The sequence below is a fragment of the Prosopis cineraria genome, unplaced genomic scaffold, assembly GCF_029017545.1.
Source record: "Prosopis cineraria cultivar Desert tree isolate PC_DT_omini unplaced genomic scaffold, ASM2901754v1 PC1, whole genome shotgun sequence".
Taxonomy (NCBI): domain Eukaryota; kingdom Viridiplantae; phylum Streptophyta; class Magnoliopsida; order Fabales; family Fabaceae; genus Prosopis; species Prosopis cineraria.
The window spans coordinates 59,477,867-59,622,045 of record NW_026555332.1 but is presented as its reverse complement, the minus strand read 5'-3'; the positions used below and the strand labels follow the sequence as shown (position 1 = coordinate 59,622,045).

General features: G+C 33.5%; 8 protein-coding genes, 1 long non-coding RNA gene and 1 pseudogene across 24 annotated transcripts; 4 read left to right on the top strand and 6 right to left on the bottom strand.

Moving 5' to 3' along the window:
- Window positions 1-4,945: 4,945 nt before the first annotated feature.
- Window positions 4,946-8,070, bottom strand: LOC129305792 (probable UDP-arabinopyranose mutase 5). Of its 4 annotated transcripts, none has more exons than XM_054945895.1 (4): window positions 7,745-7,841; window positions 7,089-7,188; window positions 6,356-6,485; window positions 4,946-6,244 (listed from the first exon to the last, which is right to left on the bottom strand). In XM_054945895.1, the coding sequence occupies exon 4, from the start codon at window positions 6,135-6,137 to the stop codon at window positions 5,088-5,090; it is 1,050 nt and encodes a 349-aa protein (XP_054801870.1). In that variant the 5' UTR covers window positions 6,138-6,244; window positions 6,356-6,485; window positions 7,089-7,188; window positions 7,745-7,841; the 3' UTR covers window positions 4,946-5,087. The 4 variants fall into 4 exon arrangements, with proteins under 4 accessions (XP_054801870.1, XP_054801866.1, XP_054801885.1 ...); XM_054945891.1 differs by having other exon boundaries at window positions 4,946-6,265; window positions 7,745-7,840; XM_054945910.1 differs by lacking the exon at window positions 7,089-7,188 and having other exon boundaries at window positions 4,946-6,127; window positions 7,745-8,070.
- Window positions 8,071-13,834: 5,764 nt separating this feature from the next.
- Window positions 13,835-14,726, bottom strand: LOC129302994 (uncharacterized). Its single transcript, XM_054941968.1, has 3 exons — window positions 14,312-14,726; window positions 14,139-14,242; window positions 13,835-14,059 (listed from the first exon to the last, which is right to left on the bottom strand). Exons 1-3 carry the CDS (start codon window positions 14,724-14,726, stop codon window positions 13,835-13,837), a joined length of 744 nt encoding a protein of 247 aa, XP_054797943.1.
- A 13,447-nt stretch (window positions 14,727-28,173) lies between these two features.
- Window positions 28,174-36,232, top strand: LOC129308191 (protein PELOTA 1). 3 transcript variants are annotated; one of them, XM_054949238.1, is made up of 16 exons: window positions 28,175-28,534; window positions 28,738-28,820; window positions 29,511-29,589; window positions 29,666-29,740; window positions 29,830-29,886; window positions 30,115-30,160; window positions 30,586-30,661; window positions 31,031-31,106; window positions 31,226-31,258; window positions 31,354-31,422; window positions 31,611-31,717; window positions 32,286-32,358; window positions 32,501-32,544; window positions 34,749-34,886; window positions 35,498-35,604; window positions 35,989-36,232. In XM_054949238.1, exons 1-16 carry the CDS (start codon window positions 28,484-28,486, stop codon window positions 36,060-36,062), a joined length of 1,188 nt encoding a protein of 395 aa, XP_054805213.1. In that variant the 5' UTR covers window positions 28,175-28,483; the 3' UTR covers window positions 36,063-36,232. The 3 variants fall into 3 exon arrangements, with proteins under 3 accessions (XP_054805228.1, XP_054805213.1, XP_054805221.1); XM_054949246.1 differs by having other exon boundaries at window positions 28,179-28,534; window positions 32,501-32,539; window positions 34,792-34,886; XM_054949253.1 differs by lacking the exon at window positions 31,354-31,422 and having other exon boundaries at window positions 28,174-28,534.
- A 130-nt stretch (window positions 36,233-36,362) lies between these two features.
- On the top strand, window positions 36,363-40,240 carry LOC129308184 (sugar transport protein 10-like; annotated as a pseudogene).
- A 1,604-nt stretch (window positions 40,241-41,844) lies between these two features.
- LOC129294516 (uncharacterized) lies at window positions 41,845-43,009 on the bottom strand. The gene is made up of 2 exons (XR_008589400.1): window positions 42,744-43,009; window positions 41,845-42,631 (listed from the first exon to the last, which is right to left on the bottom strand). It is a non-coding gene; the product is annotated as an uncharacterized LOC129294516 (long non-coding RNA).
- A 2,963-nt stretch (window positions 43,010-45,972) lies between these two features.
- Window positions 45,973-76,706, bottom strand: LOC129288891 (uncharacterized). Of its 2 annotated transcripts, none has more exons than XM_054925702.1 (21): window positions 76,363-76,706; window positions 75,443-75,541; window positions 74,150-74,301; window positions 73,881-73,953; window positions 73,678-73,800; window positions 73,265-73,373; window positions 63,636-63,715; window positions 63,403-63,484; window positions 51,434-51,573; window positions 51,226-51,336; window positions 50,984-51,100; window positions 50,779-50,868; window positions 49,910-49,963; window positions 49,584-49,658; window positions 49,400-49,475; window positions 49,142-49,241; window positions 48,819-48,888; window positions 48,108-48,181; window positions 47,694-47,800; window positions 47,032-47,286; window positions 45,973-46,527 (listed from the first exon to the last, which is right to left on the bottom strand). In XM_054925702.1, exons 1-21 carry the CDS (start codon window positions 76,486-76,488, stop codon window positions 46,256-46,258), a joined length of 2,385 nt encoding a protein of 794 aa, XP_054781677.1. In that variant the 5' UTR covers window positions 76,489-76,706; the 3' UTR covers window positions 45,973-46,255. The 2 variants fall into 2 exon arrangements, with proteins under 2 accessions (XP_054781677.1, XP_054781682.1); XM_054925707.1 differs by having other exon boundaries at window positions 73,265-73,370.
- An 8,874-nt stretch (window positions 76,707-85,580) lies between these two features.
- On the top strand, window positions 85,581-88,310 carry LOC129289216 (auxin efflux carrier component 5). Of its 3 annotated transcripts, XM_054926012.1 has the most exons (5): window positions 85,581-86,346; window positions 86,463-86,548; window positions 86,663-86,820; window positions 87,793-87,869; window positions 87,971-88,310. In XM_054926012.1, the coding sequence occupies exons 1-5, from the start codon at window positions 85,646-85,648 to the stop codon at window positions 88,041-88,043; spliced, it is 1,095 nt and encodes a 364-aa protein (XP_054781987.1). In that variant the 5' UTR covers window positions 85,581-85,645; the 3' UTR covers window positions 88,044-88,310. The 3 variants fall into 3 exon arrangements, with proteins under 3 accessions (XP_054781987.1, XP_054781990.1, XP_054781994.1); XM_054926015.1 differs by lacking the exons at window positions 87,793-87,869; window positions 87,971-88,310 and adding an exon at window positions 87,176-87,783; XM_054926019.1 differs by lacking the exons at window positions 87,793-87,869; window positions 87,971-88,310 and adding an exon at window positions 87,173-87,783.
- Window positions 88,311-89,083: 773 nt separating this feature from the next.
- LOC129290406 (ubiquitin carboxyl-terminal hydrolase 2-like) lies at window positions 89,084-91,841 on the bottom strand. Its single transcript, XM_054927170.1, is given in 7 exon segments — window positions 89,084-89,949; window positions 89,952-90,033; window positions 90,111-90,213; window positions 90,323-90,369; window positions 90,925-90,971; window positions 91,283-91,331; window positions 91,606-91,841. Coding segments are annotated over 6 exon segments (1,002 nt in total). The 5' UTR covers window positions 91,314-91,331; window positions 91,606-91,841; the 3' UTR covers window positions 89,084-89,257.
- Window positions 91,842-108,126: 16,285 nt separating this feature from the next.
- Window positions 108,127-112,535, top strand: LOC129295388 (uncharacterized). 8 transcript variants are annotated; one of them, XM_054933913.1, is made up of 13 exons: window positions 108,127-108,292; window positions 108,638-108,763; window positions 108,942-109,001; window positions 109,129-109,245; window positions 109,788-109,871; window positions 109,957-110,075; window positions 110,166-110,267; window positions 110,593-110,706; window positions 111,132-111,348; window positions 111,433-111,486; window positions 111,578-111,673; window positions 111,791-111,823; window positions 112,178-112,535. In XM_054933913.1, exons 1-13 carry the CDS (start codon window positions 108,275-108,277, stop codon window positions 112,271-112,273), a joined length of 1,236 nt encoding a protein of 411 aa, XP_054789888.1. In that variant the 5' UTR covers window positions 108,127-108,274; the 3' UTR covers window positions 112,274-112,535. The 8 variants fall into 8 exon arrangements, with proteins under 8 accessions (XP_054789888.1, XP_054789924.1, XP_054789881.1 ...); XM_054933949.1 differs by lacking the exon at window positions 108,127-108,292 and adding an exon at window positions 108,380-108,389; XM_054933919.1 differs by lacking the exon at window positions 108,127-108,292 and having other exon boundaries at window positions 108,560-108,763; window positions 111,132-111,200; window positions 111,282-111,348.
- Window positions 112,536-115,173: 2,638 nt separating this feature from the next.
- Window positions 115,174-120,771, bottom strand: LOC129294341 (zinc finger CCCH domain-containing protein ZFN-like). Its single transcript, XM_054932627.1, has 7 exons — window positions 120,548-120,771; window positions 119,001-119,158; window positions 118,363-118,425; window positions 117,550-117,669; window positions 116,924-117,217; window positions 116,379-116,708; window positions 115,174-115,779 (listed from the first exon to the last, which is right to left on the bottom strand). The coding sequence occupies exons 1-7, from the start codon at window positions 120,594-120,596 to the stop codon at window positions 115,501-115,503; spliced, it is 1,293 nt and encodes a 430-aa protein (XP_054788602.1). The 5' UTR covers window positions 120,597-120,771; the 3' UTR covers window positions 115,174-115,500.
- Between the last annotated feature and the right edge of the window lie 23,408 nt (window positions 120,772-144,179).

Sequence of the window (144,179 nt, the reverse complement as noted above, 5' to 3'; positions counted from 1 at the left end):
GAGAGACTCTCGACAACCACTATGGCTTCGTCTATGGTCTTGACACACCGCCACTGCAACTCATGCTTGGCCCAATTTTGAAGACCATTAATGAAGTAGAAGAGACCCTCTTCACTGCTTAGATTTGGAATCTGAAGAGTTAAAGAGGTGAATTCCTGCACATAGTCCGAAATAGTGGTCTTTCGTTTAAGCTCTCCCAACTTCTTGCGAGCTACATAGACCATGTTCTCCGGATAGAATTGTCTCTTCTACTCCTTCTTAAAATCTTCCCAAGTGTTGATGGCGTAAAGCCCCTTCTCTATGTCTGCATGCTTCCTTCGCCACCATAACATTGCATTATCAGTAAGGAAGTAAGCAGCAGTATGTACCTTGATTTGATCATCTGTTATCCCCAAGGTGTCGGCGTAGCGATCCATCTGCCATAAGAAGTTCTCAACTTCTTGGACATCCCGTACACCTTTAAATTCTTTTAGTTTGGGAAGATCCATCCTCACTTCCCTGATTCCACTATTTCCATCCAATAGTGGATTCCTTCCTTTTGCCTCTAAGGAAGTCTTGAGAGTGTTGAGTTGTTGTTGCATTGCGGTGATAGCCTCCATCACCTTCACCTCTAAGGATTTAACAGCATCCTCCCATTAATCCTCTGAGTTTTGTAAGGCATCCACACTACTCTTCACCCCTTCAAGCTCTTTGAGGGTGTGGTTCTCCAACATACCCATATCACCCTCAACCTTCTCTACTTTACCCACCATTTTTTCTATTGCTTTCTCTAGAGCATCAATTTTTATAGAGAGTACAGTAAGGTCTTCTGAACGTACCTTACTAGTGCCTCGTGCCTTCTTGCCACCTGATGTGGAGGTTGGGATTCCCTTCCCCTCTCCTCATCGTGAGCAAGAGTCTCCTCAGTCACACCCGACATTATTGCCTACTAGTAGCGCTATCGAAACCACAGCTCCCTCGAACCTTGGCTCTGATACCACGTTGTCACAGCCTTGGAACTCCCTTCTCTTGAACTGTGCCGGCCTTAGCTTGATCCCCCTCTTGATCTTTGCTAAGTTAGCTGAATCCCACAAGTAGGCAAAGAGACTAAGAGAGTTAGATACACAAGTAGAGAGTAAAGAGCTTGAGTGAATGAACTTTGAGAGCTTTTACACTATACTTGAGTTGCTTGTGTTTACAAATGAGGGGTGAGGGGTATTTATAGGCCTCCCCCTTTTCTCTAGAAAATTCTCACCTCCTTAATGGACGGTTGGGATTGATTTGATCCTACGATATACATTCTATCTCTAGAATATTCTAAAAATATCTACAACAAATATTTAGATATTTACAAAGAAGTTTCTAGAGACTATCCCTCAAGATATGTGTGGAACATTCTAGAACATCCTAAATATTCTAGATATCTCCACATTCCTCTATAAATTTCTAGAACCTTCTAGAAACTTCTAGATCTTCCTAGATTTCTCTAGATAATTTTAGATTATTCTAAATGCCTCTAGAACATTCTAGAACATATTGGACCCTTGCTGAAAGCTTTGGAATTCTCTCCGTTATTCTGGAGGTCTCCAAAAATTCCACAACCTTATAAGTTTTCTTATATTTGAATATAGGTTATGACAAGCGGCTCCAAAAACCCTGGGGTTCCCGATTCGAATCCTGGCAATTGCTGCTCCGACATGCCCAAACTATGGGAGAGATATCACTAAGCTGCTCAACCTTCCCATTCTCTAGCTTCGATCTCTTTCTTTTGCCCTTACCAAATTGATTATTATAGTGCATCTGATTGCCCCCCAGCCCCTAGGTGTCTATATATATTGAGATAAAACAACCCGCTCAGAGTAACTCGCTGATCACACTTGTGGTATGAACATCAAGGTCTATATTTGTGGTGTTCCACCTTCCAAGGGATCTAGTATTATAGGATAATATAAACGACAGCCACCCATGCAAAACTGGGTCACTTTTCTAATGAAATCCGTCGCAATATAAGTTATACATTTGAAATTACCTGGACATTAAATTCTCTTTAGTTTTTCACCCCAAATTATCCTTGTTAAAAAATGCGTAACCACTAAAAAAAAGTAAATCATTTTAAATTATCCTTGTAAAAAATGAACAATTGACATGTGAAAAATGAACAATTTATATAGATAAAATTTACAATTTTTATTAACAGTATCATGCTATTATGAATTTACAATCCTCATTTCACTTATGTTTGTTATTCATTTTTTATACATGAGTTGTTCATACATCTAGCTTTTTTAAGAGTACTAATGTTATTTGAATCAACTCTTTAATTTCATTTCAATTCCACGAAATGCAGGGATGGAGTTAGATTTTTTAATTAGGGGGTCGAAATCACAAAGCATATATTAAAAATATTTCAACACATATTTTCATATTCAATTTTACAAATAAAAAATCAAATAAATACATACCTTTATTTTTTTAAGTTTTGTTTGTAGGTCTTTATGACATAAAAATCATCGATTATCACTTTTTGTGGTAAATTTTTGGGTAATTCTCCTTCTCAATATAAAATATTAATCAATAACTCTTCTTAAGCATTGATCTTTCACTCCTAAAAAATATAGAATAAAAAACTAGAAAGAAAAAATCATGACACAAATTGCACAATAAAATAATAAAAAATGAAAGACCAAGGCATATGGAGATTGGCTAGGACAAACCCAAAAACAAATACATAGGGAGCGCAATTGAAAACTACTTAGAATATGCGGGCAAACGCTGATTTTTACATTTTTTTACAAGTAAAATAAAAAAAAATTTCCTCAACTTGTCTAAGAGCCAATGAAATTGGGGGGAGCACCCCTTTAACCCTGGAGATTGGATTGGCTCACCTTAACATCGTCATTTATATTTACTTAATTGATATACTGCCAAAATCATGAGATTGAGATTGCGGCCAAGGTTATCAATTTGGTGAGAAAGAGAAAAAAGCAAAAAGAAAGCAAAGTATAGAGGGATTGCTTTGTTAATTCATGAATTCAATCAAGGTCATCACTTAATTCTAATTCTCATAGTAGCATAATATATGACATGTATTCCTCAACTCTGATGAGAAAACTTACCTAATATAATATATTATATTATGTCTATATATAATTTGACATGAAAAGGTCCAATACCAACGCACCCTTTTTATGAAGAAATATATGAGATTCAGATTATGTTTCATAAATACTTGGATGCTACTCTATCACGTGCCCCTTAAGAAGTGAATCAGAGTGCTGATGCTTTGGCGAAGATGGCCCATGAAATCCCGAAATCTATATCCATTCTTCATGAACCCCTTGAAGTTTGTGTGAGATTTTTTAAATTAGATAGAGGCGGTCCTTCCACCCCATTAGATTTGGCTTTGTTTTTATTATGTGTGTACTCTTGTAGCTCTTGCTAGCCTTTAGTATCCAAAAAAAAAAAAAAAATTCTTGTTTCATAATCAACCATTCTTCAGAAACGTACACTAGATAGGATCTAAAATCTTAATGAAATAAGCAACCATTCTTCAGAAACGAGAATAAAATGCCACGTATAGCTTATTAAACTACTTTGTGTTTATTTCAATTGATCACGTTAATCAATGAAATGAATCAAAAGTTTTCCTAAGGAAAAATCAATCATTCAATTCCTGTAATTTTAATTAAATTATAACTCAATTTTTAAATTTTAACTTGTTATAACTCAACCTTTATAGTTTTAATTTAATTATAACTTGATTTCTAAAGCTTATCTCTTACAATTTAATCTTTATAGTTTCAACCACTTAACTATTAGTCTTTATATTTTAAAAATTAAAAATATTTTAAATTTTTAATATTTATAAAGATTAAAAAAGTTTAAAATTTAAAATATTAATAATAAATTTTAACATAATTTCAATTTTTATAATTTTATTACTAACATTATAAATATCATAAATATTAAAATTTTAAAATATTATAATCTTAACCTTTTAATCTTTAAATATTATAAATATTAAAAGTTTAAAATATTTTTAATCTTTATAGTTTTATTTTTTAAAATATAAAGACAAATATTTAAGTGGTTAAAACTATAAGGAGTGAATTATAAAAGGTAAATTATAGGAACTAAGTTATAATTAAGTTAAAACTATAAGAACTGGATTAGAATAAATTAAAGTTACAAACTTTTATAACTAAATCAAAACTATAGAATTAAATGATTAATTTTTTCTTCTCCAAATTAACATGCATATCCGTTAAAGAAGCAAATGATATCCCTTTACATTTTATACTAATATTTTATAAAAATACATGTAAAAATATATTAAATGTTTTCATAAAATAAAAAAATTAACATTACATATTTTACTGCTTTGTATTAACTAGATGTAAAAAAAATATTTTCACTTATTCAGAAATTGCTTCTTCAAACTCTATATATATATAGTGTTTTTAATTAAATCTTCCATATAAAAGTCTATTATTTAATTAAAATTACATAAAATCACAATGACTTTTCAGTTTTATCTCTAATAATATTACAATTAATATTATAGTGATGATGGATAAAACACAGAATTAATATCTTCTTTATTTTTTTTAAATAAAGACAAAATTATCTAAGTACTTAAAAATATCATTGACATATCTTATATTTAAGAACACTTATAAAAAATATTTATTTAGTTTATTAAAATAGTAATAAATATTTTATTATGATTTTTACTTTACGTAGATTATTATCCGACCAAGTAAAAATATCCTTATCCCATTCTATGTAATGCACCCTCAATCTTCTATTTTCATTTTCCATGAAAATACTCCACCAAACCATAATAGCTCTTGCATACAACCCTTCCTAAGCCATGGCTTTCAAAAGCTAAAAACTCAAGACTTCAGCCTTATCTCACTAGGTATATTAAAACTTCAATTAACAAATAGGAAAAAACATGTCCATGAAACAAATAAATACGATCAATATTATTCTGCTTTAATAAAACAGTAGTTTATCAGCTTAAAAGTTTAGGTGGACTAGAAACAAACCGCATACAAATCGGTTTTATATAAAGAGAGGCACACATACAAACAGCACACCCCACTTCAACCGGTTGAGGAACTAATTGACGTCCAAAGCTTGACCCAGTCTTCCATGGCCTGGGCAGCCCGCAAAAACATAGGATCTACCTGTCCCAGTTTCTCCTTCACTGTCTTCGCCATCTCCACCACACAAGCCTCTGGTGTACTCGCTGACTGTGGCAATCTCAATGATTGAAAGAAAGGAACGATGTCCTCCATCAGTTTCACCCCTTGCCACTCTTTCTTCAGGCTCTCTATGGCACTACCTCTTTGCGTTCTATAAACATAAGGCAGCCCTGTTTTCACACCTAGACCTAGGTGATCACAGATCACTTTCACACACATTCCGGACCATATATCTTCAATTGTTTCCCACCTCAACTTTCCTTCCTCGGCCAACCTCAAGGCAGGGACTAATGCAGGGCCAACTACGTCACGATTAAAAGCAATGTTGATTCCACTAACAGGCATCATAGTTCTCATAGGAACAGTCATAACTGCATCCACATATCGCAAATTCCTCACTCCGGGCTTGAGTGCTTGTGTTGGTGCATCAAAGTCTGCCTGATTGAGCCATAAGCCACATGACAGAGCACAATCAACCCCACTTCGCAAGCTAAATGGGTAACCACGAACAAAATCTGCACCCTTGCGGAAAGGATCATAGAGTGTATTAAAGAAGAAAGGGGTCGCAGGGGTCTTGAGGTTAAATAGATGCTGGGCTACAGCATCTACCATATTTCCCATGTTGTCCCTTGCTGGAATGCAATCATCATCAACGCACACAATATACTTCTTTCGTGAAACTAGATAGCCAAAATACCTGCAAGAGTAACCAGAGAATAGGCCAGCAGTGGAGGAACCCACAACTCGTTCAATATCAGACTTTGAATAGACATCCAACTCAAAGCCTTCAGGAATTCGAAGATCGTCCTTGAGATCAGGATCTTTGACAATTATCATGTGGAAACGAGAGAAAAATGGTCTCCATTCATTCATAAAAAATGTCAGGTCAGAATGCAGCGCACCAATGACTATGTCCACTTCACTCTCGTTGATATTTGCTTGAGACATATTTAGGTCGTACAAATTTACTGCAGAAACCAAATTCGTTTTCACCTTCTCAAAGCTGACAAGTTGAGTTCAAACAGCTACCTGGCGCTGCAACTACACAGACCTACCTTAAAATTTTTCAGAACATCCTGTTAAATGAGATTCTTCAAATGTCAGAAACACTTCTCCATTAGGGGGAAAAGTTTACAATTTTCGAGAAATTTTGAAAAACAACTCACTGGTAGGCAGCACAGGGGTCACAATATGCTGGATGTTAAGTGCCTGAATAAGTGAGATGACTTCCTCCTTACCAGTTGCCACGAACAGTCTCAGAACTTTCTCAGTCAGCTTTCCAGCCTTCAATATTCTCTGCCCATGATAATCATATAAAGAAATGATGAAGTCAACAATGACAGAATAAACCTTAGGCTAGAGTGAACAGACATGGTTGAATAAAATAAAACACATGAAACAGGCCAACTGAGCAAGTGACTTGAAGTATAAGCAGTGATTTGGGTTCAAACCCTCTAGATGTAACTTTTGGGGGGAGGGACAGATGGTAGTTCTGGGACACAATACACAATATGAAGCATTGCTGCCTCAAATAGTATAGAGTCCTTCATGCCTACCATGAAGTTAGCCACAGTTGCAATAGGAACAGGAAAAGACAATTGAATATGATAGCCTAATAAAACAGATGGTAAGCAAAAACTGATACATGGAATCTCCATCACTCTAACATGATTACTAAATTCCCATATCTCGACAATTTTCAAATAAAAAGACAAATCAATAATTAGAGTCGAAGAGCCAGCAGCTTAGCAATGTCATAAGATTGATGGTAGGGGAGAACTTGAAAGTGAAATTAGTTCCATTAACTTAGACAAGTCATAGGCCATAGGGTGAATTGCTGAAATTATCTGACAAAGCTAGATCTTCACAAGATGTTGGAAGAAGCAAGAAAACATCTACCTCTACAATTCCGGTAACCTATGAATAAATTAGCAAAAGAGTGCAGTTAAAAACATTCTTCTTCTTCTTCTTCTTCTTTTCTATTTCTTTTCTTTTTAACCTGAGAATAAACAATTTGGCCAAACATGAATCTAGTATTAAGATGCAAAAGACATAGTCATAGTTACAGCCATGTTATCATAGCAATGGTTTGTTTGTTATAAAAGATGATCAACTTCCTCCTGGTTGGGTGGATTAAGATCAAGACCCAACAAGCAGCTTAATAAAATAACACCAAAAACCTCAATTATTGTCATGGCAATTCGTTACATGATATGCTCAGCATGTTAATAAATTGCACAATTATCACAAGTTTGATCCCACAAAAGAAAAGATCTGAAGATTTTAAAAACAAGTTATACCTTTCCATCGATTGCACTCACATCCAAAATGATAGAAAGAAAAAAATAAAACTATGTCAGTTAAGCCTAGCCGGACAACTCGTATTTAAACTTCGGCGATTGGACGCTTTACAATCAATGGCAAACTAGCGGGGGAAAATCGGTGGAAAATTAAACGGCAGAAGAAAGCGACGCCAAAGTGATTAATTACCTCAAAAATAAAAAATGACAAAGACAGAGAAATAGAAAATATGAACGGAGGACAAAGGAGGATACCAGGAAGAGGTCGAGGAGGATGTGGTCAGGGATGGGAGTGAGATCGGATATGTCGGAGAGATTGAGGAGGGCTGAGTCAAGAGTAAGAGAAAGAAGGGAAGGGGGGCTTTTCATTCAATCGAGAATCATCATCACAAATATAAGACGCTGTCACCATAAGAGTTAAGACGTCAGGATTCCGAACTCAACTCCGAGATTGCTGCCTCCACGCCCTTTCTGCTTCGGTTCTCGGTCAGTCAATCCTCACAAGTCACAACTTCGTTGCTTCCGTCCATGTATTCAACCCCACCGGCCTGGGCCTGCCCCGGTACTCGGGCTTCCAATCTTTTGACATCACTCTTTTTTCATATTTTTATTACCACTAAATGTTCATACTAATCTAGGCCCCTGTATGAGATTGTCAGATTGTCCATTACCAACAGCAATTTCATGAATTTCTCGAAAATGTTTTTAATATTTTTCTTTAACACAACCTAAAAGTCTAGGATAAATTTATTTAACTCCTTCGACGGATTGAATCAAGAGTTTTCTGTCTATCTACTGTCGTATATTCGAATGAGCGTTTATCAAAAAAACACTTCGCTTTTATGATAGAATTTTGCATATTGCTTACATTTTTACGTTTACAAAAATATTATTTTTCATTGGATTTTTCCCCATTAATGTATTTTGCATCAATTTTAATTATAAGTTATTGTCCACTAATTTTCATGTTTTTTAAACAATTGGTTAAGATATTATTTTTTAAAAATGTTCAAATATTTCAATCATACTTTGAGTAAAATGAATATAATATTTAACTTATTTAAGTATTCACCTTCATTAATCATTTGAACGAAATATAGTAAAATAAGTGTATAATTAAATATATATATCTATATATATAACCTCCTCAATGTTTTATATTTTAAATTGAGTAGAGCTTCTAAAAAATGTCCAATGGTGTAGTTTGGAGGGAGCTAATTTAATTTAAACTAGAAATTCTCCTCATGCTATGCACAAAAGAGTTGTAATATAAGAAAATATTATTTGCAAATGAAATTGGCATAGTAATAAAAAAAGTACTACTTTAAAATATTTAGAAAAATTAATTTTTTGATCTTTGAAGAAAAATTTAATTCTTTAGTCTTTATAATTTTGACTTAATTGTAATTCAATTCTTAAATTTTGACTCGTTGTAACTCAATTCTTATAATTTTAACTTAATTGTAATTCAATCTCTAAATTTTTTTTTCTTATAATTTAGTCCCTATAGTTTCAATCACTTAAATATTGATCCTCATATTTTAAAAAATAAAATTATAAAGATTAAAAATATTTTAAATTTTAATATTTATAGTATTTAAAGATTAAAATATTAAAATAATATTTTTTAAAATCTTAATATTTACAATAACTTGAACTTTTAAGATATATAATATTTATAGTATTAGTAATAAAATTATAAAGACTAGAATTATGTTGAAATTTATTACTTATATTTTACATTATTAAACCCTTATAATCTTTATAAATATTATAAATATTAAAAGTTTAAAATATTTTTAATTTTTAAAATCTACTTATATATATAAAATTAGGAACCCCAAGGACACATGTCAGTGTATTTTGAAGCCACTTCAGCTCTATTTTTTTCTCGCGCGTGATGACAAGTGTTTGTAGGTTAAATAATTTCTCAATGATAAATTGTTATTCCTTGTTTGACAATATAATGCAAATAAAATATAATGAGATTCAAATAAAATTTATGTTTTAGGTAGTTTACAATAATTAAAAAAATTTTAGTTGATTCAAATAAATTAAATGATAAACGTGTATATTATGTACTTTATGTTTTTGGTAGTTTATGATATTGGCCAATTTATTTATAGCTATTTTCTTATATGTATATTATGTAGCTATTACAAGTTTTTTTTTCCTCTCACAAAAATTTTTGCGTAATTATTACCATGAGATTCAAATTATCATGTAATTGTGCACGTCTAATTTGAATAGCTACAGCAAATGTATATAAATAGTAGATATATCATTAGCCTTTATCTAATTTTTAAAGTATTGTCATGTTATATGTATTCCAAGCGTATTGTGATTTGTCATTATTTGCCACACAAAAATCCTATTGATTTAAAAATTAGATTGAAGGCATGATATCAATGTAAATTAATTAGATAATTAATATATTTATATAAGAAAATTTTGCACCTATATAAAATCCATATATATATAATTTGAAATAATTGTCCAACATTTAAATTTTAAACTGACTGCCGCATCTTTATAATTACTTGATATGAATAACAAGCTTAATGATTTTGTACAATGAATCATTGCTATAGGAGATGGAATAATTGTGAAGAATAATGATAGAGAGACAGAAATCACCATTTTAAATGACATTTTACAATATTCTAGGAAACCTATAAAATGCATAGTTAATTTTATGTATTCAAATGTTGTTAGTCATCTTAGTGATTTGTCATATTGCAGAGATAAGATCATGTTAACATTCACGTTGTCTATAGTCCATGAGGTTAATCAATATATACTGTCCATGATTCCTGGAGGTGAGGTATTATATTTAAGCTCAGACAATGTGTGCAAGCAAGATATTCAATGGATGATTTATATTCCAATGAGTTTTTAAACTCAATATTAATGTCTAGCCTTCCAACCCATGAACTAATGCTTAAAATTGGAGCTTCTATTATGCTCTTAAAAAAATCTCTTGAACTTTGTAATGGCACGCATCTAATTGTCACCCAGGTAGGAAAATATATTCTGGAAGTAGAAATAATTTCAAGATTGAATACTGGGACAAAGGTTTATATTCAAAGATTGATGTCACTTTTGATTATTGATTACCATTCACTCTTTGTAGGAGATAATTTTCAATTATATTATCCTTTGCTATGATCATAAACAAGAGCTAGAATTAGAGCTTATTCAGCATTAGGTTGTACTTATCAAGACTTGTCATTACACATGACCAGTAATATGTTGTTATATATCAAGTGTGAAGTAGAAAAGGGTTGAAGATATTAATTCTTGATGTAAATGGTAAGCCCACAAATGTTACGTTGAATGTAGTCCACAGGGAGATTTTCAACAATTTAACTGATGAATGACAATTGCTCATTCATTAAAATGTCATATTTTTTTTTTGTTGACTCTTTATTTGGTGTAATAAGTAGTTGTATTCATATGTAATGTGTTAACAAATTACCTGAGATCAGATAATCATTTAAAATTTACCTAACGTGTCATCAACATGATTTTTTCATCATCATTTTTAAATATTAATCATTTACATATTAGTTAAGTCTTATTATTATTTTAGATATATAATTACTAATATGTAAATATTTTTCACCATCTAACTGTTAGAAAAAAGTTGTAAAAATAATATCTCGTGCAATGCATAGGTGACTAACTAGTTTTTTTTTTAAATATAGGGACTAATATTTAAGTGGTTGAAATTATAGAGATTAAATTGCAAGATATAAAATTTAAGACTGAGTTACAACCGAGTTAAAACTATAAGGACTAAGTTATAATGAGTTAAAATTTAAAAATTGAGTTATAATTGAGTTAAAATTATGAGGACTAATGATTAATTTTTTTTAAATTATAACCAACTTAAAATTCATTTTCTCATATATAACTCGATATAATTTAATATCTCAATTTTTAACGCATTTATAACTTAGTTTTTAAACTTTTCAACTGTTATAATTTTATTCTTATCATCCTTAATTCATCATGAGTAAGTCTTGGATCATCCTACATGTCAAAAAATATTAATAACATCGTTAAAAAATTGATTTCCAGTGACGTAGATTGAGCGAGAGAAAGAATTGAAGATGAACAAGCTAATCTCTCCGCCATTACTCTTGATGTTGATGATGATTACACTGGTCCAGGCAAATCTGATTAAAGCAACTTCAAAGAAGCTAAACAGCAGCTTCACCATCGCTTGCGACGAAGCATCATTTGACTGCATAAATGGCGGCGACCTAGAGGTGAAGTTTCCAGTGGATTCGCGAGTAGCCAGAATGCCATACGATATCAGTAAGTCGATGGCCTCAAGAACAAGTAATGTGAATCAGGCTTCTATAAAATCAAGGTTATCGGAGAAGCCTTCCTTCGTCAAACGGAGGTGCTAAGTTGGAAACTATATTAGCAATTTCTGAACAGTATTATTAATATTTTTTACCATGTAGGATGACTTAGTGGTGACTCGTGATAAGTTAAGAGTGACAAAGATAAAATTATAACAAAGTAGAAAGTTTAAGAATTAGGTTATGGCAAATTTAAAATTGAAGAATTGAGTTATATCAAATTATAGTTAAAAAATTAGTTTTAAGTGAATCAAAATTTTAAGAATTAAAAAATTAATTTTTTTCAAATATTTATTTTGCACATATATTTTTATAAGAAGATGAAATGTTCTGCCACCAAAAATTGCTTTAGATAGAAAGATTGTATGAATAAGAGGATCCAAGAAAGACTATGAAGAAGGTCTAAAAGTTTTGTTGGCCAAAAAGAGGTCTAACGGTCTTCAAAACAATCTCGAAACAATTCTTAAAAAAAAAATAACATTCCATAAAACAATGTCATTTTTAAATTGTCACGTTTCATTCAAAAATAATAGAGAATGGGATAGTAAAGTCACAAATTATATATGTATATATAATAAAAATTAAAATATTTTTATTTTTTAACTTTACTCAAAAGATCAACAACTAATTAGGAATGTTAGAAATTTAATCATTCGTGGCCCTGTCCTCATTGTGCGCGTCCCACATCTAAATTTTTTAATATTTTGTTAAATATGTAAGCGGGTCTCATAATTCAATTTTTAATATTTTTTTCACTCTCCCCCGTCACTTCTTCTCTCTTCCCTCTTTCCTTCCCCGTTCTCTCTCTCTCTCTCTCTCACCCTTCCTCTCCTTGTTGCCTCTCTTCTCTTCATGGCCAGCTCCAACACCGAGAAATCAAAGAGCTTCTTACAATCTTCAATGGCTACTTGCTCGCGATGGCTGATGGGGAAAGTGTTGAACTTGAAGATCTTGTCAATGGCACTCATGAGATCATTCTGGATATTGGCGAGGCGCGTGTTGTGGTCTGCAACGTCCATGCATGTCGATCTACTGACGATTCTGATCGTTATTGTTGGCGATCCAATTCAAATGCTTCGTGTTGTGCTCTCCTCCTACTAAGCCCCTCAAGGCGTTCATAAAAGTAAGCTACTAGCCTCTCCATGTTGGTTCCGTGGGAGATCACAATTGCTGTTTACACCGGTGAGAGCCTCGGTTATCGCCATCAGGAGATGCACCAATCTCAAGCTAAGTAGCTTGCCTGGCAACGAGGGTTCTGTAACTATAAGTGTGTGCTATGTAAGTAGCCAATGAATGATGATGCTCGGGTCAAGGCGGCAAGACAATTGAGGATGATGGATTCGTCGTTACCAGTGCAAGATGGCAACGAGGACAAGGACTTCACTATCGACTCTGTGCGCCCAGCTCACAACTTCTTCAACCAATCAACCACCTATTTCCCATCTCTCTGTCTGTGTTAAGTTCAAAAGCTCTTCTCCCAGAAATTCACATCTCTTAAATCCTCTCTTATTCACTGGTTTCTTTCTTCTTGCATGGACCTTCAATGACTGGGATGGTGGTGGAGAATCTGCAACAATAGGATAGCACCCATAACGTCCAAGTTCATAGACACTCTGCTTATGCTATCATCTTGCTTGTCCTGCTGCTGCTTGTGGGCAGGAGGATGAGGCGAAAAAAATATAAAAAATGATACAACGTGATTATTTTTTAATAAAAAATATTGAAAAATTTAAATATGAGATCCATATAAACGAGAAAATAATGTTACGGGCACGAATGGCCTTTTCAGTAAGGTCGAGAGGGGGAAATGACTGTTAACCCTGTGACAAATAACAAATAAAAGCAAGATAATGAAAAAAAGTGCTACGTTTGGATAGCTTAAAATAAAAGGCTAGATAGAATTAAAAAAACTAATAGCCATCCATCATTATAATCATTTCCTAAGCATCTCCAAAGAAGGCAAAAAGCAGTCTCAAGGCCCATTGGACTTGACTCCAAGAATGGACATGAGAAAGTGAAGCTGGTCATGGATTTCACAGGAATTGCCGGAAGCGTTGAGCAGGGAGGGTGGCTCAACTCCAGCGAGGATATACAAGTTCTTTAATTCATTGATGCATGACGCTTTTGGTGTTCCTTCGTATCCTACTATCACGCGGATGGCATTAATCTCTTTCCATAGCTTCTCATTCACCGTAACCTGCAATTTCAATCCCCTCATTCTCTCGCTATGCAATTTCCAACATCAGCATCACCTAGTAATTAAATTGGGACTTCACCTCATGATTACTAGGATGATTCGTAATGTGTCCTGCCGAGGAGCATCCACATTGTCTAAGGTTCTGCACATCCGCAACGGCATTCACCACGGGGTTGGAAGATTCTGCAATAATTAATTTCAGATAGACGTAATTGTTTAGTGCACTTATTAAATATAGCACAGGAAAATTACCTGGATGTATTTCATCAGCAGTCACTAGACTTGGAATTGGCCTGTCATCAATTTGTTTAATATGCTCGCTTAATTGGGGATCTTCCTTTTTTCCATCTCCAATGCTTTGATCACCTGCTGCTGGGGATGCTTCATAGCTGGTGACAAACCCTTGTCCATCCTCGTTCTCTCCCATTTCAATCCCCCTCGTTGTATGATTAACAACGCATTCCTTCTTGCGCCCCTCAACATAAGACGGTGTAGCAGGCATCGGGAGCAATTGACTCATCAGCTTGTGCGTACAAGCATGGCTAGCCAAAAAGAGGCCAAAAGGGATGGAAACGGAGATCCCAACTACTGAAACCACCACGAGAGGTGGAACAACCACTGCAGCGGACGATGCCAAGAAGACCGCCACCAGTATCTGCTTTCCCATTCTCAGTCGTCTCTTCAACACCCCCCTCTCCGCTTCTTTCATCCTATTCACTTAACCCGCACATCCAATCCAATTCATAATTCTTCATATCTCTAGTCCACTCATAATCATCTCATGATACATCTCAATTGAATTTTTTCCTAGTTTCTAGGCTTTCTCACCCAAAAAAAAAAAGAGTAATTAATGACAAGATAATTGCGAGGAGCAAAGTGCACCTACCTGTTCCGTGCAGCAAATAAGATCATCCATGTATATGCACGTGCTCACTTCTCTGCTTCATCTCGAAACCAAATACTCCGCCGCGAAGCTTGAGAACCATTTTGGGTCAGATCTTCGGCATTCCTGATCGATGAAGGTATCCATGCATCTCTGTGTAACGTGACACGTGCTTGAAACAAAAGGCGCCACCTTTGTTTACGTCCAAATTGAATTCCGCGTGTCTTTCTCTGCATGCAGCAATATATTTTTTTGAGCATGAAAATTAATTAAATAATCAAATTAATGTCCGTGTACAATTTTAAGAATAATTTAATTGTAATTTGTATGTTAATATAATTAAAGTTAAAAATAAAAAAAAAATATGGCACCCGGGGGATCCTAGCTAATGAACTTGGAACAGCTGCTTCAAGGGACTTGGCTTCCTTCTCCTGGCCCTTCTCCTACTTCTTATCAAATTTAGATCTTTCAAATTTAAATATTTTAATTTTAATTTTAAGTTTATATTTATTAAAATAAAAATTTATAAATTTTTTATTAAATCTAATCAGTAACCTAGACAGTTTAGGTTTAACATGGGTGATTCAAATTTGGTATTAAAATCTTTATAATTTTAACATTAAATATGCACTGTTGAGAATATATTTAAATAATCAATTTGTAAAAATTAAAAAATTATTAAACCTAATCACCACGACAACCCGGATTTAATATAGGTGATTCAAATTTAATATTAATTTTTTATAATTTTAATATTAAATTTGGACCACTCATATTAAATCAAGATTGTCCAAATTAACAATAAAAATATTTATTAAATTTTTTATAGCTTTTTAATATATAAATAAAAAATAAATATATTTAATCTGAGCTATCTAAATTAAATATATTTAAATTTAATAAGAGGTGGGAGTAGGGTAGGGTGGAAGGAAGGAAGCCAATTCCCTACTCCCTACTTTCAATACCCTGTGCAAAAAGTTGAAATTATTAATTTAGATATATTTAATTTGGTTGAAACATGTAAACATGAATATAAAATCATTTGAAGAAGATAATAATAGATGTTATGACAGGTGGGAAAATTGTGATGCCTAACTGGATCACAGTATGTGTCAACTATAATAATGAATGGACTGCCTTAAGTTAATTTTATATTATAATTAAGCAATGGAAATTATTGAAAATATATTATAATTAATTCTACGGCCATTATTATATTATATCTACTGATTAAAACTTGTATTAAAAAGATTCGATAATTTTTCATAAAATATGACAATTTAAGAAATTGGTAGTCGATATTGGGCTTTTTTTAAGGGTTAAAGTGTAATTTTTTCTCTAAACTATTTTCAGAGAAACAATATTACCCTTAAACTATTTATCATAGCAATGTTTCCCTTAAACTAATTAAATTAGAACAATATCACCCCCATCATTTAAACATCCTTAACTATTGCTAGTAGGACTCACTTTTTATAGGTTAAGGTATAATTTTTTTCCTAAATTATTCTTAGAGGAGCAATATTGCCCTCGTAATTTAAAAATTATAAATATCTATTAACTGTAGCTAGTGAGAGTTACTTTTCATTATCTCTTTTAGTTAACATTGAATCAAGTCAAGATTTTAACTAGACTGTGGCATTCTAGTTGCTGAATTGGTTTTTAGGTAACCACTTTATGATGGTCTATGTGTAGGCTTTTTTGTTTAGAAAAATATAACTTTGGATCCTTGCACTTTTTTTAATTTTATTATAAGTCTTTATACTTTTTTCGGTGTTCTAAGTCCCTCCATGAATAGTGTTATATGGACCTAGAACACCAAAACAAAAATGTAGGAATTTATAACATTGAAAAGAAGTGGAGGGACCTATAAAAAACTCAAGCAAAGCATAGGGATTCAAAATTATGTTTTTTTTTTGTTTATAATGCAAACGAGAGAGTATGTTTATTTATGATAGTTAATCTGAAGACAAAAAGAAGTGACCTTTTTACCCCAAAAATGTTGTTTAGTTGCTATTTGTTAGATCAAGAGCTCTTCTTGTAATATTGTTAGTGTGAATTTATATTTCAACTATTTCATATTTTTCACTGAAGAAAATTAGTACAAAAATTAAGCTTCTTCCTAATGTATAATTCATGACTAAATGGTGGAGAATATTATGACACACATAAATGTTTTCGCATGAATATTGAATGTTAGAAAGGATATGAGTGGAATGGCACTAGTACAAAAAATACCTTTCATTATCTCTCTCTAGTTAACGAACGTTTATGATTTTTAAACGGCGGGGGCAACATTATTGATTTGATTTAATTAGTTTAGGGATAAAATTACTTCTTAACCCATGAAAAATAGGTCCCACTAATACAGTTAATGGACGTTTAGATGGCAAGGGTAATTGCTAACGATTGACTGAAAGTCCTCTAAGGTTCTCCTATAGACAGCAACAATTGAATGTGACATGTTTGATGCATTGGTTTTCCTCTTTGTATAGCTGTTCTCATTAGTATATTCTCAATTATTATACAAGCCATTGCAAGAACTATTGTCACAAGTTTCAAACTCTTTTGTAATTTTATTTATTTCTTTATTTTGGACAAGAAATTATAAAACACACCACAAATTAAATTCAAATTTGCATCTTATAAATCATGGGTCTATTTAGCATTTCCACCATTTTGTAATTTATCTATTGAGTTATAGCACATATATTTTATAATGGAATACTTTAAGGAGATATTAGCATGGTTTACTCAAAGAGAAAGTTGTAGTTAGGGCCCTCAAAGGGAAATTAATTACATAAAAGCCCAATAAACTTTGGAACTCTTTTACAGGACCTCGAACCTCAATTGCAATTACTTTTTTTGTCCAATTATTAAAATATCTTTAGTTCACACATGAAAAAAAAAACCCACCATCACTAACATCAAAGCTTTGTCACTAATGGATAGACTATTGCCAACTCTAACGCCTGCAAGTGGTCAACAATTGGTCAATTTAAGAAAGGAACTAAGAGAGAATTTGATCCCTTGGTGTTTGAAAGTAGTATTAACACTAAACTACCAAATATCTTTAGCTATATATTACAAAATAAAAAAAAACAAACACACACACACACACATTATAACTTGTTTTCGAGCATTTATGTGACTTGCTGTTAGTCATGGACACATTGTTATTTATATTTGAATAGTCACTTATAAATATGTAAATATAACTTGTTCATACATGAAAAAGTTGTTAATTTTTTCAACCCAAATTGTTCAATTTTTTAAACAACTTGTTCCTTTAACATTGACAAGTTATCAATACTATGCTAAATAAAAACTATAGATGACATAAATTTAATTTTCAAGCATTTTCATGGACTTTGGTTAATCACAAACATATTGTAACATTTCAAAATTTAATTGAGGAATGAACTAGTTAATTAGGCGGCGTAATTAATTAATCATACTAATTAGGAGTTGGCTTTTGGGGATAGGGTGGCTACTTAGGCCTAATATATTTAGTTTAAATGGAGTTTCTTGTTTTGAACAGTTCGTTATGGCAGAAAAATATATCTCACCATAAAAAGCAAGACAGAATGTTAAAACTTGAGTATGTCATTGTAAGTGACATATTTTTTTGTGTCTTTGAGAGAGATCCAAGAGGGAGGCATCAAGGCTTTGCTAGGATTTCACTGTGGTGAAGTTTTGGTAGTATTTTAATGTTCCTATGTCTTGGGTAAGTCTTCTACCTTAACACTCTTGCTCTTACTAGTTCTTAGCTAGTTTTCCTTAGTATGATAGGGCTGTTCGGAAATCACCATAATAATAGGACATTCAATGATTTTTATAGAGCCTTAGGTGCTCATAAATGTCATTAATGAACAGGTCTTGATTGTTGCTATCATCAACGGTCATTGTTAAGGGTTAAAGTGTTAACCCTAATACTAATTAATTAAAGATAAATATGTAATTGTGTCTCTAAACTATTTTAGAGGAGCAATATTGCTCTTAAACTACTCATTATATCAATGTTGCCCTTAAACTAATTAAATCAAAGTAATGTTTCCCCCATTGTTTAAACATCCATTAACTATACTAGTGATACCCACTTTTCATGGGTTAAGATACAATTTGCCTTTAAATTATTCTTAGAGAAGTAGAGAAGTAATGTCCCCATGAACTAATTATATCAGAGCAATGAAGGGAAGTACAATTAAATTAGGCAAATAAAAAGGATGTAATGTGGGGGATTACAATTAATATTCTATAAACCATTAACATTTATCTCAATGATAGCATACATAATCATAATGCACGTAAATCAATAACAGTGCTTATGCATGATCATGTAACCATCCTGAATTTCTCTTTACATCTTCTGATTGAATCATAGGCTATTAAATTTCATAAGACTAACATGTGTAATTGAATTAGCCTTGCTCTCTAAGTGTGAGTAGAGCTGGGAATAAGGGCCAGCCTGGAGGGTCGGGCTTGAAAGCCTTATTTAAATAAGGGTTCGGGTTTTGAAAATAATTTTTTTAAAGTAATCGGGCTTGAGGGCTTGGCTCTGATAAGCCTGTAAAAAAGAGCTCGAGCTCGGGTAGCCCTTCAAGCCCTGTTATATTATTATTATTATTATTATTTTTGGTGGAACATGTGTTTAAAACCAATGACCTGCTCACCTGATCCTACACATATTATATTATTATTAATTTTAATTTATTCTAAACTTGATTTAATATAATTTAATAAATATCAGTGTATAGTATAAAATTCCTGATATTTTTTATTTTTGTATAATTATTATGTTTGTGTATTTATAAAAAATGAATTATTTTTTAACCAAGATTTAAATTTTATTACTAGACTTTTAAATGTGTGTTGTTTAATTTTTAAAAAATTATGAGAATTTTATTTTTTTAATTTTAGAATATTTTAATTAATTTATAATGTTTAATTTTATTTTTATTATTTTTATTTTTTTGAAAAAGGGCTTACGGGCCCGGCTCTGAGCCCTTTACATAAGGGCCGGGCTTGAAAAATGGGGTTCAAAATAGAGATCCGGGCTTTAAGGCTCAGGCCTTTAAGGGCCCGGCCTGCCTGTATTCCCAGCTCTAATTGTAAAGGGTGTCCAAGCTAAGGCCTCACATTCACTCTTAGACTATGGATTCTCCATTCTAAACTTATGGTGTCACTATACCTAATCCAAGGTAATACTTAGTCTAAGGCAATAATCAAGAACCAAAATATCAAGGCCTAATGGTACTGGTGAGTATTGCATAGATCTCCATAACGTCCTACTCTCTTATATGAACTGCCACCCATATGTAATTATGCAAATTCATACAATGACATGTTTGCAGTCATAATCATGCTTGTCTATTTAAATGATCATACTCACATTCATAGATTATAAATCCATAGTCATGATTAATAGAGCACATTATTGTTATTTTATCGCACTTCACATATTCATGCTATCTATATTACCTCACTTCACTAAACACAATTAACTAATAAGACTCATGATAATTAAAGGACTAACATATAAAAAAATAATTACCAAGTTTAAATTTAAAATTTAAAGGATCCTAAATTTTTTAATCAAATTAAGGTTAAAACAATCATAAACTTTTATATTAGAGTAAAAATAAGTTACGAAAGCATGAGATATCTCAGAGGAGTGAAAGGAATAAAAAATGAGTGAAAAACAATTCTTTTACTGTGTGATAGAGCAATAGGTTGTGGCTCGTGCACACTGCGCCACGGTATATTGCTCTCTGTACCATGCGCCATGGCATGTTGCACGTAAAAATTAGTAATTTCTATTGTCATTTGACAGTAGAATCGGAAAACTTTTGGCGCATATGGATTCTCCGTTTGATATTTAAAGGACTTGATCTAGGTATCTATAAAAAGTTTTTCACATGAACTAGCTAATGGTATAGATTTTACTTTCAAAATAAGTTATACTAAAGTTGGATACCCAAACATATTTTGACAACTTTTCACAACTTTTACACAAAAAAATGGTGTCAAAAAACCTCAACAAGTGCCAAAAGCCTTTCTTAATACCTGGATCTTGTTATTGGATTTAGGACTATCAGTATAACACATTACTCACACCTAAACAATAGTATAACATAAATTCACTCCTCAATCCCTTTTTACTAAAAATAAAGAGGGAGGTAATTTTTCATTGCATTGTACCCAAATCAATCAAAACATGTTCACATCTTTATTTTTACACTTGTACTAGTATTTTGGTCTTATTAACATATATATCTCAACATACATAAATACTTAGAGCCCAAAATATAAATCAGACATTTGCAACAACAAAATAGTGCAAGTGTGATGACATGTAATATAGAATTAGCATTTATATACTATTACATAAAATAAATCTAAGTTAGAAGCATACAATAGAAATATACTAATTCCTAGCCTCTTGAGTCTTCTCTCTCTCAGTACTAGATAGAGCCTGAAAAGTGTTAAATAAAAGGGATAAATCTAACCACTCAGTAACTAAGGTAAAACTTACCCTATACAGTTATATATCAATTATAAGCTAAGCACATGGATATGAAACCAAGTATTTAAAACATACTCACACATATCATAACTTATCATTTCTCATTTAATAACTTCTTTATCTCACATATATTAGATGTATTGTCACTGTATTCTCATATATGTGATGTGACCTCTTATTCACACGATTTGCTATAACTCAACACGTGTGACACGTCATATTTTTACTTAGACAATGATCAACTAACTTTATATTCTCCTTATTTTCTTAAACTGAAATTGTGAGCTATAACACTGAATAGCGCTCTGTCCGTATGATTGGACTACCCAATCTTACCAATAGTGAAGTGTGACCCGATCAAAGATGACATGACTCATTTTTGGACCATGGCTTCCCCTATTCTTGAATCTTTAGGGTGTCTCATACCCTAGACTATTCTTCTCATTGAACTGGTAAAGAAAGCTAGGTTTTAGTCCCTCAACAAACTATGAGATAGTTCCTCAACAAACTGTGGGACAAGGCTATACCTTTGTGCATCAGAGGCAGCTTAAATATCATATAGATTTTTCTCTACTCTCAATCTCTAGACAAACTCCCACCCATTGATCATACCATAAATGATACTTACTTATTTTTACATTTTTATTTATTATTTATCACATTCACATGTTAGGTTCACAATCATGTACTACCTAAGTAAGCATCCAGTAACATTTCATCACATTCTCCTCATTTATCACATTAATCCATTTCTTCATTAACACACATTTACCTTAACACAAACACCACATTAGTCTCCCCAAAAAATTTATGTTCATAGTTTAAAACCAGCTTGTTTTCACATTTTTTATTTCAAGCCAAAAATAACATTATGCACATTCAAATTTTCATACATTTATTAAAGCTAATATATGCTTTCACATTGAAAATCAATCTATACATGTAAATTCATAATTAGAAATTTATTTACAATCAATTAACATAAAACTATCTAAATTAGGATTTCCCTGATTACCTCAAACCTTTGAGAGGTTAAAGATTTACCCCTCAATATTATAGCTTCCAAACTTGAATTTATAAGTCAAGATAGGTGTCTAAGAGTTCAATTTACAATTTACCAAGTCAACTTTCATTAACATTGCCAATCTCACACATTTCAACTCTAATCTTCCCTTTCTAGATTACCTAATAACCACATTACTTACATTTGGGCTTACTTATTACGTTTATTATCTATCTATAACATCATATAACTTCATTGAATACTCACATTGCATTAATACCTCAGTAGCCACAATAATGACTTATTTAATTTCCATTTTTGGACATTAATGAAGCTTATCATCCAACAACCACCAAAATCATTAATATTAGGTTTAAACACTTTAAACAAATTTTATTAACTCCATTTGATTTAATAGGTTGAGACCCATATCTCATATGGACCGAAATCATCATCCTTATTTAAACCCTAACTCAAATCCTTGAGAAAATGAAAGAGGAAAGGAGAAAAAAGGTTTAGGAATCTTACCTTGGATGATTTAAAGCTTTAAACATTCTCAAATCCTCCTTCAGATCGTGCCCTAGTAGAGCTTGGTGTGTCTCTTCCATTTCCTTCTCCTTTCCTTTTTGTTTATCTCATTTTGTGACTGATTTTTGTAACATTTACACCGTGCGCCGCGGCTCCTATCCCCACGTGCCACGACATGTGGTATAGAGAAGGTAGCTCTTGCTTGATGGCCTTGTGCGCCATAGAATATGGCATAGAAGCTTTTCGGCTTGTTTTTCTTCACTTTTTAGTCCCCAAGTGACCCAAGTTCACTTTGGACCAAAATTATGCCTAAAATTCTAACTAAAAATACTTATTAGTCTCCTCTGGCCATACAACATATCAACTTACTTAATTATCCTCATTAATATTAGTAAATTAAGGAAGTAAAAACTGGGATGTTACATTATCACATTAATGTTTATCATTTTATATGCCATTATCATAACTATAAATATACTCAACTCATCTATTAATCTTTCTTATACTTATTAGATCATATAACCATATACAATAACTTACATCTAGGCACATCATTATCAATAAGTCAAACTTAAACAACCAATTCTAAATCCATTGAGCCATGTGACATATATAATGTTTGTAATATTCCAAACTTTAACCCAAAATTAATTAAGCTAATTAAAGGAAAGTGTGTAATTTTGAAGAAATATTTAGATATAAATAATTTAGTTAGGGGATTATTATATAGATCTAATATAGATAAAATCCTAAGTTGTGATTTTTTTAGAAAATAGAATTATTATTATTATTAAACAAAAGAAAATGAATATAAAAAAATAAGAAGGGGATGGGAAATGGTTTATTGAATGTGTTACTGTGTAATATTATTTAGAAAAGAAGAAGAAAGAAAGAAGAAGAATTAAATTCCTCATATAATATTATCATAACATAAGGGTTTAAAAGTAGTTTAAAAGATTGGAATCCTAAGAAACCTTCTTAAAAGGTGTTTGAGTTCAAATCATAATTTAAAATCAATTAAATGAGGTAACGAAAGTATAAAAGCCAAATATCATTGCATATAAGAACTAAAAGGCCTTTTAGACCACTCTCAAAATGCTCCATCCACTGTGGCACACGTGTCATTTACCGCGATGGATGGCATAAAGTGATAAGGTCTCTTGCTGTATAATGCACTCTAGCGCACCCCGCACTTCAAGACCAACTTTTAGAAGGCACCGTTTTGCTATCCAACATCAAAATTGAGCGATTCAAGTGTCCACACATAACTCATTAAGCCTTTTACTTATTAGCACTGATTTCACACCTAAACACTTTACCATTTAAAATTTAGACACCGAACACAAATTAGGTCATTTATCTTTCAAAATACACACGAGGGTGTCAAAAACCCTTAATCTAGTGGTAATAACCTTGGAACTACTTGAACAAACACAAATGAACCACACACAACCTGAAAGACTAATCATACCACAACCAGAACAATCTATACACAAATTGACCATCAAAACTCTAAATTCATAATGAATTCAAGGGGTATCAATAAATTACATTTAAATATTTTCATGGCCATTCCAATATATAATCAACACAATAATATCACTTGTATTAGTATCTCAGGCCCTTACAATAATTTTATCATAGTTACAACATTTCAGGCTGAGATACCCCATGTTTACACAACAATTCTCATGCAAGTGACCTCAAAACAATAAATGATCTTAAGTTAGCATATTCAATACAAATTTGTTATATTACTAAAAAAGGGAAGAGCTATACAAACTTAAGTTCCTCTAGACTCAATAGCCCCTTCCTTCCCTGTGCCCCCATCAGAGCCTTTTCTTATAAATTATAACAACAGGGTGAGTTGAAAATTCAATAACCAAATAATCTAAATAAACTACTTGTGTGTGAGAACAGTTAGTGAGTATATGAAGTGGCATTTAAACATATACTGTATATGTTAAGTTTACCTACACACACATGGCTATATAATAATAATATGCATAATCAACATACCACCTTTTATCCTTCTTATTTCCTCTGACTAAATTTGTAAGCTGACAATTCGATAAAATCAAATCTATGTGATTGGATTAGCTTAAGCTCACTAATCATGGGAGGCAGCCTCGATCAAAGGCGTTTTCACCCACCATGGACCACAAATTCCCCCTCTACGAATACTCAGGGTACTATATGTCTAATTTATCTTAAATAGTACTAAAACTTTCAAACAATAATAGAATTGTGCACCAAGGATTCCACTATGTTAGTGTACCATATAGATTTTCAAATAATGTTCCTTGACAATACTAGGGTGAACTCTCACAATGATCATGCCTAAACATTATGTTCAACAATTCCACACATAGCCATAAACATGTAATTTATTTACAATGATCATCTCCTTAATAACTTGTATATGTTCGCAAGCATATATACATATACATAGAATTTAATATAAAAATCTTTCAAAGCTTTATATTTGCAAACATATAAGCTCATTCCATTTCACATAGGGTTTCTAAATCCCTAATTATTTTTTATTAATAGTATGCTAGTTCAAATTAATAATAAATTAATATTTTGAAATTCTACACAACCATCCATAAACATGTAATTTATTTACAATAATCATATCCATGATAACTTTATACATTCACAAGCATATATACACATATACATAGAATTTAACATAAAAATCTTTTAAAACTTCATATTTGCAAACATATAAGCTCATTTCACTTCACATAGGGTTTCTAAATTCCAAATCATTTTCTACTATTATTATGCTAGTTCAAATTAATAATAAAGTAATATTTTGAAATTCTATACAACCATCCAAATATGCAAATAATAAGTATAGAAAATTTGATTACTTTAATCCTTTCGTCACAAAAAGGATTATTGTGGTCAATTAATAACTCCACAAGTATCCATTAGCGTATCAATGCCTGATCAATATTAATATACAAGATTGAATACTTAATCATCAATTCTCACTCTAATTAATTCCTTTTTAGTCTAATTTTGGGTATCTACTATATCCAAAAATCCCTTTTAAAACCATCAACTCTTTCTAATACATTTCATTAATTCTATTTAATACTCAAACACACTAATAACACTAATCCTTTACCTATATTGCTCCTGATAACATAAATTCTCTTTTGGGTTCATCCAAACCCTAAACAAAAGTTTCAAATCATTATAAAATCTATAAATCAAGGTTTAGAAACTTAATTTAACTTCCTAAGACTTTAAGTAAGCTAATGGATTCGGTTACAACCCAAGAAAAATGAAATCAAGCCCCATATTACCTAAAACATAGAGATTTCCACATAATAGAGAAGGAAGAAGGAGAGGAAGCTTACCAATGAAGATTCCCAACTCAAAATGCCTCTAAAGTACTCTTAAGATGAAGCCATAGCACCCACAAGCTCTCCTTTCATTTCCTTTCTCTCATTTCTCTTCTTTTCCCCTTCTAAAATCAAATGTAGCTTGTGTTTTATTTATTTTAAAAACAAGCCATGTGCCTCAACACATGACACAACAAAGCCATATGCCTATTTTGGCCACCCTCTCGAGCCTGGTTGACCGGTACACTAGCCTAGCTAATTTCTAAAGCCATTCAAAGGTTTAAAAACCTTATTAGTTATTCAAAAACATTATATATAACTTATTTGACCAATTTAGTCTTATTAAATACTTAAAATTTCCAGGTTCAAAATTTAAGATGTTGCAATACATACTTATATCATCACTCAACTCATATCATATTCATCAAGCCATGTTTACACATATGAGTTTAATAGCATACCTTAAAGCCATTCATTTGCACACTATAATCAATCAAGCTCATAAATGCAGGCATAAACAAATACTAAAATTTAATTTTCGATTATCATAACTATTGTTTTACCACCTTATGGAATCCAAGGAGGCCCATAATAACTCCATGAACTCCAAGAGTAGTTAATCTACAATTTATGATTAACAAATGCTGTTGATGGCTAATTATCATTAACTAATCCTTAATTGTGATTAAGACCTGAGACCTTATTTAACAATATTAACTATAAACAATCTCATTTTTAACTTCCTTTAGCTTATTTAAACCTTATAAAGCTTAATTAACACTGTTAAACTTCCTCATTGGCTCAATCTGAGTTAATTAATATTAGGGTTAACTTTAAACCCACCATTAGCAATCATAACCATTATTATTAACATAAGTCGATGATTATAAGCTTAAAACAACACCCTTAGACTCCATTAGTATCATCAGAGTGTGTGAAAACTTGTTGGAAATTTGGACAACAGTACCCTAGTAAGGCACCCTTCGTTCTCTCACTTACTCTCTTAAATTTCTATTCCATTTTGACAAAAATTCACCTTTTTGTGAATTTAAAATTTTAGCGTATTTGTCATGGCAAATTGTGCCATCCACTATAGTGTATGAAAAAAAATGGAAGCCTTTACTTAAGCCAATTAAACTAAGTCTAAAGTGACCCAATAATATTTAGGGTCTGATTTTTGCTCTCATATAAGGTTCATTGAACCCAAGGGTTGTCCTATCACTCTAATTAATCTAATTAGGATCTAGACTAATTAACCCAACCCTTTAATTAATTTTGATTAATCCTATTTTTAGGATGTTATAGTGTTTGCATATTTATAAGTGATTGTTGGGGTAAAACAAAAGTACGTTCATAACAAACAACAAGTAACATAAATGCTTGAAAACCAATAATTGACCACTTGTCAGTATTGGAGCTTCAATGACTAACAACCAAAGTCCAACGGTGGCTTATCCATTGATGACAAAGCTCCGACAACAATGGAATTTTTGTTCTTTTATATAAATCAAAGGCATTTTAATAATTAAACCAATAAATTTAATTGCAATTGAAACTCTTGAACTTATAAAAAAGTTTCAGAATCCATTAGGTTTTATGTGTGATTAATTTCTTTTTGAGGCCTTAACTGCAATTGTCCCTTACTCAAATGTCCGTCTACAATTTTAAGATTAATTTAATAATTTAATTGTAATTTTATGTTAATATAATATAATTTAAATTAAATTAAAATAAACAAAAATATGTTAATAAAACAAAAATATGGTAACGTTGGGGATCCCAGCTAATGAATGTGGAACAATAGGGGCGGGCCCACCTTATTTTCAGTGCCTTTCCCTTGTTCTGCTTGCCGGCTTTTCCCCTCCCTCCGCTTTCGCAGATTGGAGAGAGACGATATACGTGTGCAAAGGGCTAAGCCTATGTGAGATGTCCATACTGGATATTTACGGGTGCCTTCATTCTTAAATTAAGCTCTGATCATCCTATAATTCACTTGTCAAAGAATAATGGCTGGTTTAGATCACTGCCATTCATTCTACGCATTCTCAATTACACGCATCATAGTTTGATTTGGTTTTCTTATGTCCGTGAGAGTTTCTAGTGGACAATTGTAATTGATATTCGCATGAGGATCGTTCGGAAAGACCTCGTAGCCGATGGACCCGGGAGCGTTAAGGTATAATTTCCAACCAAACCAAACTTCTTTCAGTTTTTCTTTTTGACTCAACGCGAGGTAGACTCTCTCTTTTTTTTTCCTGTGGTTTCTCACTCGTTCGCTATGATTCATACTGTTTCCTTTCCCGGGTATAGGCCTGTGCGAAGTATAACTCGCCGTATCATTAATTCTGAATTTTATCTGATTTTGCATTTTATTTGTAGATGGTACCGATTGATTCGGATGACTTATGGTTTGCGTATAACTTGATCGCTCCCGGAGACTCTGTCATGGCTGTTACTGTGAGGTACTTCTTTATGCTATTTGTATCCCTCGAAGAAAATTTGTTTCAACTTGGAAGGAACCCCTATTGTAATTGGTAGTGGAGTTTTTTTAGTCATTTAGCCCATTCTAGTCACATTTTCAACGACTTGAGCTTCCACTTGCCATGTTTGAACTGAGTTTTATGACTAATTACAACGATTCATGGGATAAGAACACTGATGAAACAGAAGAATAATATATTTTGAAGAAAACTAGGCTAGTAAATTATTGTTATTCTAGAAAGAAATAGGTTTTTTTGTATTATTTTAATATGTTGTTTCCTTTATGTTATTTTAATAATTTGTAAGAGGAAATCTTAACATTGTCTTCATATGGAGATGTTAATTAAGGTTTTCTTATTAGGCATTATAGCTTTTTTTAAATAGACTAGCTTGCATTTGTAATACTACACTTGATGAATGAATGAATATCATGATTAAAGTCTGGTAGCTCTCCCTCTCTCTCTCTCTTGCTCCCCCACTATTCTGTTATTCATCTTCTTCATTTCTCCCTCCTTAATTTTGGTTTCTCTCTGCTCTCTCCCTCTGTCCAAAACTGTGCTATTGTGTGTGAGTGTGTGTTGCATCAAACACTGAAGTTGAAATCTATAGTTACTGAAACTTGGTAGTCTAAGCTGTATCCTCAATTTCAATATCTTTCCTAACTGTAATAGGAAGGTTCTTAGAGAAATGGCTTCTGGTGGACGAGAAGCAGAACGTATGAAGCTGAAATTGGAAATTAAAGTTGAGGAGGTAGGAGACACATAAGTTAGTCCTGTTCAATATAATTTCAAGTTCCCTGCGTCCGATGTTTTTTCTTTGTTTTCAGGTGGCAGATTATGACAAAGAAGGGTCAGTCTTGCGTGTACGTGGAAAAAACATTATGGAGAACGAACATGTTAAGGTAATGCTCTCCCAAATTTATGTACTCCATGTAGAATTGCAAGTTCAGCCATCAGTGGTGAATATAACCTTTCATCTTTATATTTGCAGATTGGGGCATTCCATACTTTAGAACTTGAGATGCAACGGCCATTTGTGCTCAGGAAGGTGTGGTTCATTTTGCTTCTCTTATGTAGCTAAGGTTACAGCTGAAGTCTGAAGTTTATTTCATGCCATTTGTGTCTGGCATGTTGTTACTTAGGTGCTTGACATATATAAGAGCTAGATCTTTTGATTGACGCCTGGCTCATTTGGGTATACCATTAAGGTGGTCTACTTCCAAACTTGAGGGAGTGGGCAGTGGAAGTGCTTAAAGTTTCACTTTGCCTTTTGTAGGATGTTTGGGATTCTTTGGCTTTGGAGATGCTGCAACAGGCCTCAGGTATGTTATCAATTTTTTCTGTTTTTACTACCTTCTTTTATTGGGGAATGTACATTTATAATTGTACTTTAGAGGTTGTGTGATTTATGTATATGAGAATTCCCAGACTTGTAATTTTGAAAATATTTCTGTATTAATGCTAAGTTCAGACTGTGTATTGTTATTGAACCAAACATATGGTGTAAAAGTAAAATGCAGAATAACATTCTTGTGTGTTAGATTTGTGCTTGCACCCATTTAAGTGGGCAAATTAAGGAAAATGGTAGAAAAAATTCAATAGAGCTTCATATATGGTCACATTCAAATGCATTTAAAGTCATGAGGCAGGTCATGTCACACAGCTAATTTTTGTCAGTTTGGAACATAAGTTTTGATGTACATCAGTAATCAATATGGTGAATAAAAATTTCATTCCAATATTGCAGATCCTAGTGCAAGTGCTGATCTAGCTGTGATTTTGATGCAAGAAGGACTGGCGCATATCCTCCTTGTTGGTAGAAGGTACTAGTAAGTTTCAATTGAACAGGATTAATTTATCCAAATCCTATAGAATTTCCAATATACCCCTCTTTTGTGGTCCAATGTATCAAATGTATGTTTATGCAAAACATGAACAAGTTGATATTTTTTTTTAATAAACAGCAGTTTTTGAGGATTTTCTGGGTACTTTTTGTCTGTCTTTGAAAGATATTTAAGATTGCAGAAAAACATTGATATATGCTATATGAGGCTTGTAGGTGTCTGCTTGAGTTCTTTGGAACCAGGAGCATTGGGAATTAATTGTTCTCGCTGAAATTGTGTGCCATTTCTTACATCTAGTTGTGCCATTGCATTAAAACATTCATCATCTTAATATGACTGACTTGACAGTATGACTGTTACTCGGTCACGGATTGAAACTTCAATTCCTCGCAAGCATGGACCTGCTATTGCTGGTTATGAGGCAGTATGTTCTCTCACTCTCTTCCTTACTAGTATATTTTCATTACTGCTAGCCATATCAGTGAATAAATTTGATAATCTCAATATCATGTTATGACTAAAGCATCTTCCTTCCATTTGCAGGCTTTGAATAAGTTTTTTGATAATGTTTTGCATGTAAGTTCTATCTGAGGACTTAGACTAAAATATTTCCTGTTTATAAAAATTAATTGTGCCTTTTCAAGTTTATTGGTCATTATAATCGGTTTCAGGCTTTCTTGAAACATGTTGATTTCAATGTGGTTCGATGTGCTGTAATTGCAAGTCCTGGATTCACAAAGGTCTATAATCATTCGTGATCTTTGTTCCTACTGTTCTAGGCTTTTAGCTGTTTTGTTTAGCTGTAGCATTAGTTATTTATAATGATCTAAATCTCAATCTTGGATGACTTCGCAGTAAAACAGGTAAGATTGGATATTGGTGTATTAGACTATATTATGCCTATGTTTTATGTCTCTGCCCATTTCAGGATCAATTTCATCGTCACTTATTATTAGAAGCAGAAAGAAAACAGTTGCGACCTATTATCGAGAACAAGTCACGTATCCTTCTTGTGCATACAAGCTCAGGATACAAGTATGATTGGTTTTTTTGAATTCCGTCATCTTTTCATTATTCCCAGTATAAGACATTAGTGAGTAACAACTATGAAGTAAAAAAAATATGAAAATGATCATGGCCATATAGATGCAGCTTACAGAAGCGGTTCCTTAACAGTTCTTATTTTTTTATCTAAATCTTATATGCTTGAAGTTAGCATAAGTTACAATTCTTTTTATTTTCTCTCCACTTAATGGCTGATGATATGGCAGCTAGAGGAAGGCAGGTTCCTAGTTTATTAAATGAACGTCTAGGAAGAATGAATAAGTTAGGTATGGCAGACTGTTGGAGTTTAGGAGTTATGGCAACATTACTTTATGGTGAACCATGGCATAAATCAGCATATGCTGTGATGTCAAGGCACTGAGATAATCTAGTTCTGATTCTCAATTACATATCTATCATTTTGAATGTGAGGAAAAGAAAAATAGTATTATACATAATTTTGAGATTCTGTTTCAAGAATAGACCTTTTAGTTTAGCATGTAAGTTCTCTGTAATTCAGCTGATATCTTTGACTGACATTAGACGTTCTCCTTGTTAGGCATAGCTTGAGAGAGGTTTTGGATGCGCCAAATGTCATGAATATGATAAAAGATACGAAAGCAGCTCTAGAGGTATCATAGAAACTAAATTACTAGTTGTATTGCATTTTTTTGCTTTGTCTCCTCTGGCCTTCTTAGCTGTGTGCTAATCCTGTGAATTATCTTCCCGAGCCTGGGAGCAAGTTTAATTTTTTTTTTCTCTCCTTCTTTCCAGGTTCGAATTTTGAAGGATTTCTACAACATGCTTTCAAATGTCAGGTTCTATTTTTGAGATACTTTTATTTGTCTTGTCTATGTGGTTAAAATGTCAATTACCCAAGCCTGAAGTGAGTGTCAAGTGTTTCCCGCTTCTCAAAAAGGATAAATAGAAAAAATAGTTGTTAGTGACCCAAAATGTAAATTTCTTGAGTAACGGTCATTACTTGATTGCAATAGTGTGCTTATCCTTGTTATGATGTGGTAATTTTTTTTTTCCCGATGTCTCTAGCCCCAGAAAAACAAAATCTCAAGCCCTGTGTAATATAATAGAAGTGATTTTGATGGAAATGAAAATGGATGTAGAAATAGAAATGGATATGGAAATGAAAATTGATATAATGTTCAAAAATATATTTGGTATGAATATGGAAATCTAATTTAATTTTTAATTAATATCTGCATTTAAAATGATAAAATACAAAAATACCCTTCAGAATAATAATAAAAAAAGAAAACTCCACCAGAATCAACAATGGCACTGTCATTGACAATCTGGCATAATCGACAAACCAAAAACCATGTGGAAGCAAAAATCAAGTGCAGGGAAGGTAGAACATGATGAAGCAGAATGTACAAGAAATCATGAAGAGGAATATGAAATCTGCCATTGAGCTTCAACCAGATGCACTGAAGAAGAGGAGGAAGAAATCACAAACAAGACAAAGCAGAAGCCAGGAGAGATTATGAAATTGCTGTAGGTCGCTGGAAATCATATTGGTTTCCTTTCTTCAAAGGGTATTTAAGTTTCATGGCATCAGTGGGTATGCGGTCGCATGTGGGTGCTTCCTCGCTGTTTGCAGGCCCTGGTTCGTCCTTGCTGTTTTAAGACCCTGGTTCATCCTTGCCATTTGGTGAAGAGTGAATGAGATCGTCATTGTTGACAAAGAGGAAACAACCACATGCTGTCAACAAAAGAGGTTGTCGTCACTAAGAAAGTTGCCGGAAGTGGGTGATAAGTTGGTTGGCAGGAACCTTGAAGGTTGACAGGAGGTCACTGTCGTTCACAGACCTAGTTCAACAAACAGGAGCTGGACAAGAGAGGAAAAGATACAAAATGAAATTGGGAACATGGAATTTGAAAATTAAGGTCTTTTTATGGAAGCCAAAATTTGGAATTGGTAAATTTTTCAATTCTATCACACCACACAAGCATTTCTCCTAATTTCATTTCCATACCACACCTACCATCATGCCAAATGGCCCTGAATGTCATCACCTTTGGGTCCTTTCCTATAATCTCCTACATAGAAATAAATAGCAACATGGGGAAATACAACAACAATAACTACAAGCCTTATCCTATTAGGTGGGGTCAAACATATGAATTGCACAAAGTCATTGTGCTTTATCAATAACTAAAACTCTAAGTATATTGTTAATCGAAAGATTTCGTTCAACAACTTCCTTGAATGTTCTCTTTGGTCTTCTTTTGCCCTTCATTACAAGGTTCAAGACTATCTATTTTATTTTAGGTGGGTTGGGCTTATTTGGGTTAAGCTCAATTTAGATTGACCGAATAAGCTTGTACTTATAGAAAAGTCTAAATAGCCAAGCCCAGTCTAAACACCCTTGTGCTTATTTTAGCAAGCTCGAATACCCGAATTACAAAATATTTTATTTGAAAAATTATTTTTATTTAAAATTAATTATTTTATTTTTAAAAATAGAAAAATATACTCTTTATATATATATATATATATAAAAAGAAAAATGTTATTCGGATATTTGGGATAAGCCTAATCAGGCTCAAGTTTGGCCCGAACTCAAATAGGCCTGATCATTAAAAATGTATTATTTTAAGTTTAGCTTTAAATTTTTTAGAGTTTATTTGGATTGGCCTGTCAAGCTTGGCCAGAATTACCTGCTCTATCCTTGCCACATTGGAGCTTCTCACAAACTTCTTTGTACGTGTTTAAACCATCTCAAATGATTTTCTATCATCTTCTTCTCAATAGATACGAGATCATAATGGAGAAATATGATGCCCTAAAATTAATGAAAGGGAATACATTGTTGAACGTAGCAAGTGCCACATTCTGAAGAGTATTGAGGTTGCTTATAAACTTTTACGTGTAACTGATCTCTATTTCCTTTTCTTATAGGGAATGGCTCTCCAAGCAACAATGTATTCTTTGCTTTCTTTCTTTGTCTTTTTCTTTCTTTCTTTCTTTCTTTCTTTGTTTTTTTTGATTTCACGTTTTCAGACATCTAGGAAATGCAAATCGAAGATTTTTTGGGTTTGACCAGGATCCATCCCGTGCTTGTTATGGATTAAAGCATGTTGAGGTTGCCATTGAACGTCTAGCTGTGCAATCACTTCTCATTACAGATGATCTTTTCAGGTTTGTATTTAAGCCCTCTGAAATTTTGAATGAAAAACAGGGCGCTTTTTGGTGCTATCTTATTCATGCTCGTTTGATATATGCTCCATTTTTGATAAATTCAGTCATATATCTCATCTCTCCATACCTGCTTGAAAATGGTTTCAATTAAAGAGTCTACAGTTATGTCCCTTTAATTAGAAGGGGTTAAGGAGCCTAGGGGCTGCTTCATCTCATGAATTTGACATGCTTCACGAATCCTCATTTCACTTTTTGTTCTAACTGCGTCTCAAGCATGGGGAATACTAATGCTTTTCCTAGTGAAAGTGTTAGAGCGGCTGTTTTTTCAATTTTGGACGGTATAGTATATAAAGTGTGGTTCATTGCAATGCAGTCTTCTGAATTATCTTCATACAAATTTATCCTTAATTACTGATTTAGATAATTAACTGTCACAGTAATGGCTTCAGAAACTTGTCGCTCAACATTTTCAAACCTGCCTGCCCTCGTTTTTCTGATGAAGTAGATAGTCTTGATAACTGAGAAGTTTATATTAAGCATCATGTTTGATTGCTTGGGAAGTTACGACGTATAATTGTGAGTTCTATGGATCTCCATTTTTTTGGTAATAGGAATCCGGATATAACAAGGAGGCAGAAGTATGTCAGCCTAGTCAACTCAGCTAAGGATTCAGGAGGATCTGTCCATGTATTCTCGTCCATGCACGTATCTGGGGAACGTGAGTATTATTATTCTACCCTTATCTTTCCTTGTTTTCTATTTTGAATCATTCTTGTGTCCTTTTTTTTGGGTGTCGAGGATCATCATTGCTACTACCAAGGTAAAGAAACATAGGTTTAGATCCCTTGCAGTGCTCAAATGCAATATTAAGAAGATAAGTCTATTATAACTAAAAGGAAGAGTGTGTGTGTGTGTGTCTCGTAAAAATGTTATTTTTATAACTGTACTTGTGCACTCATTATAAAAAGGGATTGATATCCAAACAAACATAGTAGGACAGCGAGCTTTTCTTTTTATTGCCTCGTGAAGTAGAGAGAGCTTCGGTGGAAACATCTAAATTATTGTTCTATTTTAAATTTGTCAATTTTGTATTGATGGACAGAGCTAGCACAGATAAGTGGCATTGCAGCAATTCTTCGTTTTCCTCTCCCGGATCTTGAAGACATTGAGATGTGATGTGCTCGTATTTGCTTTTGCTGATTTATATGCTATTCTTAAACTTACATGCGGCTAATGCTGTAACGTTGTTTCTGCTTAGCTTGGTTGTTTCAGTGCCAGACTTGGACCAGCGACTTTTATTTCATTGCCAGGCAATACAAGTTACAGTCCGACTGTGCTATCACTAACTATGAAGTACTAATACTTAAAAAAAAAAAAAAAAGTAAACGTATTGGTTCCGTCACATATATGATACGCTATGCATATTATATTTCATGTATTCTACTATTTTAATGTAGTTAATGTATTTTTGTTAAAATATTTCTATGACTTCAAAACTTAAAAAAATATTTTAGTTGATTATTGTAAATATATTTATATTATTTAAAACTCAAAATATCCGGTCGCATCTCTTAAAATATTGAATTATATAATTTATATGCTTTCATATTTGTATCCTAAAATTTTGAAGATGTTTTCTAGGCTAATAATTATATATTGTTTTTATTCATATTTATCATATTTTGTTGCTTAGTTATGCGCCGGATCTACTTTTTTGTTTTTTTTTTTTTTAAAAACTAGAAAGTGAAGAGATTTATAACAGAAAACAAGTGCTTCAAAAGCACAAGATACTTATAATTTCTATATGGGCATTAGTGTCACTGTAAAATTAGTCTGATTGTTATTGTTTTTGTCCACTCTCTCTTAAATCTGGAAAGAGAGAACGTTTTTCTCCATTTCCTCTCGTTGCTCATTTTATTTCCCGTCCAAATAAAGCATTAATGTGTAATACTTTAAAGATGGCCGGGTTCATTTCATCTTTGCATTCTTTGAATTAAATATTTGGTGATAGGCTAATTGATAGCTGCTTTTAATCCGATTTGTGGGATAAAATAAAATAAAATAGTTTTCTTGACGTTTGAAACTAATGTAATTAATTAGGGATAAGTCGATATAGTTTATTTTAATTTTACTCTAAATTTTATTAAGTCAATATGTATAATTTATTCAGTAATCTTCATATTTGAAAGATTTTCTTAGCCAAGGTAGGTGGTTAAACTTTAAAAGATTACTTAACAAATGTGCTTAAATAAATATGGTTGAAAAATTTTAAATTATTAAATTAATCAATTTTTTTAATATGATCAATTCTTTAAAAAATATGAATAGAAATTTTTTGTTAATTTGATTTTAAAATAATATTTATATTGAAAAGGAATATTTTGGCAAAAAAGATGTGATTTAATTAATGATAATTTAATCATCGGGCGTACGAAAATGAAATTTTTAAAATAAAGAAGTCTACAACACATTTTTTTTTTTCACTTTGGGAATGGTTTATGCATGTTTTAATTAAAATCGAAGGGAAGTCTCTATATTTATTCTTTTTTGTTTTTGCCATCATATTAATAATACGTATTCACTTGCTAATAACCGTGTTTAAGTAAATGCGAAAGCCACTTCCCATTTTATTTCACTGGCATTCTAATTTACTTTTGATTTTTATAGTTAACAATGATTGTGTAACAAACAGCAAAAAGTTGCCGGTGTGTAACCCTGTACTGTAAGGAATGGAAGGCAGAAGGTTGGAACTAGTTTCCTTACTCACTCTAAGGATTAGCTCATGTTTAAAATAAAATTTAGACTATTTAAATTTTAATTTAAATTGTTCAGATTTTAAATATTATTATATAATATAATATTATATTTTATTAAAATAAAAATTTATTAAAATTATTTTATAATTTTTAAAATTTTTATTTTAATAAATAATAATATGAAATTATATTTGACATATGTGGTCTAAATTTCATCTCAAGGATGAGCAAACACGTGAGATGAGCATGAAAACTACACCCGCAGATATTTATACTTACCATATTACTGTTGGTCAAAATTTCCAAAATAATTAACCACAGCAGATTGAACTCGGAGACTCTTAGTTTCCTTGTTTAGAAGTATACTTATTAGAGTAAAAACGGATTTTGACCAGTAGAAAAAAAGGATAAAGTCAAAATAATTCAAAACCGAGAACTCCAAAAGCTTGTAAAATAATCCATAGAAATAGAGGTAAGCAATTTTGCTGCGTAGCCGTTCAAAGTATGCATATAAAAGTTGCAAGGTCGTGTTGCGGTCATACACAAGTGCAAGAGTTTGAGAGAAAAGAGGAGAGTGTATGGCAGGAAGGGCTTTGAGGATGGTCCGGCGAGACATTATGAGGGAAGGGTTACCGCCTTTGTAATTGTGACCTGTATAGTCGCTGCCATGGGAGGTCTCATATTTGGTTATGACCTTGGAATCTCGGGTACGTGTATGTATATTTTCATCATGCACGTCATGATCTGTATGTGAGAAACGAATTAAATTATGAATTTGTATGTTATATACATACACTGGCCTGGCTGCAGGTGGGGTTACTTCAATGGATGTTTTCTTGGAAAAGTTTTTTCCCGCAGTATACAGAAAAGAACACGGTGGCTAATGGAGCAGAAAATATGTACTGCAGATTCGACAGTCAGTTGCTGACCCTGTTCACTTCTTCGCTATACCTGGCAGCACTAGCATCATCGTTCTTTGCCTCAGCAGTGACAAGGTCATTCGGAAGAAAAATGTCCATGTTCATCGGAGGCGTTGTTTTCCTCCTAGGCGCTGTCATCAACGGTTTTGCAGTTAATATCACAATGCTTATTGTCGGTCGGATCTTGCTGGGAGTAGGGGTTGGATTTGCTAACCAGGTAGGTAATGCGTGGGCGAGCGTGCGTGAGTGATAGATACGTTGATCAATCATCAAGTAAAATGCTCGATATATATATATATATATATATGATGTATACAGTCAGTTCCAGTATATTTATCAGAAATGGCACCGGCAAAGATAAGAGGAGCTCTGAACATGGGATTCCAAATAGCGATCACGATCGGCATTTTGGTGGCGAATTTGGTGAACTACGGGACTAACAAGATGAAAGGAGGGATAGGGTGGAGGGTATCTCTGGGACTCGCAGCCGTGCCGGCACTGCTCCTGACCGTGGGGTCCATGCTGCTGCCGGACACTCCAAACTCCATCCTGGAGAGAGGCAGGCTGGAAGAGGCAAAGAAAATGCTGATCAAGGTGCGAGGAGTGGAAAACGTGGACGAAGAGTTACAGGACCTGATGGAGGCGTGCGAGGCGGCCAGGAAGGTGGGGAACCCGTGGAAGAAGATGACCAAGAGCCAGTACAGGCCGCAGCTGACGTTCTGCATCTTCGTCCCTTTCTTCCAGCAGATGACGGGCATCAACATCATCATGTTTTATGCTCCCGTGCTCTTCAAGACTCTGGGCTTCGGGGACGACGCGTCCCTCATGTCGTCGGTCATCACCGGCGTGGTCAACGTGGGCGCGACGTTCGTGTCGGTTTTCACAGTGGACAAGGTGGGAAGGAGGTGGTTGTTCCTGGAAGGAGGAGTGCAGATGATAGCGTGCATGTGCGGGGCAGCCATCCTGCTGGCGGCGAAGTACGGCGTGACGGGGCAGGGGTCGATGAACAAGGGGGAGAGCGACGCCTTTTGTTCCTGATCTGCGCGTTCGTGGCCGGCTACGCCTGGTCCTGGGGCCCCTTGGGCTGGTTGGTGCCCACGGAGGTGTGCTCGCTCGACGTCAGATCCGCCGGTCAGGCAATCAACGTGGCCGTGAACATGATCTTCACTTTCATCATTGCCCAGGCCTTCCTCACCATGCTCTGCCACATGAAGTTCGGTCTCCTCTTCTTCTTCGCCGGCTTTATCGCCATCATGACCGTCTTCATCTACGCGCTTCTCCCTGAGACCAAGGGCGTCCCTATCGAGGAGATGAACATGGTCTGGAAGTCGCACTGGTTCTGGTGCAATTACATCCCTGATCCTCCTCCCGCTCCCGCCACTTGCCCCCCCGCACGCCCCAATTATTCTTTTTCCGACCGCACTCTCTGAGTGAATCCAGTCCAGGGAATCCCCATCCTTAAACGTCCCCTCTTGCTGGGGTCGTGGAGTAGAATGTTGGATGCATTTTCCTTCTCCTAGTCGTATCTGGCTTAATTGTGTATTTGTTGGATTTTGGGATCGAGAAGTCACGGGAAAATGAAGGGGAACAATTTAGAATCAAACTACATGTATTATTTTTTGCCCAACTCTTTTTCCAGAATTCACAGCTATTAATTACTACCTCGCACTTATGTGAATGAAAGGGGCCGGAATTAAAAACAATAATTATTAATCATTTCATCCTTCTAATTTTCACTTAATTATAACTAGATTTCAAAATTTTAATACAATTTAACTTAGTGTATTTAGTTTTAATTCAGGTCGAATTTAATCTCTAAAATTTTAACTTAATACTCCTCTTTAGGAGTATTATTATGCATATAAGCGAAATACAATAATAGCACTTTACCAACTTTTTTTTTAAATAAAATTATAAATTTTTAAAAATGCCCTACCCAATTAATTGTCATGCATTTATGCTATAGTAATATCATTTTCTTTTTTCAAATGAAGAGTAATGTTAAAAAATATTATCAATGAAATCTTTATTTTTTTAAATGATCTTATATTTGGAGGCAAAAAAATTTTTTAATGTTATTTTATAATTTAAGATAGAGAAAGTATAACTCAATTTCTATAGTCTTAACAATTCAAAACATTAGTGTTGAGTTTCAAGAAATAACTTAAGTCCTTATAAATTATTTTCTAATATTCAAAACTAGTATTTAAATATTTTAAAGGGTTAGGAATTGAATAGCAGTAAGCCAATATTCAGAATTTTAATCGAGTTGAAACTATAGTAATTAAGTTGCATTAAATCCAAATTCAAATATTGTTTTAAGTTTTAACTAAGTCAAAATTATAAGATTCAATAGTTATTTTTTTTTTGTAAAAATGAAATAACAATAGCAATAGCATTAGACAGAATGACAAATAGATCATATCAAGATGGGCAAATGATAAAAGAGAACCATGAAATGAGATCTGTTTTGAAGTCTTTAGGGGCTTATGACATTGGTAAAATTACATTTATGATCATCAACAAATTAATAAAAATTGTGGCTTTAAAACCTAAATTAAAATTGTTTGTAACGATGATACAGTTATTAAAATAAAAAATGTAGATATTAATTTAATTATACAATAACAAGTATACTTCTTATCATAATTCTTGTCTTAACCTTTTATAACAACTTTAATTTAAGTATTAACAACATTGGCCCTAATTTAAGTTTAATTTAAGTATTAACAACATTGGCCCTAATTTAAGTTTAGTTATACAATAGCGATTATATTTTTTTATATTAACAACCTTATATTCGTTATTAATAATTTTCGTTTAGATTTTAACTATACTTTCTAGAGTCAAAAATGCAATTTTACCCAAAAAATACTTTCTGTTATTTTATAGAGAGGCAGATGAAATTTTGCGGAGTCCACCGTATTATGCGAGATTGGAATCAAGCTGCGGCGGATTGGATTGCAAAGCGAGCTTTTATCGGCTCTACCTGGTTTTCATGGCTTCTTTCATGCTCCCCCAGGGGTTTCCAGCGTGATTCAGCATGATAGGCTTCGGGAGAACTGTACTCTGGCTAGTCGAGTAGGATAGTTTGTGGCTTCCTTGTTAAAAACAAAAAAAACAAAAAAAAAATAATTGCATCTTTTCGTAATATTGTTATCATTTGCTGTTGTGAAATTTTTTTATTTTTTTGTCTCCCCCGTGATGTGACAATCGAGGCCCACCAACTAGGACTGTGTGATTTGGGTTCAGCGAGATGAGTTAGACAAATAATATTCAGACTTTTATGTGAAGTGGTGTACACACTTAATGTTACATTATGTTTTGAATAGAATTACGGATTGTCTTCCAAGAGTAACCAAAGAAAAAAAAAAAAAACCGAGTTATGGCACAGTTCAGCCGGCCCATCTATCTTGTCCGTACTCCTCTTTTCAGTCTTCCCGTTTTATGTTTCAACTAATCAACGTCGTGACCACATCCAACGCTGCCGGCTCCTCCCCGCTCTGAACAGCCTTTGTGCGTTTCTTGATGCCTTCTACATCGCGATCCCTCTCCTTTAGCCTTCATCATATTAAAGTCAGCCAACACTGTATGCCTGCGCGCGCGTTTTCATCTTATTTTCTCGATGATGGATCGAGGATTGGAAAAGTCGGCGATAACATAGGTAGGGAGCCACTAGTTTTGTCGGAGTCTCGGAGCTCTCCTCTCAAATGGAATTGAACAAAGTGGATGCTGATGTCACCACAGCATAGACTTCATTTTCCTTGGTCGTCTCGATGCTTGATGGATTTCACGACCTCACTGGACTTTCGTGGTGAGCCCTTTTCACATCCGCCATGAATTTTTAAAGATGAATTCATTTTATTATGAAAAGCGCCATAATTCACAAAACACGAATCTGACGAAGGATTGGCAAGTCATCGTCACAGGATAACAGTTATCATTTCAATTTTCCTGAACAGAGGCAGAGGAAAGAACTATAAATTAGAAATTGAGAAGACCCCAACCTTTGCAGAGCAAAGAGATTTGGGCAGTCTCATTGTCTTCGACCTTTTTTGTTGGCTGATCTCTGCATGATACAAGTCTTAGCCAGTCACATATAGATCAGATTATATACAAACCCACAGCATCCGATCGGATTCAGGGGAAAAACTAAATAAATTTGCATTTTGATTGCTCACCCCTTTTTATGCTTCAAAACCCCTCGGGCCAGAGCCAAGACGACATTTTTCGAGCTTATCACAGGGAGCTGGTTGAAAAATAAAAAATAAGAAAGCACAATCGCAGGCTGAAATACAGGTGGCTCTTTCCATTTCTGCTTGAACAGTTGGCTATCGAATAAAATTATTAAAATTTTCTTGAACAGTTTAGAAGTGTAATGAAAAATATTTTATAGCCTGTTAATATATTAAATATCAAATGAGAGAAGATAGGAGGAAAGCCAACTCCTCTACCTTCACCCACATTTCAATTAAAGGGGAACAAATAGGTAGAATTTCATCTATGGACTATGGTAGCTATTTATTTACAAAAACACCCAAAAAAAAATTTCCATTGCAAGATTACAGGACCTAATTAAAATAAACTTTTGGAGTGAAATGACTAAATTGCTCTAATTTTTAAAACCGATGGCATTATAGATTTAACAAGTAACATAAAGAGATTAACAAATAATGTTAAGTGAATTTACAAGTAAAGTTAATAATTTGAAAAGTTATGATTGGGGATTTTAACAAGTTAGATATAAATGCAGAAATAAAATTATGGACTTAACAAGTGATACAAAGGAATTAATAAGTAATGCTAACGATTTCACAAGTAAAATTAATAATTTAACAAATGATGGTCAATAGATTTAACACAAATTAGATAATATACAAATAAAACTATAGACTTAACAAGTAACACAAGAGAACAAATGACATTGGTGATTTTACACGTAAAATTAATAACTTAATAGGTCATGGTGAATGGATTTAATAAATTTTAGATAATATACAAGTAACGTCATGGATTTAACAAGTAACACAAGGAAATTGACATTCAATATTAGAGATTTTACATGTTAATAATTCCTTTATATCATTCAAGAACATTTTGGTCATTTTTCTTCATCATTTTACTTCACTATAGTTTCAAAATTCTACTCTTTCTGATCTTATTTATAAATCACTTTTAACATATTTTATCAGAATTAAGAAAAATTTCAAACCTCAATAACTTTGTCTTAAAAATGAATAAGTTTCCACCTTTACTCTTGATAAATGTTCTTAAATCTCATTACCAGTATTTTTTTTAAAGCATTTAATAAGGGTAAAAATGTAAAAAAAAATATTGAGAATTGGAAAGTATTTATAGGACCAATTTTTTCTTCTCTCTCTACCTCATAAATAAGATCAGAGGAGTATAATGTAATTTTAGAATTTTTGGGTTTGATTCATAAATAAATAGTTACTGTAGTGCTTAAAATGAAATTCTCCCAAAAAACTGTAGACCCGATAAAGAGAGAACAAAATCTTAACTTTTTTTTATTGTTCACATATATCTTTCTATTAGAGGTGTGAATACTATATTTTGTTCGAGTCTTAATAAATAAATAAGGTAACATTCATAATAAAATAATAAAAAAGAGAAAATAATGAGAATGAAAATAAGAAAATATTTATAACAAGAAAATAAATAAATAAAAAGTTAAAAGATCTTTGATTTGAAGATAATAAAAAATGATACAAATATAATGAAGCCTAATATAATAATGATCTATAAATATTTGAATATCTCAAAATAATATAATGATTGGAATATAATATAATCTAATATTATGATGTTAAGATTTTGAGATAATATAATCTAATATCTAATATTTAGATTCAGAGATTTTAAAATAAAATGATAATCAAGATATTTTAAAAATTGGGTCTTAAAGCTTAAGTCTTAAATTCTTTAATGGTTAGAAATATTAACCTACACATACACTGCTTGCCGTCTTGTCTTGAATAATCCTCCAATGTTCATCTCATACTTTTGTCTTCTTGTGTAGTCCTATGTGTGTTCGAGGAAATCGTCATTTACCCTTGAGAAAATCACTTAATTGGCCTTTTGTCTTGATGTGTATAATGATGGCTTAATATACCATCCAGCATCTCATTTTATAGTTAACATTTTGCTTATGCCTCTATGATATGCACATGCACTAATTAAATTGCTAGAAAAGTTTCAATATCATATATTACTTTAAGCTAATTGAATTTGAGAATAAATTGTTAACATGTGAATCTATAAAGTATTTTATATTCTTTTAATTGCGTGAGACTTTCAAAATTTACATAAGTTTATAAGTTAATCAATTTATTATATTACATAGTAATAAATTATTGCATATATATAGTTTTGAAATTATAGGTTATATGAGACTTTCAGAATCTTCACAAATTCATAAATCAAATAATTTATCTCGCACAGTGATAAATTATTGCCAGTACATATTTTAAAATATTTTATCCTTAAATAAAAATAAAAGTTTTCCTAAAATAAAATAAAATATTTTTTTAAAGGTGAATGTACGAAATTTTCATAAATTTTATTAAAAAAATATTTTTTTTACAAAATTATCCCTCAAGATCTTGCCACAAGTAAAGAAATAAGATATTTTCATAAATAAAAACTACAAACCAACATTAAAATTATTTTTTAAAAAATAAATAATTGATATTTTTCTTAAAAAAATCTCAACTAAGAGATACACATTTTTACCTCAAAATATGTGAGTTTTGATCCATCAAAAAAGTATGTAAACATTAGGATTTTATCCTAGATTAAATCTAACTTATAAATAAATAAAATTTTTTCTTTTTAATTTTCTTACTTTTTTATTAAAGATAATTAATATATTTTTAAGGCTATATAAATTTATATAATTAACTTAAAATAATCATTCACATGAATGGATGTTGTGAGATATCTAACATCTTCTCAACACACAATTAACTTCCTTATTCTTTTCTTTATACGTAAACTACATGTTAAAAAAATTTTACAATTATCTTTTAAATTTTCGCTAACGACTCCTAAATATTTATTCTCATTCAATTTTCCTCCTCAAGAAATTCCGAACCAGGAGCGACAAGAGGCAATACTATTCGATGCACAATTGAACACTAAATATGAATACCTCTCTACAAGGATTCAAACCTTATACAGAATCTTAATCTCAAATGAAACCAGAGCAAAAGTAAATCAATAATAACCAAGAAACAGAGAAAAAGCGCTATTAGCACCAAATTTAAGTTGTCAAAACGGATAGAAAAGAGAAAAATACCAGTAATGGTTTTTCCTGCCACTAAAAAGCTTTCTTACATGCATATCCAGTATAGCAATGGAAACAAGTACGTTGATGAAAATAGCCAGTAATTACCGTATAATGAAAGAAGAAACTAATTACATTACACAAAATTGACATACAGCAAGCATATAATCTCGTCGTGAAACAGGACCTGCCATAAAAATTCCCCCACGGAACAAAAACCAGGGCATATCAAAGAATAATATTACAAATCAATTATCAACTATGTCAATGTAATTGATATATCATAAGCACATGGATTCTTGTATTTTAATAAAAATAACGGCCCCCAGAAGAAATAGATCAACATCCGCATAATCTTTACTCGTTCCTTTTCTCTGGCTACTCGTTTTACATCCCAGATGATGTCCGGTTTATTCTGTGCGCACCTAATTTTGGAGCGCTAGGTTTCACTCCCCGACCTCTGCTAGCCAATAAGGGCTTCGCTTTAGTAGTGGGTGCTGGTGCAGCAATGGCGGCCCAGGGATCATCATCATCAATAGCAGTTGATTTCACGTCTGCAGGATTTGATGTTTTAGGAGCAGGCACTGCTATTGAACCCCACAAATCATCATCCTCATCCTTGCTCAACTTTGTCGCACTTTTTGGTCGCATAATTGAGGCTAAGTAAAAATGAAAAACTCCAAGTTAACACATCCGAAATAAAAAATAACCAGATAGGTACAAGTCCAGAGTGCATGAGAATGTGCTAAACTAACATACTAGATAAATCGAAACGTATTTTCTTCAGTATTACATTTATACATTTTTCTTATAGAATGTTATTTCATAAATTAACGTACAAGGCTGAAATAACGTGATATGTCATCATGGTAAAGCAATCTACAATAAAGAAAATAGAAAACAATCCAATTAATTACCATCCTAGCACACGCCAAAACTTAGGTGCATGCTTTGCAAAAGATAAAATCCGAACAATCATTCAACTCAAGCCTTAATTCACATGCTTCATATAACTCGGTTATCAGGATACACATAAACTTCTGTATTTCTTGTTCTGGTCAAGCATAATCTCAAGTATATAACTTGCATCTGACATTTGAAGCATAAAAGCATTAACTTGCAGCCATGGCAATCCCAACCCAAAAAAAAAAAAAAAAAAAAACCATGCTTTGCCTGCGAAACAGGTTGAGAGACTGGCCGCCTTTGAGCTGCTTGAATGTTTGAAAGAGCTGAAGATGGCTTCGGCTCATCAAGTGGTTCCAGATCGTCCCAACCATCCTTGTCATTTTCATGGTCTTCAATTCCATTCTCCAGTTCTCCCCAACCATCTGTTGATGTAGGGGATGCAGGGACAGCAGTTTCAGCCAAATCAGAGGTAGATCTTACACGGACTGGTGCTGTTGATGGGGGGTCCACACCTAGATTACCAGATAATAAAAAAGGTTAACTTATACACATGCATCAATAGAATTAAGCATTAAAATGGAAAGGAAATGAAACAAAGCCCCATTGGGGGATACCGTACTGAAAAACGTCGAGTTTTCTTCATATAACAAACAAGCAGGCGGCAAGGGGATAAGGAGGACAGGACATGAGAGTGGAAGGCAGGTAAAACACTTTCCATAAAACATATTCACATTCAGAGAACCAGAGGAATATGCATTACTAAAATCAAGGTTGGAATTTTGCTAGAAGAGGTGCCCATATTTAGTAGCTAATCATGTCTCAAATGGGAACAAGATTGCTTCCAATAGAAAAATACATGTGCGCAATGGGAAAAAAAAATTACAAACAAAACAACAAAGAGAATGATCATTAGCCATACTTGAACTGGAATTGGAAGATGTTGATGCAACTGTGCTGGTACTTGCAGAAGCAAGAGGAGCATGGTCAGAAGGTTTGCCCTTAAGGGTCAAGGAGCTCATAGCCCATCTGCATGGAGACACGTCTTCTTACTTGCAACAATTTCCTTAAAATTATATTTTGTATCTAATCAAGCGGCTTTCGCAGACAGGCAAGCACCAAAAGCAAATATCATAGAACAAAATTATAACATGCAGTTTGTACTATCTACTTATAGCTTTATTCATCACATATTTAGACAAACAGCTGCTTGTTCTCGCTCCTTCACTCACTCTTGCCCATTTTCATGTTAATCAATGAGGAGAGACCAATATGTCAATTTGATTCCTATAGATACTATGTGCTGCAATCTAATTTTAAATTCGGACTGACTTACCCAAGCAAACTAGCATTTCCTGGAGCTGATGAAATTCCCATGCCAACAGCTCCAGTAGTATCTGCTGTATTTGTCTATAATAGACAATATATAAGAAAACAAACATGAAAATTAAATAAGGAGCAGAAAAAATAATAAATCATTAAAAAGAATCATCCTAAATATGGGTTATCTGTGTAACTCAAAACAGACTAATCATATAAAAAGGGCCAGTTCTGAGATTTGGCCTTTTTTCCAATGTTATCTCATATTACTTTGAAACAGGTAATGTTTGTCAAACAACTGATAATTTCCGCATAATTCATTTGGGTTTTGAATCTTCTACTACAATCAAGACCACTGAAACTGTGAAAGCTGGCATAAATGCACCATTATTGTATGAGCTCGAAGATCAAAATTTTTGTTATTCTATAACAAGGTGTAGGCCTCAGGAGAGCAACTGTAACGACGAGTAATAATTAACTGTTTTTAGAACATAAACAACAAATAAATAACTTCTTAAGTTGTAAATTGTAAACTAACGAAATAAACTATACCTAATCTATAAATTTTAATCAGAGATAACAAATAAAGAATCGAAAATAATTAATATGAAACCTAAACTCAAGTTCAAGAAAAATTATTAATTCATACTGCACATGAAGAAATACACACAGCTTAAAGAATCATCAATTATTTGCAAGTAAAAGCCAAAAGAATTTCAGAAAATACCTTATCGTAACATTGCTTCACTATCTGCAAAAATTGATCAACGGCTTGAAATGCTTTGGATCGAACATCACTGTTTGAACCATGACAATAACAACATTGAAGCAGATAATAACATCAATCAAACCGAAGAAATAAAGACAGATAAACAGGACAACACTAATAAAAGATATTGAAGCAAAAGAATGTTTTGAAATGCTAATAAGTTGGGGGAAAGGGGGAGGAAGTAAGCGGCAGTGGTTTGATGAAGAAAGATAGACACGAGTCAACCAAATAAAAGTGATTGATAGCAGTCAGCAGAACAAAAACCATCGGCTTGAAATCACCTGTCAGGATCAATTGTAAGTACGACAACATTAGGAAGTATCCGGGTTGCAATTTCAGGTATATCATAATAGGAGCTGGTGGCACTTAAAGCCATTACGCCTGAACAATAGAAAATTGAGAAGCTGTGAAAAGAGTCTCTCGAGTAAAAAACAAATGCAAAATTGAAAAATAGCAGTCAACCCTGAAATGGCATCTTAACATCAATAAAGCAAAAGCACAATGGAGAACAAAAAAGTAATAGAAAAGTATAATAATACCTGCTCCTCTAGCAGGGGGGAAAGTATCCCGTAAAGCCCGGACAGTAAATGCATTAATCAAAACTCTTTTTCTAGTCTGCATGCACATAGTGCCAAAGGCATCAGTTGAATCACCAAATCAACATAAAATATAGCACAATATATGAATGAAACCAGTGCATTGCAGGCAGCACTTAGCTCATACCCCTTCATTTAGGTAGCTTGCAATATTTCCTAGCAAGATGGTTGTATTTGTTCGAATTGCTGGTTCTTCATCAACCTGCAAAACAATAGCCAGTTTCTGAGATACCACAAAGAAAGTTCAACACACAAGCAAATAACAAAGGAAAAGGGTTTAATCCCTTAATTCCAACAAGAAATAAGTTTACTAATCAATCAAAAATGGCAAAAAGTGGAAAGTAAATTTTGACAGTAAAATGAGATCAAACTTGTAGCCAAAATAAATACAAGCTTTGTAACTCAGCAGCATAAGCAACAAGTCAATCCACACTGGAAAGGTTCAAGCAATACCTGTAACTTAGACAGGTATTTCAGCAAGGACCCTGAGATGGTCCTTTGAGACAGCTGCAATAATAAAACAAACAAATCTTTTACACATGACTCAAATAATAAGCAATCTTCCACTGTAGATTCATCAAATAGAATGAAAAAACATTAAAAATAGATGTAAGTCAAAGGGAACAACTAAAGGAAGCAGACTTTAAGAAACTGTAGTATTAATAGCCAATTCGAATTTGTGAACATTTGGAGAAAATGTCAAGTAGAAGCCCTTAAATAGTTAAATTACAAGGTCAGTGACAATGAACCTGAGACTTTAACTCGATCCAGACCCATCTCTCTCTCTTACACTCACAAACAAACACATTCACTCATGAAATGGCATTAAATTCCAGTCAATTCAACCAGTCAAATCATCTGAGCTTCAATGAAACATTCTTTCACAGCAATATTGAACAATGCACTATGGAGTACCAAGGAGCAACAGCTATGCAATACTTTCTTAAATGACCTGAGAGAACACCACCTCTACTTGAAAAGAACAGATAGGTTGGTGAGCCCAGATAGCTTTGCTAGCATGTCGCCTACTCTCAAATCATCATTAGCATAGAGGTATCATCAGACCAAGAAATACAATATTGCATTAAATCTAAAAACTTTGGTCCCAAATTAGTAATTTCACTATATTAATAATAATAATTAAAGAAATACTACTTAAATTGACATTGTTAAATTACACGCTAATAATAGATTTTACCAAATTGGCTTACAAAAGCAACCACTTTGTCGTGAAACTAGGCCACATGCAATGGAAACACTGAAAGGTCAATATCATCAATTTAACTGCGATGACAAATTTCATATTCGTTGCATTCTCATACCTTTGGAGCTAATATAAGCATGGCCTTAAGTGTAAGTTCCCTCAGAAAAGCAGACGTGTCAGAGAACCCAGTAGCAACATGAGGATAAACCTGATTACAGAGCCAAAATTTGGTTACTCAGATTTCTCTGTACAAAGGAGAAATAATCAATTTTTTTTTTTAAAAAAGGCTTAGAAATTGAAATCATTCCATCCTGAACATATACCTGCTCATCAACAACCTGTGCTGATAAGGACTCACCAAATTGATCAATATGTTGAAGAAGAGCAACTCGAATAGCTCGGTCATTGGAGGCAAAGAGTTTTACGATAGTCGGAAGCACCTACACATTTAAACCAGAAATTGTTTCACAAATGTAAAATGAATCCTAATTAAATTGAAAAGATGGAAATGAATTATGTGCATGAAAGAAATCATTAACCTGAAGATGCAGAAAGAATCACTTACCTTGACACTAAACTCCTCAACTGAAAGCCAGGAACCCATTTTCAACAATGCTGTCAAAGCATGGGCAACAGCTGAACCAAATTCAAGAGCAGAAGCCAACAAAGGTAGCAACTGCAAAAAAAATAGTCATAAAAACAGGATAGAATATCTTCACAGATTTAAAACTTCCAATCTGGAGATCAAAATTTTAAGGTCCAAATAGACACACCTTCTTCAACACAATCTGGCGAGGTAGCTGCTCTGCTAAACTTGGAAGCTTGCGAAAGAAGGTGTCTTTCTCAACACTATCTTTCAAGCTAAGAATTTCCATGAAATGTATTGTATCTACCAACTTATTTTGAAAATATTCTGCGTGTCCATGAGCAAAACATATGTTTGAACAAACAAATAAATCACTCACACAATTTTTATGTACTTTAACAGGTAAACTTGAAGGAGCAAATTCCCTCCAAAATCTGGGTTAAGTTCAATTTACATAAGAATGTGGTAACATCCTTGTGTTGTCAACCACCAACCTCTCTACATTATCCTATTTGGTACAACAGAGGGGAGGGGAGGGGAGGGGAGTGGGGGGATTTTAATGATTTTTTGTTTGGTTCAAGAGGGGAGGGGAGATAGTTAAAACATACCCTCCCCTCCAAAACCCCCTATTTGGGGGGAAGGGTGGAGGGGAGTTTCGCCAAAATATCCCCTCCATTTTTCTCATCCAACTATAGTTCCAAACCAAACAAGGGGTGCATTTATAAAATAATAAACAATAATATCCACATGCCAACTTAACTATAGTCAGATTAACAAAAGGTTTATTTGAACTGGTTAAGTAAGAAAATGAAGTTTCTAAAAGCAATGAAATCATACAGTTACACCCCATTCTTGTAAAGGGAAAATTATATATTACTTCTAAAAATCTATAAAGTTCAAAGTAACATGTTGGAAGTGGGCCAACTTAACCTAGGCCCATTTGCTAGTTTTACCTAGCCCTAATAGGATTTATTGTTAGCATCTTAAGCTTACTAGAAATATTTTTCAGAATTATAAGGATTTTAGAATCAAAGTATCAGTTATCTTTCCAAATCTTTATTAGTTATTAGATCAGATTTGATGTGATATGATTAAATCTTCTCTCTTATGTATGTACACTCTTCTCTATTCAATGAATTGAAGTTTTTCTGCACCGTATATTCTCATGGTATCAGAGCAACACCTCACATGTCATAAAAGGCAGTGCTAACTGGTTCCAGAGCCTTCGCCACTGATGAAGAAATACCCCTAACCTCCTTGGCGCAAGGTGAGGGCTCAAGCGAAGGCAACGAATTCTGGAGGGGGTGGTGCAAGTTCTTTAAGGAATTCACATATGAACTCCTCTCAACTTATCATCACCCATCGTCTCAGCAGGAACAATTACTTGCAATGGTCTAGAAACGTGTGGATGTTTGTGTGAGGGTGCAACAAGGAGCTTTGACTGATTGGACATCCAAAGGCACTAAAGGTTGGTGATCCAAAACATGAAGTGTGGTGTGCAAAAAACAACACGTTCATGATGTGGTTCGTTCACTTTATGAACACCGAGATGAGTAAAAACTACCTGCTAGCAAACATGACTTAGGAAATTTGGGAATCGGCATGGCATACCTACTCTATTTAAGAAAACACTGTAGCTATTTTTCAAGCAAAACAAGCTCTTCGAACTCTAACGTAGGGGTAATGCAAGGGGAGAAATCTATCACTTTGTATTACACTTCCTTGATGTAGCTGTGGTAGCATATAAACATTGAAGGTATTTTGACCAAAATAATCTTATATTATTTCATTGTGCAGATATATATACACGATTACAAGGCTAACTATATAAGGAAATAATCAGAAAAAATCAAATCACTTATTTACCCTCATAATCTTGTCTAACCATATCCCTATAAATCAGAATCATATCCCTATTAATTAGAAAAGAATATTTCCTAATTAATTATATTTCACACTCCCCCTCAAGTTGGATCATAGATGTTAATCATATCCAACTTGCTTATACAATTTTCAAACGTGGGCTCATGTAATCCCTTGGTCAACATATCAGCTGCTTGGAGACTTGTTAGTAAGAAGGTCAAACAAATGATCCCATCTTCCACTTTTTCTCTAATAAAATGCTTATAGATTTCTACATCTTTCGACCTTTCATGCTGTACTAGATTTAAGACCATGCTTATAGCTGCCTTGTTATCACGGCATAATTTTTAGTGGTATATCTAGTTTGACATGTATTTCCTCAAGTATTCTTTTCAACCATATTTCCTCCATTATGCCTCAAGCTAAGGCCCTTGACTCGGATTCAGCACAACGCTTAGATACAACTCTTTGCTTCTAACTTTTCCATGTAACCAGGTTTCCCCACACGAATGAACAGTAACCAGAAGTAGATCTCCTATCTGGGTGCTGTCCACCCCAATCTGTATCGGTATATACTTTTATGGTTCTCCGTTCATGTTTCTAAAACAACAAGCACTTTCTAGGGGTGCCTTTTAGGTATCTCAGAATCCTGTATGCTGCTTCCATGTGTTTTACCTTTGGCTCACACATATACTGACTAGCTACACTTACTGCAAAGGCCATGTCAGGTCGTGTAAGAGAGAGGTAGATAAGTTTTCCCACGAGTCTTTGATATCTTTCTTTATCAACCGGTTTGTCATTTTCCTTATCTTCCTTTTCTTCAACGTTCTTGGTCTCTTCATCAGAGTTTCCTTCCTTCTTTGTGAACTTTGGCCTCTTCTTTGGAACAACAATGGGTGTTTCAACAGGTTTACACCCTAACATGCCTGTCTCTTTTAAGAGATCAAGTATGTATTTTCATTGAGATACATAAATTCCCTTCTTTGATCTTGCAACTTCCATTCCCAAGAAGTATCTTAACTTTCCTAGGTCCTTGACCTTAAACTCTTGACTTAATGCATTCTTAATTTTTATGATTTCCTCACTGTGATCACCAGTAATAACTATATCATCAACATACACAATAAGAATACACCTCTTACCTCCTTCTAGTTTAACAAACATAGTATGATCCGATAGTCCTTGTTTGTAGCCCTAAGACTTCAAGACTTGTGAGAATCTATCGAACCATGCTCTTGGTGACTGCTTTAATCCATACAGGGATTTCTTCAACTTGCACACTTGATCACCTTTGCCTTGATTAAAGCTAGGAGGTAAAGTCATATACGCTTCCCCTTTCAAGTCCCCATTTAAGAAGGCGTTCTTGATGTCTAACTGTTGCAAAGGCCATTCGAGGCTTGCTGCTATAGATAGTAACACTCTAATAGTGTTTAGCTTGGCCACTAGTGCAAAGGTTTCTTGGTAGTCAATGCCATATGTCTGTGTGAACCCCCTAGCTACCAATCAGGCCTTCAACTTTTCAAGGTTCCCATCGGCTTTGAATTTTAGGGTGAACACCTACTTGCAGCTTACAAATTTCTTGTTCCTTGGTTTATTCACAATTTCCCAAGTCCCATTTTCCTTTAACACTTTCATTTCTTCCAAGACAGCTTCTCTCCATCTTGGTGATTCCAGAGCCTTATGAATATTATTTGGAATACTAACATCACCTAGGTTTGCAATGAAACCTTGAAACCTGGGAGATATAACTTCATAGGACACATATTTTTGAATTGGATGCTATGTACCAGATCGGGGTTTCTTCCTGAGGGTAATTGGCAAATTCAAATCACTATCCAATTCTTTCCTGGCATCACTGTTGACATTCACAGCCTCTATGATGTTCTCATTTGCTTCAACAGGATCTCTTATCGGTTCTGAATCAAGGATTGCCTCGAGTGTGGGAGGTTTAGTACCTTGCTTCTGGGAGGTTTATAGGTTATGATTTCTTTTTCTATAGTACTTATGTCCTTGTTGTCCTCTGTACCTGCATTTTCTTTTGCTTCTGGAATAAAAGAGATAGGCATTGGCTCTAGAGAGTTGAGATCAACAAATGGAATAGGGGAATACTCAAAGAATGACTGAAATTCAAGCTAAGTCCCCCCTGAATTGAGGGAGGAGGATAAAAGGAGTCATGTTTAGAAAAAGTGACATCATGACTAACGAATAGACGCCGAGAAGAGGGGTCAAAACATTTGTAGCCTTTTTGAGAAGAAGAATAACCAATGAACACACACTTGATGGCCCTAAGTTCAAGCTTGGAAGTGGGGTTAAGATGTATAAAAGCTGAGCACCCAAATATTTTCAAAAGGAGATTAGTTTCAAGATGGTGAAGAGAATGTATTTCATGTAGGCAATCAAGAGGTGTGATATAAGATAAGACTTTACTTGGCATTTGATTGATGAGGTAAGCAGTAGTAAGAATGGCATCGCCCCAAAAGAATTTTGACATATGAATGGTAAACATAAGGGCACAGGCAACCTCCAATAGGTGTTTATTTTTGCGTTCGGCAATACCATTTTGTTAGGGGGTACTTGTACAAGAGGTTTTATGGACGATGCCCTTCGTTGTCAAAAATCACTCACTTTTATTCAGGTATTCAGTACCATTATCAGTTTGGAGGATTTGAAGGGAGGTGTGAAATTGGTTAAGAATCATGGCGTAAAATTCCAAAAATATGGATGTGACATCAGATTTCTCTTTTATTAAGTAGACCCAGCACACACAAGCATGGTCATCTATGAATGTAACAAACCATTTGGCTTGAGTCCGGTTTGGAACACGGGAAGGACCCCACATATCAATATGAATGATAGAAAAAGGTTTAGACGGTTTGTATTCAGAGCACAAAAGTGAAGAATGATAGTGTTTAGCCAATTCACAAGTATCACAATGAAAAGTAGAAATTTTATTGAATGAAAAATGAGGAAACAAACAACTTAAGTACTGGACATTGAGATGACCCATTCTTTTATGCCATAACAAAAGATCACTATTCTTAGAGGTGGACACAAGGTTACACCGAATGCAAGACCAGAGACTACTCACAGTTGATTCATGAAGGTAGTATAGCTCATCACACTCCTCAACACTGCCAATCATCTTCCCTAATGTGAGATCCTGAAAGATATAATGAGTAGAGAAGAAATAAGCACTACAATGAGCTTGTTTAGTCAACTTGCTTATAGATAACAAATTACAAGCTAAGTATGGAACATGAAAAACTGAATCCAGATGTAAAATTTCAAAAATAGTAATGCTTCCCTTTCCAACAATAGAGGAAGATGTTTCATTAGCAGTGTCAATTTTCTCACGTCCACTACATGGAAAATATGATGTGAAAAATGTGGAGTCCTCCGTCATGTGATCTGAGGCTCCAAAATCAACAATCCACCAGGATTTATGGAAGGAGGTATTTAATGCATAATGATTATTACCTTGCTTAGCCACAGAAACAATGCGGGGGTTTTGAGATGGTTGCCCAGGTCATTGCAGCGTATTTAATAGCTCTAGGAGCTTAATTAACTGGTCTTTATCCATTTGAGGGATAGCAACAAATTTGTCTGGGGCATTTTCAAAAGTAGCTTGATATCCACGTGCCTTACCCTTGCATGATTTCCAGTCAACAGGCTTCCCATGAAGATCTCAACACTTGTCCTTTGTGTGAACAATCTTTTTACAATGATCACACGAGATTTTCCCTTTGTCTCTTTCGTACCTTGATCAAAGTTCCTACTTACCAAGGCAGAAGGTTCAAAGGAGGAAGATATGGGAACAGGGTCAGCAAGCATCACCTTTTAACGAGAAGTCTCTCTACAGACTTCTCCAAATGCATCTCGTGCTAAGGGTAATGGCGAGCAAGCTAGGATTTTGCTTCAGACATCATCTAATGAGTGATGAAGACCAGCCAAGAATTGAGACACCCACTCATCCTCAACTCATTTTTTGTACCTTGCTGCATCACGGGCACAGGACCATTCCTCTTCTGTGTTGAGGTCGATCTCCTGCCACATTGCAACTAGTTCTAATCAATATTTGATCAAATCACATTCAACTTGTTTAATCTGCCAGCTTCGAGTTTTCAGCTCATATGTTCGAGCACTGTCTTCACCATCCGAGTATGATTCTCGAACAACTTCCCAGATGTCTCTCGCAATAGGCAGAAACATGAAAGAGCGTCGAACCTATGGAGTCATAGCTGTGACCAACCATAAAGCAACTAGCGAGTTCTCGGTCTCCCACTTTGACAGGGCTACTGTGTCCAACTCGTCTAGTACCTTAGAAGTACTAGTGATGAAGCCCAATTTGCCATGACCACCAATAGCGAGCTGTATAGCTTGAGCCCCCTCACGGTAATTATGTCCGTTGAATTTATCGAACACCAGGAGAACAAAGGACCCTTCGGTAAAGCTCAACCCAAAGGGAGTTCCACCATGGGTGTACAATAAGGAGTTCTCGACGCTCAAGCCCATGGACGAAGGTCTCGAGCTGCGCGACTGTGACTCCTCTACTGGTCGCACACTGTCGTCTGCGTTTTCTGGGTCAGAACCATCAATCAACTCTGATACAATGAAGGTATTTTGACCAGAATAATCTTATATTATTTCACTGTGCAAATATATATATACACACACGATCACAAGGCTAACTATACAAGGAAATAATCAGAAAAAATCAAATCACTTAGTTACCCTCATAATCTTATCTAATCATATCCCTATAAACCAGAATCATATCCCTATTAATTAGAAAAGAATATTTCTTAATTAATTATATTTCACAAACATATATGAGGTTCATCAGTGGTCGTGTCATGCTAATAAGGTGTATTACAAAAGAGTTCGTTGAACGTCAAAGATGCTACAAATTTCTTCTCGGCCTCCATGACTCATTTAAAGATCTCAGAGGCTGAATTATAAGGATGAAACCTCTTCCTTCACTTAATGAAACCTTTAATATGATAAAATATGAGGAAAGCTGTAAGGCTCTTGTTCAACTTCCTTCTACAACTTCTTTACCAACTATTGAAGCCTCGGCTATAATGGCCCAAGGCAAGCAAAGGGGAGATTCAAAAGGGAAAAAGTCTCTCCATTGTGATCATTGCAACAAGAAAGGTCACACTCGAGAGACTTATTGGCAAATCCAGGGTAAACCTGCCCATATGAAGCAAAAGAATAAAAGAAACAGCAAAGGTTTCACGGTTAGTCAAACCGCTAGTGAAGGAAATTTGTTGAACAATGAAGAACTTATTGTACTCAAGTGAATCCAAGAGGTATGCTCAAGAAAAACCAAGCGAGAAACCTTCTCCCTCAATGACATTGGCTCATGCAAGTACAACTCTACTTACTGCTTTAAGTACTATCACTAGACGTAAAAACATTTGGGTTGTTGATTCTAGTGCTACAGATCATATTATTGGATTTTGGGACTTGTGTTTTGAGTTCGGTCCTTATTTTGAGCACACTCATGTGCAATTGGCTAATAATACTTATGCACAAGTTATAGGGTTCGGAACAGTTACTCTTTTAGGGTCTATTGTGTTGAGGAATGTGCTACATGTATCTGATATTCAGAGTAGTTTGCTATCCATTAAATGCATGGCTCAATAGTTAAATTGCCCTGCTATCTTTGACAAATTTCAGTGTGTTTTTCAGGATTTAGCTTTGAAAAAGATGATTGGCAATGCTAAGGAACTCAATGAACTCTACTACCTTAAAGGAAACCTAAAAAATAAAGGTGGTTTAGCTTATTCTAGTTCTATTTCCAATTCTGTTTCTGCTTCCATTGTTTCGTCTCAAGAAGACATTTTATTATGGCATTTTCGATTATGTCACCCTAGTTTTGATTATATGAAAGTTTTGTTTCCAAATTCCATGACTAAAGTCAATTTTCATTGTGATATTTGTCACTTTGCTAAACAACATGCAACCCTTATCCTGCTTCTACTTGTACACCAACTAAAACCTTCACTCTTATGCATAGTGATGTGTGGGGTCCTTCTAAAATTGAAACTCACTCTAAATCCAGGTGATTTGTTACTTTTATTGATGATAACACTTGTCTAATGTGGCTGTTTTTAACAAAGCTAAGTTGGAAGTTGTTACTCTCTTTAAAAACTTTTATAATTTTGTTCAAAATCAATTTCAAACTTCTATTAAAATCCATTGTAGTGACAATGGAATAGAGCATCTGAACACCAATTTTCAAACCTTTCTTATTGAAAAAGGGAAACACCATCAAACTTCTTGTGTGCATACACCCCAACAAAATAAAGTGGCTAAGAGGAAAAATAGATATATCTTAGAAGCAGCTAGAGCTCTTTTATTAGGCAGCAATGTACGCAATAAGTTTTGAGGAGATGCAGTTCTTACAGCTGCTTACCTCATCAATTGTATGCCAGCCATTTAAAGTCCTCGAGTTCAAAATTCCTCTCCAAAGCTTTTTAGAGTCTTATCCACACTCACATCTCATTAATTCTCTTCCAAAAAGAGTCTTTGAGTGCACAGATTTTGTGCTTAATGATAAGGGTGGGAAGCTTGATTCTAGATCCATTAAATGCCTCCTCTTGGTTTACTTCTCAACAAAAAATGGGTACAAATGTTACTCTCTGAAAAAAGGAAGTTCTATGTCACTGTGAACATTAAATTTGATAGAACACTACCATTCCATCCCAAATTATCCATTCAGGAGGAGAATGATATTGGAGGTTAATTTGTGCCACCATAGATGATCACCTATGAAGCACCGATATAGGTACAAGTATCGGATACGATACGGCATGATATGCAGACACGGCAAATTTCAAAATTTTAAGATACAGGTACGGCTATATAAATAATTAGATATTAAATATTTAGATACACACATATTTTCAATTTTATTATTTCATATTTAAAGTCAACAAGTACAATTTTAAGATGTCTAATGCCATTACAAGATACAATACAGTAAGCAATTAAGCACTTAAGCACTACTAAATGACAAAAGATAATGATCAACTTAAATTAATTCTCATCTTTTTCATATTTATTGACATCACTACTCTCTCCTATAAGTTCTCTCTCCACTGCACAGATCAATGTTTAGCTCAATAAAATAACCCATCTAAAATAAAAATAAATCAGCAACATTATTAGATTGACAATCAATAAGTCAATAATATTCCAGGAAGCATGGATATTTTTTTTAAAAAAAGTAACATTTAAAAAATATTTTTTTAAAAGAACAGCGCCGAGGACTTGAAGTCTTGAATAAATGGGAACACCGAATGCCAAAAGTGACAAAGCACCAGAGAAAAAGATGAAGAAGAACAGCACCAAAGAAGAAGATGAAGAACTTACCTCGGACTCAGAGAGACAGAGCGAGGAATCATGGGCTGAAGAGACAAAGGGCCTTGACTAAAGAAGCACCGTGACTGAAGTGACAGAGCTTGGAGTGACTAAAGAGATAAAGAGCCATGACCTGTCACTGAAGAAGCGTAGCGAGCTGTGACTGAAGAAGGATGATGCTCGGACCTCGGAGAGACAGAGTGAAGCCCATGCGAGAAAGGGGAAAGGATTGACTAGAACTAGACGAAGCTTAAGGCTTCTAATTTCTGGAAATGAAAAAAAAAAGGCAAAAACGCTGAGTTCCGATTACAACCCATGTCCGCCTGTCTCCACCTGTGTCCGACTAAAACTGGAAAAGCGAACGCGCCACATTGGCATCTTGAACATGTGTCCATGTTGGATGTGCATCCGACACAAACATGGCAGCATTTTTCACATATTTGTGCTTCCTAAATGATCATTAAAGTAATCAATCTAACCGCATCACCAGTATTAGACCTTACACGTCACTTAACCCTGTCCAAGATGATACCAGCACCTATTTTTGAAGCTGAAACCCTATTTGACCACCATACCAACTAGGAACAACCTTCTAGGAATCTATGTTTGAATCTAATATGGATGAAACAAGGAAAAATCAGCCTAAACAGCTCACAAATGGTGAAGGTTCCATTGATGTTCCAAGGCAAAGTCATGATTCACAACTTGAGGTTAATCTTGAAAATCTTCAGCGGCCTATTACCATTAGAAAAAGAAAGAGGAGTTGCACTTGACATGCCATTGGATGGTATGTCCCTTATGATAGGCTTAACTCCCAACTTAAGACCTTTGTTACTACTCTTGATAGTGAAGAAATACCTAGAACATTTGAAGAAGCAAATCTGACCTAAAATGGAAATTGGCCTTTGAAGAAGAATAGAGGGCCTTAGACAAAAATCAGACTTAGGAAATTGTTGATTTATTTCGTGGGAAGTCAATTGTAGAAAGTAAATGGGTCTTTACTTAAAAGTACAACTCAAATGAGAGTCTAAATAAATATTAAAGCACAGCTAGTTACTAAAGGTTTTACCCAAACCTATGGCCTTGACTATCAGGAGACATTTTAACCTATGGCTAAATTTAATACTATTAATGTTTTGTTGTCTCTCGCTACAAATTTAGATTGATCACTACATCAACTACATGTGAAGAATGCCTTTCTAAATGGTGACTTAGAAGAGAAAGTGTAAATGGATATACTCTTAGGTTTGAAAGGACTAAGAATGCAAACAAAGTCTGTAAGCTCCGTAAGTCCTTGTATAGACTAAAGCAATTACCTAGAGCTTGGTTTGAAAAATTTACATGTGCTATTAAAGAATTTGGTTATAATCAATGCCAAGCAAACCATACTTTATTTGTACTGCACTAATCATCTATGTAGATGATATTAAACTGACAAGTAATGACACTAAAGAAATTGACAAAATAAAGAAGAAACTTGCTGCCCAATTTAAGATTAAAGATCTCGGCTATCTCAAGTATTTCCTAGGGCTGGAAGTAGCTCGATCATCTAAGGGCATTAATGTTACGCAGAGAAAATACACTCTGGATCTTCTCAAGGAAACTGGTATGTTGGGTTCTAGACCTGCGAATACTCCAATGAAGCTTAGCTGCAACCTAAAAGTAAAACCTGATAGGAAATCAACCAACAAGGAGAGGTACCATAAATTGGTAGGAAAGCTGATTTATTTATCTCATACTCGGCAAGATATATCCTTTGCCATTAGGGCTGTAAATCAGTTCACAAGTAATCCACAGAATGAGCATAGAAGCTTTCTATCATATTCTCAAATACCTCAAGACAACTATAGAGAAAGGATTATTCTTTTCTAAAGGAGACAGAAAGAGTGGAAAAATCTACATAGATGGAAACAAGAAACAAGAAACACCAAGCACTAAAAATGAAACAAATGTAGAGGTTTATACTGATGCTGATTGGGCAGCATCCATTCACAATAGGCACTCTACTACAAGCTAGTACACCTTTGTGTGAGGTAACCTTGTGACTTAGAGAAGTAAGAAACAAGCAATTGTATCCAGAAGCTCAGCAGAATTTGACTATAGGGCCTTAGCCCTTGGAATTTGTGAAGACATAGGGGTTGTACAATTATTAAAAGAGCTCAGCATAGAACCACATACTCCAATTAAAATGTAGTGTGATAGCATGGCTGCCTTAAAGATTGCCAGCAATCCAATTTAACATGATCATACAAAGCATGTGGAAATTGATAGACGTTTTATTAAAGAGAGAATAGAAGCTAAAGTCATAGATCTCTCCAACATTCCATTAGGAAAGCAAGTTGCAAATGTGATGACCACGCCTCTTGTGCAAAACAAGTTTGATGAACTAATAGGCAAGTTGGGAATGATCAACATTTATTCGCCAGCTTGAAGGGGAGTATTAGAAATGGGCCAACTTATCCTAGGCCCATCTACTAGTTTTACCTAGCCCTAATAGGATTTATTGCCAGCATCTTTATCTTTTTGGAAATATTTTACAAATTTATGGGGATTTTAGAATCGGAGTATCTTTCTTAGTTATTAGAACAGATTTGATGTGATATGATCAAATCTTCTCTCTTCTATATGCATGCTCTTCTCTACCGATTGAATTGAAGCTTTTCTACACTGCATATTCTGACACTGAATACTACATGAGAACCATAATAAGCTCCTTAGAATGAAACAAAGACCTAGATCCAACAGCTAAAACTATGAATGATACTGTCACCTAAATATATATGTTCATGATTGTGTGTGCATGTAAACATTGAACTGTGCATGGCAAATAAGACAAACCATAAAATAAACAAATCTTTCATGCCAAAAAATTACAATGGTCAAGGTGAATATTTGCTAACAAAAATAATATTAAGGAGCACCTACCACTGTTTTCTATAAGCTTTGATGTATTTAATCTACGAGATGGCATGGAACTCAATAGGCGCTGGTAATCTGGAAGCAGAGACTGTGAGACAAAGAAATAGAAATAAAGATAAAAAATTAATAACACAAGAATGAAGTATCAAAGAAACTTAAATAGTAAAGCGGCCTTCAATTTCCATATTAAGTAACAGATACATTGAAACAACAATAGCTTTACTGCTAAGAAGGCAAACCTTGGGAATGGAGGCAGTGTTGCGTAACTCCTCTGTTTTACCCAAACTGACACCCGAGAATAGCTCATAGATAAGACAACCTATAAAAACAGAACCCTTAAATCATTCAAAGAACCCTACTCAGAAAGGCAACAGAGGAAAAAGGAAACAACAGATGAACAAATTAAATGAAGCTGCAACATGTAAACAAGTTCACATAATTTAGGCTATCAAACAAACCCTAGCTCAGCGTCCCACCCTCCCCCACCCAAAAAAAAAAGGACCATTAAAACTTCACTTGACACTCAACCAGTGATTATGAAATTAAGCAACGTCATGAATTTGAATCTTGAGGATAGGAAAAAAAAAAATGTTGGGAGAGCTAACCATTTGGTCTTAAAAAGCAAGCAATCGTCTCAAGGTCATCTATAAAAGCTAAATATTTAAGTTTGGAAATGGCTTTGACAACCAATCCTAGCCCACACAAAGTATGTTGAGTTGGATATTCACTTTGCACAAGAGGAAATTCAACAAAATAGCTTGCAGTTACTCATGTATCTTCTAAAGATCAGTTGGCAGATGTGCTAACTAAACTTGTTCCCTATGATCAACATTCTTATCTTCAGTTCATGCTTATTGTTTTCCCTCACACACCAATTTTGAGGGGGCATGTTAGGGTAGATTAGTCAGTTAGGCCATTACATAGTTATTCTTAGTTAGTACATCAGAAACAGAATACATCTTGTAACTGTCTTCTATAAATACCCTCTGGCATATACACCAAAGGACATATCAATGCAATCAATGTTACTTTTTCCATCAGCCATATTATAAATAAGGCTAGGAAAGATGTTGAAGAGAGGGTCCAGGCCCATCATAGCTGGCCCATTATTATGTATTCTAGCTAGTTAAACCCTAGTCTCTAGGTTAGCCATCTTTCCCTAGTATTAAGGGATATTTTACAGATATTATTATCTTAGTTATTATTATGTTATATCTAGGTTGTAATCCGGAGGACATGGTGGCTTGATTCTTGTCTACCTTCCTCTATTTATTCTTGTACGCCCTCTATTCCTTAATCAATCAATAAGAGAAATTACAATTTCCTCATGTTATCAGAACTACAGCTCAAATGGTTCGAAATTCCATAAAATTTAGAGGCATGGTGGATGGCAGAGATAGATTGCACAATGAAGCTAGAAAAAGTGGCATGCATTAGAAGGCAGATTCTGCCCTAACCAGTCTCACAAGAACGGCCTTCCTTCTGCAATCGTGGAGCACAAAATGAATGGTGACAACTATTTGCATTGGTCGTAGAGCATTGTCTTGTTCGTGAGAGGAAAAGGAAAAGAGAAATGCCTAATAGGTGAAGCAATACAACCTGCTGCAGATGATCCCAAGTATGACACATGTTACACAGAAAATTCCATGGTCATGCCTTGGCTTGTTAGTTCCATGAACCTTGACATCAGTGAGTAGTATCTTCTTGCAAAAACAGCGAAGGAAATCTGGGATTCAGCCAGAGATGCCTATTCTGCCATTGAAAACACAACAGCCCTATTTCAACTAAAAAGGATGATTAAAGATCTAAAGCAAGACGATTTAAAGGTAGCAGCCTACTACTCAACATTACAAAAAATCTGGCAGCAAATTGACTTATATGATACACAAGAATGGGCCTGTGAAACTGATCAAAATCTCCATAAGAAGCTGGTAGACAAAGAAAGGACAAAACGGCAATTTAAAGGCAGTAGCCTACTACTCGACATTAACAAAAATTTGCAGTAAATTGACTTATACGATACACGAAAATGGGCAGCGGAACTGATCAAAATCCCTATAAGAAGCTAGTAGACAGAGAAAGGACATATGAATTTCTACTTAGGTTACACTCAAAGTTTGAAGATGTTCGAGGCTGAATAATAGGAACCAGACCTTTTCCCACTCTCCGTGAAGCCTTTAACATTGTCAAGTTTAAGGAAAGCGAAAAATTATTAGCTCAGGGAATCACAATAAACCCTGAATCATTTGCTCTTGTGGTGAGAAGCTCCATCTGACACTAGAGGTAAAAACTAGGGAAAAGGATGGTGTGACCACTGTAAAAGAAGAGGACATACTCAAGAGAACTGCAAGAAAATAAATGGAAAGCCATCCAACAAACACAAAACTAAGCAAAGGTTAGAGCCTCAAGACAATGAAGAACCACATGACTCTCTAGTGCTAGGAATTTAAGAGCAGCAAAAATTGAAACTTGAAAAAGTTGTTGGACAAACATAATCACAACAATCCCATGCCAAAACGCACTATAACTATGGTAATCTTGCTCAAACAGGTAAATATGTCAAGCCCTTAAGGTTATGAGTATTGGAGGAAAAAAAAACTCATGGATTGTGGATTCAAGTGCCACTAACCATATGACAAATAATTCGGCCTTGTTCAATGAGATAAAACCTCATAGTGGGATAAACATAAAGGTGGAAAATGGTATTTATACTAGAGTTATTGGCATTGGCATTGTACATGTTACATATGAGATTGTTTTAGTTGATGTATTATATGCCCTAGGTTTAAAATGTAACTTGTTTGTGATCAAGATTGCCAAAACAAGGAAATGTAGCATTAACATGTTTGCTACTTATTGTGTTTTTCAAAAATTAGACTCAAGGAGGACGATTGGCAATGCTAAGGAATTCAAGGGTCTATGTTATTTGGATTGCAACTACAAGTTAGGAACCAAGACAGTGTTTACTACAAGTATTTCTAATGATGAGTGGATGTTGCTGCATTATAGATTAAGTCACCCTAGTTTCAATTACATGTTGAAAATGTTTCTCAACATGAATAAAAGGAATGTTTCTTTGCATTGTGATGCATGTCACTTAGCCAAGCACACTAGAAATTCTTATCCTCCTTTACCATATAAATCCTTTAATGTAGCCGTGAGATACACACCAACCTATAAGAAGAGATCAAGGGGACATATGGGTGTAGAAAAGAAATACCTAGCAGGTCAGAAATATGCACAGACTTATAAGAGGAGATCAAAGGGACATGAGGGTGTAGAAAAGAAATACCCAACGGGTTAGAACTAATATCCTAGGGTTCCAGGAATTAAAGATTAAGTCATGATGTATGGTAAGGTGCTTAGATTCAGAAAAGATACCGAGGGCACTTTTTGCTTGCTTTATTTTGCTGCTGTTGTTTTGGTTAGGACTCAAGGATGTTTTTGTGAGTTAGATATAAGTGAGGAGAGTGCTGGTCTCTCGAATACCAATGAGGGACCTTGTTCTTGTTTTGTGTTATTTCCTTTTGCTTGTAATTTTTCAATTATAGGGAATAGAGTTTTGGCCAGAATCAGTAAGTTTCTCTTTTGTAACACTGATTCGGTTCATATGCATTAATATCAAAAGCCTTAGAATTTTCCTCATTTATCTCTCTTTTGCATTAAAAGCTCTATTGAAATATTTATTATAGAGCAGAGCTCTATCATCCTCTCATCCTCTCATCCTTTCAACCTAATCCATAGTGATATATAGTGACCATCAAAAATCCCAACTCTATCTAAAACCCATTGGTTTGTAACCTTTATTGATGATCACACTTGGTTGACATGGGTGTTTTTTATGAAAAATAAATCTAATCTATTTGAAATTTTTAAAACTTACCATCAAATAGTAAAAAATCAATTCCAAACATCCAAAAAGATTCTTAGGAGTGATAATGGGAGAGAGTACCTCAATTGTACATTTACCCAATATTTAAATGAAAATGGAATTCTTCATCAAACAAGTTGTTTCAATACCCTTCAACAAAATGGGATAGCAAGAAGAAAGAATAGGCAACTTCTTGAAATAGCTAGAGTTCTTTTGTTAAACCATAATGTTCCTAAACTTTTTCAGGTAGAAGCTGTTTTAACTGCTGCCTATCTCACCAATAGATAGCCATAAAAAATTTTAAACTTCCAGAATCTATTGCAAGTGCTATCTCAATTTTATCCTAAACATCAACTTGTTCCTTTATATCTCAAAGTGTTTGGGTGTGTAGCTTATGTACACAATTACCATGGCAGTAAACTTGATCCTAAATCTTCCAAATGCATTTTTCTTAGCTACTCACCAAATCAAAAAGGGCATAGGTTCTACTCTCCTTGTTTAAAGAAAATGTTTGTGTCTATGGATGTTACTTCTGCTGAAAATATCACCTTTTACCCTAAATCTTCAATCTAGGGGGAGAATTATAGGGAATTGAATGTTTTAGATGATGATACAGATCAGAATGTTATTGAAAATCTTGAAAATACAACACTCATGTCACTTGGGTCCTCTGTTTATCCATCTATACTAGAACCAGCAACTGTGACAGCAGCCTTGCAAGACACTGTGGCTGCACAAGAACCAGAAACCCACTTTCAAAACATCCCAGATGTTGCACCCCTGAATAATGATCATAGTGAGGATGATTTAGCAGGTACAAATGATATTAATCCACCTGTCGAGGGGGAGCTAAGCAACTCACACAAGCAACAGCAAGTGGAAAGAGAAGAGACCCTTGAAATTCCAAGGTAAAGCCATGAAACCGAACCTAATCCTATTCTTAATGACTTGAGTTGGCCTATTGCCATTCGAAAAGGGGTATGTACTTGCACAAAGCATCCCATAAGTAATTTTGTCTCATATAGTATTCTTTCTTCTAATTGTAAAGGCTTTCTTGCAAGTATTTCTGATGGGAAAATTCCAACTTCATATGAGGAAGCTATATTGGATCCCAAGTGGAAGGAAACAATAAATGATGAGCTTAGAGCACTTGAGAAAAACCAGACCTGAAAGTTCACTAAACCACCCCATAGAAAGTCCATAGTTGGCTGCAGGTGGATTTTCACAAAGAAATACAATCCCAACAAGATTATAAATAAATACAAGGCAAGGTTGGGGGCTAGAGTCTTCACTCAAACCTATAGGATAGGCTACAAAGAGACATTTGCCTCAGTTGCAAAATTCAATGCTATCAAGGTACTACTTTCTATTGCTACAAATCTAGATTGGCCATTGCATCAGTTAGATGTAAAAAATGCATTTCTTAATGAGGACTAAGAGGAAGAAGTGTAAACGGATGTTCCTCACAAGGTAAAAGGATTTGGATAAGCGAATGTTGTGTGCAGACTCTACAAGTCTCTTTACAGGCTTAAACAATTCCCAAGAGCTTGGTTTAACATGTTTACTCAATTTTTGATAAAAAAGGATTTGTAAAAGGCATGCTGATCATAAATATCTGTGAAACATGCTGGAAATAAAGTAACAGTGTTAATTGTATATGTAGATGATATCATTTTGACAAGAAACAACTGTGAGGATATTCAATGACTGAAGAGATCGCTAGCAGATAAATTTGAGGTGAAAGACCTAAGAAAAATGAGATACTTTCTTGGATTAGAAGTGGCAAGATCTAAAAAAGGTATTCTCATATCACAAAGAAAATACATTCTCGATTTATTGAAAGAAACAGGAATGTGGTGCAAAACCAGATGATACTCCCATGGTAGAAGGCTTGAAGCTAGAAATCAAGGAGGATGGTGTTTCAGTAAACAAAAAAAGATAAAAAAGGCCAGTGAGCAAGTTAATAAATCTTGGTCACACACAACCAGATATAAGCTATGCTGTTAGGGCAGTCAGTTAGTTCTCAAGTAGTCCACGAGAAGAACGTATGGAAGTAGTTTACTGAATCCTAGGATATCTAAAAAGTTAAAATGAATCTAGGGAAGGGAACATTCTTATGTAGTAACTAAATCATATGGAGAAGCAAAAAACCAACTTGTGTTTCTTGAAGTAGTGCAGAAACTGAAGCTAGGACATTAGCAAATGGAGCATGTGAAGAAATATGGCCAATGAAGGTGCTTAAAAAACTGAAAGTTGGTCATCACTTACCAGCCCAATTGTGGTGCAATAGCAAGTCAACAATGCAAATAATGAGCAACCTCGTCCATCATGACAAAACAAAACATGTGGAAATAGACAGACACTTTATAAAGGAAAAAATTGAAGAAGGCATCAATGACATTGAGCATATCAACTCTAAAGCTCAAGTTGTTGATGTTCTTACAAAACCTCTTGGAAGAATTGGATTTGATGAATTAACTTGCAAGCTGGGAATGCTCAATATTGAGGGAGAGTGTAACATCCTAAATTTTAATTAGAAGTATTAAACAAAAAAGGAATTAACTAGGAGTACTGTGGAGTAAGATTTGAGGGGTTTATGAGTGAATTTGAGAGAGACGTAAGGCTTCTATCCATAATTGTCTGCGATTGTAACCTAATGGATGATCATCGCGAGCATATGAACATTTATGGGAGTAGAGTATACCCTCTATTCACAGCCGCCCACAGTTGTGTCCTTCACAAGAGATGACCAGTCATGTTGAGCATCCCTAGAAGTAGCGTGTGCTCACAGATCACAATCATTAGCGGTTGTATCCTTCACTAGAGATAACCCGTAGCATTTGAGGATAATGAAGACAAAATGGGGTAAGTGACTTCGACCGCAGGCGGATGTGTTTTATAAGGTACACAACCATCCATAGTTGAAATCGCAAAATTGCACTTTAAATAGTTGAAAAACACCAAAAAAAAATCAAAGAGAATGAAGAGATAAAGAGGGAGCGATGAAGAACATCATTTTGCTCTACTAGGGAACGCGTGATTTGAAGGTTAAGGGGTATTTAGGAGCTATCAAATATTTAGGATAAGTTTCCTAAGCTCTTCTCTTCCTTCCTCTTCTTCTATTAGGAGTTTTTGAGTTAGGGCTTGTTATAGGAGAATAATTTTCGGACTTATAGGGTTATGGGTCCAAACCCATTGACTTAAATTGAATTAATAAGAGTTGTTTGAACTATATAAACCTAGTATTAGTGGTTTTGTATGTCCATGAGAGTGGACTCTTATAAATGAACGAATTTATGCCCTAAAGAATGGTGGTAGTTGAGATGGTTGGGTGCCATTAATGGTGGTTTAAGAGTTAATAAAGTTAGCTGGGGCTAACGGAAGTTAATAAGCCTAAGAGTAGTAATTAATCTCAAGAATTAGGAGTTTTGAGTGTTTAAAATGTTGACTATGAGAGTTGAAAGTAGGATTATGATGATATTAATGGTGACTGGTATGATTGATTGTAGGTTATTCATCTTGTGCATCGTTTAGGTTGAGATTAACCTTGGAAGCGAATTGTGTTTGAAGGATAAACCTTTGACCTCTCAAAAGTTTGAGATAATCAAAAGAAATCTAATTTACTCGTTTGCTTGTTAGTTGATTGTAGAGTTTTATAAATATATTTTTAGATATGTGAAATCAAGTTTATAACTACGAAACTATGGCATATGTTTTTTAAAAGAATGAATGCAATCAAGGAATTGAAATTGTTGATTGATGTGATTTTGAGAAAAATGTGATTTAATAGTGTTGTACGGTAAAAAGCTTTGATTATTAGAATAATTTATAACTATAAAAAGTTTGTATGTGAGTTGAGATTGTTTTCTTGAATTGGAAGTTGATGAAGATTATGATTGCGAGAGAGGACATGATGAAATTAAAGTTCGTGGAATGTAAATGCTTCGTATATGATGTGATGTCAATTTCATGTCATTTGAAATAATGAGTGTCAAATTATGTTGTGAAATATGCTAATTTGAGTGTGAACATATGGCAGGAAATAGTGGCACGGTTTAAGTATGTAAGCATGTATATTGCATGATCATGATTGACGAGAGTTCACCTAAGGAGAGAATTAGATATAAATCTACATGGTATGGCTGTCTTTCAGTAATTAAAGGCTAACCTTTATCCCATTATTTGTCAAGGGACTTGAACCTATCTTGTCTCTACTTGTTCTTTAAGGAGACTAGCTTAGGAATAACAACACCCCAAGAATTTGACAATAAGGAAAATCATAATCTAAGAGTGAGTGTACCAACCTTTGACCAAGTTATTCCTTACAATTGGTGAGCTTGAGTAGTTCATTAACATAGACGAAGTCTTATTTGATTCAATAGCTCACGGTTTCAAACGCAGGTATTAGGAGGTTACAAAGGAGGTATTGATCATACATATAATTGCTTTTTGTCACATGGTTGCTAAATTTATGACAATGATAGCTTGTGATAGCTTATGCTACAATTGGATATGATTATGATGTAATACATGTTAAGTGCACTCTTTGCATATTTTATAATCAATTGATTCGTATTTGCATAGATTAGATGTACCTTGATTATTGAGTGATTGTACTCATCCCCTTCCTCAACATTTTTCAAGCACTAACTCGAGGTAAGATAAAGGGAAAGTATCAGAGGCATAGGAACTTTGTTTCCTACTAAAGGCCTCTTTTATTGTGCTTTTATATATGTATAATTTTTAATGATGTTGCTCACTAAGAGTTTATTTTGATTATACTTGTATTGGCACACATTATTGGATTAGTTATATTTTGGGCCCTAAAGTCATTGTTGTGTGATTAAGTTATTTCATCAAGGCTGAAATACTAGTGCAAGTATAAATATGATTGTATTGATGCAAAGGAATTATTATTTTGATACATGCAACGCTGAGAACCTCCTCCGCTATTTTTGAGATTAAAGGGTTGCGGGTTGATTTTTAGTCACATGTGGGATATGATTACTATAATGTATTGCACAAGTTGTCTTGAGTCCATTGGATATAGTCTGGGTGTTAGATTGAACTTTTGGCACATTGGTTGAGTCTGGGACACCCTTATAATTGTTAAGTGCAAAAATGTAATTTAAATGCATTTGGGTGTTCAACTTGTTGATGTAAAATAATTTGTGGTTAAAACCTGTGCCATTAACTAGTTTGTGAGAAGAGCTTTCTATGAACATCTAGATTACCTTAATTGGATGGTAGACGAAAAATTGAGGCATGCTGAAAGTTGGCCCTCAAATCTGTCATTGGTCAGCATTATGCCATCTGATTTTAAGCAATGCACCGTGGTGCATGGCACAATGAGGAGTTCCCAGCAACAAACTGTCTTTAGGCCACAGCGGATGACTCAAACTATTGGTTTTTGATGCTTTCAACCTCTTTTTAGTTATTTAAAGTACCATATGGTATCCCATGTTTACATACATAATTATACTTTGGTTTAGATTAGTTTTAACTTTCAAAACTTGGGATCCAATCATGGTTCCTTCGATGGTCTTAAAAGATGAAATGACTTCTTGGTTTTAGTTAAGGTACCCGGTAATAAGGGTGTTATTAGAGGGAGTGCTGAAGCGAGGGTCCAGGCCCACCATAGTTGGCCTATTATGTATTCTAGCTAGTTAAACCCTAATCTCTAGGTTAGCCATTTTTCCCTAGCATTAAGGAATATTTTACAATTGTTATTATCTTTGTTATTATTCTTTTATATCTAGGATTGTAATTTGGAGGATATAGTGACTTGATTCTTGTCTACCTTCCTCTATTTATTCTTGTACACCCTCTGTTCCTTGATCAATCAATAAGAGAACTTACAATCAACAGTAAGAATAATGCAAGAGTTAAAGAGCGTCAGCTTATTTCAATCCATGTATCCACCAAATTGCTATCACAATGAATTCTCAACCAAAAAGAAAAGGGATTAGATGAACAAACAAAACGATGGGAACTTACCCATGCCCCAAGAATCAATGGCCCATGGAGGAGACTTTCTGATTGCAGCCCAGTCAGACTTTGCCAACTCCATTGGTTTGTATTGTGATCCAACAAGCCATGCATACTGCTGAGTGAAAAATATGTAAACATGAGAGGAATGTAGCACCATTCCATATCCTTTACTTGAAAACACACACACACACAAACACCTTTGGCTGCACTAAATATTGGCAATAGCACATAGTGGCAGCCTACTTTGTCATAGATGCCCAAATGACAACAAAACTAGACAATTGAAGCATCACACAGCTGAAACTTGAGTTTCTAATATTTCAAGTTAAGGAACAATAACAACGAAAAATTCCGGTACAAATTACAATGCCAAATAGAACATGGAAAAAAAAAACATTACAACCAGGCATTTGTGTTACCAGCATTTGCCCAGCAGAAGCTTCATTGCTTCCATCAAATTCTGAAAGAACATCAAAAGCATGGAGTTTCCAGTCCAAAGTTTGTGTGACCACAACACTAGCCAAGCAAACATTACCATGAACCTGCAACACCAAAGCTTGTCAAGAAAAATAAACTGATTCCCCAGAAGAGCCAAAGTCTTATTTGACCCATGAATACTCACAAGTTTGCAATCATTATTTAAGAAGCTCACAGCCTTGGCTATTTGGTGCAGCCCCCAAGCATAATATTCGTCCCTGCAACATTGATAAAAATGAAGTGAATATTAACAAATTCATAAATCAAGTTTTACTTGGTGTCAAACTCAGTGAGTGTGATCTATAATTTGCATATAATAAGTCTTACAAGGAATAAAAACATAATATACTGTAAATTACAAGAACCAAAGAAGGTTCCCACCAAAATACATCAAGTAGAAAACTCTATTCATACCTTTGTGTACCTTCTAGTCCTAACTCCTTAATCTTTTCTGAAAGTGGCATGACAGGCTCTGTAACAATATAGATTGTAACCTTGGAAGAAGCACCATCAGAAGTTTCAGTCTCAGTACTATGAAGAAATGACAAAATATTTGGATGCCTGACCTGAAAATGATAACCAGTTAAAACATCAACCAGGAAATTTGAAATTCAAACCTATATATAGTCCACAAATTAAAAGTGAATAAAGCACAAAATATCAGATGTTGTATTCTTCATGAATAATAAGAATGTCTATCATCAATGAAACATGCCGACAGGGATTGTATTTTTGACAGATGAAGGTCAATTCCTACCACGCAACTGGCATCCAGCTACAATTTGACTCACGCCAAAATGATAGAAGATGCTCACTATCAGAAGGATTTCAAACGCATTTTTTAACCTTGGGCATAATGTTTAGGGCTCATGTTATACACTAATGAAATGAGAAAATATTTCATGTCCCTACTTTAAAAAAGATAATAAAAAGGAACAGATACTTTTGAAAACAGATTCAATAAAAAAAAAAAAGGAAAAGGAATCCATTTCCTTCCTGATACCAAACAACTCTCTCAAGGACATCCAAACAACAAGGAAAGAGAAATTGAGAGAAAACGATAAAAGAAAAAATTTACAAATTTATCAACCACGAAGCAGGAAAACAGTTGCTGCATAAACAGCAAGCACTGAGAAGAACAAATCGTAAATTTTTACAACATTTAAGCATGAATAGCAACAGGAAATTTAGTTGGATTTATTTTATGCTGTTAGTAATTCTTTTGCTTGAGTTCATGTTTTCTTTTGCTTTATATTTAAGTCATTGTGACTGGGGCTCTCTATAAATAGCCCTAGATTATTTTCATTGTAAGACATTGGGTGAATTTCTACTCAGACTTGATATTTGCCTTCAACTCCCCCCCTTCTCTTCTCCCTTTACCTATCTCTTTCCCCATCCTCCTTCAAACCCCCCCTTTTCATGTTCTACATCATTAGTCTGTAGCGACAACAACCAAACAGGTCCAAACATAGGAGTTATGTCAGCAAAATCACATGTAATTAAGAGAAGTGTTCCCATATGATATACAATATTGAAAAGGAAATAAAACTCTCCAAAGGAGAAACAGTTATTTAAACCATGAATTTCTATATTATCATCAATGTAATAAAAGCAGTATACAACATTAGATTTCAGAAAGGAAGTATTCCTCAATATTTAAACCTATTAGTTAAAATTCAGACACAAACATCATGATTTAATACTTACTGTCCGGAGACGCTTAACACCATTTCGACCAGCTGCTAGATATCCATCTTGAGCATTAACCCCAGATAGAGAAAAGATTGAAACTGGAGATCCATCGTCCTGAAAATTGCATCAACATGCAGACTTATATCAAATCAACTGCGCTAGAAGGAAAATGATGGAAGAAAAACTAAGACCACTCAACACTCCAAAATCCAAGCCGGCAGCTGTTGGTAGTGTAAGTTCACTAATAGAAGTCTCCAGCTAAAGGATAGGGCCAGCTTCACTAGGTGGAACTAGCATCCAGGGGACTACCAAATTATGGCGTACCAGATATATGCATCTTAAAGCAAGCCCCACAAAGTATCTAAACTAGAATATAAATTTGTCCATTCCTCAGCGTTTCAGTATAATAACCTCCTTAATTGTCTTCTTTCTATTAACTTTTCGAAATCAGATAATAAAGACAGGATGAGAAGCAAAGAAATGCCATGTTCCGTTCTTCCAGCAACACTCGTCAGTTGCCACCAAGGCAACGACTCAATTTTCATCAGATCAATGCAAAACCAGCTGCCCATAGCGAGGTATTCCGAAAGAAACTGATACTGAATCCAGTACCATAAAAAAAATGTAGGCCCCTACCAAGCCAAACCGTCAAAATTCCTGCTAGTTGAGTATATTATCATATATACCGTGTTCAAAGACAAGCAACTGGATAAGCCTATAAGCACTACCAACACAAAAATGAAGTAAACAAACAACGTCATCAATTGGGTAGAGAAGTCATGTTGGAGGCACAATATAGGTGAACGATAACAAGCAGATCCATCGTAAGTGTAATCTAACAGTTCGATCAAATTAGAATTCTGGGACATAAAAAGAAGAAAAGGTACCAAATTATATAAATGAGTGGGAGGGGAAGAAGAATATGTGTAAAGTACCTTGGAGGTGCCGCGATAGTGAGTCCAAGATCCCCAAGAAGAAGGGTAAGGTTGGCCGATATTATAAGGGAGATCTTTGAGTCCGCTGCCAGATCCACCCACCACCTCCTTCAAGAATTTAAACATTTTTCTTCCGTGGTTACGCAGAAATCACTGATCGGCAACAAGGATACGGAGAAGATTAAGATAAAATCAACAGTCTGATTGTATATTTCGCGGTCGTGTGGCTTTTCCCACTCTGCATGAGGGCGATGTGTTCATCTGGGCGAAGCAGCCGTTCAGGCTTTTTAATAACCATGAGGCATCAACATATGAGGCAAGGCCAGTAGCCGCAGCGAACAGCGAAGCTTCTCAAAAATTTGCCAACCAAATTGTAAACTAAAATTCCACGGGAAATTATTAATAAATTAATGATGGTCCTTATTTTTATCAGTTTTGAGTTTGGTATTTTTTTCTGGCCCAAAAAATTGGTACAACTTATTTATTTTAATTGAATCCCATGGTTGTCTCACTCTCTTAGTAAGGCTAGTTCTCACTTGATTGCTATAAAATATTAAAATATGAGAATAAAATATATTAAAAAATTAAAATAAAATAAATTATTTCAATTATTTTTTATAATAAATATGACAAAACTCAATATTATATATTATAAATATAATAATTATCATACCTTCTAAAATTATTATTATAAATTATGACTTTCAATCATATAAATTAAATTATCATTTTTTTATAAATACAATTCAATTGTTTCCCTTCACATTTTGATCGTCTTATTTTTATTTTTATATTTTTATTTAATTTTATTATCTTCTTTTTTAAGAATCAAATGAGATGTTAGTTTTATAAAGTTTCAACTGAATCTCTGTCAAGCACCACACTAAAAAAAAAAAAACTTGGCTAGTGTATTAATAACATGGCAAACTTAAATAAGGGGTGGCATCATGAAAGATGAAATGATATGGCTAGATCATCGAGGTAAAATATACCGTGTTATCTACTAATGAATAAAAATATGACATGTTACACTAATTTAATCAAATAAATTTTTCTGCATTATTACTTTTAATAACATCGTTTTTAGAATAAAGTGTATCTTTTAATTTTTTGTATTTTCTCTTTTTATTATATAGAGCAAAATCAATTTATTATACAGATTATAGCATGCTTTTATTTTTAAAAAAATTATAGATGACATGATTTACGGAATTCATGCAATAATTTTTTCATAACGCTGGATACAATCAACGCAAACATGTGGACGCTTAGTCTCCAACCTGTCAAAATTAATGGTGTTGTAAAGGTCTGTAGCTTCAAGATGAATGTATATAATAAATCAAATTATAATTGCCCAATCTAATCAAAAAAAGGGAAAATTGTAAACAGGACCCATACAAGAAGCTCGTGACAACTAAATTCCATGATTTGGTTGTTTTTATCATATAAAACTTCACAAATATCCTTGAATTATCCCTTTAAATGGCATTGGCTGAACATCGACGACAACGTTGACCAATCAACAAATAATTTTTTTAAAAAATATTTTATTGAATTATTTATTTTAATATTTACAGATCAAACACTACACAAAGTCTTCAAGTTGATGGCTATTCCCTCCAAATATTTTTTAATGAGTTGAATATTTAAAAATATAAAGTATTTTTAGTTTTTTAAAGTATAATAATTGTCTTTTTTTAACAGCACCCTTATTGATAATAACTTTATATTTATTATAGAATATTTAATAGGGATTAAATATAAAAAAATAGAGTTAGTTTGAATGTAGGTAACTACTTTATTAAGAGTAAAATTCAATATATTTTTAAGCAGAGGGAGTATATTTTTATACAAACACCTGCTATATAATGTCTTTCCCTACATCAGAGCTTGAGGGATAGGGGCGAAACCAACCTTTAATTTTAAGGGGGGCCAAGTTTTTGAGATTAATAAATAGTATTGATTTAAGTAATTTAAAGTTAACTAAATAATAATACAGTAAATTTTTTTAATATTTGAACCCATATACGCTATGTTTTTCTCTATCAAAATCAAGTGGTTTTTAAGCGGCCATTTTTAATTTACCTTATAACCATCTCATGTTATTGATATTTTTTACTTGTTTTTAAATTTAAAATTCAATGATTATGATTTGATTGAAAAAAATACATTAAGTGTATTAATTCAAGTATCTAATTTTTTATTACAAATATCTAAGTATTTTATAGTAAATTACATAGAATTATATGCCATTGAATATTAAAATCTGACGATGGGATAAAATAAATATTCAAATTTTTATAAAACTTATATATATATATAAGTTCTATATTTTAAAGAAGTACGTTATACGTTACATATATATATATATATATATAGAGAGAGAGAGAGAGAGAGAGAGAGAGAGACGTGGATTAAGAAAGAAAAGGTGTTGGTGTTTTAATTACTTTACGTAATTGGAGCGGGTTTGCACCCCCCTCCAACACTAATGTGGTTCCGGCCTCTGTTGAGGGGTTCAAGAACATCCGGTCTTGTTTCCCTTTTTCGCACCATTACAACTACAAGTGAACCATGCATGGCTTTTTGCTGAATACATATTAAAGTCATACACAACCCTTGCTTCATCATGTCCAACGTATGCATCTATGATATATAGAGAGATATAGACACAATATGTGTTTGATTTTTTTTTTTTTTTTTAAGCAGAGGAGCCTTAAAATGGTTTAGCCTGTAAAGTATATTTTTGTCGCAAATGGGTTCAGTTAAAAAAAAATCTAATTTAAATAATAATTAACTTTTTGAATCTTATATAAAAGAAGTGCTTATATTTAGTATTTGATTGTACTTTAAAAATAATTATCTTTAATAAGAAGATATTTGTAAGAATTCTTTGCTCAAATGATTTAGCTGATTTAATTCACAAGTTTGCCTCTATAACTATAACCATATGTGCGCTTTAAACGTATTACGGGGATGAAATGCAAATAAAATTTACTTTTAAATCCCTTCCTATGCTATCTTCTCCATCATCACCCCGCGCACAACAGTTAACAATGAACAAGTTCCTTCTTCCTCGTGTATAAATCATGTACAGAAATCAACAATGAACAATAATAATCATATTAGTATGGACATCAATTAGCAGGATTTCATCGATCGATTTGCAAGTCCGATCGGACTTGATGAGGTTCTAGTTCATACAGGATGGAAACGGTTTGCGAGTCCAACCGGAATGAAGTTTTGGTTCTGATGTGAACAGATACCATGATTGATATTATTGAGTATTTGTCCTTCTTGCATGAAGCTGAATAGGCGTGGCGTGAGAAAAGACAAGCAAATTACATGTACAGTGGCGAGGTGCACATCAAGATGGGCGATTTTATGCCAATTACGTACAGTGGTATTGATTAATCGAGTACGTACAATGGGCTGTAAGTGTAGCTTTAAGATAGCTACGATGAAATCATCCGAGACGAGCTATATCACAAGAACAAGAGAATTCAAAAAAGCAGCTGGCTTGTCTCTGCCGAAGATTGTCCGCAAGAACTGTACACAACTTGTTTAATTCTAATTTATCTTCCTCCAAAGTCCAAACACATGGAATTCAAAATATAATAAGAAGATACATGACATCATCTTGCGGGTTGTCTCAAGTGCTTAATATGATCTTTCCATGTTCCTTTTTGGAACGCTAGTTAATTTAGTCTCTTAAAGTTTATAATTCGTTGGGTTCACAATTCAGATTATATGTCGGTCCATATAAGGTCCAAGAAACACTAGAGAATGGATTGTATTGGAGATCAAATTTAGTTCGCTGGATTTTAGGAGAGAAAATGAAATTCCAATTCCAATTTGGATATTGTACAGTGGTAGGTCCGCCTGCGTCAAACTCGCACCACTCATTTGAAGAGATTTTCATGTCCAAATGCGTTTAATTAGCTAGATTCAAGAAGTAGACGAAATTATTGGTAGTTTTTTGCATGCATATAATTAAAGGAGCAATTATCACAACTCCAAAAATGAGATTTGGTGGTGTTTAAAATTTCAATTTTACATTTATAAAACACTATAAAATTTAATACTATTTTAAATTTAAAGTGGTGTTTCATTAATTAATAAAATATCATAAGGAACTAACAATAGTAGTGGCATTTCCTTCTCTTTACTTACTTAAAAAAAAAAATGTGATGTTTATTATAGGAAATGTTATCTCTCTATTTGCTTTTTTAAAAATAAAGGGTTATAGGAAGCGTTTCTTGCAAGAATAGCCACTTATCTCATTTTATTTGTTTTAAATTATAAAGAATCACTTTTAAATATATATGTATATAATATATCCTATATATCCATCAATTATATATATATATATATATATTTTATTAAATATACAATTAACTTATACAATAAATTTTGTTCATACATTTAACAAAAATAAATAATCAATTTTATACTATACAAAACTACGATAAATTTAGTAGGGTCATAAAAAATTAAGGATCAAGAAAAAATTAAATTAAATATTAGTTAAGAGATGTAATTAGGTTTATCAGTAATTTTCATAATATAGTTATAAAAAATAATACCTGCAACAAAAATGAATAAACAATAAATTTGAAAAAAAAATATGACTAATGTTTGACAAAGATTAAATATAAAATAAATAAAGCAATTTATACAAATTATAAAGAAAAGATAAGCTATCATCTGGCTATATAAGTTTTGGCTATATTTTAACATTGAACAAATACATATCACAAAAAGTGGACAAATTCTAAATTAAAAACAAGATTCTTTTTCAATGATTAATAGAGATTATCATCATTACCTTCTTAAAAGTCTAACAATGACAAAACCAAGCCATTTATTACTAAAAGCATGAAGATTAAAGACCCTACTATCTATTCACTAGATCTTAATAAAGTTTTATACCCAGAGAATTGTTTCATCAATAGATATATTTATTAGCAAATTAAAAGAACAAACTGTTCAAGATGATCGAAAGAAAAATTATCAACTGAAGAGAAAGAAAAGTAAAATCGTGAAGATCCATATAAATATAATATATATATATATATGTATATGTATATGTATATGTATATGTATATATGGATAGGTAGATAAGAGGCACAACAAATTAAAAAAGGAACCTATTATAGTGTACTTATACAAGCTATTTTAACTAGAGAAGATGATGAGAACAACTTTAAAAATTAGAGAATAGATAACTTGTGAGTTACAAGAGAGAAGAGCAAGCGATTGGATAGAGAAAACGACCAAGATAAGGAGATCAGGGTTTGAAAATTTTAAAAAGAGTTAAAAACTATCTTAGATTTTTAAAAATAATTAAAAAAATCACAACAATGGCATTTCTTCATGGAAGAAACGCCACTTCTATAATTTTTAACAATTATATAAGATAAAAAATATTGAATCAATAACAGGACAGATAGGTGGCGTTTTTTGTCCAAGTCCAAGAAATACCACATCTCTACTTTTTAATTACCAAGTAATAATATATATTAATAATTTATAATAACTAAATAAATTATAATAAAATAAATTTTATCTTATAAAAAATACTTGAATAATCAAAAAAGAAGAGACGTCGTGTTTTCAAGTTTGAAAATGCCACCTCTTTTTATTTATTTATTAAATATTATTATATATATTAATTATAAATATTAAATAACTAAATTATAATAAAATAATTACGCAATATGATAAAATAACATTTTAAATTAATAAGAGCGTATAAAGGTGAAATTTTCAAGCTCAACAAATGTTACTTCTCTTATTTTATTTATTAAATAATATGATGTACCAATTAAAGTTATCAATTAAATAAATTATGATAAAATAATTATTAATATAATAAAGAATATTAAATTAATAACAGGACAGAGAAGTGGCATTTCCAAACCCAAAAAATGCCACCTCTCTACTTTTTAATTATTAAATAATAATATATATTAATAATTAATATTAACTAAATAAATTACAATAAAATAATATTTTATTTTATAAAAAATAATAAATATTGAAAAAAGAATAGAGGTATCATTTTCAAGTTTGGAGATGCCACCTCTCTTCATTTTTTATTAAATATTATTATATATTAATTATAAATACTAAATAACTAAATTATAATAAAATAATTATTTAATATGATAAAATAAAATTTTAAATCAATACAAGAGTATAGAGGTGGCATTTTCAAGCTCAACAAATGCCACCTCTTTAATTTTATTTATTAAATAATATTATGTATTAATTAAATTTATCAATTAAATAGATTATGATAAAATAATTATTTAATATGATAAAAAATATTAAATTAATAATAGGGCAAAGGGGTAGTGTTTTCAAACCCAAAAAATGTTATATCTATGCTTTTTAATTATTAAATAATAATATATATTAATAATTAATATTAACTAAATAAATTATAATAAAATAATATTTTATCTTTAAAAAATTGAATAATAAAAAAAAAAAAAAGGTGACATTTTTAAGTTTGGAAATGCCACCTCTCTTCATTTATTTATTAAACAATTGCTATACTAATTAAAATTATTAATTACATAAATTATAATAAAATAACTATTTAATCTAATAAAATAAAATGTTAAATTATTGACATAATAGAGAGGTAGCACTTTCAATTGAAAACGCCACCTCTCTGCTTTTGATATGAACAAAATATTAATTTAGTAAAAATGAAGAGAAGTGACGTTTTACTACTCTTGAAACGCTATTTCTTATTATTTATTAAAATTGCAAGTAACAAATAAATTAAAAGCGGTTGCATTTGAAATGAGAAACATCACCTTTCTATTTGACTTTAATATTAGTAATATTTTATTTTTTATTGCTATAAAATGTATGCTACTAAATCTCATTTCATAGTAATGTATGCATCTATCTACATCACTATAAAAAAAATGACTTTCAACGGCAATAAAAATAAATAATCTGTAGTAACAATAAAAGTCACCATTGAAAGAGTGACTTTCTGCAATGACAATATATAATCACCGCTGATTGTTAGATTTTCAATGATGACAAGTGTATATCGCTGTTGAAAGTTGACAATTAGCGGTGACATTTTAAAATTGCCGTTGATTGTTAACATATTTTCAAATATGTTATAATTTCTAAAAATCTTATGTTATAATAAATATATTATAAGTTTTAGTGGCAACATATAAGTCATCGTTGAAAGTTAAAAATGAGACTTTCAACAATGACTTTGAATGTCACCGTTGAAAGTTTGATTTTGTGTTATCATCATAATTTTTTATTTATCTAATATTTAATATTTTAAGACATTAATTTTATTGTATTATTGTAATTTTATAATGAATACATAAAATAATATAATGAGTTTTCATTTAATTTATTTTATGGTTCAATTATAACTTTAAAATGATAAAATTATTTTAAGATAAGGTTAAAGTATTATTTAATGCCAATGAGCCAGAGTAAAGAATTAAGCTAAACCATATTATTTTACGTGTATGTTTGAATTAAAAAATTTACAACTCAATTTAAGATTCAATTGAGGTTAACAAATTGAAGTTAGAAGAAAAGTCAACAAATGTAATATGATTTATGTTTGGATATCTTTTTTTTTAAAAGTCAGTTAAATAAATTAAAATTTATTTACTAATATGATGACACGTGGCATGAGATGAGGGCAATACGTGGAGGGTGGCGTGGGGTGCCACGTGGAGGATGACATAATGTCACATGGTGTGAGGTGGGGTGCCACGTGGAGGGTGACATGGTGCCACGTGCATAGGTAACCCAGCATTTCTTTTGTTGCCGTTGATGTGTGGTTTCTACAGCGACAAAATGTTGTCGTCGATTCTAAACTTCTAGCGGCAACTATCTTTTTGTGGTGACAAATTTTTTTTACAAAAACATTTGTTACAGTCAATTTTAAATTTTCAACAACGATCTTTATTGTCACCACAGATAAAATTAACGATAAAAGCTCTTGAGATGATATCGTGGTGATTTTTTATCACTGTTAAAAACTTTCAGCAACTACTTTTCAGCTTTTAGCAAAAGTTACTTTCTTTTTTTTGGTAGTGCATGCACTGTGCACGCGTGATTCTTAGCTATCTACTGAACATAGAATATAATTTCCAATGCAATAATTTAATTTATTCTCCCACATGGTTTAGATCATTTATAAGCCATGCCATTTGTTCCATCCATCTTCATAAAACAGAAGTGATGAAGACTAAAATCACCTAGAACCTACGTTACGCATTAGATATTTCTCTGATTTTTCCCATGACTTCAGGAACTTTAACGTCTCATCAAGAAGACAAACCATCCAGAGCAAGAAAACCATCCAATAACATGAGAATATTTAACGACAGCAAGAATTGAATGGTGCCTGCTGGCTGAAATGTTAATGGCATAACGAGGAGTGCTTCATCTTGACCTCGGGCACGGTAACGCATAAATTAAGTGTAATTAACTTAGCTAGCTGCTTAAGCCTTAAGGCACATATGATAACTAATTACCCTCCAGTCTACGCATTTAGGCTGGTGTGTTATGTCCCCTTTTTTGAATGTCTCGTTGATTCATGATGCCCGAGAAGGCGAGAAGCACAACATGCACCTATAGACACATGCAACTTCAGAAAATAACTTGATTAAATCTGACGGATTACACTTCAGGAGGTGCTTGATCGTGGTGGTGAGACCCAGAGACTTGTACGTCACTGTCAAGCAGAAAAAGGACAATTAGGAAAAAGAAATTTCAGAGCAGGAATTTGTGATGCTTCCATTATTGCTAGCTGGTGATCAAATATCCACTTCGTGTTATGCTTGGAATAATAATAAGCAATGGTTAATGAAACACAAAATCCTATTTGCAAAGATAGTGGGAGTAGAATAATCGCTGCACCTCATTCCTTATTCTGATAAATTTTATGACCGTGAGCAAATCCCAGCGGCCAAAGCAACCACACACTTCATATGCACTGCCTTCAGAAGAATCCAATTCGGTAAGCACGTCCATGTAAACCTCATACACAATCTAAAAATAAAAATAACAGGAGCTCGCGTGTCCATAGAAATTAAATGAATAGACCTTCCTGACATGCATTTGGCTTTAATTTTGTCGTTTTGTACATGCGAGGGCGTGAATATATGTATATATAGATAGGCAAATCACTGTAGGGTTTAACATGTAGAGGTTGATGAAAGCGAAGCGCTAATATATAGTCTTGGGACGTTGAAGGTAAAGAAAGTAAATAAAAAAGAAAATGATAGGATGGCAAGACGTGTATAAGGTGGTGGTGGCAATGGTGCCATTGTACGTGGCTCTGATGTTAGGGTACGGGTCAGTGAGGTGGTGGGGGATCTTCACGAGGGAGCAGTGCGACGCCATAAACCGACTGGTGTGCTACTTCACGCTGCCTCTCTTCACCTTCGAGTTCACGGCTCACATTGATCCCTTCCGCATGAATTTCCCCTTCATCGCAGCCGACACCATCTCCAAGTTCATCATCGTCTCGGTGCTCGCCTTCTGGGCCAAGTGCTCTTCCAAAGGAAGTTACTGCTGGTCCATCACCAGCTTCTCCCTGTGCACTTTAACCAGCGCTCTTGTTGTGGGGGTCCCTCTCACGAAGGCCATGTACGGCCCGTTGGGGGTCGACCTCGTCGTCCAATCTTCGGTTGTCCAGGCCATCGTATGGCTCACTCTTCTCCTCTTCGTCTTGGAATTTCGAAGAGCGGGAACAATCCAAGGCACTGATTCTACTTCTCACTCAAACCCTTCTGTAAAGGCGCCAAAAGATGTTGCTACTGTTGCAGTAGTAGTGGACGAGGGATTAGTCATAAGCAGCGGCACCGCCACCAGGCCTCCCTTCTGGAAGTCGATGAAGCTTGTGGGGCTGAAGCTCGCAGTCAACCCTAACACGTACGGTTGTATCGTTGGCATTTCCTGGGCTTTCATCGCTAACAGGTTCTTGCTATATATATTACATGTGTTTGATCAGTGTGTGTGAAACCGAACGATTGGTTATTAATTGTCGTTTCATGACATGCATATCGATCTATAATTAATTAGTCAGTGAACAGGTGGAAGTTGGAAATGCCAAGCATCATAGAAGAGTCAATATTAATCATGTCAAGGGCAGGGACGGGCACTGCCATGTTTAGCATGGGTGAGTGTTCGCCATGTCTGTTACTACGGTACCTATAGAGCAGTATATATTAGTCAGTTGCTTCGCATGGGAACAAGGAAATGTATTTTATATATATGTATGTATATATTGTAGGTGTTTTCATGGCGCTTCAGGAGAAGTTGATAGCTTGCGGATCCAGTCTGACGGTATTCAGCATGGTTTTAAAGTTCGTAGCCGGACCTGCGGCCATGGCTATTGCTTCCATCGCTGTGGGATTGCATGATGACGTTCTCCGAGTCGCTATCATTCAGGTTTTCCTTCTACTCTTTTGTTTTTCGGTCTGAGGGTAACGTGCGTGAAGCTTTGTTTAATTTTAAGTTTATATATTACTCAAATGAAATTAATTAGCTCGCTCGACAGACAAAAGAAAGATAACAAACTGATTGTTCTGCCTTCTGAGACGTGGTAAATCATCAATATTAAAAGAAGAGTAACTCAGTTAATTCCCTGAACAAAATCCGTCCTCTGTTAATACATAAGATCCAATTATTTATACTAAGGGTGTACTGCTTATGCATTAACTGTGCTTACTACGTAGTTTCTGTTCATTCTATGAATAATCTTAATCTAATACTTCTAATTCCAGTAATTGAAATGTAATAGTAGGAACTAGGAAGAGACAGCTAGCTGGAAGAGCGAAGTTAGTTTTTAATATAAACTGTAAGTCCTTTATTTCTCGACTACAAGACCGTAGAGAAAGTATATCTTCAATTAGTGTTGGCTCCAGTTCCTTCACCCTTTTAATTTATAAAAATTTTTATGCCCACGCTTTTAAATTTATTACATATCGTCATGTAATGGATTAATTTATTTAAATTGACAAAAAAGATTGCCAGGGCCAAGTTTAAGGGATAAAAATGTTCACCAAAAAGCGGAGTCTCCTTTGTCCCCTACAGCTTAAAAAATAAAAAAGAGGAAAAAAATCCGGATATGTGGTTCACAAACTCGCAAGTATAAATTAGTGGCTGGAGTTAGTTTGATTTGGAATAAGTGTAGAAAGCAAGTAAAGCTTTAGGCTTGAAGCGTGACCGAAATCAAAGGAACGATGTGAAGATACAGTGGGAAGAAAAGAAAGGGGAAGCTAGTGGCGGGCGAATTTTGTGGGTGATGTTTGAATTATAGCGGTGTTGCTAGATTGATTTGTTAATTGGCACAAGATTCTCAGTTGTGAGAGAATAATATAATAGGGAAGATGCTCAGTGAAGTTGGATATTCTCTTGCAGGCAGCGTTGCCACAATCCATAACGTCCTTCATTTTTGCTAAAGAATATGGATTGCATCCAGAGGTTCTTAGCACAGCGTGAGTTTCCATTTCAATATTAACAAAAACATTTATTTAATTATATATATATATATATATATATATTTGCATTGCTGCTCACTAAGATTTAGGCTGCGCAGGGTGATTTTTGGTATGATTATCTCGCTTCCCGTGTTGATTGCCTACTACGCTATGTTGGAGTTTGTACGTTAACCGTATCAGATTTTTTCCTCTCGCAGGGGGGTGCGGGGTTGGACTTGGACCCCATTGTTAGATCTTAATGGCTTGCTCCTGTTGTAATTTTTTTTTATTACTATACAATATTTTTATATTGATCAAAACAAAATGCAACACGAGTCTTAAACAGTTGGTGGCCCCCAAAAAGAAAAAAACCCAAAGGCCTTAAACGGTTAAACCCATTGATGTTTAATATCTATTTCTTTGAGAGGCAAGTCCCCCAATAAACAAATTAATAAACAAGTCTCTTGAATTTAGTTTATAACGCAGAGACCTCAATAAATTTGATTGACATATGGAAATTGTGGCAAAATGCATCATTGCTCTTTGACCGACTTTGATCACCCCCCTATTGACTAAAGTTGACCATGTGTAATCGTGGCCTCCTGGCAAGTTATTAAATATTATAAACACTGCTGCTTACATTCGTTGCCATATTTTTTTTTTATATAATTCCTTGTATTTTTTAAATTTTTTATAATGACATTTTAAAAAAATAATTACTTTTATTGTTTTTTATAATGTAAATTCTATTTATCAAGAACAAAATATATACATTTGGTACATGAAGAGACATTAATAATTATCTTACAGTTGTTTTAAAAACGGAGTCCCTCCCCCCCCCCCCCCAATTTACAACACGTCTCCCCCTTCTGTGCCTCAGCACGAGTCCTTTGATTTGCTACCACTGAACCCACATTACCCAACCGGATTTGGGGTGTAAGTCCCACTCTTACCCCCTCCCTCTCTTTTTCTTTCCAATTTTTTTTTTTTTTGGTGTCGAGCTCGGACCTCTAAATTAAATCATCAAAGAGTCACCATTAAATTTGTTGGTTACCCCCTCCCTCTCTATTGCTTCCTTTAATACCTCAAATTTCAGCACTTCAGGCCATTAGTGAAAATGAAGGGCTGAAATTTAGACCATTAAAGAACGCAGCAGACACCCAAAATTCCAACCAGATCCCGTTTCGCTACTTCGTGTCAGGAACTCATTCACTGGAACTTCATTGCAACACTGATGAAAGACGGGCGTCAGTTAATTTGCATACTCAATGCACTACTTGAACCGTGAAAAACCAAGGCCAAGGGCAACATAATAATACAACAGGTACAATCTTAAATAAATTCAAACAAGAAAACCAACAGAAAATGTAAGCACAAAACGTTCTATCAACATTAGATAAGATTCTTCACCGAGAGCTGCTTGTTTTTTGCTTGGCCTTCTCAATGAGTGGCTTCAACTGCTTCTTCTCGGCAAGGATCTTCAGAAAGTTAAACAGAAAGGGTATATAATTGTGCTTCCTACGGATATTCTCAGTTCTCCATTTTTTGAATTTTTCTTCCTCCATCAATATCTTCTCAGTAGCAGCTTCGATCCCAGCATTTACTTCAGAGAGAGAATTGTTCAGTGTCTCGTAATTGCTATTTTCCATCAGTCTCTCTGATTTTGATGCAGCCAGCTGCTGCAAGATGCGCTCCCTCCTCTTCTGAAGTTCCTTGAGTTCAGCCGTATACATCTCCTTCCTGTTCTTGATAATTGCCATGAGATTAAATCTTATCTCACTTTGGGAATACCTATCAATACGTTCCTGGATCACCGGTTGCACCATCTTTAGCCATTCCATATCACCTTGACTGCCAGAGCACTGACCCAGGCTAATGGGACCCTCCTTTAATCCATCAAGCTCATACAGGACCCCATCCACCGGTAGGTAGCTTATAAAATGGTAAACATCATCATCTTTCCCAGCAACCTTCTGCTCGTCAGGGACAAAAGGTTCAGGCCTTGCAAAACTATTATGGGCTGTACGAATAGCTTCACTATTATTGATAGCCAATCCTTTTAGCTCAGCCGGGAAGTTCTTGGTAAATTCTTTCAATTTGACAGCTCTGGTCCAATCTCAATATCTGGTGAATTCAAAAGGATAGACAAGATCGCTTGTGTTGCACATGCATTATTAATTACCTGCAAATTTAACACTCAGGAATCAGAATCAATAAACTTTTCAAAATAATAATATATTGTAAACAAAGAAAACTAACCTGGCTAGCAAAAAACAAGTTAGGATTGGGATCTTTGATAACAATACGGTCATCCTTTTCACCGGGACGCCATTTGAAAAGAAAAATCAAGCCATAAACAGGCCTGAATTTGAGGATGGGAACCGCCAAAGAGGGAAAAAACAAAGGCAAATGTTCACAAATAGATCCTAACTTGAGAGCATAAACTTAGCTTGGTGAGACAGTACACCAACCTAAGGCAGCTGAGGGAGTCAAGGTCCAATGAATACAGCTCCTCAACCTGCCAACACCTTAGGCATCATGACAATATTCATGCAGAACATAAAGAAAAAAATAACAACTAGGAAATCGAAAGTAAATAGACTAGGGGCATATATAAAAAATTCAAACTAACTGGAATCAGATAGAGTAACATGATTGTGCCTGGCACTGAACTTCTCCTTACAAAAAAATTGGGAAAATTATGTAGTCAGTTATGGGTATTTATTGCTATTTAATTTCTTTTGGATTCTTCTACTTAAATGCATATACTGTCAGCCTAGCTATCTCTCATTGAATGCAGAATAGTATAATATGCTTTAGATAGTAAATATGCGGTGCAATAACATTACCATCAACTCTAAATGCAGACAAAGCTGTGTTAGTGTATGACATCTCCAAAACATTCATGCTAAAGCAATTCAAGGAGATTAAAGTAGATGGAGTAAATTTTTAAGGAGGCTACAAGTCATCACCCAAAAAAAAGTTAATAAAATGAACAACATCCCGCAACAAGTGAAGGCTAACAATATAACACCAGAACAAAACCAAAAACACATATATAGGACAAAACAACCTGTACTCCTTTCACTTGCATTTGTTGTATAAGTTCTGTGAATACACCTGAAAAGTTAAAAAGATGAGAAGGCAGGAGGATTTAAGCAATGTCTTAACAAAAATTATATAACTACTACAGAATTAAAATAAGCGTGACAACCATTAAACCACAGTATGATATGGACAAAAACAGTATGTCAATATATCATTTCATTCACATAGAAAGTTTGTTAGTTGTAAGGCAAATTCCAGCCTTGGATTCAAATTTAGGAAGTTTGGGATCGATTATTGGAGACATAAGGCACTATGGACAGCCATATAAAGGCTTAGTTTTTTAGGCAGAATGGCTATTGAAATGATATGCTATAGAAGCATACCTGGATCTGACTCAATTGTACACCAAGACATGATTGAAAATCCTAAAAGCTGCAAGAAGAGGAATACAATTAGAAAAAGACATTCAAAAACATGAAATATGAAAGATTAAGCCTAAAAAACAAACATGTTTAGAAGGTGAAGGACATCACGGATAAGAATATTCTCATCGTCAATGTACCAAGTATTATTAACCGAATCACATGGGTTAAGGCGTATAATTTATTCTACCCTTTAATAAAAGGCAGTCGGCAATACCTATAGATATCCAGATGCACATCGAGGATTTGAATATATGGGATGAAGAGCAATACCCAGAACTTACCTCGGACTCGGAGAGCGAGAGACAGAGCGATGGAATCCCGGGCTGAAGAGACAGAGCGCCTTGACTGAAGAAGCACCGTGACTGAAGCGACAGAGCTCGGAGTGACTGAAGAGACAGAGCGGCCGTGACTGAAGATGGACGATGCTCGGAGAGACAGAGCGAAGCTCACGCGAGACGCGACAGATCTTGGGGGTGAAAGGAGAAAGATCGACTGGACGAAGCTTAGGGCATCTGAATTTTGGAAAAGAAAGGGGGTTAAAAAAAGCCAAAGAAGAGGCCAAAACGTTGAGTTTTGGACACAACCTATGTGGGCCCATCTTCACCCGTGTCCGAACCTGTCAGCTTGAAAATGAGAAAGCAGGCACAGTGCTTCCGCATCCTGAACGTGTGTCCGTGTCAGATATGTATCCAACATTGACACAGTGACATTTTGCATTTATCCATGCTTTCTAGATAAAAGCTAACATTTATCTCCAATTTTCTCTTCCCAATACAATTTATGAGAGAGATAGTTAAAATTATCTAAAGTACTCGTAAAAATTTACTAAATTTTATTAAGATTCTTATATTAAGATAAGAAGCACTTTCGTAAAGAAGATTAAAAAAATTATAACGTGAAAATAAATTGAATTTAAATCACATTTGCTTAAATTATGTTAAGAGTGATTTTTCAATGACAAGTTAAATTATATTCTTTCGGAACACTTTAAACACCCTCGCATAGGCGAGCCTATAAGTGTAAGTGAGGCATTTGGAAATATCAAATATGAATAGTTAATATAATATCCTTTTAATTTTTGTTCTATATACTTTGATGAAGACACTTTAATCAGCCAATTGATTTAGGCAACCACTCCAAGCCACTGAAGAATGACAATAATTTAAACTCAAGCTTCTAAATTGTTAACATAGCTTGAGCTAACTTATTTAGTGATCACGCATCATAAATACCTTGAGAATTTTCTAAATAGATGATAATATAAAGGGATTAATAAACAAAATGCCAAACAAGCCCATCATTACACAACAAAATAATCCAAATCATATAAGACGCTAGTAATTAAAATAAGGAGGGCAAAAGTAAAACAACTCATTACACATCATTGAAGCAAAAACTAGAAACAAAGCTTTTTTTTTTAAAAAAAAAAGGAGTGAACTCAATCTTCATTCAAAAGTATCAATAATCAAACAATTACACGACAAGATTCAAAGCCAGATTAAAATGAAAATTTAAACAAAGTAAGAAACAGTGTGACAGTATCTGACAAAGGGTCGACAACAACACAAGAACAAAAGCGGAGATTAAATACAAATATAGGTTTAAAGCTGGATTGAACAAATAAATTCAAAAGAAAAGCCCTAAGGGTTCAAACCTTTTTCAATACTTACCTGACAACAACCATGCAAGGCTGACATGGCACCCAACTGCAAGCTCAACAAAGTATGGAATGCTTGTTTTGTCGATGAAGAAAAATGGATCCCTACTTCTTTATAAACAAGGGTTTTTTTTTTAAATACAAGTAGGGGGTTTTAATTAGATTCAAACACTATTAGTCTAAGCCTCTAAGGATGCGTTTTTTCCAATGAGCCATTTTGGATTGGGTCAAGGGTAAAAAATGTTCTAGAATTTTTTTAAAAAAACAACGCTGAATATTTTTATGTTTTAGTTAAAAAAATATCACCCGAAACTTTAAAAAATAACATCATTCTACTAGCCACTGTGCTTGACTGTTTGTTGACCATTTATTCAATTTTATTTGCTATGTGATAAACAACTGGCATTTAAAGAGGAAAAAGAAAAGGAAAAAAGAAACATTTGGCCCTCTGTCTCTTTGACTGCTTTTCTCTCCCTTCTCCTCCTCTCTCTCTCTATCTCTCTCTCTCTCTCTCTGTGGCTCTGCTTAGCCAATTCTAATAAGTGGAGATTTGATTTTCTATCCCAACTAGAGAAATTTTATTTCACCTCTCTTTGCGGGCAAGTTTGATTTTAACGTGTAGATAAAATGTTAGTTGGAATCAGCTGAGCAAACATGACTACATAAAGGTCAAAGAAGCTATAAAGAGAAGCAAAATAACTTAAAACTAATGTAAGAAACAATTTCTAACACAAATTACAATTTTTGCATGTTATATAATTTCTTAGTCCTCACACATTATAATAACCGTGTCTTAGTTATATTTTGTCTTTTTGTTGCTTTATATTGTACAATTTCCCCATCATACACAATACTAAGATCAAACAACAATGAACATAGTGCCTCACATTGTTAATTTCAATAAATGTCCATAGAAAGGAGCTATAAAGAAAAGCTAACATGACCTGCCAGACAAAGCAACTAGCACCATGAAGCCAGTAAATGAAACGAAAGATCTTGACTCCAAGGTCGCTAATTTCGTGAAATTAATGCCAACTTCATAAAAGCTATACTAAATGAAGTTATTTCATTGTAGTCCATGTTTGTTTAGAAAACTTCTAACATTTGACGAGCAAATCTCCATTTCTCTGTATCTAATGCATCTATCCCAACATTAGTGCAAAAAGCAATTTTAGCAACAATTAAAAAGTTATTTTCATGACACAAAACAAAGTGTAATAGTAATTACAGAATTTTCGCTCCTAGAATTGTCGTGATAATAGATAATTACAATGACAGTTTGTTCCTAGAACTGTCATGTTAATTGGGTTTTTTTAAATATAATTATTTGCACAATATCAACCCTTAATTTAACAATTAAAATTTTTATTTAAATAAAATTCTAATTTCAAATGGCTTACACATAAATGATAAATAATACATTAAAATTTAATTACAAATTACATGCATGAATGATTTATTGAGATGGTCTCTTAAACCTAATCCTCTTACTATCTGTCTCACTCTCTGCTCAAGTATTATTAACACATATTTATGGATTCCAAACTAGCTTTGGGCTCTTATACCCTACTAGCTCTCTTCCTGCAATATTATTATTGGGTTGCACCATTGATGAATTAGGCCAAGTGAGTGGATGGCCTAAGTTGAGTTAAATTATTGTTTATATTAATAATTATTTATATTATCTAATAGATGGTTACCCTAATATTTGGAGGGAGAAGCTATTTGTTTTTTAAATAAACAATAACTTCCTATTGTCAGTTAGTGATATACCAGGTTATCTAATCACGTGTATAGATAACTTGTAACACCTTTAGAATTTAAACCTGATTAACCAAGCCTGATTTAAGTAATTAAGTTTATTAGTAAGATGTGTGGCCAAAAAGATCTAAGGGGCATGTTTGGTTGTAATTTTAGCCCTAAATGCAGATCCAAAGTGAAGCAAGATCACCTGAACATGGAAAAGGAAGAAAATCTGAAAGGTGAGGTTTTGTGCCACATATCGCAACTTGTGGATGATTTGTCATGGCGTGTGTGCCAATGTATCTAGGCAAGCCTTCTTTGTGCTATACACCGCAGCACATCACTTTTTTGTAAAAATAAGAATGCGAATATTGACGTAGAAGAAGAGAGAAACAAAAAAGAAACGAAGGAACAACAAAAGAGCTCTATTAGGACTTGTAAGATTCGAATATTTGAAGTGTTTAAGAGTTTCTAAACACTAGAGGTAAGTTTCTCAAGCCTAAATCGACCTTTGTCTTCCATTTTCTCTAGTTGAGGAATTAGAATTCAATTAATAATGATGATTTTTGGTTCATAAAGACTATAGGTCTAAACCCATTGACTTAAATGGAATTAATGAGAGTTATTTAAGCTATTTAAACCTACCATTTATGATTTTATGAGTATTGGTAGTTGGGGGCATTAAATACTCAAAAAGTCTATCATAAATATGATAGTTAGAGTAATGTGGTTCCATTAATGATTATTTAAAAGTTCAATGAGATTAATGGAAGCTAGGGAAAGCTAAGGGAAGTTAAGAAATCTTATAGGTACCCTTGATGGGAAGAGATTGAATTTTAGGGGTGAAGAAGTGTTTGAGTTAATAGAAAAATTTATCCAAAAAGGAATATTGATGAATTATATTGTGATTAATTGTAGAGTGAGCATATTTGTCACCATTAAAGCTTTGTAGAAGCTTTGAGAGAGAGTAATTAAGGGGCAAAACATTTGACCTCTCAAGATTTGAAAAAACCGAGGAAATTCTGTCTTGTCCTCTTATGTGTTAATTGATTTATTGATTGTGCTTTACAATTGAAACGTGTGAAATTTCTTAATGCAAGTGAGGCATGAAATGTTACAAATTGATATTAAAGTTTTACAGAGTTCAATGGCATGGGTTGTGGAGTTTGATGATTATGATTAGTTGGAGTACAATGATAGTGAAAATGTGAAATTCTATAGATTAATGTTAGTAGAGTTCCATGACTTGTTTTATTGGAGTTTAATGATGCAATTATGTGATGAATATGCATAATGAGAGTACGATAAGATAATTGAGCATGCTTGGATAGTAAACACTTGCATGTTATGGGTTATGCATACTTATGAATTACATGATCATAAGAGGTGATTGGTGTGTCGCTCAACCCTTAAAATTAACTAGAACTAACCTGAATGTGGTACTTAGGCCAAACCTAGGCCTTCTAATAAAGAGGAGGTTCTAACCCTTAATCAAGAAAACTTAGTAAATAGATTGACCATGTGATTGAATTTGTTACCTAATTAACTAGTGAATCAAAGTGCAAACTAAACCTAAAAGTGTATGATTACACTTTAACTTTCCTTATCAAGTAAGAAGCCTAGGACATTACTAATGGTAGAATCCTAACATCTAATTGATTATGGCAACTTACTTAAACTTCTCCCCATTAGTTGAATACATTGGTTACTCAAGACAACTATCTTAAGCAATCTAGTTTCACTAATTCAATTCCCTAAGTACTAATTACAAGCCCTTAATAACTTCATTAGCTTAGCTTAAAAATTAACTAAGTGTTTAATTGAATTTCACTCCCCAAACAGCCATGGTCCAAAGGTAACTCAAGCACAAAACTATGCAACTCAAGCATTTAATCAAACATTCACCAAACATAACTAATACAAGGTTAATGTAAGACCAATATCACTTGAAATTCACATTTACATGTAAAATTAATCAAGTAGTTGAAAATCCAATTACTAAAAGGAGAAGAAATCAATTCAACAATCATATTCCAATATAGCCATTCAAACTAATTATGAACTAGAGTCAAGACGAAGTGCAAATTAACCATAGTCATAGTCTACAAATTAAAATGAAATAAGATGAGGATTAGGTTGAGCTTAGCCAAAGATGATATTCAATGCTCCTCTTTCATCAACTCCTTCCTAGGATTCTATTGAAAAATTATCTAGAAGACACTATCGCCATCTTGCTCTCTAAGAAGCTTGAACTAACTGAGTTGAGCTCCATGGAAATAATGGAATCCAAGCTTCAATCTCCTTTCAAGTATATGTGATATGTTCGGCCAAGAGAGGTAAAGAGAAAAGTGGAAGAATTTGGTAGATTTAATGGCTAAAAGTGGAAGAAATGATGGCTAGACGTGTGGTTTGTGTATAGAGAAGGAGGAGAAAATAAATAACAAGATGAACTAGAGAGAGAATGGAAGGGGTGAATGAAAATGTGTGTGTAAATATGAAAATAAACCTGAATGGGACTTGAATAATGTCTTGGCTTTAGTTGAACCTCAATTAAAATAAAAGAAAACAAAATAAAAAGGAATTTTGAGACCATGTTACACTTGCTATGTGGCACTTTCCTACTGACTTGTAGATGATTCCAATTTGTGTAAAGTTAATCCCATACATTATCCACATTTTAAGCTAATCTAGTCTACCCAATTAAGAGAAAAAATGTCCAAAGCATCAGCACTTAACCCTATAAAACTTTAACTTCATTTTCCCAATTGTTGCATAAGTCATATATCACCCATGTCACAAAAATCACATAATTCAATTAAATAGCATGTGACATTATAAAATCTGATTAAAGTGCAGAATTAAATTCACATTTAGAAGAGATAATTTATTAAAATATCCAAGTTCTTGGGTGCATAAAATCATATAAAAATTTCACACAAATGCAAGTTCAAAACTAGGTCAAATTAGTGTACTTGAGAAAGTATTAATTTTTTATTTAATTACTCTCAAACTAAAATGAATTTATAAAATTTAATTTGACTACTCTTCTTCTGCATTTAAAATACATTTTGTCAATTTTTTATACATTTTCTCAAAATTTTATTTTATGACCAAAATACCCTTAGTGCACAAAACCCAGATACTTAGGCAAATTTTCAAATTTAATGCAATGTGCATTTATTTTGGGATGCTAAAGCCTTATAAATTGTCCTAATTGACATAAAAAAGTGTATAACAAATATGTTCTATCAAGAGGTAGGAGTTCGCTTAGAAAAAGGAGTAGAGAATTAAATCCACATGGTAAGACTTCCATTTGAGCTCGATTGCTTGCCTAGATTATTTATATTATTATCTCACTTGTTCAATAAGAGATTATCCCTTTGGTTCAATGAGGGACTTAAATCTAGCTAGTTATCTACTTATTTAACGAGGAAATTAGTCTGGGGAGAATAACACCCTATGATGTGATAAATGGGAGAAATCATGATTCACAAGTAAGTTAGGAAACCTTGATTGGGTAACCTATCACACGTGTTTTCGCTAGGGTAGTCTTAGTTTATAGACAATCCTAATGTGCTATAGCCCACGGTTTCGAGTTAGAGGAATAAGGATAATATAAGGGAAGTGCGATCATGCATATAGAAAAAAAAGGGTACATAGTTTTCTATATTATGACCTTAATGAAACAAATCATGTGATGAGTCCTATTTTCATATAAAAATGTATTACTCAATCATTATCTCATGAGCATATGTATTATAAATAGAATTTGAATTATGCTCTTGAACATGTTAAATGATTTGAAATTTATTATCTTTGTCACTTGTATCTAAATTGATTGACATACATTAGTGTAAGTTAGATAGATCTTGATTACTGAGTGATTGTACTCACCCCACTATCTTTAATATTATAGGAGCTAGCTCAAGGGGACTAGACAAAGGAAAACAACCAAAGGCATAGGATTGTTGTAACATCCCAAAAAATTTAAGACTCAAATTTATTTTAAAAATAAAATAAAAAATATATAATTAAATTAAAATTTAGAATAATTTGATAGAGGCCCAGAGTTTGAATTTTTCTCAGCAAAAGTTTATTTTTATTTGATTTTTAACTATGAAAAAATTACTAAAGTTGACCCGGGCTTTTGTGCTATAATTAAAAATGTTGAGCCCTTTCTTATAATTATTTCCAAAGTTTTATATCAGCATTTAAAAAAAATAGACGCAGAAATAAAATGGAACAAAGAAAAAGGAAAGAAATGAACGTGAGGGAGGAAGAAGAGAAGAGAAAGAGAGGGAGTTAGGCTTGAATCTAGGAGGCTTTGTGACCGTTGCGAGTTTGGCTACACGATAGATAAATTTCTTACTTCAATCCTCTTCCCTTCCTCTTGCTTTTGTTCAATTTTTGAAAGAAAAAATTTCTAAATTTTAATCCCAAATGCTTTATTCTTGCAAGCTTTTATTTCTTTGGATCTTAGAGAGGATGTTTTGAGTTTCTATATGATGTTCTAATATTTTGAGTGGATAATTGAATGAAAAGAGGTGTTTTGGGCACAAATCAAACCCTAGGAGGTTGGATTTTGCTCTTCAATGATTTAAGTCTATTGATTTAGTTATAATTTTGCCATTTGAGCCTAATAAGATTTAAATTAAGGTTTGGTTTTCATTATAAAGGCTAATGATAAAAGTTGGTGACACTAAGTGAAGGTTTTTAATTGATTAAAAATTATATAAATTAAAAATTAGTCTAGTGATGGCTAATAAATAGTTTTAATGGTTAACTGATATTATGTGAATGGTTGATTTAATATATGGACCATTAGGATGGATTATGACTCATTGATCCAAGTTGTGTGGTATGAGTTATAGTCTTCATTAATGCTATTTATCATGATAAGTGATGTGGATCACTTATATGTTGTAGGGATTGTTGGTGGAATTTGTTCGAAAGTTAAGGAACAAGCTGAGTCTTATTTTGTACAAGAGGAACCCTTTTGGTACCAAAGGGTTGAGGTAATAGGAAAATTTATATTTCTTATTACTTTGTTTTAACTATTTTTGAATAAATATTACTAGCTATCATGCATTACATGTTTTAAAAGACTAAATGTGCTTTGTAAGAGGTTATGAGATACTATTTTGATTATAGTGCAAATATATTTTCTAATTATTTAACAATAATGTTTGTATGGAAATGAGATTTATTTACATGTATTATAATCATAAGGAATATAAGTTGCACTTAAGAAAGTGTAACTAAGCAAGGTACCTTAGATAGGCTAAGAAACCGTTTAAGGGAGATTTATAAATGTTATACTACCTTAGAGTGTTGAAGTGGTCAATACTCAGGAAAGATAGATACGAATAAAAGGCATGATCTCGGTGGGAGTTCACCAATGAGAAGGTGTAGACTTTTGATATTCTATGGTACGCTGCCAGTACTCAGTGTTGCCTTACTTATTATGGGCTCAGTGCATTAAAGTGGTTAGTGTATTGAGTGTTGAACACATCTCAGTGGGGGAGGGAATTTGACATATGAAATGTAAGGTTGAGTGCCTAGACCAAGGTAGCCTTTATATAGAGAGTAAGTCAGGCTGGCTCTAGAAGGGAGTTAGCTTTGACTGCTCATGATTCATGTCGAAAGGGCATAGGTTGTTTGATGGATTAGATCATGCATTAGATTATGTTTTGTGCCTGTGAAGGTATAAGTAGGTATAAGATTTAACTACGAGTTAAAGAGTGTCAGGGGGCATTCTGTTGGTTATGAAAGGCCATACCGGCCTATGTCATGCATTCATGCATTTTAAATGGCTAAATTATATATTATGTTGAATTTATTATTCATTTATTCGATTATGGCTTACTTTGTAATAATTAATATAGATTTCTTTGTTACTGAGACTGTGGTTGTCTCACCCATTTCTTTTCAATATTTTCAGGTCCAGGTGAAGGAACCAGTGGAGGACGGGAAAAGGAGCAAAGCTAGGGGTTGTTTGTGAATTAGAAAAAACTACAACTCCTTTCTTTTGAGCAAATCTATTGTAATGTATTTAGGATTAGGGTATCAGTAGAATATGATTATGTATATGTGTGTGAGTATGTGTGGATTGTATGGCTTGTGTATGAATTTTTGTTTGCTTGTAGACTTGTGGCTAGAAAACTTGGCTATGGTGTGTGGTTTTGATGGATTTATTTAGTAGACCAAATTTTCACTACAAGTAAATATTTATTTTGGTATATAAGTGATTCTACAAGCAAATGCAAAGTGGTTGCATTGTAAATGGTGTGCTATGGGCAAACATATATCTTGAATAGAGAGAGTGGGTGTGTAGGCCCCATAGAAATCTTTGAGCCAAGTGAAAATATTTAGCGTGTATATTCATATGTGTATATGATATTTGGAATAGTTTTTAGCCACTCTTGTGTGATTTGTGCATTTTGGAGGTTTAGGATCCATTTTGGAAAATGGCACCTGGGTGGTCAAATTTTGATATAAAGGATTTTTCTATCATTTAAATGTTCTATTAGGTGTTTTTAGTCCTATTTGACATGTCCAAAGTGTTCTCACAAGTTTGTGACCATTAGGATGAGATTTGGACAATTTTGAAAATGGTTTTTATCAAAAAACTGCACTTTTACATCTAGGTGTCTAAATCTTAATCCGACTGTTGGATTTCTCTAAAATTTGGGTCACAAGTAAAACCTTTTATAAGTTTCGTGTGGGCTTTGGAATCACATTGATCGGATACCGAATGGAGAAACGGTGTACTTTGAAATTTGGTCTAGAGGAGCTATTGTGTGCTGTCATGATAGCAACAGTGATGATATTGCAACATGCATGAAATTCAATCTGTTCATAAATTTGATATGCCAATAGTACTATTTAAAAGTGACATGTGGGCTTTAGAATCTCTCCAATCGGAGGTCGGATAATGAAATGGTGCACCACAAAAATTAGTTTGAAGTGCTGTTAGCTGTCATGACAGCAAAAGTGATCAAACTTTTAACATATTTAATTTTTAATCTAACCGTTAGATCTTTTTAAAATTTAGTACACTTATAGTACCCTTTGAATGTGACGTGTGAGCTTTAAAATTTCTTCGATCGGGGATCGGATGATAGAACGGTGCCTCTCGAAAGTTAGCCCGTGAGGGCTATCATGACAGTAATTTAATGCTATCATGACAACATCTTTTTACCTCGCTTTTGCCTAGCTTGCTTCCGTGCGCTATAGGTAAAACCTATAATTTTTTTGTATTTAAAAAAGGTTTTAAATGTTTACTTTACAATCATGTATTTGCTTAGTAATTTAAATAATTTGTTTCCTAAGTTAGTTTTAGGATTAACTCTTTAACCACACTTAGTTTATTTAAATTGTGTGATTTTTGAATAACACTCGGGGCAAGTGTTACAATTGTTATTCTATTAGTAGGCCTAATTTACTTTTTGATTATTTATGTATATATTTTGCATGATATTGCCAACTAGAGATAATTCAAATTGTGACTTACTCACACTATGAGTTTTGTTAAATTATATAGTATATTTTGAGCCCTAAGGTGTATGTGTATGAATTGTGAAATCTATAGCAGGGTCAAAATACTAATGCAAGTAAGAGTCGTGTATGATATGTAAATTATGTTGATTAATTGATGAAATATGACATTAAAGCTTCCTTTTTTGTTTTTGAGATTAAGGAATTGAGCAATGAAAATGTGTTTCATGAGTATTGTTAATGATATGGTGCATTACACAAGTTTATTTTAGTCTATTAAGTGGGGTCTGGGTGGTGTTTGTAGCTTTTGACTATTGGTATAAGTTTTGGGCATTCAAGTTATGTGGAAATAGTTAAAAAGAAGAAATTTTAAAATGAGTGTTTAACTTTTTACTGAGAGATAATTTTATTATGAAACCAAAATCAATAGCTAAAGTTAGGAGAAAACTCTTTATAGATAATTAGATCACGTTAATCGAATGTTAAACGGAGGAATGGGGCGCATTGAAAGTTGCCTTGAGTGGTGTCAAATGACAATAGAATTTTGCTATCAAAAAGCATGCAATATGTTGCAGCATATGGAGCATAAGCCACGATCCATGGTACAGAAGGTCACGAGTTGCAGCGCAAGTGCAACGAGCCACAATGTATGCCTTTGTTTCTACACAAATTCACTGTTTTCCAACTTCATGCAAATGCAATGATTCTTTTAATGATCTCATACTTCTACATAATTACCAAACTCAAATTTTTAATTTGTAAATATTGTTTGGTATGTTTTAAATTATTAAAAACTTGAGATCCTATTTATGAAATTTGATAAACTTGTCATTTTTACCTTGAGATAATCTCTTAATTACTTGAGATTTAGAGTTAATCGAGAATAGTAAGGGAGATTTTACATAACTCCCCCACTTAAAAAGATATCTTACTCAGAGAACAAGTGTGTTCTCAATTCTAGTTTTCTCTCTCTCTTCTCCCTTAAAGAAGTTCTTGTGTATCTATCGTGCATTAAACACCTATATCCATCACTATGATCGGGTTACCATGAGGCAAAGATAAGGCTGAGCATCGCTACCCAAGGTATCATTATCGAAGTCAGCAAGGTTTCTTTCTACACTCATTTTCTTACAGTGGTATTAAAGCAAATATTATTCACGTACCTGTATATTCTTTTATTACTACAATCTCATATATGGGTGTTATCTTGATTTGGTTCAACTATATATCATGCGAATCATTCTTTTTAATTTCATTATGCAATGAATTTGTATTATTCTCTATGTTTTTCATGTTTTTTGGGCATAAATAATGCTTATTGAGAGGATAAAATATACTTAAAAATGTTAAAAGAGAAAGAGAAAGTTATGCCGAGATCAAAAGTAATTTTGTTTTATACTAGATCCCTAAAAATGAGAGATTCAGACGAAATGGTTGGTACCATTGTGTAGTGCTAAAAAAAAACAACACCAAGAATGTCAAAAATAAAGATTGAATGGTGAAGTTACAAAGGAGAGAAAGTTTAGGTTTGATGAACCTAACCCACTGGCTGTAAGCTAGGTTGAAGCGACCTGGTTAGAGGTAAGGGATGATGGCATGTCCAAAATGACACCTCATCTTGCATTTTGATGCCCCTATTAAAAAAAAATTTGCTACATGTGGTTTAGGTTGATTGATAGAGGCCCACCTTACAAAAAAAAGGAAAAAAGCAAATCAGGTTAAGCTATAGAGAGAAAGGCCCACATCCATATTTAAAAAAGAAAAAAGAAAAAGGGTTGTTAAGTCAAACTGACTTAGTTAACCAAAAAATAATATAATAATATTTTTTAAAAATAATAAAAAATTGAAAATAATGTCAAGTGGCAAGTGTGGTCTAATAGAGGATCTAATATACTTATGGAACATATTATCTAAAGGATCTCAACATGTGGATTCTAACTTTGAGGTGCATGTCATTATCCAACGTCTTTAAGGTGGCACGTGAATCTCACTCTTCATTGGCAAGAGTGGAATTTTCTAGATTTTTTATTTTTTTTCTAAATTTTTAGATTCAAACTCATTTTAAGGAAGTGTATGATACGTGGACCATGCAATTGAGATGTGGTTTGTTTATATAAATTCCTAAATTTGACATCTATATTTTGATATATAATTTTTTTTATTTTTAGGTATACTGAAATTAATTTAAGAGATTTTTAGTGCTTATAGGAGCGAATTTTAAGTATTTATAACTTATAAAAATAATTATAATTATTTATCATATATGGATAAATATAAATTATTAGTCTACCAAAGTACTGAGATGTTGGAAAATATCTCTTTAAGAGGTATTTCAAATAAAATATTTATTTCAAAATGTGATCTTTTTGAATGAGGATTCTAAAATAAAGAGGCATAAGTACCACCACTTGGTGAGGATTTAAAAGTAATCTAAAAATAAATGCAAATTAAAGCAATTGTTGACTAAGACCAACCATGAGCTAAATTTTAATGAGAGTAAAATATTCTCATTGAAACGATAATTGTAAAAGTACTACAAATATAAAGTTTCACAATTAATCTTGAGAGAACTTTTCCAGTGTGAAAAAGGGAGAGAAGACATATGACCAACCATTAAATTTTTTTTAATAACATAGCATAAATCATTCCTCTGACTTAGTGAAATATCGATTCTTTTAACGAGCTCAATTAAATAGGGAATGATTTTTCTTTTCTAAACGAATTTAGGAAAATCTATACTAAATGCACTCCCTAATAACTTTTTAAGAGTCGATTAATTATGAATAGTCAGAAAGACAAAGAGATAATTTTACATATGTGTAGGGTTGAAGTTAAACTCCAAGCATTCAAATGCATTGAAGAATATTAGAGTAAGGCTAAACTTATTTATGGTTGTCTAAATTCCCAAACTAAAAAATGGTTAAAAAGAGAAACCTATAGTCTTACCATATTAAGAAGGGTAAGGCATTACAAAAGTTCTCTCTTGACTTTAAAAAAGTCAACTCATCTAAGTGATGAAATCAGAACTCCTTATGAGATTTAAGAAGATAAAAGCTTTTATCATGAAAATAAAAATGATAAAATGGTAAGCGATGACTGCATTATAATACCCACTTATATGATTGTCTTGTACTTTTTTGATTTTATGTTTCAAATATGTACAAAGACCATGTGTTTGTTTTGAATATCATGAAGTATGTTTTAGACATTATTCTATTAAATTCTTTAATATAAATATTGTATGCTTCATTTGAGTAGAAGCTTTTAGAAAATGCATTTTCTAAGAGTTGTAGATGAAAATCTATTCTAAAGTACTTGTAAATTTTTTTTGATAGATGTTAGTGGCATTATTGGAATCCATGTGATGGGAGGTATAAATGTAATCTCCTGATCATAAACCTAATGATATCATTTTTATTCTAGTTAAGAATAATACAAATACGTGATATTGTATGTTTTATCGTGCTATATTGCTAGAATAGAATGTTACTTTGGCTTAATTCAATGACAAAAAATACTATTCGTATGGAATAGTTTTGTAATTGGATTGAGAATGGCTATTAAAAACATAATTGCTAAATTAGACAAAGGGGATAAGCTTTGTAATTGGATTGAGAATGGCTATAAAAACATAATTGCTGAATTGGACAAAAGGGATAAGCTATATGGAGGCAATTGGGATATTTGGCACTAAAAGGTCTTATACATGTTAAAGGAACAAGATGTGATTAAGTTATTGATTATAGGGATGGTGGAACCTAGAGCTAGGGATGCTGCCCAGCATAAGAGGGATCACAAGGCTTACAGGGCTCGGAGAAAGAAAAACAACATAGCACCTATTACTTTACTGAGTGCAATGGTTGATGACCTTATCTACTAGTATGTAAAGTACACCATAGCCTAAGCTATATGGATCACACTAAAAGACAAGTTTGGATGTATTTCCACCACTAAACTAAAAAGGTTGACAATTAAGTTTGATACCTTTAAGTTGAGGCTCAATACTCCTATGAAAAAGCATATACGAGAGATGGCTAACATGATCTGAGATTTGAAAGAAGCTGGGCACGTATTGTTGATGAAAAACAAGTTCAAGCTATTGTAAAATTGCTCTCTTCTAGTTGGGAGCACATGAAAGTGAATTTTAACCCATAATGAAAACATAGTCATTTTTGACGATGTAGTAAAACATCTGAAGCTTGAAGATGAACACCTTAAGGCTTTATAAATTCTTTTGAAAAGGCATATATAACTAAGGGAGTTGGTCCTTTTAACACCTAGCTTGATTCCCAAAATGGCAAGAAGAGTAAGAAGGATGACTTAAATTTCAAGAATGAGAAATCATTCAAGAAGAAGGGTAAGAAAGGTAGGATAAAAGCTAACCTAAGCATAGTCGAATGCTATACTTACTAGAAAATAGGCTGCTCCACAAGAGATTGTCCAAAGTGAAACAAATAGGATAAGATACTAAGAAATTGAGTCAATTCACATATTTCAAATGTAATTAGTACTATATTTTTCTAACAGAACTTGTTTATTCTTCTTGAATTGTAGACTCATACTCCACGAGCAGAAATGAATAGGGATCGAGGATCCTTTGTAGAGTATCATCGCTTGCTGAATTCAAAGCAAATGGCTTTATATTGACAAAAAGATAACAAATATAACAAAATACATGGCATTTTATGTAAACAAATAATAGATGTATAAACATTATATTATTTTTTAAATATTTGTTTTTGTATTAGTTTTAAATACTTACTTTTGTATTAATTTTATCCATATTTTTTTGCTATCAATTGGTGCATAGTTTTCCAGTATTAAACAATAAATTATTATTTATATAATTCTTATCAATCATAGTTTTTAAATATTTTTCTTTTCATTTGTTTATATAAAATGATGTTTTAATTGATATCAAATAATAAAATTATAATTTTTTTCTTAAATTGTGTTAACAATAATGAGAACAAAGTCACTCAACTGAAAAAACAAGCACATCGCCATGTGTGTTAAAAATAAAAATTATATTAATTTTACTCCTCCTTAAATTGTGTTAAAAAATTAATAAAAATATTTTTTATGTCATGTGCCATACATATTTTATTAATTTGATGTGACAAATTCTACTCTGCAGCCAAAAGAAAAAAGATATAACAAAATCTATTAATAATATAATAGAATTAATTAATGGTAGAGGGCTTTGAAAAATAAAATTAAATATTATATGAGTTAATTTTAAATGTTTAAAGATAAATGGGTTATATACAACTCCCTCAAAATTTAAAAAAATTTATACATTTTAGCAAATTTTTAGGGATGGTTTTATAGTGAATAACAAATTTTAGCAAGCTAATGATTTAGATAATAGTGTTTTCATTAATTTGTACTTGATGCATTTATAATTTTCTTGTACTCTTTCTTTTCATTTTAAAATAATTTTCACTTTAAATCATATATAAAAATTAGGAAATTTTTTGACAACTCAAACTGAAGCAAATTTAATATTCTTTTTATTTCAAATTATAAAATATTTTTTAGAGACGATTCAACATATTTAAAATATAAGATACTTTGATAAAAATAAAATTTTATTAATAAAAGTTTTTAATATTATTCTTTTTATATATTCTCTCTTTTTAATATTTTTTTATTAATGAAGTATTAAATTAAGGGTATTTTTAAAAATTTATATTTTTTTTAAAATTAAAATTATAAAATATATTTAATAAATTTTATTAATATATAAAATTTTATTTAAAAATATTTTTTAATTTAGGATGAAGTGAGTATTATTTAACTAAAGTCAGAGTTGGATGGAATCATTAAAAGAAAAAAGAAATGATAACGTTGGGATATTTGAGGGAGGGGAATCGCTCGGAAACGCAAATCTTGACCGTTTCCCTATTGGCGGTGCGCGCGCTATTCGCTTCTTACCGCTCCTCTTGCCCAATACTCACTTGACGTACTTACCGTTTCCTCCGTATTGTATATCATTCTCTATACCCCCGTCACTTTTCATTCTGCCTTCCCGCACGTCGCTGTTGGGGAAGATGAGGTCATCCGATAATGTACAATCTACTCTCTTCTCTTGTTTCTTTGTTTTGTGTCTTTTAATTAATTCTTTCCTGGGCTTTTACGGTTCGATAAATTTCAGATCAACGCCAGGCATGTGATCGATTCTCATTTCATGTGTTGGCCACTATAATAACTCATTTATATATGGAACGATTTGTGTCTGCTAATTTTTGCGCACAATTTTACTTTCTTACCATTTTTTTTTTTTTTTTGCATTCTTCCATCCATCAATGCCGTCATCGTCTTTATCTAGGTTTTATTCCCTCCAATTCGTCATCCGCTTCCTTAAAGTTTTATAAATGCTTCTGAGTACACTTTTCCCTCCTTCCTTCTACCAGGCATCTTTATTTGCCGCTGATTCCAAGAGTAAAAAATCATATCCTTGTGTTATCTTCCCGGCAGCCGGCTTACTTTGTGTTGTCACGTTCGTTACAAGTTCATTTTTTGCAGAAGGCTGCAGAGAGGTACGTGAATAAATTCTTTAAAGTGATAAACCACTCAAAAGCGGTGGCCCATAAAGTGTTTCTTTCCACCTGAACATATTTATAAGCTTGTGTGTAAAAGCGATGTCGATAATGAGGAATTCCATTTTTTTCAAACTTCAATACTTTGGGTTGGTCATTTTGATCTCGCATACTGCAGAAATTAATAGGATGGAGAACGCATAATGCTCTTCAAAGTTTGGAAACTGACAAATGCAAGGTTTGTTTGCCTCACCATGGATGCTCTTATACTCCGACATCATATAATATTTTTAGATGATTTACTCATTATCTGCCATTACAAAATGTTCAGATTTTGTGCTGATATTGTTTATCTTGTTTAGTAGAACCAGTGCAGACCCAGAGGAAGTGAGACATTACCTCAAGGTATAGTCTCCAATACTTCGGATTTCAAGATGCGACGTATATGGGATCCTCCGGGAAGAAGTCGCGTCAAAATGGATGTAAGCTTCGGTGTGTCGTGATTGTTCAAATTTTGTGTGTGCATTTTTGTGACCCATGAAGAAAAAATAGCGTGGGCAAATTGATTACTTCCTAAATTATATAAGAAGCGCCAAAGTGGTATGTGTCTGTGAACGCACAATATCAAGCTTACAGGGATTGCATTAACCTCCCAGCTGAATTATATAGCTTGAGATAGAACCTTGATATCTCACCATTTACATTGCTTATGGTATTTTAGTCAACTTAAGCTTGAAATTATTGCTGGCTTATTAAAACGTGTGCTCTGACTTTATGCGTGTCTAATAAGAGAAGATTGTGCCTTATGATTTAGCCAGCCTGTATAAATCTTAAAAAAATTTCTGTCTCTCGTTTTAAGCGGTTGTTGCTTGCCTTTTCTACTTAAACCTTCGTTATCTTTATCCATTACCCAGTTAATTACCATAATGCATGTACCATCGGTTCAGTCTCACTTTCATGTTATGCTCCTTCAAGTAATTTATCTGCGATCGTGGTTGTGCTTGACTTGCACAAATTATAACAGATTAAGGCAAATATGTCAACCAATTTGTTTGCGGTGACAGTAGGGATAAAGCAGAAAGATCTTGTGAGCAAAATGGTCCAAAAGGTCTGCCAACCCATTCTGCAGTTGCTTGTTACAGACTTTCATTTTGGTGCATGAATCTTGACCTTTCTTTCCTTTTAAATTTCAGTTTCTAGCAAGTGATTTCATTGTGATGCTCTTCCATTATGATGGTATTGTTGACAAATGGAAGGGTTTTGAATGGAGTGATCAAGTGATTCATGTGTCTGCCATTAATCAAAGTAAATGGTAAATAATCCCCATTTTTCTTCGACATCAATAATGGTAATATTAGTAACCCTAAATGTGGTTTTTCATGTACCTCTTTTTATTGATTAGGTGGTTTGCCAAGCGTTTCTTACACCCTGACATAGTTGCAGATTATGGATATATTTTCCTTTGGGATGAGGACCTCGGAGTTGAAAATTTCCATCCTGATAAGTATGTCAAATGCGTTTACCTAGAGCAGTGAATAGTTTATTCTATGAATATTGGATTAGGCTAACTTTTTACCCCTCCTGGACCGTTAAACTAATTCAAGGGCTAATGCTATATGAATAGAACAAATGCACACCAAATATAATGTTGTAGGCTTGAAGTTAACATAATCTATAAGCAAATAAATATCTATCCTCTCGTGTAGCTTTTATCAGCAAATTAAAAATCAATTTATTGGAAGGTTAGGTTAATTTTAATGGGAAAACTTCGCAAGCACATTAATCATCATCTTAACAAGGAATGTTCGATGTCTCCTGGTTGATTTTAGGTATGTTTCTATCATCAAAAGAGAAGGGCTGGAGGTATCACAACCTGCACTTGATCCTAAAGAATCAGAAGTACATCATCAGATTACTGTACGTGGGAAGTCAGAAGTTCACAGGTATCCTTCTTACCACATGAATCTACAAAACATATTTATTGAAGCCTGTAACCACGTTTATGATAGCAAAGCTTTACTGAACCACTAACCAGCAATCAATACTTATATGTGACTTAAGTCTTATTGAAGTCTTATGGAAGTCCATCTCCCGGTCAACCCCTCTCGCCCCTTCTTTTCTGATGGCATATTTGCCTTGTATTTTTGTGGTTTGGTTACCTCGTACTGCACGCCTACCTGCAGAGGACATCTAATGAGGTGGTCCTGACTTCAATTACCCCAGCCTCCACTGATGAGAAAGAGACCGCCTGGGGGGGGGGACAAAGAGAAGAAAAGGCGTTTTCATGTTTCTGATGATGTATTCAATGAATGTGGTTCAAATCGATTCTTCTGTATGCTGCATACTTTTGGTCATTTTGTATTTGCAGAAGGACATACAAAGCTGCTGGCAGTGGTAAAGGGTGTGATGATGACAGTACTGCTCCTCCTTGCACCGGGTACAAGTTTCTTGCTGTAACCTCACAGGAACCTTTTGTTTTATTATTTCTAGTTGAAGAAAGACCAAGTTTTTGCTTTAGGTGGATAGAGATGATGGCTCCTGTTTTCTCTGGAGCTGCCTGGCGCTGCGTTTGGTACATGATCCAGGTGTGTCATTCTGTAATGCTTAGCATTGCTGCAGCCATCACTCTGTATAACATGTTCATTTATTGTTTATGACTCATTTTACAGAGTGACTTGGTCCATGCATGGGGACTAGATATCCAGCTTGGCTATTGCGCGCAGGCAAGCAAAATTCATTATTTTTGTCTCGGGATATCATCCATCCTTTGCTTTTGGTTTTTACTTCAATCGTAACCTTGCTTTTTCTGTATAGGGTGACCGAACCAAAAATGTTGGTGTTGTGGATGCCGAATACATAGCCCACTATAATCGCCCCACTCTTGGAGCTTCACTAGACGAGAATACTGAGGTCAGAAATACAGCATCTCCATCAGAGAGTTCAGTCGCAGATACTTTGATTTCCTATTACGCCTCTACTTTGGAAGGCATAATTGAAATGAAACTGAGAATTGTCCATGACATGCAGGTTTCATCTCAGGCTAAGGATCACAGAGTTGATGTAAGTTATCATCCTGTCCTTTCTTGATTTATCAAGTGAAGCCATCGTTAACGTTGCATTCTGCACTTCTAGATATGATTACAAAGCCCCAGTTCAGTAACAGTCAGATTATGTTCTGGCTAAGTAACTCGTGCTTCTGACTGGGCAAAAAGAAAAGCTTTTGTCTATGAATTTTCATGGTGCATTTGCTGGGGTTTTGTGGCAATAGTCAACGCAAATAATCCCCCTGGCCTTGGGTGCGACCTTGTAAATTGAAACCAACTATATTACTCGGTCAATGATCATGGCTTTGCCAGTTGATTGTAGATGATCAACTGTTCATATCTGAATAAAGAATATATTGGTGGAGTGCAGGTGAGAAGACTGTCGTTTCGCGAATTGCGCGAATTTAGAAAAAGATGGAAAGCGGCAGTGGAGCGGGATGAATGTTGGAAGGATCCATTTAAATAATAAATAGCGAACGCAACATCTTGTTTCAAATTTTCAAAAACAAATACCCATCTGCTTTCCGGAAACAGAAGCAGAACCAAGTTAAGCGGCAGTTATAGCTTCTGTTGTACATGTCAAGAGACAAGTTTAGGGGAGAGAAGTGTTGTAAATCTGCGGGTACGCGTTTTTACCTTATGTTTCAGCTGATACCTTGTTTCCGTCATATTTCTTATGTAAATATTGAATGACAGACTACGCAATTTTAATTGATTTGAAGCACTAACTAGTAGTCTAGTACTTTTGTGGTTGAATGTGCTAATAAAATCATCCTCAGCTTATGACCTTTCTTGCAATGCGAAAAAATGACTATGGAGCATTCCCAAGTGTAGCAAGTGGATAAAGCCCAAGCCATGTTCCTAAAAATAAAATTTACCTGAGATCTTGCAAATCGTGGAACGCCTCTTACAAAGTTTTAGATCCAAAATGTTTTAAACTTTGTGCAAGACTTTCTATAAATGTATGGAAAGTAAACAAGACTTTCTACAAGCCTAGACTATTTTGTAAATTATGCAAGACTTCATGCATATATGTATGTGTGTGAATGTAAGTGTTTTAACTTTGTAACTTGTGAACTAAAATCTTATGAATTATACAAGACCGCTATAAGAAAGTTTTGATCATTTTACAGTTCAAATTAATCGCTAACAAGGACCTTGGTCGTTATTAGCTATTGAGCAAATATGAAACCCTTGATGACAAATATGTTTATCATTTGGTTTTTATGACTTATGAGCAATTTTGCCTTATAATATTAATAAAAGTCAAAGTTATTGCTTGAATTAAGTCTACGCTATGCTCATTTCTTCAAAACCCAAATTACCTTGCAAGAGGATTATAGAATAGTAATTATATGATTAAATTACTTAAAAAATTATTTAGTTAGAAGAATATTGGGGAAAAAAATAAGAACATAAACATGATTTAAATAATATCAATGGTAACTTGTAGGAGGTTATTACTCTCAAATTTAAAATTTATAGAAAGTTGCACTATTTACCACTCATAAATAGTGTTGCTCATTTTTCAATTTTCATACCATGCAAGAGACTCAAATCTTAGTCCTTGTTACATTACAATCGAAGTTCAAATGGTAATGACACACGCTGTGTAATTGCTCCTGAAAATCAGATGCAAATCAACATTACACGGGTGTGTTAGCTTGTGTTGAAAAGCAAAGGCATTAAATCAAAATTTCATGACGCTCGTTGCTTGGATGGTTGAACAAGTCCTGCAAGAATTGAATTGGAAACTCGGGCAATAGGTCTCACGGAGAAATAATCACATTGCAACACGACGGTAATTAAAAAAAAAGGGGGAGGGGAATTGACCCATCCTTCAACCATACTTTTATTCGATAGATAAGAATAATATTTATATGACCTTTGTTTAAAAAAAAAAAAAAGGTTAAACTCACAATCATATTTTTAGGGAAGTAAATTCTTGTTGTCTCTCTCTGACGCAAGAAGTAAATTTTTGTTCAAGTCGGCTTATCCAACATACTCGTAATGTTTTTGTAGACTTATATTATTATTAATATATCCTCCTCGGATAGCAAGAATACTCTCAGAATGAACATGTATAGAGTTTAACACTCAAGTTTATCCCTCTAGTGTGTATGGTTTCTTGAATTATTGTCATTGCCTTGTATTGACAAACAACATGCTGATCATACCACTCACAATAGTAATTGTATGAACAATTTATTATTTGTTGCCATGGGAAAACACATTTATCATCTAACATGTATATCTTCATGAATAACAAACGCCACTATATGATCTAGACATGAATGACTTGCTACACTAGATCAATCCTTCAACTTCTAGCATGCTATTCATGGGGGCTGATGCGAATAATAATCGCGGGGGATAATTTTCACATGAGGAAAGTCGTCGTGGGGGCCGATGAGAGCTGCATAAAATGCCTCCAATCTATAGGCCCGTCAACTAAATTGTGCTCTTGAGGAATAGTGAATGAACAGCAGATATGATTCTCGGTAAAGAAAGATTCAACTTCCAGGCTATCAACTTCGTCTAAGATATCGGCCTTTCACATTATTACCCTCCCCTCCTTAATACTCAATACTGATACCCTGTAATCACTACATCTACCACATCCTACTCTCATCAGAATAGCTATTTTTAATTTCTGCTTTAAGATATGACACAGGCCACGTATTTGTGACACCAAATCCGTGAGCAGCTCATGAACGATATGTGTCTCTGCAACAGAGAGGCTACTGCCCGAAGTCTCTGGAAATAAATTGTAGACCAGACCGAGATTTTGTTGCATGTGAACTTTGAACCAATCCAAGGCAGAAAAAACCATCTTCCTCTAATAATTGGATCATGCAGCTTTGTTGGCTGACCCACGGAGCATTCTCTACAATAGCACCCGTCATGTTTGCTCAGCAGATCAGAATCCTATAACTCTGAAGTCAAAACATATCTATGCTCAGTCTCTCGGCATACTAACTTTAACCTAAAATACATGGTCCTGCACTCCTGCCACTACTACCTCCAACTTCCACTCACCCTTCACGCAGATTGAACTATCGATGAACCATAGGTTAAAAAAAAAAAAAATTTGACAGGAAAAAATGACGGAAATACAAATCAAAATTTGAAAAGAGCCATCAACATTAACCTCACACGGCTACTTTGAATTTCGTAAAAGACATAGAACTGATAGTAGGCAGCCCATGAATATAGTGAGTAGAATTAAAATAATGATGATACCGTTGCCGAAGGTTAATTCTACATGCATGCAGTAGACAGCACAAATCCAACATCTATGACAAGCTAAAAGCTCTGCGATGAATTTCAGACCTGCGTTAAACAATTATCACAAAGGAGGCAGCATTTGGTTATCAATAAATTATTAAAGAAGATGATTTTACATCACAGGAATAAGTTCGTTAAAAAGACAGGCTTGAGAACAGAAGAAATGTTCACATCAGGTTTGACCTCATGAGACAATATTTGATGAATTTTATACAATATGGCAACATGAAATCCAGAACAGTTATATCAGTCAACTGCATGCATTATCAGGTTGACAGAATTACCATGACATGACCTCTGTACATCTCCAGCAATGGAGAAAATGAATTTACATTTTACAGTTACTCATTTATCTCCCAAAAAAAAAGTGTAAAAGGCAAATGACCCATTTCTAAAACACTTCATTCATGCCTCATCATCAATGCTATCTTCAGAAGACATCGGTCTAGTCTCTGACAGTGAAAGCCGTCGGGGCTTCACCGAGCCTGACTCAACAAGTCCTTCTGATGATAAATTCAATGCAGCAGTTCCTGATGATGACCCCAATAAACGACGGACAGGGGTATCAGATGAAGGTGATGCAGACATATTGTAAGGGAAGATTTCCATTGGATGATCAAACTTGCAACTTGGGCCAAATTTGCAAATGCCATAACGAGAATAGAAGACACACAAAGGCTCTCCCTGTAGTAGGAAATTTGACAATGCATTTATCAGCTTGTAGCATATCAATAAGGATCAGACTAAGATAAATCAAGAACTGCATGGAATAACTCCAATAATGTTCAGAAACCATGATTTGATCAGAAAAACATAACAAGAAAAAACATGCTCCAAATAATTCGCTGCTCACTTTTCCTTTATCATTTCATATTTTTAGTTTCACCACTGCTTAAAGCCATTAATGCCCCTGTTCTATGTCCCCTTCAAGAAATCTCAGTGTGCGTGTAATGCACTGCTCCTATGGTTTCTTAACAGGTTTTTGACACATTGTGATTTGAATGACTTATAGATTGCTATCCATAAAGGAGAACTTGTAACTTTCTAAGTAAAGAAGAATTGTTTACAACAGGAAACAAATAGGTATTATTTATTACAATTACAAGTGGTAATAAATCAGGCAAGCCAGCAGTAAAATTAGAAAGACTACTCTTTTTCAAGACCTTAATAGATTCAAACCTAGACGAACTATCATGCAGTACACATCAGAAAACAATAGAAGCTAAGACAATGGGGAAAACCATCATGGTAGAAATACGTTGCTGATAAGGAACAGAACTCACCGGACGTAAAGGAAGGCCTATAGGACTCAAGACACAGTCAGGTGTGGGTATTAATCTCTCACGTGGATGATGAAACCGACAGACTGCACCAAACTTGCAATCTCCAGTCTTCATGTAGAATTGGCATTCGGGCTGACCAGGCCTCTCAGGAAATATGTTCTCCCTCTGCAGAGCATAAAACCCCAAAGGAACAGAGCCAGAACGAAATTGAGAATATGTCCCCTGAGATCCTGCACTTGCTGGTTCACCCATGCGGGAAGTTCCATACATCTGACCATTTCCTATTGTTTGCTGTGGACTGTCTGACGTAGAGATTGATCCAATCTGACCCTGAAGAATACAAATAGCCCATTAGCTTGTTGGCATGCCTCAGCAAATAACAAATTTTAGCATAAGAAACAGGATGCTTATGTCCAATGTTGAATCACAATAAGTTAAACTCAAGATAGCCCCATCTCAGAACAGTACCTCATAATCATCTACATGTCCACATAAAAAGCACACCATTTCTCATATTTTCTTTAAGAAAGCATGGATGAGCTTACACTGTATGCACTCCACCCAGGAACTGAAACCACTCCCTGAGGTAAAATCAAAGGTGCATAGCTTGAAGGGCCTTGCCAGCGTGGACTAGGAACATAAGAAGCTCTAGACCAATTTGTCATTCCCCCTGCATATGATGACTGCTGGCTAGGTGTAGTTGGAGAATGAATAGTAGGATAAACAGGAGAACCCCGCAATGAAATCATCACATTATTTGGCTGAGGATGGTGGAATTTGCAAGTGCTCCCAAATTTGCATTGTCCAGTTCTCAAATAATAAGCACATTCAGGTTCATTCTTCATAACAGAAAACAAAAATAAAATAAAATACAACAATAAAATCAGTAATCCCCAAAAACCAGAGAAAGCATCTAGAAAAGATTCAGATGTCATCAATGCATAACTGCATCCCAAAAAATTTGGAAAACCATGGGACAAAAATAAGGATAATTTGAATTAAATGTTTGCTTGCCTAAATGTGTATTAACCATGTCAATTTTGTTAGCCCAACCAACCAATGAGGCAAGACTAAACCACAAATTGATTAATTACTTGTATTTGTTTAATAAAAAAATAATTACTTGCGTAGAAGTCATATAAAACTGCAAGGAAAATATTGGTACACTAACCGGGCGAAGTGGGTAGCCTAAACTATTTAGGGCAACTCTTCCAGCAATCCCAGCCTTTTCTCTTGGATGGTGAAACTTGCATGTGGCTCCAAACTTGCAAGTTCCCGTCTTCAGATAATACTGGAAAGCGGATAAAATATATTAGTTTCTGAAATATGCTTAAATTCTAAATTGCACAAGATTAGACACACCCTGTGTCACAACACAAACTAATGCTCGACATATAAAGGATGAAACTAACATTCACAATGCTCAGAGAACATAAGTTTTGGAACAAAAATGAAAAATTATCAACAAAACAAGGATTTACAATTTAGCATGAATAATTTCCAGCTCGTTCTAACCCAATATAACTAGTAGATACATCAATTGGTTTTCAGTCAGATAAGAACTACAATGAACTAAAGTTTTTTATCAAGAACAAGTTATATCAATGTTTAAGTCAAGTCAAGTCCATGGAAAGCAACTTCAAATTCTATAAGCATTCCATCTCAACTTTAGATCAATCCAGTGATAATAAATAGCAAACAAAATAGATGGTATGCAAAATAAGCCGCCAGCTAGGTCGCTTCCCCCCTACTTCCATTCTATACTGTTTAAAAAGTTGAGCTATACTGAATTACTAACACTGTATGCTTCACTTGCACAACTAGATATGAGGTCCAAAAAAGAATGTTAACTCAACCAAAGTACCTCATACAGATTTCGAAAGTTTTACAAAAATTCTAACTTTAGAAAGAGATGATTAGCAGCGTGTATGCATAATATAAGCAACAGTGCACCTAGTGAGTGCATTAAGAAGAAAGTACATACCTGACATTCTGGCTGTCCTATTCTTTCCGGGAACTCACCTTTCATCCTTGCGGTGGCAATGGCCTGAATATATTTGAAGAAAAAATTATCAGGAATCTAAATTCCACAATGTACTAACATCATATCAAAACAATAATTAATAGAAGTGCAACATGGTTTAACATTATGCAACATTGATGCAAGAAATTTATTTTATTGGCAAAAGTGCAAGGAACATGTATATATAGTTCAACATGCAAACATGAATAAGAAATGTAACTCCTGCAGAGAAACGAGTTTTATACACCCAAAGTTATCAGCTAAACATGAGAAACATATCAAGAAAATGGAAATGCAAAACAATCTATTGGTGTATGCCAATTATAATAATAATCCACCAGCTGACTGGAAGATGCAAGTGCTAAACAAAAGGAAGAAAATAAGGAAAGAGCACACCTCAGCAAAAAAATATATAGAGAGAGGAATATAGAAGATAGGCTGTCAGTAATTTCATCATTCTGAGGGATTCCAAGGCAATAATAAAAAGGATTTGGCACGAGTACATTTAAAAATCTTAACAATAATAATATGCCAACAATGTCTAACCCTAATAGTATTAACTTGAAATTACAATTTTTCAAATATGTTGCAGCTTATACCAGCTTCCTGTTAGGAGGATGATTAAATCGGCATGTTGACCCAAATCTACAGAGGCCTGTTCTGATGTAGTAAGAACAATCTAATTCTCCTGGACGCTCAGGATAAGGTCCAGATTCCATTGTTTCACCTGATCTCAATTTCATTTGCCACATTGCATCTGAAATAGCATCACAAGAATAAAGTAATTTTTTCCAATCAGACATCATCTAATCTAAATTCATATAAAATAGAGAATGGGAATTGAAGAAGTTAAATATCATCCTCATTGATTTTGTCATGCTCTGATCTCTGGTATCAATAATTATCCTCATTTCCATCCAATCTCATTGACTTTATTTTCCTCAATATAACACAAACGTAGATTGTGAATGTGCATTCAACAAGTGGAAAAATAGAGAGCTTCAAGTCATGCATGCCAAGAGAGAAGTTGATGAAACTTCTTTCTCCTAATTCACTTTCTTGACCACTCAAACGGTTTTTAAAAATGGTAAAATGAAAATGACTTCAAGATGTAACGAGGCCCCATCCTGGACAAAAGAGTTACTTGCATGAACCAGGACTTTCAAGCTAATTTCCCCTTTGCCTTTTTGCACTTTCCATTTCTCGCCAGAACCATAACTGCTTTCCAATCACCAATCAATTTTAGGTCATTTGCGGTTTCATTTTAATATAGTAAGAGTTGGGTCTGATAAAGTTGCTAATCAACGTGATGAAAATAAGTAAATATATAGTATCTATATAATACGGTAGGAATATTATTTTCTTACTAACTCATATAATATTTATTTATTTTCTATCTAAGGTTGAGAAAGATAAGAGTTGCGTAAGATGGTAGTCGAATAGCATTTATAGAGCATTCGTTAATAGAAAGTCAGGAGAAGATAAGGTCTTTGGTCAATGTTCCCACCATAAAAATACCATGGCAGGGTCAATAGAAGCAGATGCAAACACCCCCAACCCCCCCCCCCAAAAAAAAAACAAAGGGAAAAAAACAAAAAACACGATCCTAAACTGAAGCAACTTGGTCTCCAAAGTCATGAGGGGACTAACTGCTAGATACTGAAACAGGGAAGAAGGCTGTGCATAGAAGAAGGATAACTACATAACAATATCATCATCCCGTATTCAGTAACCGAAGGACAAAATTCAATCTAAATAGCTCAAAAAGGAAAGCGGAAGAAGAGGGAGGGAAAGAAAAGAGAGATGATCGATGAAAGAAGCTTGCATTGAAAGGGAAAAAAGTACCAATTTGACCGATAAGCAAACCCAATTTAATAGCAAAACAATCAAATAAAAAAATTGAAGGAAGCCATGCCTAGAAATGCAAAACAGGAAATGAAACGAAGGCTATAATTACAAAAGCGATCGTATGAATAGGGAGGAAAAGTAAGCAATGGCGAGAAGACAGGAATAAGAATCAGATGCCAACAAATGATGAATGGGGGGGGGGATTGAAATAATGGAAAGGGATTCTGCAAGGATAAAACCACATCCATGCTGAAGAAAATCAAAATTAAAGAGGAAGGAGAAGAAGCAGGTGCGAAACCTTGAGAGAGGGCCGCCGGGGACATAGGAATTGCGGCATCGAAATCCATTGGGAAGAGACCTTCTTCTTCTCCATATCAACAACCGGGTGCGAGTGAAGAGAAGCCCGCAAGAATTCCCATTCCCGCACCAGTGAGCCGATCAATTGGTAGGCGCCGGAAAGAAAACTTCTTTTATTTTCTCCTTTTTTCTTTTCTTTTTTTTTTCAGAAGGGGGGGGGGGGAGAGAGGAAGGCGCTCTCTTCTCTCCACAAACAGGAGGGAGAGGGAATAAAAACCACCCAATGAGCGGAGCCCCAGTGTTGTGTTTGCATTTTTTGTTTTTTTTTTTTTTTTTTTTTTTCCTTCTCAGAAAACGGACGACCTGCCACACGTATGCGCATTCTGTCTCCTTCTTTCTTCCTAAACCCCGCCCCCCTCCTCTTTTTACCCAAGGAAAATAATAATAATTGACTTTCCTGATTTGCGTCAATGGACACGTGCTCCCTCCGACAATTTACCATAACTGCTTTCCTACTAATTCCCGCCATCTCCTTCTTCCGCCTTTTTCATACCCCACCCTCCCCCATTTCAATTAACTCCGTTTTCGTGGTTCTTGCTTAATTCACCTTTTCTTTTATTACTATTGGAAGTAATTTCATTCAAGAAACTTAATTTTTAATTATAATTATAAATAAAAAAATTTAAAAGAGCGAAAAATTCAAATTTGGGACGATTTACTCCCGGAATATGTTTTGTGAACACATGGGTGCAGTTTTTTCCATAAGCAGACTCCTTTTTTACCCAAGAGTATAGAAAATAAAAGCCAAAAGATAATGTAGTGGAACTTTCCTTTGCGTCTTTGCCCTCTCTTCGTTTTATTTCTCTTCCGAAGAGAGGCGATGATAAAAGGTCGTGCCCAGCGCCCCAGCTCATTATTACAGATTAGATTGAGACCAAATTAGTCATGTTCTTCATAATTTATAAACATAATAATTTAGTCATAAATATTTTGATATATTAATTTGATTAAGTGTCTACTTTCAGAAAAGACAACTAGATAAATAAACAACAAATACAAAGCACTTGAACTCCCTTTGAAATATTGTATTTTTAAGTTTTAGATTTGGGGAAAATGACAATTAAATCCTAATGAACTAGTCACTTCAACTTAAATCCTAAGCAATTTCACAATACCAACAAAGTTTTGTGTTTTTTTTTTTTTGAAAGTATGAGTTTAAAGGAATTGACTTAAATAGAAGTTAAGTATGAACATTTGTGTATTTGGAAAATAAATTGTGAATTCATCAATTCAAAATTGTAAAATTAAGAGCTAAAATTTTAAATTTCTATAATTGTTACATTTAATACTTTTCAACATCAAACATAAATATTTGTATTTCTTGTTAATATTGGTAAAACAATTTGCAAGATCATCGCAACGATTTTTTTTTTTTTCACTTCCTAGTATAAACATACTAAGTTGTGCTTAACTGTATAATAGGGTGCATGAAATACTTGGGTGCAAAAGGGACTAGAAGAACGGGAAGAATAGAGGAATGGGCAAAACAAGATCATTGAAGGTCTAAAAATGAAGAAGGGAATAAGAGCTTACTCAAACTGACAAAACCATCACGAAAGGAGGGAACAGAGTATGCCTTTCTATTGCCAATGGTGTTTGTCGTCGAGAACGAAGTTCTTGGTTTGAAGTATACCTCCGATGGTGCTCATCGCCAATGTGCTCATCGAGAAGCAATAGAAGGAAAACGTATCCTTGAGTTTGTCGCAAGGGCAAAAGGAAATGAGTGGCAATGGAAAAAATTTCACCTAAGTTATTATGGTGTTTTAGAATTTTTTCAATATATCAAAATGTCACTTAAAGACTAAAAAACTTACTTGATATTATGAAATTACTTGAAAATCAGATTGACTAAATTTTCCCTTTGGGATTTAGTTGTCATTCTTGCTTTAACTTATATTATTAACATTATAATGCAATGTTTGGTTGGTAAAAAAGTATTTCTCAAAAATGAAAATTTCTCAAAAATGAGAAATTCACCAATTTCATTTTAAAAAAATGTATTTCTCAATTTTTTTATAAAAAAACATTTTTCACATACTAAATATACTGCAAAATCTAGTTTATTAAACTATAGAATCAATAAACAAGTAAATAATACAGGCTGAAAGTTCAATCAACTTAAATACAAAGCCAAACCTATGTAACCAACACACTAACAACAGGATTCGGAACAAAGCCAGCAAAACATCCGCCAGACTATCAGTATATATAATCTTGCAACACGAGAGAACCTGGGGGGTAGTGATTGCCTTCGCCATCATCGTCATCTAAAGCCGGATCAGTTTTTAAAAAAAAAAAAACAAATCACTGTTTGGACCCATTGATCGGATTGGATTGGATAAGGTCGAGTTTACTGGGTTTTGAGTTTTTATAAGGAGACAACTCCCTCGTTGTCCTTTTGTTTTTTATTGCATATTGTTGATGTTTTTTAGGATGATTTTGATTTGCAGGGCATCAAGGCGACGAGATGGCGTCCTCGACTAACACACTGCCTTTTTTCAAACCAGTAATTAGCGTGTGATTTTAGATGTTGGTGATTCAGTATTCTTTTTAAAGGCTTCGTAAAAATGTATTGCCTTCAGACTCTTGTTGCATCTTCTTGCTTTGCTTCTTGATAGATAATGAACTTTGAAATGTCTTGCATTTCTCCTATCACGATGAGGAAAGTTGACTCGATTGCTTGAATTCTCTTTCTTCAGAGTCACAAAAGAAATACTTGGGTTGAACTTTAATTTAATTCAGGGAAGATCAAAATCAAACTCTTCAACTTTTGTCTGGGATTGACTGCAATCTAAAGTCCAAGAATGGAAGAATCAGTTATGACTCCTTCATTCGGATTCATTAAAATCAACATAAATGATCAAATAAGAGTTACGTGGATATATGCAAAAGGTTGAAGTTGATATGGTTTGTCATGACATGGCAAGTGAGATATGTACACAAATGATTTTTCATGTATAGTTTTTTTTCCCCCCTAGCCGTGTGTTTGAGGTCACGTTAAAGAAAAAAGATCTTAACATGACTATTGGCACTTGAGTTTAACGAAGGTGTGAAGTCTAATTTTACCTCTAATGACGGACAAAAAGGTCTATACTATCATTGTTTTATCCTCGCAGATGTCATTAAACTTGGCAAATTCCATAACGACTTCTTTTAATGGATTTCTCAAATAATAAAGCCTCTAATTTTGTTGATTAACAAGGGTAAGCAAAAGCTTGAGAGTTTCATCAAAGTTATGTTAAATAAATCACAAGAGCATGAGCTCAGTTCCCTAACGACATTATCTAGACAAATCATTGGAATACTAAAGCCTCTAATTAACTTGCATTAATTATGTGATAACGAGTTTGATATGAACTTATTTAACACGTTAGGGATGAGCTGACAACCCGTGACTCGTTAAATTTGCCCATACCTAGTCAAAACTAGGAGAAAAACATAGGTGGGCTAAATTAATGGGCCAACCCATATTTGATGTAAATGGGTGGAATAATTTATGGGTTACCCCTCTGGCAGCTTGTCTCAGCCCATATAGAGGTTCACTTAAACATCTTTAAAAAAAACAAAAGAAAAGAAAACACTCCCAGACATGGCATATTCTATTCAATATTTATGCAATCCAAAAAGAAAACCCTTATTTGTTCCTTCATCATTCTTCCGCACTAAGCCTCTCAACTCAAGTTCACTACTCGCGTCCCTCTATTGAGTCAAAACTCTCCTCTAGTCATCATTCATTAACACTCTCATTGCGGGTGTCACGCTTTGAAGTTAAAGACTAGGGATAAAGCCTCAACTCAACCTTGCTCATGATTTGTCTCCCTCTCCCTTGCGTCATGATCTCCTTCCACTCCAGATCCAGAGCTGAGACCCATGGAGTCATCGTCAGTGCTGTGGCCATTGCAATCTTCGTCTCCCTTACCTCTGCTTATCTTGCATGTTGCAGTATCGCTGTCATTGCCTACCTTGCCATCCACAGATCTAGGTTTCCCTCTGCTTGAGCTATGTTTAATCAACTCACAAATATGCTACTCTACACCTATTTTTCTTTTTCTATGGATTTGTTTCTTCATCAACATTAGCAAACTGTAAATTTGTTGGGCTTTTTTTTTCTAAATCTACAAATTTGTTGACTGGGTTATTGATATGCAAGTTGAATTCCTTGTCTTCTTTGTGATTCTGTCATTTTTTTTATATAAATGGTGCTACATTTTTGTAAATTACGGAGGTGAGAACAAGCTAGTACAAACATATTTTAACTCACCGTATTGTCATAATATGTTCTTAAATGGGTCAAAGTGGGTTGACCATGAGTACCGACTAGCCCGTATCCATTTTGCCTTATACAAGAAGTCTCTCAGGCTAGCTCGTCCCACTCATTGCTCAACCTTACGACATGCAATATTATGTTTAGTATATATTAGCACAGTTTGTGGGAAAATTTTGTTTAATAGAATTAAATAAAAAAGCTATTGAATGTTTATATCATGTATCTAATGATTTTTTTTATAAGATCATAGTTTATTATATAATTTAAAAACAAGTTTATATATATAATGACTAGAAGAATATAAATTTTTCATGCAATTTAAAATTTTTCCCAAAAAAATAAAAAATCAAAATCAAAACCAAAACCAAAATTATAAAAATAAAAGGGAAAACAACAATAAAATCTCAGTGAAATATATAAATAACAATCAGGTCGCTTGAAATACCATAATTCCTCTAAAGTCCCTAGGTACCTTTCTGACATTAATGATTTTAAGTTAAATAGCTAAATTCCCTCCTTTTAAAATAAAAAAAATAGGTTCTCGTAAAAAGTTATGGTTTCTTGTTCAATTCTCATGATTCATAAAATAAAAGTTGTGACTAATTAGACAAAAGTTACAATTAGTTATTTTCAAAACTTAGACTTTCATGATAAAAGAAATTTTATATGAAAAGTTATGATTTATTGTTTAATTCTTGTGATTCAAATAATAAAAGTTGTGATTAGTTATTTTTGAAACTTAGACTTCAATAATAAAAAAATTTCATGTAAAAAGTTATAATTTTTTTTTCAATATATGAAATTATAGAATCAAGGTTATAATTATTTAAACAAAAATTGTGATTAAGATTAATTATTTTTAAAATTTATCTATCAATCATAAAAAAATTTATGTAAGAAGTTATGATTTCTTATTTAATTATTGTAATTCATAGAACAAAAATGTGATTTTTTAAATAAAAAATTTGATTAGGAAAAAGGAGCTAGATCCATTACTTTTATTTTAAATAAGAAGAAATTTAGTTATTTAACCTAAAGTCATTATTGTCATAAAGGTATCCAAGTACTTTAGAAAAATTATGACATTTTAAAGGACCTGTTGTCGTTTATATATTTTAGTAGAATTTTTTTGTGATTTTTCTAAAATAAAATTAAGAGTCAATGTAATTTTTTATGGTTATTCCTAATAACTGACACTATTTTTCAGATAAGAAAAGGGAGAATCACATCCAGGAATTTGATGAAAAGCTTATTCACAAACAATAACTAATATAAAATGAATTATTATTAAAATGAAAACATAAACTTTTTTTAAAATGAAACTTATTATTAATCTTTATTCATAAATAAATTTCTTGTCAAATTCTTGAACTTGATTCTCCTTATAAGAAAATCAAGATCAAAGGGCATGGGAAAGAAAAGGGCCAACAAAAGGCAAATCTTATCTTATGTTATCTTATATAGTAAAATATAAAAATTTCACTGTTCATTGAACAATTAAATGAACAGTACCATGAAACCTACCATTTCCTTTTTTTTAAAGAAAAAATTCAATTTTTTAAAATTTTTTGTTATGCTTATCTTTTTATCTTGTTAAAAAAATCCAAGCATGTTTGACCATGTGTACTTATATTTAAAAATTATTTTTATGTTGTATTTTTAAGATAACATATTAATATATTTTATATTTATATAATTTTCAAGTTATATTTTATTTTTTTTCACAAGTAATAAGTTCAAAGATAAAATAAGGTGTCTATTTAAATATGTGTAACATCCTAAAAATTATTATATTAATTAATTAAGCTAATAAAGGGTAATTATGTAAATTTAAGTATAAATGAGTTTAAAGATAGTTAAATATGGTTAATATGCCTATTAGGTGTGGTTTTAGTCACTGAATTGAAAATGGAAGTGAATTAGCCCATCTGGACTCAAATTGAAAAGAGAAAATTAAAATTTGGCCCACTGTGCATTTACGCTGCAACATAATGTTGAAAATCAAACTTAAGAAGGCAGCTACGTGTGCAAAAACTAAAAGGAAAAAGAGGAGAACTAAGGGGCTCATGATTCTCTCTAATATGGCACAATTTTCTTAGTGTTTTAAAAAGATTTAAAGCTTTTAATCACTAAGATAAGCCTTCCCTATCATTCTTCTTCCTCTTTATACAATTTTTAAGTTAGGGTTTATAATTGGAGGATGATTTTCGGACCTTGGGAGCTTTGGGTCCGAACCCATTAACTTAAATAAAATTAATAAGAGTTATTTAAGTTATTTGAGCCTAAGAATAATGGTTTTATGCGCCCATGAGAGTGGGCTATTAATTATGGACAAATTTATACATTAAAATGTTATTTAATGATAAAAGTTTGTGTTGTTGGAAGCCACTAATGGTGGTATATAAGTTTAATGAAGTTAGATGGAGCTAATGGGAGTTGATAAACCTAATATGATAATAAAACTTGAGAGTTAAGAGTTTTAGGTAATTAAAATATTGAAATTTGAAAGTTTGAAGTGAGTAATATGTGACATTGATGATGATTTTAAGTTGTTGGATAATATATTAGTGCTTATTTAAGTTGTTGAGAGCTAAATGAAGTTAACAAACTCATTGGATGTGAGGATGATATTGTAGTTAAGAAATTTAGTTATTAAAGTATGAAATTAGATGTTGAAAGTGGTGATTTTGATCATTATTAGTGATGGGTGTTGATGTTAATTGTAGACTAACTTTGTGAAGCACTGATGAGCTTGAAGTTAGCTCAAAAATCAAGTTGTGATTAAGAGATAACCTTTGATCAACCTTTTAAAGGTTTGAGGTAATTTAAAAAAATCTGACTTTTACGAGTTAATTAGTTACTTAGTTTTTATAAACTATTGTCAAGATATGTGAATATGTTTTTATGCACGTGTAACATAAAATATTTGAAAATTATATATTATGAGTTATGAGATATTGAAAATAAATATATATGAACTTGTAAATGGAATGATTATTGTGATATAAACTAATTTAAGCAAAACTTATTCTTGTTTCATGTCTCAAATGATGTCTTAAATGAGCAATATAGATGATAGTAAATTGATAAGTTATGTGAAATTATGTAAAGAAAATTGTAAGTGAGTATGGAGTTATGTGCTAATTTGTAATGCAAGAAAACATGATGATTGTATTGTAATAAAAATGATGATGATAAATTATATGCTAATTATGATGATTATATGCATGGCATGGTCATTTATGGTGGGAGTTCACATAGGGAGAGAAGTAGTGATAAATTCACATGGTATTGGTGGCTTACTATTAGAATTAAAAGCTAGCCAGACTGCCAACCATTAAAATTAGGAGATAATTATTATTCCATTATTGTATAAGGACTATCCCACTTGTTCTTTGAGAAACTTGAACATAACTAGTTTCCACTAGTTCATGAGGATACTAGCTTAAAAGTATTACCCATGATTATTAGTCTTAAAGAAAACCGTGACTCACGAGTAAGTGTAGCAGCCTTAGTCGGCAGCTCCTCATAAGTGGAATGTAACTTCTGGAGTTTTAATTCTAGAATTTATTGTAATTAATTTAATCATGTTTTTGAGTTGTTAATTGATGTTTTAGATTATTAGATAACTTTAAAATCAAGCTTGGCTCAGATCAGGACAAGACATCAAGATACAAGTGAGTTTGGGCTCACTGTGTATTATGCCATAGCATAATACATTACGCCAAGGCATAATGGCTAGTTCAAAAAATAAAACGTGTATGAATTAGCTAGAATTTCATATGGGATTTTTGTGAGAGTAAGGAGCACGAAGAGGGATCTTGAGTAGCTAAGCTAGGCTTCTATTTGAGAAAGATTGGAAGTATATTTGGATTCTTAATCATCTGAGTAAGCTTGCTAACTCCCTCTCTTCCTTCTCTAATCTATTTTTAAAGGGGTGAAAGATTTGAAGGTTTTGGGTTTGAGTTAGGGAAGATTATACTCAAGCTCTAAGGATTGTATGAGATGATTAGATCTTAATTAGAGTTTTTTGAGTTGAATAATTGTTAATATAAAGCTTAGACGTTGTTTAGAATAAATTGAATCAAGCCCTAATTAATTTATAAAGTTTTAAACTATGATAAGTTGAGATATCAAGTTATGTATTATGATAGAGTTATAGAGAAGCTTGAAGGGACAGTGTGAACTAGTTATAACCTTGATTAGCTTCTTTGTTAAGGGTAAGAGTGATAAGTAGGAGATTTGGGGTGATATAAGTAGTTAATAATGCTTATACTAATTGAAAATTAGCATATAGTACTTATTATTGTAGATTAAAGTATAGGGAAAACTTGTTGTGACCTAAGAGGATATTTAGTACCACAGATAACCCTTTTGCATAAAAAAAGTTGAGGTAACTAGATAATTTATATTATTTATTATTTTGTATAAGTTATTCACTAGTTGTTTTTGTATGATTGGTTATATATATACATATGTAAATTTTGTAAAAGTGATGTATTTTAAAAAATGTGTAAAGTATTGATTTGTGAAATTTCATGTTTTTGAAGTAAATAGTAAGACTCATTATATTTGTTTAGAAAGTGGTTATGTATGGTCAAGTGGAGATATGTAGTGAAATATGACATGTTAGAGGGTGAGAGGTCACTCTAGTTGAGATTAAGTCTATATGGCACTATTGACACTTCGGGACTCTAGGTGCAACTTATATTTCTCCTTAGTGCTGAAAAAAGGTATGGTATTAGAGAATTATTCTCTTGAGTGCCCAGAAGGGTGCGAAGTTGGAGATTATGCTCCTTAATATCTATAGGATATAGTGTTGGAGTAACGACACCCTAATTACTTATAATAGGGAGAACCTGTAGTCCAAAAGTGGTTTAAGATGCCTTGGTAGGATAGTTCTATCATGGATAGTGAGTTTAAGGACTATACACGTGATTTGGTTTTGTGAAATAGCCTACTTGTTTGGTCAGAAGTATTGGAAGATCAAATGATTAGCAATCATGCATTTAAATTATGGTGATTTGTATATGATATGGTTGTTATATATATTTTAAAGTTTGTTTATAACTTTACATGTTAAGATAATGTAAATTATCTCATTATTGCAATTTTTATTTCATCATGTGGTTATTATTTTATAAGTTCTGTTGCTGAGATTGAGCAAGGAAAGGAATCGTGCAATGGCTAGCATATTTGATACGTTACTATTGTAATGCTCAATTTTGCTCTGGGTTATGTGTACATAAACTTAAATATATGAGAATATGAGTTACCAACTAGGAATGCAAAACATTTTGTTATTAACACTTGTATTACGCTATGTTATTTTGTATTTTAGCCCAATGTTGTATATGATGTGAATATGTAGTGATTTTTATGGTGAAGGGCTAAAATACTAGTAGTGCAAGGAATGTTGTATACATATGGTGATAATGTATGTGTGGTGTATTATGTGGCAATAGAGGCCAAATAATGTGTGATTGTGATTTTGTGTTTTTGGTCATGTTAGGTTAAACTGGGCTTGAGAGGTCAAATTTTATGTTTGGCATGTTATTGTATATTTAAATGTTCAATTAGGTGTATATTGGTTCAAGCCTCAAAATGAGTTACTAGTGTGAGTTTGGAGTTTTGAGTACTTGGACGCTTGAAAGACGTTTGAAAATCTGAATTTTACATTTAGATGTCTAAAATTTTCATATTGTGTTAGATCATAATAAAACTTAGACCATTAGTTAGCTTATCAAATAAGTTTCACGTGGGCACTTGAATCACTCCAATTAGTCATCAGATGTAAAAATGACACATGTAGGAAGTTTGCCCTGAAAAGTTATCATGAAAGCAAAATGCTGTCATGATTTGGCATGTGTGTTGCAACATAAATTACATATGCTACAGCATAAATACAGCAACAGAATTGAGCCCTCTATGCCATATGCCGTGAAACATGGACCATATGTCGCGGCATAAGTGCCAAAATGTGCAAAAATGATATTTTTGGCCCTGTTTTTAAGTGTTTTATTTCCTAAATTTTTCATGCTTCCTATATGTTTAAAAACTATTAAGTTTAAGCTCAAACTTCATATTTGAAGGATTTTTCTTGGGATCCCAAATACTCTAAATTATCTTTAAATGTTTAATTGTTTTAACCCTTCTGTATTTACAGTAAGCTTAAGAGTGATCTATAACTCTTAATTATTATTATATGCTATGATTGTATGGTGATTAATGATAATGTCAAGGTGGACATTACATGGAAGACTCGGGTAGTCTAATGACAAGGATAAATCCCACTAAATAGTCATTAATTTCATATCAGAGGTATCAGGAGGATATAAGGTTGACATTGATCATATATATCATTATACGGCCACATGGTTGTTCTTTTTGTGGTCTTGCACGTTTTATAAGTGGCACAATGTTGTTGGCGTTATGACCCTTATATGCTAAGAAATCTAATATCACATGATTATTAGTTTTGTGTCTATATGAATTAAGTAGTTTAATATGCAAATATGTTTTATTTAAATATGTCATTTGTATCACTATAATTAATTAACATGTATTAGTATATGTTTAATGTACCTTAGTTACTGAGTGATTAACTCACCCTTCATTTAACATTTTATAAGCATTAGATAGGGTTAAGACAAAAGGAAAGCATTAGAGGCTTAGGAACCTTGTTTCTTAATGTAGGCCTCTTTATTTTGGCATATGTGTGTGTGTGTGTGTGTAACTAATTTGATGATGCTAATTAGAAAAATGAATATTATGATATTTCTTGCACCATTTAATTTTTTTTGTTGATTAGTTATATTTTAGGCCCTAGAATGGTGTTTTGTAATTTAAAAAGCTTAAGAAAAGCCCAAAGTATTGGTGCAAGTATGGTTTTTAAGTTTAAGATGATGGTAATTGAAGATTGTAAGATTTGATATTAAAATGCCTCTCTCTTTGCTTTTAATGAGTTTAGGGTTGAGTAAAGTTGGGAATAAGGGTCAGGCCTGTTGGCCCTTTTTTTTGTGAATGTGGGTACAGCCCTACTTTATTCCATCACTAAAACTTCTCTTGAGTAGGTAACACCCAAAGAGTCATTACATAATAAATCCTGTAAAGGATCAGGAGGATCCCACAAATAAATAAACGAAACCTTTAAAGTAACTAGGCTTTTAGGCCTAGCCCGATAAGTCCTAAAAAAAAGAATAGGGCCTGGGTGAGCCTCCAAGCCCTGTTATCTTTTTTATTTACAATCTATGTAAAAACAGTGTATAGAAGAAAAACCTAAGGCTTAAACTTCCGTAATTTTTTATCTCTCAACTCTTACTCTCTCAGCCTTCTTTTTTAGATCGAAACTCTCACTCTCTCAGCTTAAAGATTGATGATTTCATATTCACTCATCTGCTCTCTCGTCGACTATTGCTTTACCTCACTCGACATCTTTACTCTCCTGTTAGCCATCAACCATCCTTGCCTTGTTTCTAATCTCTGCCTCACTTAGAGTCACTCAGCTCTCCCTCTGCATCTACTTACCTCATCACCCCTTGCATCTATTGCATCTGCTTGCCCTTCATGCCTCTCACGATCTACTTTACACTCAAAAATACTGTTTTGCCATGGGTGCTAGGTGATTGATACTTTGATCTTTGATTGTCTTATTTAGGTGCTTTGATTCTCATCAAGTTTAACCAAAGTACTTTTTTTTAGCCAACCAAAGTAATTACCTTGATTTGTTTTATGTTTAATTTTTAAAATATTTTAATTAAATTATAATATTACTTTTTTTATTTTGTAATCAGGCTTACAGGCCCGACCCTAAGCCCTTTACATAAGAGGCGGGTCTCAAGATTTGAAGAAAATTTAGGAAATCAGGCTTTAAGGCCCGAGGCCTTAAGGGCCTGGCCTTTATAGGCTTAGGGCCTGGCCTATAAGGGCTAAACCCATAAAGGTTAAGCTCGCCCATTTTCCAACTGTAGGGTTAAGGGTTAAATTTGTAAAATATATGATATTTGATTGTTGGGATGTATTGCATAAGTTATCCTAAATCTATTGAGTATATTTTAAGTGTTGTGCTATAATTTTTATACTTATGTCAATTTTAGACACTCAAATTGTGGTTTAAGAGTGAAAACATGTTAGTTTGAATTTGGATGTCCAATTTATGATTGGGTTAAAGTTTGAAAATGAAACTAGTGCCATTAGTGAAAGTTTTAAAAAAGCTTTACTTAAACACCTAAATTGCCTCAATTGAATATTGGCAAAGATTTGGGGTGTGTCGAAAGTTTGGCTAGAAAGTTTGCCATGATAGTAAGTTGTTGCTATGGGTTTTGCATTTTATACTACAACATAAAATGTTATGCCATAACATAATTCCAAACTTCACTGAAGCATGCTTACTGTGCCTTATATTGCGACGTATCTATGTTATGCCGTGCATATTGTGCTAAAAATCCTATTTTGGCTCTTTTAATTCTAAAGTGATTTGTTATGTTATTTGGTTTTCATGCTTTTACATGTGTTTCTACTTTGTTTTAAATTAGTTTATATTTGATTTCAAAGTTTAAGTTATCAAACTTGGGATCCCAACTTTAAAAAGTTTATATTGTCAAATGAAGGTGTTGTTGGATTGTGAAGTGAGTATTATAATACTTGTTTTAAAACCTTTTAAACTATAGTAGACCTTTGATTTATCTTTTCCTTTCTACTATAGTTAGCCTTTTAATTAGTTAAAGTCTATAACCATGTTTGATAATCATATAGTTTAATCTATACTTATCATGGAGGTTTTGGCCAAGTGTCAAGATAATATGGAAAGCATTACAGTATGCACAAAAGTAAAAAATAGCACTTTTTTATTGTTCATAAGTAATCTCTTATTAAAGGTAATCGTATTTGAGATATAATTTGATACTAAATGTGGGCACCTCTTCAATAAGAATTTGAACCTTCGTTTACTATGTTGTTGAGAGATTAACCCCTTATACTATACTCAACTCCCATTTATAAAAAATTAACAAGTTGTTATTAAAATAACCTATCATATGTTTGTCGTATAGATAATAAATCCTAGTGGTTGTAACATCAAAAAAAAATTAATCTAAGAGCTAGTTAATTAATTGGGAGATTGAATTAGTTAATGGTGGTAATTGGAGGCTAATTAAAGAGTTTAGATGGTCATTATGTTCCATCGGGGCCCTGTATATGATTAGAAGGGGATTAAAGGAGACTTTAGGCCACTTTAGGTCCAAATTAATGAGCTAAAGTTAGGGTTTCCAAATTATTATCTGTCATGGTGGATAGTGCTATACACCACTATAGACGCGATAGATTTTTGAATTTAAAGAATGCAAATCATAAATGAACAGGAAGGAATTTTTTAGAGTGAAATATGAAAGAACAGGTAAGGCTCTAGTAGGGTTCATCGTTGGAGGTGCTTGGGGTAATTCAAGCTATCTAATCCTTAAGCAAGCTTCCTTTTCTCTTTTCCTCCCCTTTCTATGCTTTTTTAATGGGTGTTCTTGGATGGGAAAGGTGAGTCCAAATGTAGGCCTTCATTTTGATCATTCTCATGACTCTAATGGAGTCTAAAGGGATTACTTTGGACCTCTAATCATTGGTTATGGCAAATGACAGTGGTTATGGGATTTAAAGAAGGCTTTAGGCTTAACCCTAACACTAATTAACCTAGAATAAGCTAATGAAATTGTTTAACAGTGTTAGCTAAGCTTAATAGTGGTTAAATATATTTATGGAAGTGAGTTTTGGGGTTGGTTTTGCTTAATCGCACTTAATTAAGGTTTAAGGCCTCGATTATGATTAAGGTTGATTAATGATAATTAGTCATTAATGATGAAACTAATCCTAATTGTAGATTGATTACTTTTAAAACTAATTTTGTGCTCAAAACTTGGAAGCTCCTCTAAAATCAAGTTGTACTCTTGGGATGGGAATCCAAAAGTAGAGGTAACCAAGAATTAAACTCTTATAGATAATTGTTGTTTGCAATTATGATATGTATAATGTTGATTGTGATGAAAATGATGATGTGGATATGGAAGCACGTTATTGATTGTTAGGACTAAAAATAGACAATGCATTAAATACAACTATTGTGATCCCCATATGTTGCACGAGCATGAACAAAACAATTATAGTAATCATGTTTGGATGAATAGAAGAACAAATGAGAATTGAGTATAACACATGATTTTTTTAATAATATTGTATATTTAATAGTTATATTAATTGAATTCGCGTTAACAAACTTTACTTATGGAATGAATGATAAAGTAAGAGAAAATAATTATAACATAATACTTTTTCTAAATATGAACTTCTTTAAGGTATTGCAGAGTTGCAATTTTATGAATAATAAAAATGCTTAAATTTCATTCAAAGGCTTTAAAAAAAATTCAGCATAACATTATGTGCTTAACTCATCAAAATAAAATAAGAATTTCAAAATGTAGTTTGATATAGTCAAGTTACATTGGATTCTTACATTGTCAGAGATCTCCTTGTATACAATATTAATGGTTTAGTGCTACTCTTAAAGCTTGAATCATGAATTAAAATCTTTAAACCATCCATATGCTTCGCATCCTTGACATGGCTACATAAAAGATGCCCATGAGTGAGGACTGATTTAATAAGCAAGTAACCCCCAACACTCGATAAAGATTGCCCTTAACACTTGTTTATTGTCGTAGTAAAAGATAATACATATTGGAATTGCCTCCTTTTCATAACAAAAGGCATCCTAGGTTCCAATAAATTTGTGTCCATTTGATGGATAATATAATTGATACTCCCACTTTGAATGTCAACTTATGAGGGCATACCAGAAGATTTTATAGTATATAATTCACTGAAAAAGTCATATTCATGATCTTCATGCAGATTCATATTAAGAGTATAAACTCTCTTTGATGTTCAATTTAGAGATATTATTTTCATTTTATAATTAAGAACATATATTGACACCAATACTCATTTTTTTAGATAAAATCACTCTTTCTAAAGAATAAATGAATTATCTGATCATAAAAAAGAATTAAAGAATAAAATAATAGTCCAAATGTTTATATGATCGCATATTAAAGGATAACGCAATGAACATGTGCAGAACCTATGCAAGACAACTAAACAATGTAGCAATCTAAATAATCAACTGAATCAGCGCATAAGAAATAAAGTTTTGCAAAAACATAGCCAACTAATGTCAAATTTGATCATCTAATTATTACTATTATATTTTCTCCAATTTTTATTACATGATACTTTCAATCGTTTCATGCATCTTAAGAAAATTAATTTTTTTTTAATTTTATAAAAAATGATGTATATACTTTTAAATTTACCCTTAACTTTAAATTATAATATAATTATATTAAATATATTTATGCTAATTAAAAAAAGTAAAATTGAAAAAAAGTTACTTAATCATTACAAAGTGTATTACAAATAGGATTGGGAGTAGTACTTTGAAACCAATATCTTATTGCAAAACATATGGGGAAATGGAGTTATAGTTTTCTTCAACGTAAAAGAAAAGATAACTGTATTGGGGAATAACAAAATTTTCCACGCAATCAGAGATCATAGTAAATGCTTCCTCCTAGAGCTCCTAGAATGGGAAGCTTCATTCTGCCCTTAAATAAAATGCCTTCTTTTTAAACTGTCCTTTAAATTCCCTTCAATCTTAGGAATTAGGATTAACATTGATTCCTTGAATATGACTCCGGTGGCATTGTAGTGGTTTTTAATCACCTTAGCATCTGCATCTGAGAACAATAAAGACAGAAAATAGAAATTAATATAAAATAACATGTATTGCAAATGAGGAATTTTGTTTAATGAATGTTACAGTGACAGTCATGAAAGACGATTCTATCAGGGGAAAATAATAAGGACTATTTTACGGATGAAGACAACCTCAAACCGAGAAGATTTTTAAATAACAGAACAAATGACCTAAAAAAGGAACCTACACATAGAAGAGAAAAATGCAAAATAAAGCTAAGATCTTAGACTGCTCCACAATTTTTGATGTTTGCAAAGAAGCTCAAGACAAAAAGACGGGATAATAATAGGATGATGAATAACGAACCTTATGATAAGGTGAGGAGGAAAAATCACAAACCTGAGCATAGAAAGGGGCACCGTCTACTCTGATCAAAGGAGAGATGAAAATCAACTTAAATCAAGGACAAACTAAATGGAAGGCAAACTTTAGAAAACAGAACTTCTAGACAACATGCCTCGTCATCTATCAATATAGCACGAAGTGACTTAAAGAAGGACACAAAACCACGATCATTTACTCAGAAAACCTTGATAATGCAGACACCAATGTCATAAGTGGATTCCCTCTCAAAGTTCATTAAGTCTATAGAACCTAGTCAATGACATCTAAAACAGAGAGCAAAAGCAAAGGTGAAGAACGTAATGATAAAGAAATAAACCAGAAGACAAAGAACACAATGAAGACAGATTCCATGAAGAGAGATAATCGCAAGAAGGGAAAAAAATGAGAGTATCACCTTCAAACGCAGGAGAGGAAGAAGAGGATGACCAATTGAGAAACGGATATAGGAAAATCTACAAAGCTTCAGCAACGACCACATCATCTTGTTCATCCAACCCCTTCCCAGCTCTGGTGGAAGAACTTTGGCACTAAAAACTACTATTCTCGTGAACGTTTTGGGTTACTCTTATTACATACAACAAAATTAGAAAAATGAAAAGAAAAATAGAGTATAACCATTAGAAGAAGTAGAAGGAAATGATTTAGAACATATGAATGAGATAGGACGAAGAGAATAGAGAATCACGTTGAGATAGCATGATACAAAGAAATCATTGAAAGAGCATCAAAAGAAGACCAACCTTTTAGATTCTGAACAATTAAGTGCCAGTTTCAATTTCAACTGAATATAATAAATTATAAAAATAATTAATTAAATGATAAATTTTAATTATAATTAATTATGTTATAACGTAATCTGTTTAGATATAATTTTTTTAAAATTAATTTTAACATAATTGAAGATATTTGGATAATTTATTCAAAACAATTTTAGTTGTGTAAATTATCATAATAGACCTTGCCTTTTAAAATTAAATTATTGATAAATTTGTATCTAATATTATTAAAGTTGTTACTTTTTATTTAAGAAGTGAAATATATTATTTAAATTACATATTTAATTAATTAAAAAATTTAAATTACATTAATATTAACATTTAAATTTATGTAAATAAGTAACTCAATATATCTTAGTTAAAATAAATTTAATAAAAGAAAAAGATTTACTTTTTAAATGCAAAATATTAATTTTACAATAACTAATGAAGATGATAATATATAAATTAATCTCTAATAATATCATGGATATGAGTTATATCTAACAAACATGTTAAGCATTAAATTTTGTAATGACCTTAAATTTCTCTCTCTCTCTCTCTCTCTGAACCTTTGTAATAATTTTTATAATAATTCTAAATTTTAAATTAAATTAAATTAATTTTTTTTCTATCAATTAATATTTTATTTAAATTAGTTTTATAGTAAGTATTGAGTGGAAGATGGTGGTTAACAATAATTTATGCTAGCAACTTTTTTTAAAGATTCAAAATTTAAATTTTACTCAGAAAAAAAAAAGAGAAGAGAAGAGAGTTTGATTTTATTATTATTAAATTTTATATTTTTTATAATTTTTTAATGCTTTTTGATAAACTTTTTTTAGAAGCTCAAATCGCTAGCTTTTCAAAAAAAAATCAATTTTAACTGAAAAGATTGATTATTTTATTTTATGGCGTTTAGATAATTTTCTTCTAATAATCATTGCATCCAAAAAAATCAATTTTAAAGCATAACCAAACGGGCACTGAAAAAAAAGAAAAAGAAAAAGAAGAAGCAATGGGAAAAGGAAAGCAGAGGAAACTGAACAGTCACATCTGCTAAACGACATGGGTTACGGAAGTAATAACCACTCGGTACCTAGGGAATATAACAGAAGCAGCAGGAAAAAACAAAAACAAACGAAAGCAATTGCGAACACAACGCTTCTTTAGGTATGAACGCAAAGCAGATTTGTGACCAGTCAAATTTAAAACAAAATTGAAATCAACCAGTGAAAAAAAAAAAACGAAAATGTTGGCCAATCAACCGCGAGCTACGCACTTTGAATAAAGAAAGTTGATGATTGATATATGACTCACATTTTATCAATTCAAAACTTCACATAAAGATACATATTCACATGAAGTAATGTCCAAAAACAAATATATAAAATAAGTGATTTTTTCTCTAACCCTATACATCGCACCAACCATTTTATAGTCTGGATAGCAAAAAAATGTAAACTGCATTAAATGATACTAACGTTAAACATTATGTAATTCTAGAAGCAAACAAAAATTGCCTCAGGCTGAACCTTTGTTTTGAAGGAAAAAGCTACTTGACCCAAAACTTATTCAAACACGATATTTAATCTCCAACTTTTTTCTTCCTTGCATCTAGAAGTGCAATTTGAGGTTTGCACTATCCATGGTTTATTAATGGTGTGGTTTTCTATAAATTTTATATTATATATGTAGATTTGTTGTTCTTTTGAAGCCTTACCTCTTCTTTGTCCTATACCTAACTATAATAACTAGTTTACTTTATTAGAGAGAATTATTTGATGAATTAGTGAAATCTAATTGTTACATATGATAAAGCATAATATTGCAAAGTTTTGGTTTTTATATATATATATAACCCATATCTTTTACATATATTTAAAATATCTTTAACTCACAATCTCATTGTTTTGTCCAAGTTTGCAATCTTGTTTTGAAAATGTTTTTGAAAAAAAAAAGATTTTGGAATGATTAATAAAGCAACTTCATCTTGGATGATGTAAATTTAAGTCAGATATTTACTTAGTCCATTCTAAATTTTAATACATGTCAAACCTAAACATCATTCTATCTAACATTAGAACATTTTTACTTAATTTGGTATTTTGTAAATGTTATCATCTCTATTACTTTAGTCATTTTTTTTAAATAAAAAATCATAGAATGCACGAGATTAAGTCTAGTTATATTTAAGAAATGCTTTGGTAGTAAATGTGGATACAGTCTTTGATGAGAATTCAAATTGAAATCTCAATTCATCACTTATAATTATATCAACCTTGGTCTTGGTTTTTAAACATTTATTTTTTTACTAGAACATGCAAAATTTTCTGGAATTTTAAATATGTTGCATATTGTTGCTACGACTGTTAGACATTTAGAATCCTAAAGTTTAATATCTTGACCATCAGCTCATCTACTACTAAAATTACTATTAAATTTAAGGACTAAAATACAAGTCTACCCTGGACGTTTTTAAAAAAGTACAATTGATATTCTTACATTTTAAAAATTGCAATGTTTTCCTCAACTTTTTTCAAAATCAAACAATTTTGCCCTACTATTAGGATTTAATCACATTAATTATAACTATTAGTTTAACCCCAAATTGCCACGCTGATAGCTATCTAGAATATTGTAAAAATAAAAAAAATGTTGGGTGGGGGACAATAGATCAATCCCCCTCACCTGCTTGTCTTCTTCTTTACCTTTGCCTTTAGATTTTGATTTGAAAAGCCTCATCTTCTTTACCTTCTCCTTCCTCTACTCTTCTTCAATTCCAATCAAACTAGTCCCTTTTCCTCAACTTATTATTCACCTTCTCCTTCCTTTGCCCATGAACCCATAGGTTATGTGTAACACTTGCCCCGAGTGTTATCCAAAAATCACACAAGTCAAATAAACTAAGTGTGGTTAAGGAGTTAATCCTAAAACCAACTTAGAAAACAAACCATTTAAATCACTAAGCAAATATACGATTGCAAAGTACACATTTAAAACCTTAAAAAAAATTATAGGTTCTACCTATAGCGCACGGAAGCAAGTTAGACAAAAGAAGGGTAAAAATATGCTGTCATGACAGCATTGAATTGCTGTCATGACAGCATTGAATTGCTGTCATGACAGCATTGAATTGCTGTCATGACAGCATTGAATTGCTGTCATGACAGCATTGCCCTCCCGGTTCAACTTCTGGGAGGCGCCGTTCCGCCTTCCGATCTCCGATCGAAGAAATTTTAAAGCTCACAAGTCACATTCAAAGGGTACTATAAGTGTACCAAATTTTAAAAAAATCCAACGGTCAGATTAAAAATTGGACATGTTACAAATTTAGTCAATTTTGCTGTCATGACAGCATGAAAAGCTGTCATGACAGCACTTCCGGACCAACTTCCAGAGTGCACCATTTCATCATCCGACCTCTGATCGGAGTGATTTCAAAGCCCACATGTCACTTTTTAAGAATACTATTAGCATACCAAATTTTGAAAAGATCCAACGGACGGATTGAATTCTGTGCAGGTTACAAAATTAATACTGTAGCTGTCATGACAGCAATTTAATGCTGTCATGACAGCACCTCCAGACCAAATTTCGAAGTGCGTCGTTTCTCCGTCCGATATCTGATCGACGTGATTCCAAAGCCCACACTAAGCTTATAAAAGGTTTTACTTGTGACCCAAATTTTAGAGAAATCCAACGGTCGGATTAAAATTTGGACACCCGGATGCAAAAGTGCAGCTTTTTGGTAAAAACTATTTTCAAAATTGTCCAAATCTCATCCTAATGGTTACAAACCTGTGGGAACACTTTGGACACGTCAAATAAGACTAAAAACACCTAAAAGAACATTCAAATGATGGAAAATCCCCATACATCAAAATTTGACCACCCGGGTGCCATTTTTCAAAATGGACCCTAAACCCCCAAAATGCACAAATCATACAAGAGTGGTCACAAATCAATCTAAATACCATGTATTTATATAAATACATATGCTAAACATTTTCACTTGGCTCAGAGCTCCTTGTGGGGCCTACGCACCCACTCTCTCTATCCAAACTGTATGTTTGCCCATAGCATACCATTTGCAATGCAACCACTTTGCATTTGCTTATAAAATCACATATATATCAAAATAAAGATCTGCTTGTAATAGAAACTTGGTCTACTAAGTAAATCCATCAAAACCACACACTATAACCAAGTTTCCTAGCCACAAGTCTGCAAAAAGACAAAAATTCATACACAAGCACACAATCCACACATATTCACACACACACACATAATCATATCCTACTGGCACCCTAATCTTAAATACATTACAATATATTTGCTCAAAAGAAAGGGGTTGCAGTTCTTTACAAATCACAAGCAAACCCCTAGCTTTGCTCCTTTCCCCGTCCACCACTGGATCCTTCGCCTAGACCTAAAATATTGAAAAGAAAGGGGTGAGACAACCACAGTCTCAGTAACAGTGAAATCAACATTGATTATTACAAAGTAAGCCATAATCAAATAAACGAATAATAAATTTAACATAGTATATAATTTAGCCATTTAAAATGCATGAATGCATGATCTAGGCCGGTATGGCCTTTCATGACCAACAGAATGCCCCCTGGCACTCTTTAACTCGCAGGTAAACCTTATACCTACTTGTACCTCCACAGGCACAAAACATAATCTGAGGCATGATCTAATCCACCGAACCTTCTATGCCCCTTCGACATGAATCCTGAGCAGTCAAAGCTAACTCCCTCCCAGGGCCAGCCTGTAACAGCCCTCCTGGGTCACCACTGCCTCTCCAGGGTCTTTTCCCAGGCGCTGGACAACACACATGTCACCACATGATTGTCGGCTTTAGCCCAGGTGGTACTGAGCATATTCCTCACCCCACCCTCACGGGGGTCTTTTGGAACCTCCCCAGACTCGAACCTCCAACCTCTACCACCTTAACGAAGTTGAGGCGAAGTCTGGTACCATTGAGTCACTCAATGGTACCAGACTTCGCCTCAACTTCGTTAAGGTGGTAGAGGTTGGAGGTTCGAGTCTGGGGAGGTTCCAAAAGACCCCCGTGAGGGTGGGGTGAGGAATATGCTCAGTACCACCTGGGCTAAAGCCGACAATCATGTGGTGACATGTGTGTTGTCCAGCGCCTGGGAAAAGACCCTGGAGAGGCAGTGGTGACCCAGGAGGGCTGTTACACAGCCCGACTTACTCTCCATGTGAGGCCTACCTTGGCCTAGGCACTCAACCTCACACTTCATATGTCAGATTCCCTCCCCCACTGAGAGGTGTCAAACACTCAATACACTAACCACTTTAGTGCACTAAGCCCACAATACGTAAGACAACACTGAGTACTGACAGTGTGCCATAGAGTATCAAAAATCCACACCTTCTCATTGGTGAACTCCCACCGAGATCATGCCTTTTATTCTTGTCTACCTTTCCTGAGTATTGACCATTCAACACTCTAAAGTAGTATAATATTTATAAATCTCATTTCCATAAAAATATTGTTATTAAACAATTAGAAAACATATTTGCACTATAATCAAAGTAGTACCCCATAACCCCTTATAAAGCACATTTAATCTTTTAAAACATGTAATGCATGATAACTAGTAATATTTATTCAAAAATAGCTAAAACAAAGTAATAAGAAATATAAATTCCCCTGTTACCTCAACCCTTTGGTACCAAAAGGGTTCCCCTTGTACAAAATAAGGCTCGGCTTGTTCCTTACTTTTCAATAAGTTCCACCAACAATTTTCTACAACATATAAGTGATCCACATCACTTATCATGACAAATAGCATTAATGAAGACTATAACTCACACCACACAACTTAGGTCAATGAGTCATAATCCACCCTAATGGTCCATATATTTAACCAACCATTCACATAGTATCACTTAACCACCAAAACCATTTATTAGCCATCATTAGGCTAATTTCCAATTTATATAATTTTTTATCAATTAAAAACCTTCACTTAGTGTCACCAACTTTCACCATTAGCCCTTATAATGAAAACCAAACCTTAATTTAAATCTTATTGGGCTCAAATAGCAAAATTATAACTAAATCAATAAGCTTAAACCATTGAAGAGCAAAAACCCAATTTCTCAGGATTTATTTTTGCCCAAAACACCTCTTTTCATCCAATTATCCACTCAAAATATTAGATCACTATATAGAAACTCAAAACATGCTCCCTAGGATCCAAAGAAACAAAAGTTTACAAGAATAAAGCCTTTGGAATCAAAATCCAAAAATCTTCTCTTCCAAAAATTGAAGAAAATCAAGAGAAAGAGAAGAGGATTGAAGTAGGGAGTTTACCTATCGTGTAACCGAGCTCGCAACGGTCGCAAAGACTCCTAGATCCGAGCCTAACTC

Coding starts and splice junctions, on each gene's coding strand:
- LOC129305792 (XM_054945910.1), bottom strand. CDS start 7,858: ATGAAAAGCCCCCCTTCCCTTCTTTCTCTTACTCTTGACTCAGCCCTC. Junction 6,486..7,744: donor TCCTCCTCGACCTCTTCCTG/GTATCCTCCTTT, acceptor TATCATGGGCAG/AGAATATTGAAGGCTGGAAA. Junction 6,128..6,355: donor GACCCCTGTGCTGCCTACCA/GTGAGTTGTTTT, acceptor ATATGTCTCAAG/CAAATATCAACGAGAGTGAA.
- LOC129302994 (XM_054941968.1), bottom strand. CDS start 14,726: ATGGGAAAGCAGATACTGGTGGCGGTCTTCTTGGCATCGTCCGCTGCA. Junction 14,243..14,311: donor TGCTGATGAAATACATCCAG/GTAATTTTCCTG, acceptor TAATTATTGCAG/AATCTTCCAACCCCGTGGTG. Junction 14,060..14,138: donor ATCATCCTAGTAATCATGAG/GTGAAGTCCCAA, acceptor TTGAAATTGCAG/GTTACGGTGAATGAGAAGCT.
- LOC129308191 (XM_054949238.1), top strand. CDS start 28,484: ATGAGGATCGTTCGGAAAGACCTCGTAGCCGATGGACCCGGGAGCGTT. Junction 29,590..29,665: donor TGGAAATTAAAGTTGAGGAG/GTAGGAGACACA, acceptor CTTTGTTTTCAG/GTGGCAGATTATGACAAAGA. Junction 31,107..31,225: donor CTATTGCTGGTTATGAGGCA/GTATGTTCTCTC, acceptor TTCCATTTGCAG/GCTTTGAATAAGTTTTTTGA.
- LOC129288891 (XM_054925702.1), bottom strand. CDS start 76,488: ATGTTTAAATTCTTGAAGGAGGTGGTGGGTGGATCTGGCAGCGGACTC. Junction 74,302..75,442: donor GTGTTAAGCGTCTCCGGACA/GTAAGTATTAAA, acceptor TATCATTTTCAG/GTCAGGCATCCAAATATTTT. Junction 51,574..63,402: donor AAAGCTTATAGAAAACAGTG/GTAGGTGCTCCT, acceptor ATGGACACGCAG/AATATTTTCAAAATAAGTTG.
- LOC129289216 (XM_054926012.1), top strand. CDS start 85,646: ATGATAGGATGGCAAGACGTGTATAAGGTGGTGGTGGCAATGGTGCCA. Junction 86,821..87,792: donor TCCGAGTCGCTATCATTCAG/GTTTTCCTTCTA, acceptor ATTCTCTTGCAG/GCAGCGTTGCCACAATCCAT. Junction 87,870..87,970: donor CCAGAGGTTCTTAGCACAGC/GTGAGTTTCCAT, acceptor TAGGCTGCGCAG/GGTGATTTTTGGTATGATTA.
- LOC129295388 (XM_054933906.1), top strand. CDS start 108,599: ATGCTTCTGAGTACACTTTTCCCTCCTTCCTTCTACCAGGCATCTTTA. Junction 111,349..111,432: donor GCGTTTGGTACATGATCCAG/GTGTGTCATTCT, acceptor CTCATTTTACAG/AGTGACTTGGTCCATGCATG. Junction 111,487..111,577: donor AGCTTGGCTATTGCGCGCAG/GCAAGCAAAATT, acceptor TTTTCTGTATAG/GGTGACCGAACCAAAAATGT.
- LOC129294341 (XM_054932627.1), bottom strand. CDS start 120,596: ATGGATTTCGATGCCGCAATTCCTATGTCCCCGGCGGCCCTCTCTCAA. Junction 119,159..120,547: donor CCCGGCGGCCCTCTCTCAAG/GTTTCGCACCTG, acceptor ATGCTATTTCAG/ATGCAATGTGGCAAATGAAA. Junction 116,709..116,923: donor CTGGGTGGAGTGCATACAGT/GTAAGCTCATCC, acceptor TGTATTCTTCAG/GGTCAGATTGGATCAATCTC.